This window comes from Salvelinus alpinus, chromosome 1 (genome assembly GCF_045679555.1).
Source record: "Salvelinus alpinus chromosome 1, SLU_Salpinus.1, whole genome shotgun sequence".
Taxonomy (NCBI): Eukaryota; Metazoa; Chordata; class Actinopteri; order Salmoniformes; family Salmonidae; genus Salvelinus; species Salvelinus alpinus.
The window spans coordinates 89,548,641-89,692,819 of NC_092086.1; the positions used below are offsets into that span (position 1 = coordinate 89,548,641).

Sequence of the window (144,179 nt, forward strand, 5' to 3'; positions counted from 1 at the left end):
TGTAACATAGCCAGAGTGGGTTCTATAGTATAACGGAATGTAACACAGCCAGAGTGGGTTCTATAGTATAACTGAATGTAACATAGCCAGAGTGGGTTCTATAGTAAACTGAATGTAACATAGCCAGAGTGGGTTCTATAGTATAACTGAATGTAACATAGCCAGAGTGGGTTCTATAGTATAACTGAATGTAACATAGCCAGAGTGGGTTCTATAGTATAACTGAATGTAACATAGCTAGAGTGGGTTCTATAGTATAACTGAATGTAACGCAGCCAGAGTGGGTTCTATAGTATAACGGAATGTAACACAGCCAGAGTGGGTTCTGTAGTATAACTGAATGTAACATAGCCAGAGTGGGTTCTATAGTATAACTGAATGTAACATAGCCAGAGTGGGTTCTATAGTATAACTGAATGTAACATAGCCAGAGTGGGTCCTATAGTATAACTGAATGTCACACAGCCAGAGTGGGTTCTATAGTATAACTGAATGTAACATAGCCAGAGCGGGTTCTATAGTATAACTGAATGTAACACAGCCAGAGTGGGTTATATAGTATAATTAAGCAATAAGGCCAGAGGACGTGTGGTATATGGCTAATATACCACGGCTAAGGGCTGTTCAAACCCTCGAGGAGCCATATTGCTATTATAAACTGGTTACCAACGTAAATAGAGCAGTAAAACCCGTGGTATATGGTCTGAATTACCATGGCTTTCAGCCAATCAGAATTCAGGGCTCAAACCACCCAGTTTATAACTGAATGTAACACAGTCAGAGTGGGTTCTATAGTATAACTGAATGTAACACAGCCAGAGTGGGTTCTATAGTATAACTGAATGTAACATAGCCAGAGTGGGTTCTATAGTAAACTGAATGTAACATAGCCAGAGTGGGTTCTATAGTATAACTGAATGTAGCATAGCCAGAGTGGGTTCTATAGTATAACTGAATGTAACACAGCCAGAGTGGGTTCTATAGTATAACTGAATGTAACATAGCCAGAGTGGGTTCTATAGTATAACTGAATGTAACATAGCCAGAGTGGGTTCTATAGTATAACTGAATGTAACACAGCCAGAGTGGGTTCTATAGTATAACTGAATGTAACATAGCCAGAGTGGGTTCTATAGTATAACGGAATGTAACACAGCCAGAGTGGGTTCTATAGTATAACTGAATGTAACATAGCCAGAGTGGGTTCTATAGTAAACTGAATGTAACATAGCCAGAGTGGGTTCTATAGTATAACTGAATGTAACATAGCCAGAGTTGGTTCTATAGTATAACTGAATGTAACATAGCCAGAGTGGGTTCTATAGTATAACTGAATGTAACATAGCCAGAGTGGGTTCTATAGTATAACTGAATGTAACGCAGCCAGAGTGGGTTCTATAGTATAACGGAATGTAACACAGCCAGAGTGGGTTCTATAGTAAACTGAATGTAACATAGCCAGAGTGGGTTCTATAGTATAACTGAATGTAACATTGCTAGAGTGGGTTCTATAGTATAACTGAATGTCACACAGCCAGAGTGGGTTCTATAGTATAACTGAATGTAACATAGCCAGAGTGGGTTCTATAGTATAACTGAATATAACACAGCCAGAGTGGGTTCTATAGTAATACTGAAAATAACACAGCCAGAGTGGGTTCTATAGTATAATTAAGCAATAAGGCCAGAGGACGTGTGGTATATGGCTAATATACCACGGTTAAGGGCTGTTCAACCCCCCGAGGAGCTATATTGCCATTATAAACTGGTTACCAACGTAAATAGAGCAGTAAAATCTGTGGTATATGGTCTAATATACTATGGCTTTCAGCCAATCAGAATTCAGGGCTCAAACCACCCAGTTTATAACTGAATGTAACACAGCCAGAGTGGGTTCTATAGTATAACTGAATGTAACATAGCCAGAGTGGGTTCTATAGTATAACTGAATGTTACACAGCCAGAGTGGGTTCTATAGTATAACTGAATGTAACATAGCCAGAGTGGGTTCTATAGTATAACTGAATGTGACACAGCCAGAGTGGGTTCTACAGTATAACTGAATGTAAATTAGCCAGAGTGGGTTCTATAGTATAACTGAATGTAACATAGCCAGAGTGGGTTCTATAGTATAACTGAATGTAACATATCCAGAGTGGGTTCTATAGTATAACTGAATGTAGCATACCCAGAGTGGGTTCTATGGTATAACTGAATGTAACACAGCCAGAGTGGGTTCTATAGTATAACTGAATGTAACACAGCCAGAGTGGGTTCTATAGTATAACTGAATGTAACACAGCCAGAGTGGGTTCTATAGTATAACTGAATGTAGCATAGCCAGAGTGGGTTCTATAGTATAACTGAATGTAACATAGCCAGAGTAGGTTCTGTAGTATAACTGAATGTAACATAGCCAGAGTGGGTTCTATAGTATAACTGAATGTAACACAGCCAGAGTGGGTTCTATAGTATAACTGAATGTAACATAGCCCGAGTGGGTTCTATAGTATAACTGAATGTAGCATAGCCAGAGTGGGTTCTATAGTATAAATTCATGTAACATAGCCAGAGTGGGTTCTATAGTATAACTGAATGTAACACAGCCAGAGTGGGTTCTATAGTATAACTGAATGTAACACAGCCATAATGGGTTCTATAGTATAGCTGAATGTAACACCGCCATAGTGGGTTCTATAGTGTAACTGAATGTAACACAGCCATAATGGGTTCTATAGTATAACTGAATGTAACACAACCAGAGTGGGTTCTATAGTATCACTGAATGTAACACAGCCAGAGTGGGTTCTATAGTATAACTGAATGTAACATAGCCAGAGTGGGTTCTATAGTATAACTGAATGTAACATAGCTAGAGTGGGTTCTATAGTATAACTGAATGTAACACAGCCATAATGGGTTCTATAGTATAACTGAATGTAACACAACCAGAGTGGGTTCTATAGTATAACTGAATGTAACACAGCCAGAGTGGGTTCTATAGTATAACTGAATGTCACACAGCCAGAGTGGGTTCTATAGTATAACTGAATGTCACACAGCCAGAGTGGGTTCTATAGTATAACTGAATGTAACATAGCCAGAGTGGGTTCTATAGTATAACTGAATTTAACATAGCCAGAGTGGGTTCTATAGTATAACGGAATGTAACACAGCCAGAGTGGGTTCTATAGTAAACTGAATGTAACATAGCCAGAGTGGGTTCTATAGTATAACTGAATGTAACATTGCTAGAGTGGGTTCTATAGTATAACTGAATGTCACACAGCCAGAGTGGGTTCTATAGTATAACTGAATGTAACATAGCCAGAGTGGGTTCTATAGTATAACTGAATATAACACAGCCAGAGTGGGTTCTATAGTAATACTGAAAATAACACAGCCAGAGTGGGTTCTATAGTATAATTAAGCAATAAGGCCAGAGGACGTGTGGTATATGGCTAATATACCACGGTTAAGGGCTGTTCAACCCCCCGAGGAGCTATATTGCCATTATAAACTGGTTACCAACGTAAATAGAGCAGTAAAATCTGTGGTATATGGTCTAATATACTATGGCTTTCAGCCAATCAGAATTCAGGGCTCAAACCACCCAGTTTATAACTGAATGTAACACAGCCAGAGTGGGTTCTATAGTATAACTGAATGTAACATAGCCAGAGTGGGTTCTATAGTATAACTGAATGTAACATAGCCAGAGTGGGTTCTATAGTATAACTGAATGTAACATTGCTAGAGTGGGTTCTATAGTATAACTGAATGTCACACAGCCAGAGTGGGTTCTATAGTATAACTGAATGTAACATAGCCAGAGTTGGTTCTATAGTATAACTGAATGTAACATTGCTAGAGTGGGTTCTATAGTATAACTGAATGTCACACAGCCAGAGTGGGTTCTATAGTATAACTGAATGTAACATAGCCAGAGTTGGTTCTATAGTATAACTGAATGTCACACAGCCAGAGTGGGTTCTATAGTATAACTGAATATAACATAGCCAGAGTGGGTTCTATAGTATAACTGAATTTAACATAGCTAGAGTGGGTTCTATAGTATAACTGAATTTAACATAGCCAGAGTGGCTGTACAGGCATTTAGGTAGGTCTATACAGTAGAGGTGAGAGTTGCGAAATACTGCAATCCTACTGCTACACTCTGGGTTTATGGAGCGCTCACAGCTGGAGTGTTTTGTGTGTGTTAGAGCTGGACTGTTGTGTATGTGTGTATGTTTTAGCACTGGACTGCATTTGGTTGTGTGTGTGTGTCTGCATTTGTGTGTGTGTCAGTGCTGGATTGCAGTGTGGTGTGTGTGTGTGTGTGTGTGTGTGTGTGTGTGTCAGTGCTGGATTGCAGTGTGGTGTGTGTGTGTGTGTGTGTGTCAGTGCTGTACTGCATTGTGTTGTGTAACCTGATCCTGAGCGCCAGGCGGGCTGAACTGACCTCCAGCTCTGGGGTTCTGCAACAGAGTGTTCACAGTGTATTCCTGTGGAACTGTGACAGTGGGATACAAACACACAGTGTGCAGAATGCCGGCAGAAATGAATGACTTTGTCAGCTGTGTGCCGGTCGTTAATCAGGCCGTTTTAGATTGATCCTGTCCTGGCCCAAAACTACATCCCTACATCCCTACATTCACTCCTCTATACTCCCTCCATCCCTTCAGTCCTATCCTGGCTCAGAACAGAGTAAATCACCCTAGACTCCTCTCTACCGCTTTCTGGGCCTTTAGTCTTACTAGCACTGATCAACAGTGCCCACCAGGAAACATAAAAACACTGGAAATACGTGGATGACGTGAATCTGGATCAGACGTAGACACCTCAACTACCCTATACCCTCCAACAGACCCCAAATGGTCTTGACATCTGGGTAGAGGAGCACAGAATGAAACTAAACCCAAAGAAATGTAAAGTTCTGCATGTCACCCACAGTAAGCATCCACCCAACCTACTGACACTCTCCATTGACCAGAACACCCTTGAAGTCTGTGACACAGTAAGAATCCTGGGGGTCACCATCCAGAATAATTTACAATTGGACACTCAAGTGGACCACATGCTGAGCTCTGCCAACAGGAATCTGTTCATTCTGCGGCGTCTGAAGAAATTTGGTGTCCTAGACCCAGAACTGGTTTCCATCTACAAAGGTGTCCCGTACTTCAATATGCAGCCCCGGTCTGGCGCAGTTCTCTGACCAACGACCAGGCTGAAAGGCTGGAACGCACACAGAAACAGGCCTGTAAGGTCATCCTTGGCCAGAGGTACTCAGGCTACCCAGAAGTACTCAGGCTACCCAGAGGTACTCAGGCTACCCAGAGGTACTCAGGCTACCCAGAGGTAAATCGGAAACTAAATCCATGTAGTGTTTTATTGGCCTCTGTATGACGATCTGAGACATGTTCTTTTTGTAACATTGTGGCGATAACCCTGAAGTATTCTGCTTACGGGACGAGCAGAGGCTTGGATTCTGTTTCAGATGGGACGTGTTTGAGATTGTTTAGTTTGTTCATAATGCCTAGAGAAAAATGTGAAATTTACTGTTTACAGATTTTCAATTTTCACTTAGAGATTTTTTGCACTTTACATTTGTTGTATTTATTTAACATTTATGGTTTTTATTGTAACAGAAAAGTAATTCAGTGTTTTTAATGACAACTGTTTTAAAGAACTTGTAATAATGCTGAAAGACCAATAAAGTACCCTTCAATCCTCTCACCCCTCTCAGGTGTTCCCCCAGCAGGAAGCAGTGCTGTTTGTTCCAGGACAGTGTCCGTTTACCATTTAGATGACTGTGTAGGGATGTATACAGTATATGCATAATGTCTATATGGCAGAAAATAGTCAGCCACAGAGATCTTGCAGAGAACCTGCTGAGTAAGACCGGGCTGGTGGAACGGAAGAGTCCGAAATATACATTTGACTGCAAAAATATACATCATCAATATTGACGTTGACAGCTTTCAATATTACCCAGAGTGCTGCTGACAAGGCTTTCCAGGATGAGACCGGAAATAAGGAAGTTAACGAAATAAGTAAACACTGAAAAATATATCTAATGTTTTTGTCTTGAAAATGGGTAACACTATTTGGATAGTCCATCTGTAGATGCTCTATAGACTATCTACAAGCTATCAGTAACATTTCAACTAACTATCTATTTAACCCTTATGCTAACCCTAAACTTAACTCTAACCATTTCCCTGTTCTTAACCCTTACCCTAACCCTTATTCTAAACCTAACCCGAACCATAAATTTAGCAAGCAGTTGCTTATCAACATATAGTTTGTTGATAGAATGTCCATTTGTAGAGCATCTACAGATGGACTATCCGGACCGTCCAAATAAAGTGTGATCTGAAAAGGTTTTGAAAGAGGCTCTCAGAGCTGTGTATGTAGGTGAGAGGACACACAGAGTGGCACAGAATCAGTGACTTGTCTTGTATAAAGGTTGAGTGGCAGCTTTGTGACAGGGGTGTTTGACCTGTGTGTGTTGTAAGGGCTTTTGATAGTTCCTGTGGCTCCCCCACAACACTCTAAACATCTCTCTCTCCCTTTCTCGCCCTCTCTCTCTTTCTCTCTCTCTACACTGTGATACTGTCAGCCTCGTGAGGCTTTTTATGACTTAACCCCTGCATTCCCCTCCTCTATTCTCCTCTTTTTCCCTCTTGCTCTTCCTCCCTCTTGCTCATCCCTTGCCCATCACATGCTCTTTCACCTCCCCTCTCTCTCTCTTTTTTCTCCCTCTCTCACTCCCTCTGTCTTTTCTCTCCCTCCTTTTTTCTCTTTCTTGCACTCACTCTCCCCTTTTCTTCCCTTCTCTCTTTTTCTATCTGTCTCTCTCTCCCCCTCTCCTTCCCTCTCTCTCCCTCTATCAAGGCTCTGCTCATAGACTCATATGGAACAGTGCCTGAGGGAGAGCAACTGAGAGATTCAGCCTGATGATGCCACTTAGCTATTAACTATCTGCAGCAAACATGTAACCCCCATCCTGACCAGAACCCTCCCCTGCCCCCCTCTACCATTCATGTCCAGCCCCCTCCTGCTCTCTTTCTCTCTGTTTCTCATCCTCCCTCCCTCCATCTCTCCCCCTCTTTCTGTGTCTGTGTCTCTCACGCTCTCCCTCACACACACACTCTCGGCTTGCAGAGAATGAGAGGATAAACGCACAGACAGGAAGGACTGACCCAAGAGCGTTAGAGAGAGATAGCGAGAGAGAGCCAGAGAGAGAGAGAACAAGAGATCGAGGGAGAGAGGGACTATCCAGCACTCAGTCATTATGCTTCCAGGGATAGCAGAGAGAGAGACAACAGAGCCATACTACTAGAATATCTCTGTGTCCTGTAATTTTGGAACTTTTTCACTTTAATTTGTTAACGTTTTTTCACAACCTTATTTTTTTAATATAACCTTATTTTTTTTCATTCTGAAGCAGAGGACCTGGCTGTTACTTGTTCTTGTGTTCTCTGGGATATTTCTAATGGTACTCTGCCCTCTGGTCTCCAGTGATCAGCACACTGTGGACCAGGGACCTCTGTGCCCCTGACAAGGCATCGTGGAGAGGCTGCTTGGCTGCTTGTCGTCAGGGCTGGGTTGCTGCTTCTTCTTTGCAGGGAATGACCCTAGGAGTTGTGGGATTGGTTGCACTACAGGGACGCTCCTGAAAAGCCTACGGAGGGGACTCAAAGTGAAGGAAGGGAAGGGAAGGAAGGCGCTGTGGCCCCACAAAACTGAGAGAACTGCCCCCCCGCTCCCCCTCCCCAACCCCAAGACGCCCCATCCCACTGCAGCATGGATCTCCCCCCATTCAAAGGTAGGTACAAACAGCCCCCCCGTACCAACCCATCTCTATTTTATGAGGAAAAACACTAAAAGCGGATATCCAAAGAGCTTTACTCTTTTACTAGACTCTCACATGTATTTTTTATATTCAACTTAACCGTGTGTAGAAGTGGTCTGCTTTCTGTAGGTCCTTCTCTGGCCTTACTGTTTAACTGGTTTGGTGTGGTGTGGTGTGTAACTGGTTTGATGTGGTATGGTGTGTAACTGGTGTGGTGTGGTATGGTGTGTAACTGGTTTGCATAACTGGAAGAGTGGTGTGATGTTGTGTGGTATGTTGTGATGTGTGTACTGTAACTGGGATAGTTTTGTGTGGTAAGAGTAACTTATTTGGTATGGTGTGGTGTGAGTAAATGGTTTGGTGTGGTGTGAGTAAATGGTTTGGTGTGGTGTGAGTAAATGGTTTGGTGTGGTGTGAGTAAATGGTTTGGTGTGGTGTGAGTAAATGGTTTGTTGTGGTGTGAGTAAATGGTTTGGTGTGGTGTGAGTAAATGGTTTGGTGTGGTGTGAGTAAATGGTTTGGTGTGGTGTGAGTAAATGGTTTGGTGTGGTGTGAGTAAATGGTTTGGTGTGGTGTGAGTAAATGGTTTGGTGTGGTGTGAGTAAATGGTTTGGTGTGGTGTGAGTAAATGGTTTGGTGTGGTGTGAGTAAATGGTTTGGTGTGGTGTGAGTAAATGGTTTGGTGTGGTGTGAGTAAATGATTTGGTGCGGTGTGAGTAAATGGTTTGGTGTGGTGTTAGTAAATGGTTTGGTGTGGTGTGAGTAAATGGTTTGGTGTGGTGTGAGTAAATGGTTTGGTGCGGTGTGAGTAAATGGTTTGGTGTGGTGTTAGTAAATGGTTTGGTGTGGTGTTAGTAAATGGTTTGGTGTGGTGTGAGTAAATGATTTGGTGCGGTGCACTATGGTGTGTCTACTGTAACTGGGATAGTTTGGTGTGGTGTGTGTAAGTGGGATGGGGACATGTGGGGTTGTCATTGATTGTTTTCAAGGTCGGATACTATATGTCAATACCCATATCCGCTGGGCGCGACTGGAGGGGCGGATGGGTGAACGAGTGATGGAGGGATGGAGGGATGGAGGGATAGAGGGATAGAGGGATAGAGGGATGGAGGGAGGGAGGGATAAAGGGATAGAAGGATGGAGGGATGGAGGGATAGAGGGATGGAGGGATGGAGGGATGGAGGGATAGAGGGATAGAGGGATGGAGGGATAGAGGGATAGAGGGATAGAGGGATAGAGGGATAGAGGGATGGAGGGATAGAGCGATGGAGGGATAGAGCGATGGAGGGATAGAGGGATGGAGGGATGGAGGGATAGAGGGATAGAGGGATGGGATGAGTGGAGTGAAGAGAGTTTTTTTTCTAACACTAGGCAAGAAGAGCTAATGCACATCAACCACAAACGGTCGGATGAGAAACCTCACAGTCCTTTACTGTTTGAAAGAGTGCTCTCCTGGAATGCATTATTTATTTATTTGTTTGTTAAATATATAAAATGTCTCTATGTTCCAAGGTTTGCTGTTGGAAAAGAGAGGTGGATGTAAGCTAAATACATGCATATTAGATTAGAGTCATCACAATTTTAAGAATCTGTTGCAAATTGAATGCGCTTGATTTTTTTGTGTGCATAGTTGATCAAGTTGATAAAAGCATCTTTTTTTTCCAGTGGTTTTGTATTAGAGAAGTTAACGAAGTTGAGAGAGAGAGAGAGAGAGAGAGAGAGAGAGAGAGAGAGAGAGAGAGAGAGAGAGAGAGAGAGAGAGAGAGAGAGAGAGAGAGAGAGAGAGAGAGAGAGAGAGAGAGAGAGAGAGAGAGAGAGAGAGAGAGAGAGAGAGAGAGAGAGAGAGAGAGAGAGAGAGAGAGAGAGAGAGAGAGAGAGAGAGAGAGAGAGAGAGAGAGAGAGAGAGAGAGAGAGAGCATGGCGTGACTGGTACAGCTGTTTGAGACCATTGGCCCATTGTGGAAAGGTGAAATAACTCACTGTGCCAGACAGGGTGCTGTGAGGGGTGACTTCTCTTTCTCACCCCTACTTACACAAGATGGTGGGTTACACACATGCACGCACAAACGCACACACTGTGGTTTCTCTCTATGCCTAAACTCCTTCAATCTTTCTAATCTTTCTTATCTCTAACTACTTCCAGTCTCCGCCCCCTCTCCAATTGTTTTTCCTGTTCACTTTCTTCTGCTTTATCTTTATTCATGTCACCCTCTCTTCTCTCTCTCTTCTCTCTCTCTCTCTCTCTAAGGTGGTCTTCCTATCCCTCGGTGTTCCTCCCTCCTCCCACCTTCCTTTCTTTCTCTCTCTCTCCTGCCTGGACTTGCTGGTCTGCAGTGTCTATTTCAGTCCTTCCTGGGGGTCGGATTCGGCACATCCGGAATCTCATACAGTTTATTGTCATTCAATCCTGCTGCGCTCCCGGAGGGGCCAGAGGGTGGCCCATGGGTCCCATTGACAACTCACGCACAAGGGAACCAGCCAGCCAGTCACACACACACCCAGGGCCCCAATTCATATGTTAGGGTAGGTTGTTGTAGGCCTCAACTGCCAATATGCAAATCTGGAATAGAGGAAAGAGAGATTTATTCTAATATTCCTCTATTTATTCCTCTATTTTTCTAATAGCGTAGGGAAGGTGCCAAGGGGATAGAGGGAGGAATGCTGGTGGTGGGTCAGGGGTCACTGGTGATGGGCGAAAATAGCTCTACATTATGATATTCATATTGCTATTAACGCCATGATACTACGCCATCTAGACTGTCTTTTGACCCCCTGTGTGTGGGTTCTATGTGTGTCTGTGTCTGTGTGTGTGTGGGTGTTTATATATTTGATATACAGTAAATGAACATTAGGCCATGACTGTCCTAATTTTCCAACACATCTGTCTCCCGCTTCCTTTTTATTTTTATTTCAACTCCCCCCCCTACCCCCTCCCCATCACTCTTTCTTTCTGTTTGCACTCCAGTTGTGGGCTTGGAGTTCATCCCCCTCCCTCTCTAACTCAGCTGAGCTAAGAGGAGCAGGGTCCTATGTAGTGATTGTTATGAATAATATTCACTGTGTAGCTCTCTCCATTCGTCATCCTGTTCCTGCTGCAGATTGGATTACTGTGCCAGAGAGGGCAGCGTGCAGGGGAGCAGGAGAGAGAGACCCAGGCCAGAGCTGCAAGGCAGGACTCACTCACCGCTGATACCCCCCCAGCGCACTGCCCTGTCTTCAGGTTACCTCTGACGGCAGGCTAGCCCAGTAAACACCAGCCCTGAGCTCTCTCGCCTACCCTCTATCTCCCTCTCTCTCTCTCTCCACCTCTCTCTTTCTCACTTGCTTTCTTTCTCACTATTTCTCTCTTCCATTTGTCCTCTCTCCCCCCTCTTACCTTCATCCTCTTTCTCCCTCTCTCTGTTGCCCTCCTCTCTCCTTCACTCTATCCTCTCTCTGTTGCCTTGCTCTCTCCTTCACTCTATCCTCTCTCTGTTGCCTTGCTCTCTCCTTCACTCTATCCTCTCTCTGTTGCCTTGCTCTCTCCTTCACTCTATCCTCTCTCTGTTGCCTTGCTCTCTCCTTCACTCTATCCTCTCTCTGTTGCCTTGCTCTCTCCTTCACTCTATCCTCTCTGTTGCCTTGCTCTCTCCTTCACTCTATCCTCTCTCTGTTGCCTTGCTCTCTCCTTCACTCTATCCTCTCTCTGTTGCCTTGCTCTCTCCTTCACTCTATCCTCTCTCTGTTGCCTTGCTCTCTCCTTCACTCTATCCTCTCTCTAATCTTCTCCTCTCAACTCTTTCAATCCCCTTGTCTTTTTTACTGTCCTTTGGCTCTCTCTCTCTCATTCTCTCTTCCCTCTCTCTCTATCTGTGTATTCCACGGCCCCTGTATCAATGTGCCTCCTGCCCAGACCTGAAAAGCGCTCAGGTCTTGATTTCCTTCTCCTATTTTTTCTTCTTCATCTGAGGCCCTAAAAGGTGTGTGAGGGGTACATAAGACGACAGAGTGAGGAGGAGGTGAAGGGATGAACAGATGAGTGGAAAAGCTGTTGATATGAGGGAATGATGCTGGAGTGAGCAATGGGTCCGGGTGGGTTTGCATCAAACATAGAGGATAAAAGCAGGAGCAGACACATAAAACAGACTTCCCAGAGCCAGGCAGATACAGCAGGGAGGAATAACTCAGAACAGCCGAGGAGAGGAGAGGAGCCATGTCTTGGCTGGACATTGTATTGAAGAAACAGATCTGGGCTACCTGAAGGACCAGCAAACATGTACCTTTCCTCATGCTACTGTATCTATGCTTTCTCACCATGTGCTGACAACATGTGCCATATCCCCCAGCCCTGTACCCCCAGCCTTGTACCCCAGCCCTGTACCCCCAGCCTTGTACCCCAGCCCCAGCCCTGTACCCCCAGTCTTGTACCCCAGCCCCAGCCCTGTACCCCCAGTCTTGTACCCCAGCCCCAGCCCTGTACCCCCAGTCTTGTACCCCAGCCCCAGCCCTGTACCCCCAGTCTTGTACCCCAGCCCCAGCCCTGTACCCCTAGTCTTGTACCCCAGCCCCAGCCCTGTACCCCCGGTCTTGTACCCCAGCCCTGTACCCCCAGTCTTGTACCTCAGCCCCAGCCCTGTACCCCCAGTCTTGTACCTCAGCCCAGCCCTGTACCCCCAGTCTTGTACCTCAGCCCAGCCCCAGCACTGTACCCTGGAGATATGACTGGGGGATAGGAGTGGGGCAGGAGCAGCTGGTGGCTAGGTGTAGTGTGGGGTGGAAACCTGTGGGTAGGTGGAGGGGGAGAGGGGAGGATTCTGGGTAGTGGGAGTTGACTTCCCAAACATGGTTACCAAGGCAACAGCCTCCTCAAGGACAGACAGGGCTTCCGACCCCTTGAGTGGGGGGAAAGAACAGCCAGTAATTCTAATGCTGCTGTAAATGCAACATGTAAACGTTGACTAAGTACGGAATGAGTCAACAGTATCCACTCTGCACAGCTGTCATTCTTAGAAAGCATATTTTAGGACTATTTGCTTTCTAGATCTAGAGAAGTTATTTTGTTGATTAATGTTGATTATTGTGCAATGAAGAAATCAATGCATGTTTATTCATACAGTACAACACAGAAATCAACAGACAGACAGCTCCTTAAGAGAAATCAGAGCAGATGAAGTTATGTGTCCAAGAGGAAATAAAGCAGATGATCTGTTAGCTCATCAGTGTTGTCAGTCTAGAGTTACAACAGAGGGATGCCCACCCTCCTCCTCCGGGGCTACCCATCTGCAGGGTTTGGTTCCAGGCCTACTATAATACATCTGATGCTAGCCAGCTAGCTCCTCAGGACCCTGAATAGCCCTAAAGTCAGGTGAACTAGAGCAGGGTTGGAGCAAAAGCCTGCACTTTATCCTCTGACCTGGTGTACGGGATCTGTGATGATACCAAGAACAGTTTAAATGGTTTTGCTTTGTGGTCTGGGGTGGTGGAAGCCGGAGACGAGAGCCCATCTCTGGCTCAGTGGTGAAGGGCTTGGCCACACATTTATACCCTAAGCCCTGCCCTGGCCGACTCTACAGGATGAGCTCATGGAAAAAGCCGAGCAGCAGACTTTTCTTAACAATCAGATGGTCTGATAGCTGTGTAGTGGATGGTCTGATGGATGTGTAATGGATGGTATGATGGCTGTGTGGTGGATGGGATGATGGCTGTGTGGTGGATGGTATGATGGCTGTGTGGTGGATGGTATGATGGCTGTGTGGTGGATGGTATGATGACTGTGTAGTGGATGGGATGATGGCTGTGTGGTGGATGGTCTGATGGCTGTGTAATGGATGGTCTGATGGCTGTGTAGTGGATGGTCTGATAGCTGTGTAGTGGATGGTCTGATGGATGTGTAGTGGATGGTCTGATGGCTGTGTGGTGGATGGGATGATGGCTGTGTGGTGGATGGGATGATGGCTGTGTGGTGGATGGGATGATGGCTGTGTGGTGGATAGTATGATGGCTGTGTAGTGGATGGGATGATGGCTGTGTAGTGAATGTATGATGGCTGTGTAGTGGATGGGATGATGGCTGTGTAGTGAATGTATGATGGCTGTGTAGTGGATGGGATGATGGCTGTGTAGTGTATGGTATGATGGCTGTGTAGTGGATGGTCTAATATCTGTGTAGTGGATGTCTGATGGCTGTGTAGTGGATGGTCTGATGGCTGTGTAGTGGATGGTCTGATGGCTGTGTAGTGGATGGTCTGATGGCTGTGTAGTGGATGGTCTGATAGCTGTGTAGTGGATGGTCTGATGAGTGTGTAGTGGATGGTCTGATGGCTGTGTAGTGGATGGTCTGATATATGTGTAGTGGATGGTCTGATGGCTGTGTAGTGGATGGTCTGATGGCTGTGTAGTGGATGGTCTGATGGCTGTGTAGTGGATGGTATGATGGCTGTGTAGTGGATGGTCGGATAGCTGTGTAGTGGATGGTATGATATCTGTGTAGTGGATGGTCTGATGGCTGTGTAGTGGGTGGTCTGATATCTGTGTAGTGGATGGTCTGATGGCTGTGTAGTGGATGGTCTGATGGCTGTGTAGTGGATGGTCTAATATGTGTGTAGTGGATGGTCTGATATCTGTGTAGTGGATGGTCTGATATCTGTGTAGTGGATGGTCTGATGGCTGTGTAGTGGACGGTCTGATATCTGTGTAGTGAATGGTCTGATATCTGTGTAGTGGACGGTCTGATATCTGTGTAGTGGATGGTCTGATGGCTGTGTAGTGGATGGTCTGATATCTTTGTAGTGGATGGTCTGACGGCTGTGTAGTGGATGGTCTGATGGCTGTGTAGTGGATGGTCTAATATCTGTGTAGTGGATGGTCTGATGGCTGTGTAGTGGATGGTCTGATGGCTGTGTAGTGGATGGTCTGATGGCTGTGTAGTGGATGGTCTGATGGCTGTGTAGTGGATGGTCTGATATCTGTGTAGTGGATGGTCTGATGGCTGTGTAGTGGATGGTCTGATATCTGTGTAGTGGATGGTCTGATATATGTGTAGTGGATGGTCTGATGGCTGTGTAGTGGATGGTCTGATGGCTGTGTAGTGGATGGTCTGATGGCTGTGTAGTGGATGGTATGATGGCTGTGTAGTGGATGGTCGGATGGCTGTGTAGTGGATGGTATGATATCTGTGTAGTGGATGGTCTGATGGATGTGTAGTGGATGGTCTGATGGCTGTGTATAGGATGGTCTGATGGCTGTGTAGTGGATGGTCTGATATCTGTGTAGTGGATGGTCTGATGGCTGTGTAGTGGATGGTATGATATCTGTGTAGTGGATGGTCTGATGGCTGTGTAGTGGATGGTCTGATTCCTGTGTAGTGGATGGTCTGATAGCTGTGTAGTGGATGGTCTGATATCTGTGTAGTGGATGGTCTGATGGCTGTGTAGTGGATGGTCTGATATCTGTGTAGTGGATGGTCTGATGGCTGTGTAGTGGATGGTCTGATGGCTGTGTAGTGGATGGTCTGATATGTGTGTAGTGGATGGTCTGATATCTGTGTAGTGGATGGTCTGATATCTGTGTAGTGGATGGTCTGATGGCTGTGTAGTGGACGGTCTGATAGCTGTGTAGTGGATGGTCTGATATCTGTGTAGTGGACGGTCTGATATCTGTGTAGTGGATGGTCTGATGGCTGTGTAGTGGATGGTCTGATATCTTTGTAGTGGATGGTCTGACGGCTGTGTAGTGGATGGTCTGATGGCTGTGTAGTGGATGGTCTAATATCTGTGTAGTGGATGGTCTGATGGCTGTGTAGTGGATGGTCTGATGGCTGTGTAGTGGATGGTCTGATATCTGTGTAGTGGATGGTCTGATATCTGTGTATTGGATGGTCTGATGGCTGTGTAGTGGATGGTCTGATATCTGTGTAGTGGATGGTCTGATATATGTGTAGTGGATGGTCTGATGGCTGTGTAGTGGATGGTCTGATGGCTGTGTAGTGGATGGTCTGATGGCTGTGTAGTGGATGGTCTGATGGCTGTGTAGTGGATGGTCTGATATCTGTGTAGTGGATGGTCTGATATATGTGTAGTGGATGGTCTGATGGCTGTGTAGTGGATGGTCTGATGGCTGTGTAGTGGATGGTATGATGGCTGTGTAGTGGATGGTCGGATGGCTGTGTAGTGGATGGTATGATATCTGTGTAGTGGATGGTCTGATGGATGTGTAGTGGATGGTCTGATGGCTGTGTATAGGATGGTCTGATGGCTGTATAGTGGATGCTCTGATGGCTGTATAGTGGATTGACTGATATCTGTGTAGTGGATGGTCTAAAATCTGTGTAGTGGATGGTCTGATATCTGTGTAGTGGATGGTCTAATATATGTGTCGTAGATGGTCTGATGGCTATGTAGTAGATGGTCTGATGGCTGTGTAGTGGATGGTCTGATAGCTGTGTAGTGGATGGTCTGATGGCTGTGTAGTGGATGATCTGATGGCTCTGTAGTGGATGGTCTGATAGCTGTGTAGTGGATGGTCTGATATCTGTGTAGTGGATGGGCTGATGGCTGTGTAGTGGATGGTATGATGGCTGTGTAGTGGATGGTGTGATGGCTGTGTAGTGGATGGTCTGATGGCTGTGTAGTGGATGGTATGATGGCTGTGTAGTGGATGGTATGATGGCTGTGTAGTGGATGGTCTGATTGCTGTGTAGTGGATGGTCTGATGGCTGTGTAGTGGATGGTATGATATCTTTGTAGTGGATGGTATGATATCTTTGTAGTGGATGGTCTGATGGCTGTGTAGTGGATGGTCTGATGGCTGTGTAGTGGATGGTCTGATTCCTGTGTAGTGGATGGTCTGATGGCTGTGTAGTGGATGGTATGATATCTGTGTAGTGGATGGTCTGATGGCTGTGTAGTGGATGGTATGATATCTGTGTAGTGGATGGTATGATATCTGTGTAGTGGATGGTCTGATGGCTGTGTAGTGGATGGTCTGATATCTGTGTAGTGGATGGTCTGATGTCTGTGTAGTGGATGGTCTGATATCTGTGTAGTGGATGGTCTGATGGCTGTGTAGTGGATGATCTGATATCTGTGTAGTGGATGGTCTGATATCTGTGTAGTGGATGGTCTGATATCTGTGTAGTGGATGGTCTGATGGCTGTGTAGTGGATGGTCTGATATCTGTGTAGTGGATGGTATGATGGCTGTGTAGTGGATGGTATGATGGCTGTGTAGTGGATGGTCTGATGGCTATGTAGTGGATGGTCTGATGGATGTGTAGTGGATGGTCTGATGGATGTGTAGTGGATGGTCTGATGTTTGTGTAGAGGATGGTCTGATGGCTGTATAGTGGATGGTCTGATGGCTGTATAGTGGATGGACTGATATCTGTGTAGTGGATGGTCTGATGGCTGTGTAGTGGATGGTATGATGGCTGTGTAGTGGATGATATGATGGCTGTGTAGTGGATGGTCTGATGGCTGTGTAGTGGATGGTATGATATCTGTGTAGTGGATGGTCTGATGGCTGTGTAGTGGATGGTATGATATCTGTGTAGTGGATGGTCTGATGGCTGTGTAGTGGATGGTATGATGGCTGTGTAGTGGATGGTCTGATGGCTATGTAGTGGATGGTCTGATGGATGTGTAGTGGATGGTCTGATGGATGTGTAGTGGATGGTCTGATGGATGTGTAGTGGATGGTCTGATGTCTGTGTAGAGGATGGTCTGATGGCTGTATAGTGGATGGTCTGATGGCTGTATAGTGGATGGACTGATATCTGTGTAGTGGATGGTCTGATGGCTGTATAGTGGATGGACTGATATCTGTGTAGTGGATGGTCTGATGGCTGTGTAGTGGATGGTCTGATATCTGTGTAGTGGATGGTCTGATATCTGTGTAGTGGATGGTCTAATATATGTGTCGTAGATGGTCTGATGGCTATGTAGTAGATGGTCTGATGGCTGTGTAGTGGATGGTCTGATAGCTGTGTAGTGGATGGTCTGATGGCTGTGTAGTGGATGATCTGATGGCTGTATAGTGGATGCTCTGATGGCTGTGTAGTGGATTGACTGATATCTGTGTAGTGGATGGTCTAAAATCTGTGTAGTGGATGGTCTGATATCTGTGTAGTGGATGGTCTAATATATGTGTCGTAGATGGTCTGATGGCTATGTAGTAGATGGTCTGATGGCTGTGTAGTGGATGGTCTGATAGCTGTGTAGTGGATGGTCTGATGGCTGTGTAGTGGATGATCTGATGGCTCTGTAGTGGATGGTCTGATAGCTGTGTAGTGGATGGTCTGATATCTGTGTAGTGGATGGGCTGATGGCTGTGTAGTGGATGGTATGATGGCTGTGTAGTGGATGGTGTGATGGCTGTGTAGTGGATGGTCTGATGGCTGTGTAGTGGATGGTATGATGGCTGTGTAGTGGATGGTATGATGGCTGTGTAGTGGATGGTCTGATTGCTGTGTAGTGGATGGTCTGATGGCTGTGTAGTGGATGGTATGATATCTTTGTAGTGGATGGTATGATATCTTTGTAGTGGATGGTCTGATGGCTGTGTAGTGGATGGTCTGATGGCTGTGTAGTGGATGGTCTGATTCCTGTGTAGTGGATGGTCTGATGGCTGTGTAGTGGATGGTATGATATCTGTGTAGTGGATGGTCTGATGGCTGTGTAGTGGATGGTATGATATCTGTGTAGTGGATGGTATGATATCTGTGTAGTGGATGGTCTGATGGCTGTGTAGTGGATGGTCTGATATCTGTGTAGTGGATGGTCTGATATCTGTGTAGTGGATGGTCTGATATCTGTATAGTGGATGGTCTGATGGCTGTGTAGTGGATGATCTGATATCTGTGTAGTGGATGGTCTGATATCTGTGTAGTGGATGGTCTGATATCTGTGTAGTGGATGGTCTGATGGCTGTGTAGTGGATGGTCTGATATCTGTGTAGTGGATGGTATGATGGCTGTGTAGTGGATGGTATGATGGCTGTGTAGTGGATGGTCTGATGGCTATGTAGTGGATGGTCTGATGGATGTGTAGTGGATGGTCTGATGGATGTGTAGTGGATGGTCTGATGGATGTGTAGTGGATGGTCTGATGTCTGTGTAGAGGATGGTCTGATGGCTGTATAGTGGATGGTCTGATGGCTGTATAGTGGATGGACTGATATCTGTGTAGTGGATGGTCTGATGGCTGTGTAGTGGATGGTATGATGGCTGTGTAGTGGATGATATGATGGCTGTGTAGTGGATGGTCTGATGGCTGTGTAGTGGATGGTATGATATCTGTGTAGTGGATGGTCTGATGGCTGTGTAGTGGATGGTATGATATCTGTGTAGTGGATGGTATGATATCTGTGTAGTGGATGGTCTGATGGCTGTGTAGTGGATGGTATGATGGCTGTGTAGTGGATGGTCTGATGGCTATGTAGTGGATGGTCTGATGGATGTGTAGTGGATGGTCTGATGGATGTGTAGTGGATGGTCTGATGTCTGTGTAGAGGATGGTCTGATGGCTGTATAGTGGATGGTCTGATGGCTGTATAGTGGATGGACTGATATCTGTGTAGTGGATGGTCTGATGGCTGTATAGTGGATGGACTGATATCTGTGTAGTGGATGGTCTGATGGCTGTGTAGTGGATGGTATGATATCTGTGTAGTGGATGGTATGATATCTGTGTAGTGGATGGTATGATACCTGTGTAGTGGATGGTATGATATCTGTGTAGTGGATGGGTATGATGGACTGTGTAGTGGATGGTCTGATGTCTGTGTAGAGGATGGTCTGATGGCTGTATAGTGGATGGTCTGATGGCTGTATAGTGGATGGACTGATATCTGTGTAGTGGATGGTCTGATGGCTGTATAGTGGATGGACTGATATCTGTGTAGTGGATGGTCTGATGGCTGTGTAGTGGATGGAATGATATCTGTGTAGTGGATGGTATGATATCTGTGTAGTGGATGGTATGATACCTGTGTAGTGGATGGTATGATATCTGTGTAGTGGATGGTCTGATGGCTGTGTAGTGGATGGTTTGATGGCTGTGTAGAGGATGGTCTGATATCTGTGTAGTGGATGGTCTGATGGCTGTGTAGTGGATGGTCTGATGGCTGTGTAGTGGATGGTCTGATATCTGTATAGTGGATGGTCTGATATCTGTGTAGTGGATGGTCTGATATCTGTGTAGTGGATGGTCTGATGGTTGTGTAGTGGATGGTCTAATATATGTGTAGTGGATGGTCTGATGGCTGTGTAGTAGATGGTCTGATGGCTGTGTAGTGGATGGTCTGATATCTGTGTAGTGGATGGTCTGATGGCTGTGTAGTGGATGGTATGATATCTGTGTAGTGGATGGTCTGATTGCTGTGTAGTGGATGGTCTGATGGCTTTGTAGTGGATGGTCTGATGGCTGTGTAGTGGACGGTCTGATGGCTGTGTAGTGGACGGTCTGATATCTGTGTAGTGGACGGTCTGATATCTGTGTAGTGGATGGTCTGATATCTGTGTAGTGGATGGTCTGATATCTGTGTAGTGGATGGTCTGATGGCTGTGTAGTGGATGGTCTGATATCTGTGTAGTGGATGGTATGATGGCTGTGTAGTGGATGGTATGATGGCTGTGTAGTGGATGGTCTGATGGCTATGTAGTGGATGGTCTGATGGATGTGTAGTGGATGGTCTGATGGATGTGTAGTGGATGGTCTGATGTCTGTGTAGTGGATGGTCTGATGGCTGTATAGTGGATGGTCTGATGGCTGTATAGTGGATGGACTGATATCTGTGTAGTGGATGGTCTGATGGCTGTGTAGTGGATGGTATGATGGCTGTGTAGTGGATGATATGATGGCTGTGTAGTGGATGGTCTGATGGCTGTGTAGTGGATGGTATGATATCTGTGTAGTGGATGGTCTGATGGCTGTGTAGTGGATGGTATGATATCTGTGTAGTGGATGGTATGATATCTGTGTAGTGGATGGTCTGATGGCTGTGTAGTGGATGGTATGATGGCTGTGTAGTGGATGGTCTGATGGCTATGTAGTGGATGGTCTGATGGATGTGTAGTGGATGGTCTGAAAAATGTGTAGTGGATGGTCTGATGTCTGTGTAGAGGATGGTCTGATGGCTGTATAGTGGATGGTCTGATGGCTGTATAGTGGATGGACTGATATCTGTGTAGTGGATGGTCTGATGGCTGTATAGTGGATGGACTGATATCTGTGTAGTGGATGGTCTGATGGCTGTGTAGTGGATGGTATGATATCTGTGTAGTGGATGGTATGATATCTGTGTAGTGGATGGTATGATACCTGTGTAGTGGATGGTATGATATCTGTGTAGTGGATGGTCTGATGGCTGTGTAGTGGATGGTTTGATGGCTGTGTAGAGGATGGTCTGATATCTGTGTAGTGGATGGTCTGATGGCTGTGTAGTGGATGGTCTGATGGCTGTGTAGTGGATGGTCTGATATCTGTATAGTGGATGGTCTGATATCTGTGTAGTGGATGGTCTGATATCTGTGTAGTGGATGGTCTGATGGTTGTGTAGTGGATGGTCTAATATATGTGTAGTGGATGGTCTGATGGCTGTGTAGTAGATGGTCTGATGGCTGTGTAGTGGATGGTCTGATATCTGTGTAGTGGATGGTCTGATGGCTGTGTAGTGGATGGTATGATATCTGTGTAGTGGATGGTCTGATTGCTGTGTAGTGGATGGTCTGATGGCTTTGTAGTGGATGGTCTGATGGCTGTGTAGTGGACGGTCTGATGGCTGTGTAGTGGACGGTCTGATATCTGTGTAGTGGACGGTCTGATATCTGTGTAGTGGATGGTCTGATGGCTGTGTAGTGGATGGTCTGATATCTTTGTAGTGGATGGTCTGACGGCTGTGTAGTGGATGGTCTGATGGCTGTGTAGTGGATGGTCTAATATCTGTGTAGTGGATGGTCTGATGGCTGTGTAGTGGATGGTCTGATGGCTGTGTAGTGGATGGTCTGATGGCTGTGTAGTGGATGGTCTGATGGCTGTGTAGTGGATGGTCTGATGGCTGTGTAGTGGATGGTCTGATATCTGTGTAGTGGATGGTCTGATATCTGTGTAGTGGATGGTCTGATGGCTGTGTAGTGGATGGTCTGATATCTGTGTAGTGGATGGTCTGAAATATGTGTAGTGGATGGTCAGATGGCTGTGTAGTGGATGGTCTGATGGCTGTGTAGTGGATGGTCTGATATCTGTATAGTGGATGGTCTGATATCTGTGTAGTGGATGGTCTGATATCTGTGTAGTGGATGGTCTGATGGTTGTGTAGTGGATGGTCTAATATATGTGTAGTGGATGGTCTGATGGCTGTGTAGTAGATGGTCTGATGGCTGTGTAGTGGATGGTATGATATCTGTGTAGTGGATGGTCTGATGGCTGTGTAGTGGATGGTATGATATCTGTGTAGTGGATGGTCTGATTGCTGTGTAGTGGATGGTCTGATGGCTTTGTAGTGGATGGTCTGATGGCTGTGTAGTGGACGGTCTGATGGCTGTGTAGTGGACGGTCTGATATCTGTGTAGTGGACGGTCTGATATCTGTGTAGTGGATGGTCTGATGGCTGTGTAGTGGATGGTCTGATATGTTTGTAGTGGATGGTCTGACGGCTGTGTAGTGGATGGTCTGATGGCTGTGTAGTGGATGTTCTAATATCTGTGTAGTGGATGGTCTGATGGCTGTGTAGTGGATGGTCTGATGGCTGTGTAGTGGATGGTCTGATGGCTGTGTAGTGGATGGTCTGATGGCTGTGTAGTGGATGGTCTGATATCTGTGTAGTGGATGGTCTGATATCTGTGTAGTGGATGGTCTGATGGCTGTGTAGTGGATGGTCTGATATCTGTGTAGTGGATGGTCTGAAATATGTGTAGTGGATGGTCAGATGGCTGTGTAGTGGATGGTCTGATGGCTGTGTAGTGGATGGTCTGATGGCTGTGTAGTGGATGGTCTGATGGCTGTGTAGTGGATGGTCGGATGGCTGTGTAGTGGATGGTATGATATCTGTGTAGTGGATGGTCTGATGGATGTGTAGTGGATGGTCGGATGGCTGTGTAGTGGATGGTATGATATCTGTGTAGTGGATGGTCTGATGGCTGTATAGTGGATGGTCTGATGGCTGTATAGTGGATTGACTGATAACTGTGTAGTGGATGGTCTAAAATCTGTGTAGTGGATGGTCTGATATCTGTGTAGTGGATGGTCTAATATATGTGTAGTAGATGGTCAGATGGCTGTGTAGTGGGTGGTCTGATAGCTGTGTAGTGGATGGTCTGATATCTGTGTAGTGGATGGTGTGATGGCTGTGTAGTGGATGGTCTGATGGCTGTGTAGTGGATGGTATGATGGCTGTGTAGTGGATGGTATGATGGCTGTGTAGTGGATGGTCTGATTGCTGTGTAGTGGATGGTCTGATTGCTGTGTAGTGGATGGTCTGATGGCTGTGTAGTGGATGGTATGATATCTTTGTAGTGGATGGTCTGATGGCTGTGTAGTGGATGGTCTGATGGCTGTGTAGTGGATGGTCTGATGGCTGTGTAGTGGATGGTCTGATTCCTGTGTAGTGGATGGTCTGATGGCTGTGTAGTGGATGGTATGATATCTGTGTAGTGGATGGTCTGATGGCTGTGTAGTGGATGGTATGATATCTGTGTAGTGGATGGTCTGATGGCTGTGTAGTGGATGGTCTGATGGCTGTGTAGTGGATGGTCTGATTCCTGTGTAGTGGATGGTCTGATGGCTGTGTAGTGGAAGGTATGATATCTGTGTAGTGGATGGTCTGATGGCTGTGTAGTGGATGGTCTGATATCTGTGTAGTGGATGGTCTGATGGCTGTGTAGTGGATGGTCTGATGGCTGTGTAGTGGATGGTCTGATATCTGTGTAGTGGATGGTCTGATATCTGTGTAGTGGATGGTCTGATATCTGTGTAGTGGATGGTCTGATGGCTGTGTAGTGGATGGTCTGATATCTGTGTAGTGGATGGTCTGATATCTGTGTAGTGGATGGTCTGATGGCTGTGTAGTGGATGGTCTGATGGCTGTGTAGTGGATGGTCTGATATCTGTGTAGTGGATGGTCTGATATCTGTGTAGTGGATGGTCTGATGGCTGTGTAGTGGATGGTCTGATATCTGTGTAGTGGATGGTCTGAAATATGTGTAGTGGATGGTCAGATGGCTGTGTAGTGGATGGTCTGATGGCTGTGTAGTGGATGGTCTGATATCTGTATAGTGGATGGTCTGATATCTGTGTAGTGGATGGTCTGATATCTGTGTAGTGGATGGTCTGATGGTTGTGTAGTGGATGGTCTAATATATGTGTAGTGGATGGTCTGATGGCTGTGTAGTAGATGGTCTGATGGCTGTGTAGTGGATGGTCTGATATCTGTGTAGTGGATGGTCTGATGGCTGTGTAGTGGATGGTATGATATCTGTGTAGTGGATGGTCTGATTGCTGTGTAGTGGATGGTCTGATGGCTTTGTAGTGGATGGTCTGATGGCTGTGTAGTGGACGGTCTGATGGCTGTGTAGTGGACGGTCTGATATCTGTGTAGTGGACGGTCTGATATCTGTGTAGTGGATGGTCTGATGGCTGTGTAGTGGATGGTCTGATATGTTTGTAGTGGATGGTCTGACGGCTGTGTAGTGGATGGTCTGATGGCTGTGTAGTGGATGTTCTAATATCTGTGTAGTGGATGGTCTGATGGCTGTGTAGTGGATGGTCTGATGGCTGTGTAGTGGATGGTCTGATGGCTGTGTAGTGGATGGTCTGATGGCTGTGTAGTGGATGGTCTGATATCTGTGTAGTGGATGGTCTGATATCTGTGTAGTGGATGGTCTGATGGCTGTGTAGTGGATGGTCTGATATCTGTGTAGTGGATGGTCTGAAATATGTGTAGTGGATGGTCAGATGGCTGTGTAGTGGATGGTCTGATGGCTGTGTAGTGGATGGTCTGATGGCTGTGTAGTGGATGGTCTGATGGCTGTGTAGTGGATGGTCGGATGGCTGTGTAGTGGATGGTATGATATCTGTGTAGTGGATGGTCTGATGGATGTGTAGTGGATGGTCGGATGGCTGTGTAGTGGATGGTATGATATCTGTGTAGTGGATGGTCTGATGGCTGTATAGTGGATGGTCTGATGGCTGTATAGTGGATTGACTGATAACTGTGTAGTGGATGGTCTAAAATCTGTGTAGTGGATGGTCTGATATCTGTGTAGTGGATGGTCTAATATATGTGTAGTAGATGGTCAGATGGCTGTGTAGTGGGTGGTCTGATAGCTGTGTAGTGGATGGTCTGATATCTGTGTAGTGGATGGTGTGATGGCTGTGTAGTGGATGGTCTGATGGCTGTGTAGTGGATGGTATGATGGCTGTGTAGTGGATGGTATGATGGCTGTGTAGTGGATGGTCTGATTGCTGTGTAGTGGATGGTCTGATTGCTGTGTAGTGGATGGTCTGATGGCTGTGTAGTGGATGGTATGATATCTTTGTAGTGGATGGTCTGATGGCTGTGTAGTGGATGGTCTGATGGCTGTGTAGTGGATGGTCTGATGGCTGTGTAGTGGATGGTCTGATTCCTGTGTAGTGGATGGTCTGATGGCTGTGTAGTGGATGGTATGATATCTGTGTAGTGGATGGTCTGATGGCTGTGTAGTGGATGGTATGATATCTGTGTAGTGGATGGTCTGATGGCTGTGTAGTGGATGGTCTGATGGCTGTGTAGTGGATGGTCTGATTCCTGTGTAGTGGATGGTCTGATGGCTGTGTAGTGGAAGGTATGATATCTGTGTAGTGGATGGTCTGATGGCTGTGTAGTGGATGGTCTGATATCTGTGTAGTGGATGGTCTGATGGCTGTGTAGTGGATGGTCTGATGGCTGTGTAGTGGATGGTCTGATATCTGTGTAGTGGATGGTCTGATATCTGTGTAGTGGATGGTCTGATATCTGTGTAGTGGATGGTCTGATGGCTGTGTAGTGGATGGTCTGATATCCGTGAAGTGGATGGTCTGATGGCTGTGTAGTGGATGGTCTGTGGCTGTGTAGTGGATGGTCTGTGGCTGTGTAGTGGATGGTCTGATAGCTGTGTAGTGGATGGTCTGATAGCTGTGTAGTGGATGGTCTGATGGCTGTGTAGTGGATGGTCTGATATCTGTGTAGTGGATGGTCTGATATCTGTGTAGTGGATGGTCTGATATCTGTGTAGTGGATGGTCTGATGGCTGTGTAGTGGATGGTCTGATATCTTTGTAGTGGATGGTCTGACGGCTGTGTAGTGGATGGTCTGATGGCTGTGTAGTGGATGGTCTGATAGCTGTGTAGTGGATGGTCTGATGGATGTGTAGTGGATGGTCTAATATCTGTGTAGTGGATGGTCTGATATATGTGTAGTGGATGGTCTGATGGCTGTGTAGTGGATGGTCTGATAGCTGTGTAGTGGATGGTCTGATGGCTGTGTAGTGGATGGTATGATGGCTGTGTAGTGGATGGTCTGATGGCTGTGTAGTGAATGGTCTGATGGCTGTGTAGTGGATGGTATGATGGCTGTGTAGTGGATGGTATGATGGCTGTGTAGTGGATGGTCTGATGGCTGTGTAGTGGATGGTCTGATGGCTGTGTAGTGGATGGTCTGATGGATGTGTATTGGATAGTCTGATGTTTGTGTAGAGGATGGTCTGATGGCTGTATAGTGGATGGTCTGATGGCTGTATAGTGGATGGTCTGATGGCTGTATAGTGGATGGTCTGATATCTGTGTAGTGGATGGTCTGATGGCTGTGTAGTGGATGGTCTGATATCTGTGTAGTGGATGGTCTGATATCTGTGTAGTGGATGGTCTAATATATGTGTAGTAGATGGTCTGATGGCTATGTAGTAGATTGTCTGATGGCTGTGTAGTGGATGGTATGATATCTGTGTAGTGGATGGTCTGATGGCTGTGTAGTGGATGGTCTGATGGCTGTGTAGTGGATGGTCTGATGGCTGTGTAGTGGATGGTATGATATCTGTGTAGTGGATGGTCTGATGGCTGTGTAGTGGATGGTCTGATGGCTGTGTAGTGGATGGTCTGATTCCTGTGTAGTGGATGGTCTGATGGCTGTGTAGTGGAAGGTATGATATCTGTGTAGTGGATGGTCTGATGGCTGTGTAGTGGATGGTCTGATATCTGTGTAGTGGATGGTCTGATGGCTGTGTAGTGGATGGTCTGATGGCTGTGTAGTGGATGGTCTGATATCTGTGTAGTGGATGGTCTGATATCTGTGTAGTGGATGGTCTGATATCTGTGTAGTGGATGGTCTGATGGCTGTGTAGTGGATGGTCTGATATCTGTGTAGTGGATGGTCTGATATCCGTGAAGTGGATGGTCTGATGGCTGTGTAGTGGATGGTCTGATATCTGTGTAGTGGATGGTCTGATGGCTGTGTAGTGGATGGTCTGTTGGCTGTGTAGTGGATGGTCTGATAGCTGTGTAGTGGATGGTCTGATAGCTGTGTAGTGGATGGTCTGATGGCTGTGTAGTGGATGGTCTGATATCTGTGTAGTGGATGGTCTGATATCTGTGTAGTGGATGGTCTGATATCTGTGTAGTGGATGGTCTGATGGCTGTGTAGTGGATGGTCTGATATCTTTGTAGTGGATGGTCTGACGGCTGTGTAGTGGATGGTCTGATGGCTGTGTAGTGGATGGTCTGATAGCTGTGTAGTGGATGGTCTGATGGATGTGTAGTGGATGGTCTAATATCTGTGTAGTGGATGGTCTGATGGCTGTGTAGTGGATGGTCTGATTCCTGTGTAGTGGATGGTCTGATGGCTGTGTAGTGGATGGTCTGATATCTGTGTCGTGGATGGTCTGATATCTGTGTAGTGGATGGTCTGATATATGTGTAGTGGATGGTCTGATGGCTGTGTAGTGGATGGTCTGATAGCTGTGTAGTGGATGGTCTGATGGCTGTGTAGTGGATGGTATGATGGCTGTGTAGTGGATGGTCTGATGGCTGTGTAGTGAATGGTCTGATGGCTGTGTAGTGGATGGTATGATGGCTGTGTAGTGGATGGTATGATGGCTGTGTAGTGGATGGTCTGATGGCTGTGTAGTGGATGGTCTGATGGCTGTGTAGTGGATGGTCTGATGGATGTGTATTGGATAGTCTGATGTTTGTGTAGAGGATGGTCTGATGGCTGTATAGTGGATGGTCTGATGGCTGTATAGTGGATGGTCTGATGGCTGTATAGTGGATGGACTGATATCTGTGTAGTGGATGGTCTGATGGCTGTGTAGTGGATGGTCTGATATCTGTGTAGTGGATGGTCTGATATCTGTGTAGTGGATGGTCTAATATATGTGTAGTAGATGGTCTGATGGCTATGTAGTAGATTGTCTGATGGCTGTGTAGTGGATGGTATGATATCTGTGTAGTGGATGGTCTGATGGCTGTGTAGTGGATGGTCTGATGGCTGTGTAGTGGATGGTCTGATTCCTGTGTAGTGGATGGTCTGAATGCTGTGTAGTGGATGGTATGATATCTATGTAGTAGATTGTCTGATGGCTGTGTAGTGGATGGTCTGATATCTGTGTAGTGGATGGTCTGATATCTGTGTAGTGGATGGTCTGATGGCTGTGTAGTGGATGGTCTGATATCTGTGTAGTGGATGGTCTGATGGCTGTGTAGTGGATGGTCTGATGGCTGTGTAGTGGATGGTCTTATAGCTGTGTAGTGGATGGTCTGATAGCTGTGTAATGGATGGTCTGATGGCTGTGTAGTGGATGGTCTGATATCTGTGTAGTGGATGGTCTGATATCTGTGTAGTGGATGGTCTGATATCTGTGTAGTGGATGGTCTGATGGCTGTGTAGTGGATGGTCTGATATCTTTGTAGTGGATGGTCTGATATCTGTGTAGTGGATGGTCTGATGGCTGTGTAGTGGATGGTATGATACCGTGTAGTGGATGGTCTGATATCTGTTTAGTGGATGGTCTGATGGATGTGTAGTGGATGGTCTGATATCTGTGTAGTGGATGGTCTGATGGCTGTGTAGTGGATGGTCTGATGGCTGTGTAGTGGATGGTCTGATGGCTGTGTAGTGGATGGTCTGATGGCTGTGTAGTGGATGGTCTGATATCTGTGTAGTGGATGGTCTGATATATGTGTAGTGGATGGTCTGATGGCTGTGTAGTGGATGGTCTGATAGCTGTGTAGTGGATGGTCTGATAGCTGTGTAGTGGATGGTCTGATGGCTGTGTAGTGGATGGTATGATGGCTGTGTAGTGGATGGTCTGATGGCTGTGTAGTGGATGGTATGATAGCTGTGTAGTGGATGGTCTGATGTCTGTGTAGTGGATGGTCTGATGGCTGTGTAGTGAATGGTCTGATGGCTGTGTAGTGGATGGTATGATGGCTGTGTAGTGGATGGTATGATGGCTGTGTAGTGGATGGTATGATGGCTGTGTAGTGGATGGTCTGATGGATGTGTAGTGGAAGGTCTGATGGATGTGTATTGGATAGTCTGATGTCTGTGTAGAGGATGGTCTGATGTCTGTATAGTGGATGGTCATATGGCTGTATAGTGGATGGACTGATATCTGTGTAGTGGATGGTCTGATGGCTGTGTAGTGGATGGTCTGATATCTGTGTAGTGGATGGTCTGATATCTGTGTAGTGGATGGTCTAATATATGTGTAGTAGATGGTCTGATGGCTATGTAGTAGATTGTCTGATGGCTGTGTAGTGGATGGTCTTATAGCTGTGTAGTGGATGGTCTGATAGCTGTGTAGTGGATGGTCTGATGGCTGTGTAGTGGATGGTCTGATGGCTGTGTAGTGGATGGTATGATATCTGTGTAGTGGATGGTCTGATGGCTGTGTAGTGGATGGTTTGATTCCTGTGTAGTGGATGGTCTGAATGCTGTGTAGTGGATGGTATGATATCTGTGTAGTGGATGGTCTGATGTCTGTGTAGTGGATGGTCTGATATCTGTGTAGTGGATGGTCTGATATCTGTGTAGTGGATGGTCTGATATCTGTGTAGTGGATGGTCTGATATCTGTGTAGTGGATGGTCTAATATATGTGTAGTAGATGGTCTGATGTCTATGTAGTAGATGGTCTGATGGCTGTGTAGTGGATGGTCTGATAGCTGTGTAGTGGAGGGTCTGATGGCTGTGTAGTGGATGGTCTGATGGCTGTGTAGTGGATGGTCTGATGGCTGTGTAGTGGATGGTCTGATATCCTGTGTAGTGGATGGTCTGAATGGCTGTGTAGTGGATGGTCTGATATCTGTGTAGTGGATGGTCTGATAGCTGTGTAGTGGATGGTCTGATATCTGTGTAGTGGATGGTCTGATGGCTGTGTAGTGGATGGTCTGATGGCTGTGTAGTGGATGGTCTGATGGCTGTGTAGTGGATGGTCTGATGGCTGTGTAGTGGATGGTCTGATGGCTGTGTAGTGGATGGTCTGATAGCTGTGTAGTGGATGGTCTGATGGCTGTGTAGTGGATGGTCTGATGGATGTGTATTGGATAGTCTGATGTCTGTGTAGAGGATGGTCTGATGGCTGTATAGTGGATGGTCTGATGGCTGTATAGTGGATGGTCTGATGGCTGTATAGTGGATGGACTGATATCTGTGTAGTGGATGGTCTGATGGCTGTGTAGTGGATGGTCTGATATCTGTGTAGTGGATGGTCTGATATCTGTGTAGTGGATGGTCTAATATATGTGTAGTAGATGGTCTGATGGCTATGTAGTAGATTGTTCTGATGGCTGTGTAGTGGATGGTCTGATAGCTGTGTAGTGGATGGTCTGATGGCTGTGTAGTGGATGGTCTGATGGCTGTGTAGTGGATGGTCTGATTCCTGTGTAGTGGATGGTCTGAATGCTGTGTAGTGGATGGTATGATATCTATGTAGTAGATTGTCTGATGGCTGTGTAGTGGATGGTCTGATATCTGTGTAGTGGATGGTCTGATATCTGTGTAGTGGATGGTCTGATGGCTGTGTAGTGGATGGTCTGATATCTGTGTAGTGGATGGTCTGATGGCTGTGTAGTGGATGGTCTGATGGCTGTGTAGTTGATGTTCTTATAGCTGTGTAGTGGAGGGTCTGATAGCTGTGTAATGGATGGTCTGATGGCTGTGTAGTGGATGGTCTGATATCTGTGTAGTGGATGGTCTGATATCTGTGTAGTGGATGGTCTGATATCTGTGTAGTGGATGGTCTGATGGCTGTGTAGTGGATGGTCTGATGGCTGTGTAGTGGATGGTCTGATATCTGTGTAGTGGATGGTCTGATATCTGTGTAGTGGATGGTCTGATAGCTGTGTAGTGGATGGTCTGATATCTGTGTAGTGGATGGTCTGATGGCTGTGTAGTGGATGGTCTGATGGCTGTGTAGTGGATGGTCTGATGGCTGTGTAGTGGATGGTCTGATAGCTGTGTAGTGGATGGTCTGATGGCTGTGTAGTGGATGGTCTGATATCTGTGTAGTGGATGGTCTGATATCTGTGTAGTGGATGGTCTGATATCTGTGTAGTGGATGGTCTGATGGCTGTGTAGTGGATGGTCTGATGGCTGTGTAGTGGATGGTCTGATGGCTGTGTAGTGGATGGTCTGATATCTGTGTAGTGGATGGTCTGATATCTGTGTAGTGGATGGTCTGATATCTGTGTAGTGGATGGTCTGATATCTGTGTAGTGGATGGTCTGATGGCTGTGTAGTGGATGGTCTGATGGCTGTGTAGTGGATGGTCTGATGGCTGTGTAGTGGATGGTCTGATGGCTGTGTAGTGGATGGTCTGATAGCTGTGTAGTGGATGGTCTGATGGCTGTGTAGTGGATGGTATGATGGCTGTGTAGTGGATGGTATGATGGCTGTGTAGTGGATGGTCTGATGGCTGTGTAGTGGATGGTCTGATATATGTGTAGTGGATGGTCTGATGGCTGTGTAGTGGATGGTCTGATGGCTGTGTAGTGGATGGTCTGATAGCTGTGTAGTGGATGGTCTGATGGCTGTGTAGTGGATGGTATGATGGCTGTGTAGTGGATGGTATGATGGCTGTGTAGTGGATGGTATGATGGCTGTGTAGTGGATGGTCCGATGGCTGTGTAGTGGATGGTATGATGGCTGTGTAGTGGATGGTATGATGGCTGTGTAGTGGATGGTCTGATGGCTGTGTAGTGGATGGTCTGATGGATGTGTAGTGGATGGTCTGATGGATGTGTAGTGGATGGTCTGATGTCTGTGTAGTGGATGGTCTGATGGCTGTATAGTGGATGGACTGATATCTGTGTAGTGGATGGTCTGATGGCTGTGTAGTGGATGGTCTGATATCTGTGTAGTGGATGGTCTGATATCTGTGTAGTGGATGGTCTAATATATGTGTAGTAGATGGTCTGATGGCTATGTAGTAGATTGTCTGATGGCTGTGTAGTGGATGGTCTGATAGCTGTGTAGTGGATGGTCTGATGGCTGTGTAGTGGATGGTCTGATGGCTGTGTAGTGGATGGTCTGATAGCTGTGTAGTGGAGGGTCTGATGGCTGTGTAGTGGATGGTCTGATGGCTGTGTAGTGGATGGTCTGATAGCTGTGTAGTGGATGGTCTGATATCTGTGTAGTGGATGGTCTGATGGCTGTGTAGTGGATGGTATGATGGCTGTGTAGTGGATGGTATGATGGCTGTGTAGTGGATGGTATGATGGCTGTGTAGTGGATGGTATGATGGCTGTGTAGTGGATGGTCTGATGGATGTGTAGTGGATGGTCTGATGGATGTGTAGTGGATGGTCTGATGGATGTGTAGTGGATGGTCTGATGTCTGTGTAGAGGATGGTCTGATGGCTGTATAGTGGATGGTCTGATGGCTGTATAGTGGATGGACTGATATCTGTGTAGTGGATGGTCTGATGGCTGTGTAGTGGATGGTCTGATATCTGTGTAGTGGATGGTCTGATATCTGTGTAGTGGATGGTCTAATATATGTGTAGTAGATGGTCTGATGGCTATGTAGTAGATTGTCTGATGGCTGTGTAGTGGATGGTCTGATAGCTGTGTAGTGGATGGTCTGATGGCTGTGTAGTGGATGGTCTGATGGCTGTGTAGTGGATGGTATGATATCTGTGTAGTGGATGGTCTGATGGCTGTGTAGTGGATGGTCTGATGGCTGTGTAGTGGATGGTCTGATTCCTGTGTAGTGGATGGTCTGAATGCTGTGTAGTGGATGGTATGATATCTGTGTAGTGGATGGTCTGATGTCTGTGTAGTGGATGGTCTGATATCTGTGTAGTGGATGGTCTGATATCTGTGTAGTGGATGGTCTAATATATGTGTAGTAGATGGTCTGATGGCTATGTAGTGGATTGTCTGATGGCTGTGTAGTGGATGGTCTGATAGCTGTGTAGTGGAGGGTCTGATGGCTGTGTAGTGGATGGTCTGATGGCTGTGTAGTGGATGGTCTGATAGCTGTGTAGTGGATGGTCTGATATCTGTGTAGTGGATGGTCTGATGGCTGTGTAGTGGATGGTATGATGGCTGTGTAGTGGATGGTATGATGGCTGTGTAGTGGATGGTCTGATGGCTGTGTAGTGGATGGTATGATGGCTGTGTAGTGGATAGTCTGATTGCTGTGTAGTGGATGGTCTGATGGCTGTGTAGTGGATGGTATGATATCTGTCTAGTGGATGGTCTGATGGCTGTGTAGTGGATGGTCTGATGGCTGTGTAGTGGATGGTCTGATGGCTGTGTAGTGGATGGTCTGATGGCTGTGTAGTGGATGGTATGATATCTGTGTAGTGGATGGTCTGATGGCTGTGTAGTGGATGGTCTGATGGCTGTGTAGTGGATGGTCTGATATCTGTGTAGTGGATGGTCTGATATCTGTGTAGTGGATGGTCTGATATCCGTGTAGTGGATGGTCTGATATCTGTTTAGTGGATGGTCTGATGGCTGTGTAGTGGATGGTCTGATATCTGTGTAGTGGATGGTCTGATATCTGTGTAGTGGATGGTCTGATATCTGTGTAGTGGATGGTCTGATGTCTGTGTAGTGGATGGTCTGATATCTGTGTAGTGGATGGTCTGATATCTGTGTAGTGGATGGTCTAATGTATGTGTAGTAGATGGTCTGATGGCTATGTAGTAGATTGTCTGATGGCTGTGTAGTGGATGGTCTGATAGCTGTGTAGTGGAGGGTCTGATGGCTGTGTAGTGGATGGTCTGATGGCTGTGTAGTGGATGGTCTGATGGCTGTGTAGTGGATGGTATGATGGCTGTGTAGTGGATGGTATGATAGCTGTGTAGTGGATGGTCTGATAGCTGTGTAGTGGATGGTCTGATGGCTGTGTAGTGGATGGTATGATGGCTGTGTAGTGGATGGTATGATGGCTGTGTAGTGGATGGTATGATGGCTGTGTAGTGGATGGTCTGATGGCTGTGTAGTGGATGGTCTGATGGATGTGTAGTGGATGGTCTGATGGATGTGTAGTGGATGGTCTGATGTCTGTGTAGAGGATGGTCTGATGGCTGTATAGTGGATGGTCTGATGGCTGTATAGTGGATGGACTGATATCTGTGTAGTGGATGGTCTGATGGCTGTGTAGTGGATGGTCTGATATCTGTGTAGTGGATGGTCTGATATCTGTGTAGTGGATGGTCTAATATATGTGTAGTAGATGGTCTGATGGCTATGTAGTAGATTGTCTGATGGCTGTGTAGTGGATGGTCTGATAGCTGTGTAGTGGATGGTCTGATAGCTGTGTAGTGGATGGTCTGATGGCTGTGTAGTGGATGGTCTGATGGCTGTGTAGTGGATGGTATGATATCTGTGTAGTGGATGGTCTGATGGCTGTGTAGTGGATGGTCTGATGGCTGTGTAGTGGATGGTTTGATTCCTGTGTAGTGGATGGTCTGAATGCTGTGTAGTGGATGGTATGATATCTGTGTAGTGGATGGTCTGATGTCTGTGTAGTGGATGGTCTGATATCTGTGTAGTGGATGGTCTGATATCTGTGTAGTTGATGGTCTGATATCTGTGTAGTGGATGGTCTAATATATGTGTAGTAGATGGTCTGATGGCTATGTAGTAGATTGTCTGATGGCTGTGTAGTGGATGGTCTGATAGCTGTGTAGTGGAGGGTCTGATGGCTGTGTAGTGGATGGTCTGATGTCTGTGTAGAGGATGGTCTGATGGCTGTATAGTGGATGGTCTGATGGCTGTATAGTGGATGGACTGATATCTGTGTAGTGGATGGTCTGATGGCTGTGTAGTGGATGGTCTGATATCTGTGTAGTGGATGGTCTGATATCTGTGTAGTGGATGGTCTAATATATGTGTAGTAGATGGTCTGATGGCTATGTAGTAGATTGTCTGATGGCTGTGTAGTGGATGGTCTGATAGCTGTGTAGTGGATGGTCTGATAGCTGTGTAGTGGATGGTCTGATGGCTGTGTAGTGGATGGTCTGATGGCTGTGTAGTGGATGGTATGATATCTGTGTAGTGGATGGTCTGATGGCTGTGTAGTGGATGGTCTGATGGCTGTGTAGTGGATGGTTTGATTCCTGTGTAGTGGATGGTCTGAATGCTGTGTAGTGGATGGTATGATATCTGTGTAGTGGATGGTCTGATGTCTGTGTAGTGGATGGTCTGATATCTGTGTAGTGGATGGTCTGATATCTGTGTAGTTGATGGTCTGATATCTGTGTAGTGGATGGTCTAATATATGTGTAGTAGATGGTCTGATGGCTATGTAGTAGATTGTCTGATGGCTGTGTAGTGGATGGTCTGATAGCTGTGTAGTGGAGGGTCTGATGGCTGTGTAGTGGATGGTCTGATGGCTGTGTAGTGGATGGTCTGATAGCTGTGTAGTGGATGGTCTGATATCTGTGTAGTGGATGGTCTGATGGCTGTGTAGTGGATGGTCTGATATCTGTGTAGTGGATGGTCTGATATCTGTGTAGTGGATGGTCTGATATCTGTATAGTGGATGGTCTGATGGCTGTGTAGTGGATGGTCTGATATCTGTGTAGTGGATGGTCTGATATCTGTGTAGTGGATGGTCTGATATCTGTGTAGTGGATGGTCTGATGTCTGTGTAGTGGATGGTCTGATATCTGTGTAGTGGATGGTCTGATATCTTTGTAGTGGATGGTCTAATATATGTGTAGTAGATGGTCTGATGGCTATGTAGTAGATTGTCTGATGGCTGTGTAGTGGATGGTCTGATAGCTGTGTAGTGGATGGTCTGATGGATGTGTAGTGGATGGTCTAATATCTGTGTAGTGGATGGTCTGATGGCTGTGTAGTGGATGGTCTGATGGCTGTGTAGTGGATGGTCTGATAGCTGTGTAGTGGATGGTCTGATGGCTGTGTAGTGGATGGTCTGATATCTGTGTAGTGGATGGTCTGATATCTGTGTAGTGGATGGTCTTATATCTGTGTAGTGGATGGTCTGATATCTGTGTAGTGGATGGTCTGATATCTGTGTAGTGGATGGTCTGATGGCTGTGTAGTGGATGGTCTGATATCTGTGTAGTGGATGGTCTGATATCTGTGTAGTGGATGGTCTGATATCTGTATAGTGGATGGTCTGATGGCTGTGTAGTGGATGGTCTGATATCTGTGTAGTGGATGGTCTGATATCTGTGTAGTGGATGGTCTGATATCTGTGTAGTGGATGGTCTGATGTCTGTGTAGTGGATGGTCTGATATCTGTGTAGTGGATGGTCTGATATCTTTGTAGTGGATGGTCTAATATATGTGTAGTAGATGGTCTGATGGCTATGTAGTAGATTGTCTGATGGCTGTGTAGTGGATGGTCTGATAGCTGTGTAGTGGATGGTCTGATGGATGTGTAGTGGATGGTCTAATATCTGTGTAGTGGATGGTCTGATGGCTGTGTAGTGGATGGTCTGATGGCTGTGTAGTGGATGGTCTGATGGCTGTGTAGTGGATGGTCTGATGGCTGTGTAGTGGATGGTCTGATATCTGTGTAGTGGATGGTCTGATATCTGTGTAGTGGATGGTCTTATATCTGTGTAGTGGATGGTCTGATATCTGTGTAGTGGATGGTCTGATATCTGTGTAGTGGATGGTCTGATGGCTGTGTAGTGGATGGTCTGATATATGTGTAGTGGATGGTCTGATGGCTGTGTAGTGGATGGTCTGATGGCTGTGTAGTGGATGGTCTGATAGCTGTGTAGTGGATGGTCTGATGGCTGTGTAGTGGATGGTATGATGGCTGTGTAGTGGATGGTATGATGGCTGTGTAGTGGATGGTCTGATGGCTGTGTAGTGGATGGTCTGATGGCTGTGTAGTGGATGGTATGATATCTGTGTAGTGGATGGTCTGATGGCTGTGTAGTGGATGGTCTGATGGCTGTGTAGTGGATGGTTTGATTCCTGTGTAGTGGATGGTCTGAATGCTGTGTAGTGGATGGTATGATATCTGTGTAGTGGATGGTCTGATGTCTGTGTAGTGGATGGTCTGATATCTGTGTAGTGGATGGTCTGATATCTGTGTAGTTGATGGTCTGATATCTGTGTAGTGGATGGTCTAATATATGTGTAGTAGATGGTCTGATGGCTATGTAGTAGATTGTCTGATGGCTGTGTAGTGGATGGTCTGATAGCTGTGTAGTGGAGGGTCTGATGGCTGTGTAGTGGATGGTCTGATGGCTGTGTAGTGGATGGTCTGATAGCTGTGTAGTGGATGGTCTGATATCTGTGTAGTGGATGGTCTGATGGCTGTGTAGTGGATGGTCTGATATCTGTGTAGTGGATGGTCTGATATCTGTGTAGTGGATGGTCTGATATCTGTATAGTGGATGGTCTGATGGCTGTGTAGTGGATGGTCTGATATCTGTGTAGTGGATGGTCTGATATCTGTGTAGTGGATGGTCTGATATCTGTGTAGTGGATGGTCTAATATATGTGTAGTAGATGGTCTGATGGCTATGTAGTAGATTGTCTGATGGCTGTGTAGTGGATGGTCTGATAGCTGTGTAGTGGATGGTCTGATGGCTGTGTAGTGGATGGTCTGATGGCTGTGTAGTGGATGGTCTGATGGCTGTGTAGTGGATGGTCTGATGGCTGTGTAGTGGATGGTCTGATGGCTGTGTAGTGGATGGTCTGATATCTGTGTAGTGGATGGTCTGATGGCTGTGTAGTGGATGGTCTGATATCTGTGTAGTGGATGGTCTGATGGCTGTGTAGTGGATGGTCTGATAGCTGTGTAGTGGATGGTCTGATGGCTGTGTAGTGGATGGTCTGATGGCTGTGTAGTGGATGGTCTGATATCTGTGTAGTGGATGGTCTGATATCTGTGTAGTGGATGGTCTGATATCTGTGTAGTGGATGGTCTGATATCTGTGTAGTGGATGGTCTGATATCTGTGTAGTGGATGGTCTGATGGCTGTGTAGTGGATGGTCTGATAGCTGTGTAGTGGATGGTCTGATGGCTGTGTAGTGGATGGTCTGATATCTGTGTAGTGGATGGTCTGATGGCTGTGTAGTGGATGGTCTGATATCTGTGTAGTGGATGGTCTGATAGCTGTGTAGTGGATGGTCTGATGGCTGTGTAGTGGATGGTCTGATGTCTGTGTAGTGGATGGTCTGATATCTGTGTAGTGGATGGTCTGATATCTGTGTAGTGGATGGTCTGATGGCTGTGTAGTGGATGGTCTGATGGCTGTGTAGTGGATGGTCTGATGGCTGTGTAGTGGATGGTCTGATAGCTGTGTAGTGGATGGTCTGATGGCTGTGTAGTGGATGGTCTGATATCTGTGTAGTGGATGGTCTGATGGCTGTGTAGTGGATGGTCTGATGGCTGTGTAGTGGATGGTCTGATAGCTGTGTAGTGGATGGTCTGATGGCTGTGTAGTGGATGGTCTGATATCTGTGTAGTGGATGGTCTGATATCTGTGTAGTGGATGGTCTGATATCTGTGTAGTGGATGGTCTGATATCTGTGTAGTGGATGGTCTGATATCTGTGTAGTGGATGGTCTGATGGCTGTGTAGTGGATGGTCTGATATATGTGTAGTGGATGGTCTGATGGCTGTGTAGTGGATGGTCTGATGGCTGTGTAGTGGATGGTCTGATGGCTGTGTAGTGGATGGTCTGATGGCTGTGTAGTGGATGGTCTGATGGCTGTGTAGTGGATGGTCTGATGGCTGTGTAGTGGATGGTATGATGGCTGTGTAGTGGATGGTCTGATGGCTGTGTAGTGGATGGTCTGATGGCTGTGTAGTGGATGGTCTGATGGCTGTGTAGTGGATGGTCTGATGGCTGTGTAGTGGATGGTCTGATGGCTGTGTAGTGGATGGTCTGATGGATGTGTAGTGGATGGTCTGATGTCTGTGTAGTGGATGGTCTGATGGCTGTATAGTGGATGGACTGATATCTGTGTAGTGGATGGTCTGATGGCTGTGTAGTGGATGGTCTGATATCTGTGTAGTGGATGGTCTGATATCTGTGTAGTGGATGGTCTGATGGCTGTGTAGTGGATGGTCTGATGGCTGTGTAGTGGATGGTCTGATATCTGTGTAGTGGATGGTCTGATGGCTGTGTAGTGGATGGTCTGATGGCTGTGTAGTGGATGGTCTGATATCTGTGTAGTGGATGGTCTGATATCTGTGTAGTGGATGGTCTGATATCTGTGTAGTGGATGGTCTGATGTCTGTGTAGTGGATGGTCTGATATCTGTGTAGTGGATGGTCTGATATCTTTGTAGTGGATGGTCTAATATATGTGTAGTAGATGGTCTGATGGCTATGTAGTAGATTGTCTGATGGCTGTGTAGTGGATGGTCTGATAGCTGTGTAGTGGATGGTCTGATGGATGTGTAGTGGATGGTCTAATATCTGTGTAGTGGATGGTCTGATGGCTGTGTAGTGGATTGTCTGATGGCTGTGTAGTGGATGGTCTGATGGCTGTGTAGTGGATGGTCTGATGGCTGTGTAGTGGATGGTCTGATATCTGTGTAGTGGATGGTCTGATAGCTGTGTAGTGGATGGTCTGATATCTGTGTAGTGGATGGTCTGATGGCTGTGTAGTGGATGGTCTGATATCTGTGTAGTGGATGGTCTGATATCTGTGTAGTGGATGGTCTGATATCTGTATAGTGGATGGTCTGATGGCTGTGTAGTGGATGGTCTGATATCTGTGTAGTGGATGGTCTGATATCTGTGTAGTGGATGGTCTGATATCTGTGTAGTGGATGGTCTGATGTCTGTGTAGTGGATGGTCTGATATCTGTGTAGTGGATGGTCTGATATCTTTGTAGTGGATGGTCTAATATATGTGTAGTAGATGGTCTGATGGCTATGTAGTAGATTGTCTGATGGCTGTGTAGTGGATGGTCTGATAGCTGTGTAGTGGATGGTCTGATGGATGTGTAGTGGATGGTCTAATATCTGTGTAGTGGATGGTCTGATGGCTGTGTAGTGGATGGTCTGATGGCTGTGTAGTGGATGGTCTGATGGCTGTGTAGTGGATGGTCTGATGGCTGTGTAGTGGATGGTCTGATATCTGTGTAGTGGATGGTCTGATATCTGTGTAGTGGATGGTCTTATATCTGTGTAGTGGATGGTCTGATATCTGTGTAGTGGATGGTCTGATATCTGTGTAGTGGATGGTCTGATGGCTGTGTAGTGGATGGTCTGATATCTGTGTAGTGGATGGTCTGATATCTGTGTAGTGGATGGTCTGATATCTGTATAGTGGATGGTCTGATGGCTGTGTAGTGGATGGTCTGATATCTGTGTAGTGGATGGTCTGATATCTGTGTAGTGGATGGTCTGATATCTGTGTAGTGGATGGTCTGATGTCTGTGTAGTGGATGGTCTGATATCTGTGTAGTGGATGGTCTGATATCTTTGTAGTGGATGGTCTAATATATGTGTAGTAGATGGTCTGATGGCTATGTAGTAGATTGTCTGATGGCTGTGTAGTGGATGGTCTGATAGCTGTGTAGTGGATGGTCTGATGGATGTGTAGTGGATGGTCTAATATCTGTGTAGTGGATGGTCTGATGGCTGTGTAGTGGATGGTCTGATGGCTGTGTAGTGGATGGTCTGATGGCTGTGTAGTGGATGGTCTGATGGCTGTGTAGTGGATGGTCTGATATCTGTGTAGTGGATGGTCTGATATCTGTGTAGTGGATGGTCTTATATCTGTGTAGTGGATGGTCTGATATCTGTGTAGTGGATGGTCTGATATCTGTGTAGTGGATGGTCTGATGGCTGTGTAGTGGATGGTCTGATATCTGTGTAGTGGATGGTCTGATATCTGTGTAGTGGATGGTCTGATATCTGTATAGTGGATGGTCTGATGGCTGTGTAGTGGATGGTCTGATATCTGTGTAGTGGATGGTCTGATATCTGTGTAGTGGATGGTCTGATATCTGTGTAGTGGATGGTCTGATGTCTGTGTAGTGGATGGTCTGATATCTGTGTAGTGGATGGTCTGATATCTTTGTAGTGGATGGTCTAATATATGTGTAGTAGATGGTCTGATGGCTATGTAGTAGATTGTCTGATGGCTGTGTAGTGGATGGTCTGATATCTGTGTAGTGGATGGTCTGATGGCTGTGTAGTGGATGGTCTGATGGCTGTGTAGTGGATGGTCTGATGGCTGTGTAGTGGATGGTCTGATGGCTGTGTAGTGGATGGTCTGATATCTGTGTAGTGGATGGTCTGATATCTGTGTAGTGGATGGTCTTATATCTGTGTAGTGGATGGTCTGATATCTGTGTAGTGGATGGTCTGATATCTGTGTAGTGGATGGTCTGATGGCTGTGTAGTGGATGGTCTGATGGCTGTGTAGTGGATGGTCTGATAGCTGTGTAGTGGATGGTCTGATGGCTGTGTAGTGGATGGTCTGATAGCTGTGTAGTGGATGGTCTGATGGCTGTGTAGTGGATGGTATGATGGCTGTGTAGTGGATGGTATGATGGCTGTGTAGTGGATGGTCTGATGGCTGTGTAGTGGATGGTCTGATGGCTGTGTAGTGGATGGTATGATAGCTGTGTAGTGGATGGTCTGATGGCTGTGTAGTGGATGGTCTGATGGCTGTGTAGTGGATGGTCTGATGGATGTGTAGTGGATGGTCTGATGCTGTGTAGTGGATGGTCTGAATGCTGTGTAGTGGATGGTATGATATCTGTGTAGTGGATGGTCTGATGTCTGTGTAGTGGATGGTCTGATATCTGTGTAGTGGATGGTCTGATATCTGTGTAGTTGATGGTCTGATATCTGTGTAGTGGATGGTCTAATATATGTGTAGTAGATGGTCTGATGGCTATGTAGTAGATTGTCTGATGGCTGTGTAGTGGATGGTCTGATAGCTGTGTAGTGGAGGGTCTGATGGCTGTGTAGTGGATGGTCTGATGGCTGTGTAGTGGATGGTCTGATAGCTGTGTAGTGGATGGTCTGATATCTGTGTAGTGGATGGTCTGATGGCTGTGTAGTGGATGGTCTGATATCTGTGTAGTGGATGGTCTGATATCTGTGTAGTGGATGGTCTGATATCTGTATAGTGGATGGTCTGATGGCTGTGTAGTGGATGGTCTGATGGCTGTGTAGTGGATGGTCTGATAGCTGTGTAGTGGATGGTCTGATATCTGTGTAGTGGATGGTCTGATGGCTGTGTAGTGGATGGTCTGATGGCTGTGTAGTGGATGGTCTGATGGCTGTGTAGTGGATGGTCTGATGGCTGTGTAGTGGATGGTCTGATGGCTGTGTAGTAGGATGGTCTGATGGCTGTGTAGTGGATGGTCTGATAGCTGTGTAGTGGATGGTCTGATGGCTGTGTAGTGGATGGTCTGATATCTGTGTAGTGGATGGTCTGATGGCTGTGTAGTGGATGGTCTGATATCTGTGTAGTGGATGGTCTGATGGCTGTGTAGTGGATGGTCTGATAGCTGTGTAGTGGATGGTCTGATGGCTGTGTAGTGGATGGTCTGATGGCTGTGTAGTGGATGGTATGATATCTGTGTAGTGGATGGTCTGATGGCTGTGTAGTGGATGGTCTGATGGCTGTGTAGTGGATGGTCTGATTCCTGTGTAGTGGATGGTCTGATGGCTGTGTAGTGGATGGTATGATATCTGTGTAGTGGATGGTCTGATGTCTGTGTAGTGGATGGTCTGATATCTGTGTAGTGGATGGTCTGATATCTGTGTAGTGGATGGTCTGATGGCTGTGTAGTGGATGGTCTGATATCTGTGTAGTGGATGGTCTGATGGCTGTGTAGTGGATGGTCTGATGGCTGTGTAGTGGATGGTCTTATAGCTGTGTAGTGGATGGTCTGATAGCTGTGTAATGGATGGTCTGATGGCTGTGTAGTGGATGGTCTGATATCTGTGTAGTGGATGGTCTGATATCTGTGTAGTGGATGGTCTGATATCTGTGTAGTGGATGGTCTGATGGCTGTGTAGTGGATGGTCTGATATCTTTGTAGTGGATGGTCTGATATCTGTGTAGTGGATGGTCTGATATCTGTGTAGTGGATGGTATGATATCCGTGTAGTGGATGGTCTGATATCTGTTTAGTGGATGGTCTGATGGCTGTGTAGTGGATGGTCTGATATCTGTGTAGTGGATGGTCTGATATCTGTGTAGTGGATGGTCTGATATCTGTGTAGTGGATGGTCTGATGTCTGTGTAGTGGATGGTCTGATATCTGTGTAGTGGATGGTCTGATATCTGTGTAGTGGATGGTCTAATATATGTGTAGTAGATGGTCTGATGGCTATGTTGTAGATTGTCTGATGGCTGTGTAGTGGATGGTCTGATAGCTGTGTAGTGGAGGGTCTGATGGCTGTGTAGTGGATGGTCTGATGGCTGTGTAGTGGATGGTCTGATGGCTGTGTAGTGGATGGTATGATGGCTGTGTAGTGGATGGTATGATAGCTGTGTAGTGGATGGTCTGATAGCTGTGTAGTGGATGGTCTGATGGCTGTGTAGTGGATGGTATGATGGCTGTGTAGTGGATGGTATGATGGCTGTGTAGTGGATGGTATGATGGCTGTGTAGTGGATGATCTGATGGCTGTGTAGTGGATGGTCTGATGGATGTGTAGTGGATGGTCTGATGGATGTGTAGTGGATGGTCTGATGTCTGTGTAGAGGATGGTCTGATGGCTGTATAGTGGATGGTCTGATGGCTGTATAGTGGATGGACTGATATCTGTGTAGTGGATGGTCTGATGGCTGTGTAGTGGATGGTCTGATATCTGTGTAGTGGATGGTCTGATATCTGTGTAGTGGATGGTCTAATATATGTGTAGTAGATGGTCTGATGGCTATGTAGTAGATTGTCTGATGGCTGTGTAGTGGATGGTCTGATAGCTGTGTAGTGGATGGTCTGATAGCTGTGTAGTGGATGGTCTGATGGCTGTGTAGTGGATGGTCTGATGGCTGTGTAGTGGATGGTATGATATCTGTGTAGTGGATGGTCTGATGGCTGTGTAGTGGATGGTTTGATTCCTGTGTAGTGGATGGTCTGAATGCTGTGTAGTGGATGGTATGATATCTGTGTAGTGGATGGTCTGATGTCTGTGTAGTGGATGGTCTGATATCTGTGTAGTGGATGGTCTGATATCTGTGTAGTGGATGGTCTGATATCTGTGTAGTTGATGGTCTGATATCTGTGTAGTGGATGGTCTAATATATGTGTAGTAGATGGTCTGATGTCTATGTAGTAGATTGTCTGATGGCTGTGTAGTGGATGGTCTGATAGCTGTGTAGTGGAGGGTCTGATGGCTGTGTAGTGGATGGTCTGATGGCTGTGTAGTGGATGGTCTGATAGCTGTGTAGTGGATGGTCTGATATCTGTGTAGTGGATGGTCTGATGGCTGTGTAGTGGATGGTCTGATATCTGTGTAGTGGATGGTCTGATATCTGTGTAGTGGATGGTCTGATATCTGTATAGTGGATGGTCTGATGGCTGTGTAGTGGATGGTCTGATATCTGTGTAGTGGATGGTCTGATATCTGTGTAGTGGATGGTCTGATATCTGTGTAGTGGATGGTCTGATGTCTGTGTAGTGGATGGTCTGATATCTGTGTAGTGGATGGTCTGATATCTGTGTAGTGGATGGTCTAATATATGTGTAGTAGATGATCTGATGGCTATGTAGTAGATTGTCTGATGGCTGTGTAGTGGATGGTCTGATAGCTGTGTAGTGGAGGGTCTGATGGCTGTGTAGTGGATGGTCTGATGGCTGTGTAGTGGATGGTCTGATGGCTGTGTAGTGGATGGTATGATGGCTGTGTAGTGGATGGTATGATAGCTGTGTAGTGGATTGTCTGATAGCTGTGTAGTGGATGGTCTGATGGCTGTGTAGTGGATGGTATGATGGCTGTGTAGTGGATGGTATGATGGCTGTGTAGTGGATGGTCTGATGGCTGTGTAGTGGATGGTCTGATGGCTGTGTAGTGGATGGTCTGATGGATGTGTAGTGGATGGTCTGATGGATGTGTAGTGGATGGTCTGATGTCTGTGTAGAGGATGGTCTGATGGCTGTATAGTGGATGGTCTGATGGCTGTATAGTGGATGGACTGATATCTGTGTAGTGGATGGTCTGATGGCTGTGTAGTGGATGGTCTGATATCTGTGTAGTGGATGGTCTGATATCTGTGTAGTGGATGGTCTAATATATGTGTAGTAGATGGTCTGATGGCTATGTAGTAGATTGTCTGATGGCTGTGTAGTGGATGGTCTGATAGCTGTGTAGTGGATGGTCTGATGGCTGTGTAGTGGATGGTCTGATGGCTGTGTAGTGGATGGTATGATATCTGTGTAGTGGATGGTCTGATGGCTGTGTAGTGGATGGTCTGATGGCTGTGTAGTGGATGGTTTGATTCCTGTGTAGTGGATGGTCTGAAGGCTGTGTAGTGGATGGTATGATATCTGTGTAGTGGATGGTCTGATGTCTGTGTAGTGGATGGTCTGATATCTGTGTAGTGGATGGTCTGATATCTGTGTAGTTGATGGTCTGATATCTGTGTAGTGGATGGTCTAATATATGTGTAGTAGATGGTCTGATGGCTATGTAGTAGATTGTCTGATGGCTGTGTAGTGGATGGTCTGATAGCTGTGTAGTGGAGGGTCTGATGGCTGTGTAGTGGATGGTCTGATGGCTGTGTAGTGGATGGTCTGATAGCTGTGTAGTGGATGGTCTGATATCTGTGTAGTGGATGGTCTGATGGCTGTGTAGTGGATGGTATGATGGCTGTGTAGTGGATGGTATGATGGCTGTGTAGTGGATGGTCTGATGGCTGTGTAGTGGATGGTATGATGGCTGTGTAGTGGATAGTCTGATTGCTGTGTAGTGGATGGTCTGATGGCTGTGTAGTGGATGGTATGATATCTGTGTAGTGGATGGTCTAATGGCTGTGTAGTGGATGGTCTGATGGCTGTGTAGTGGATGGTCTGATTCCTGTGTAGTGGATGGTCTGATGGCTGTGTAGTGGATGGTCTGATGGCTGTGTAGTGGATGGTCTGATGGCTGTGTAGTGGATGGTCTGATGGCTGTGTAGTGGATGGTCTGATATCTGTGTAGTGGATGGTCTGATATCTGTATAGTGGATGGTCTGATGGCTGTGTAGTGGATGGTCTGATATCTGTGTAGTGGATGGTCTGATATCTGTGTAGTGGATGGTCTGAGATCTGTGTAGTGGATGGTCTGATATCTGTGTAGTGGATGGTCTGATATCTGTGTAGTGGATGGTCTGATATCTGTGTAGTGGATGGTCTGATATCTGTGTAGTGGATGGTCTGATGGCTGTGTAGTGGATGGTCTGATGGCTGTATAGTGGATGGTCTGATGGCTGTGTAGTGGATGGTCTGATAGCTGTGTAGTGGATGGTCTGATGGCTGTGTAGTGGATGGTCTGATTCCTGTGTAGTGGAAGGTCTGATGGCTGTGTAGTGGATGGTCTGATATCTGTGTAGTGGATGGTCTGATATCTGTGTAGTGGATGGTCTGATGGCTGTGTAGTGGATGGTCTGATATCTGTGTAGTGGATGGTCTGATGGCTGTGTAGTGGATGGTCTTATGGCTGTGTAGTGGATGGTCTGATAGCTGTGTAGTGGATGGTCTGATAGCTGTGTAGTGGATGGTCTGATATCTGTGTAGTGGATGGTCTGATATCTGTGTAGTGGATGGTCTGATATCTATGTAGTGGATGGTCTGATGGCTGTGTAGTGGATGGTCTGATATCTTTGTAGTGGATGGTCTGACGGCTGTGTAGTGGATGGTCTGATGGCTGTGTAGTGGATGGTCTGATAGCTGTGTAGTGGATGGTCTGATGGATGTGTAGTGGATGGTCTAATATCTGTGTAGTGGATGGTCTGATGGCTGTGTAGTGGATGGTCTGATGGCTGTGTAGTGGATGGTCTGATGGCTGTTAATGGATGGTCTGATATCTGTGTAGTGGATGGTCTGATATCTGTGTAATGGATGGTCTAATATATGTGTAGTAGATGGTCTGATGGCTATGTAGTAGATTTTCTGATGGCTGTGTAGTGGATGGTCTTATAGCTGTGTAGTGGATGGTCTGATGGCTGTGTAGTGGATGTTCTGATGGCTGTGTAGTGGATGGTCTGATAGCTGTGTAGTGGATGGTCTGATATCTGTGTAGTGGATGGTCTGATGGCTGTGTAGTGGATGGTATGATGGCTGTGTAGTGGATGGTCTGATGGCTGTGTAGTGGATGGTCTGATGGCTGTGTAGTGGATGGTATGATGACTGTGTAGTGGATGGTCTGATTGCTATGTAGTGGATGGTCTGATGGCTGTGTTGTGGATGGTATGATATCTGTGTAGTGGATGGTCTGATGGCTGTGTAGTGGATGGTCTGATTCCTGTGTAGTGGATGGTCTGATGGCTGTGTAGTGGATGGTATGATATCTGTGTAGTGGATGGTATGATATCTGTGTAGTGGATGGTCTGATGGCTGTGTAGTGGATGGTCTGATGGCTGTGTAGTGGATGGTCTGATGGCTGTGTAGTGGATGGTCTGATATCTGTGTAGTGGATGGTCTGATATCTGTGTAGTGGATGATCTGATATCTGTGTAGTGGATGGTCTGATGGCTGTGTAGTGGATGGTCTGATAGCTGTGTAGTGGATGGTCTGATGGCTGTGTAGTGGATGGTCTGATAGCTGTATAGTGGATGGTCTGATAGCTGTATAGTGGATGGTCTGATAGCTGTGTAGTGGATTGTCTGATGTCTGTGTAGTGGATGGTCTGATGGCTGTGTAGTGGATGGTCTAATATATGTGTAGTGGATGGTCTCATATCTGTGTAGTGGATGGTATGATGGCTCTGTAGTGGATGGTCTCATATCTGTGTAGTGGATGGTATGATGCATGTGTAGTGGATGGTATGATGGCTGTGTAGTGGATGGTCTAATATATGTGTAGTGGATGGTCTCATATCTGTGTAGTGGATGGTCTGATATCTGTGTAGTGGATGGTCTGATATCTGTGTAGTGGATGGTCTGATGGCTGTGTAGTGGATGGTCTGATATCTGTGTAGTGGATGGTCTGATATCTGTGTAGTGGATGGTCTGATGGCTGTGTAGTGGATGGTCTGATGGCTGTGTAGTGGATGGTCTGATTCCTGTGTAGTGGATGGTCTGATGGCTGTGTAGTGGATGGTATGATATCTGTGTAGTGGATGGTCTGATGTCTGTGTAGTGGATGGTCTGATATCTGTGTAGTGGATGGTCTGATATCTGTGTAGTTGATGGTCTGATATCTGTGTAGTTGATGGTCTGATATCTGTGTAGTGGATGGTCTAATATATGTGTAGTAGATGGTCTGATGGCTATGTAGTAGATTGTCTGATGGCTGTGTAGTGGATGGTCTGATAGCTGTGTAGTGGAGGGTCTGATGGCTGTGTAGTGGAGGGTCTGATGGCTGTGTAGTGGATGGTCTGATAGCTGTGTAGTGGATGGTCTGATATCTGTGTAGTGGATGGTCTGATGGCTGTGTAGTGGATGGTATGATGGCTGTGTAGTGGATGGTATGATGGCTGTGTAGTGGATGGTCTGATGGCTGTGTAGTGGATGGTATGATGGCTGTGTAGTGGATAGTCTGATTGCTGTGTAGTGGATGGTCTGATGGCTGTGTAGTGGATGGTATGATATCTGTGTAGTGGATGGTCTGATATCTGTGTAGTGGATGGTCTGATATCTGTATAGTGGATGGTCTGATGGCTGTGTAGTGGATGGTCTGATATCTGTGTAGTGGATGGTCTGATATCTGTGTAGTGGATGGTCTGAGATCTGTGTAGTGGATGGTCTGATATCTGTGTAGTGGATGGTCTGATATCTGTGTAGTGGATGGTCTGATATCTGTGTAGTGGATGGTCTGATATCTGTGTAGTGGATGGTCTGATGGCTGTGTAGTGGATGGTCTGATGGCTGTATAGTGGATGGTCTGATGGCTGTATAGTGGATGGTCTGATGGCTGTGTAGTGGATGGTCTGATAGCTGTGTAGTGGATGGTCTGATGGCTGTGTAGTGGATGGTCTGATTCCTGTGTAGTGGAAGGTCTGATGGCTGTGTAGTGGATGGTCTGATATCTGTGTAGTGGATGGTCTGATATCTGTGTAGTGGATGGTCTGATGGCTGTGTAGTGGATGGTCTGATGGCTGTGTAGTGGATGGTCTTATGGCTGTGTAGTGGATGGTCTGATAGCTGTGTAGTGGATGGTCTGATAGCTGTGTAGTGGATGGTCTGATATCTGTGTAGTGGATGGTCTGATATCTGTGTAGTGGATGGTCTGATATCTGTGTAGTGGATGGTCTGATATCTATGTAGTGGATGGTCTGATGGCTGTGTAGTGGATGGTCTGATATCTTTGTAGTGGATGGTCTGACGGCTGTGTAGTGGATGGTCTGATGGCTGTGTAGTGGATGGTCTGATAGCTGTGTAGTGGATGGTCTGATGGATGTGTAGTGGATGGTCTAATATCTGTGTAGTGGATGGTCTGATGGCTGTGTAGTGGATGGTCTGATGGCTGTGTAGTGGATGGTCTGATGGCTGTTAATGGATGGTCTGATATCTGTGTAGTGGATGGTCTGATATCTGTGTAATGGATGGTCTAATATATGTGTAGTAGATGGTCTGATGGCTATGTAGTAGATTGTCTGATGGCTGTGTAGTGGATGGTCTTATAGCTGTGTAGTGGATGGTCTGATGGCTGTGTAGTGGATGTTCTGATGGCTGTGTAGTGGATGGTCTGATAGCTGTGTAGTGGATGGTCTGATATCTGTGTAGTGGATGGTCTGATGGCTGTGTAGTGGATGGTATGATGGCTGTGTAGTGGATGGTCTGATGGCTGTGTAGTGGATGGTCTGATGGCTGTGTAGTGGATGGTATGATGACTGTGTAGTGGATGGTCTGATTGCTGTGTAGTGGATGGTCTGATGGCTGTGTTGTGGATGGTATGATATCTGTGTAGTGGATGGTCTGATGGCTGTGTAGTGGATGGTCTGATTCCTGTGTAGTGGATGGTCTGATGGCTGTGTAGTGGATGGTATGATATCTGTGTAGTGGATGGTATGATATCTGTGTAGTGGATGGTCTGATGGCTGTGTAGTGGATGGTCTGATGGCTGTGTAGTGGATGGTCTGATGGCTGTGTAGTGGATGGTCTGATATCTGTGTAGTGGATGGTCTGATATCTGTGTAGCGGATGATCTGATATCTGTGTAGTGGATGGTCTGATGGCTGTGTAGTGGATGGTCTGATAGCTGTGTAGTGGATGGTCTGATGGCTGTGTAGTGGATGGTCTGATAGCTGTATAGTGGATGGTCTGATAGCTGTATAGTGGATGGTCTGATAGCTGTGTAGTGGATTGTCTGATGTCTGTGTAGTGGATGGTCTGATGGCTGTGTAGTGGATGGTCTAATATATGTGTAGTGGATGGTCTCATATCTGTGTAGTGGATGGTATGATGGCTCTGTAGTGGATGGTCTCATATCTGTGTAGTGGATGGTATGATGCATGTGTAGTGGATGGTATGATGGCTGTGTAGTGGATGGTCTAATATATGTGTAGTGGATGGTCTCATATCTGTGTAGTGGATGGTCTGATATCTGTGTAGTGGATGGTCTGATATCTGTGTAGTGGATGGTCTGATGGCTGTGTAGTGGATGGTCTGATATCTGTGTAGTGGATGGTCTGATATCTGTGTAGTGGATGGTCTGATGGCTGTGTAGTGGATGGTCTGATGGCTGTGTAGTGGATGGTCTGATTCCTGTGTAGTGGATGGTCTGATGGCTGTGTAGTGGATGGTATGATATCTGTGTAGTGGATGGTCTGATGGCTGTGTAGTGGATGGTCTGATGGCTGTGTAGTGGATGGTCTGATAGCTGTGTAGTGGATGGTCTGATGGCTGTGTAGTGGATGGTCTGATAGCTGTGTAGTGGATGGTCTGATAGCTGTGTAATAGATGGTCTGATAGCTGTATAGTGGATGGTCTGATAGCTGTATAGTGGATGGTCTGATAGCTGTGTAGTGGATTGTCTGATGTCTGTGTAGTGGATGGTCTGATGGCTGTGTAGTGGATGGTCTAATATATGTGTAGTGGATGGTCTCATATCTGTGTAGTGGATGGTATGATGGCTCTGTAGTGGATGGTCTCATATCTGTGTAGTGGATGGTATGATGCATGTGTAGTGGATGGTATGATGGCTGTGTAGTGGATGGTCTAATATATGTGTAGTGGATGGTCTCATATCTGTGTAGTGGATGGTCTGATGGCTGTGTAGTGGATGGTCTGATATCTGTGTAGTGGATGGTCTGATATCTGTGTAGTGGATGGTCTGATGGCTGTGTAGTGGATGGTCTGATGGCTGTGTAGTGGATGGTCTGATTCCTGTGTAGTGGATGGTCTGATGGCTGTGTAGTGGATGGTATGATATCTGTGTAGTGGATGGTCTGATGGCTGTGTAGTGGATGGTCTGATGGCTGTGTAGTGGATAGTCTGATATCTGTGTAGTGGATGGTCTGATATCTGTGTAGTGGATGGTCTGATATCTGTGTAGTGGATGGTCTGATGGCTGTGTAGTGGATGGTATGATGGCTGTGTAGTGGATGGTATGATGGCTGTGTAGTGGATGGTCTGATGGCTGTGTAGTGGATGGTATGATGGCTGTGTAGTGGATAGTCTGATTGCTGTGTAGTGGATGGTCTGATGGCTGTGTAGTGGATGGTATGATGGCTGTGTAGTGGATGGTATGATGGCTGTGTAGTGGATGGTATGATGGCTGTGTAGTGGATGGTCTGATGGCTGTGTAGTGGATGGTCTTATGGCTGTGTAGTGGATGGTCTGATAGCTGTGTAGTGGATGGTCTGATAGCTGTGTAGTGGATGGTCTGATATCTGTGTAGTGGATGGTCTGATATCTGTGTAGTGGATGGTCTGATATCTATGTAGTGGATGGTCTGATGGCTGTGTAGTGGATGGTCTGATATCTTTGTAGTGGATGGTCTGACGGCTGTGTAGTGGATGGTCTGATGGCTGTGTAGTGGATGGTCTGATAGCTGTGTAGTGGATGGTCTGATGGATGTGTAGTGGATGGTCTAATATCTGTGTAGTGGATGGTCTGATGGCTGTGTAGTGGATGGTCTGATGGCTGTGTAGTGGATGGTCTGATGGCTGTTAATGGATGGTCTGATATCTGTGTAGTGGATGGTCTGATATCTGTGTAATGGATGGTCTAATATATGTGTAGTAGATGGTCTGATGGCTATGTAGTAGATTGTCTGATGGCTGTGTAGTGGATGGTCTTATAGCTGTGTAGTGGATGGTCTGATGGCTGTGTAGTGGATGTTCTGATGGCTGTGTAGTGGATGGTCTGATAGCTGTGTAGTGGATGGTCTGATAGCTGTGTAGTGGATGGTCTGATGGCTGTGTAGTGGATGGTATGATGGCTGTGTAGTGGATGGTCTGATGGCTGTGTAGTGGATGGTCTGATGGCTGTGTAGTGGATGGTATGATGACTGTGTAGTGGATGGTCTGATTGCTGTGTAGTGGATGGTCTGATGGCTGTGTTGTGGATGGTATGATATCTGTGTAGTGGATGGTCTGATGGCTGTGTAGTGGATGGTCTGATTCCTGTGTAGTGGATGGTCTGATGGCTGTGTAGTGGATGGTATGATATCTGTGTAGTGGATGGTATGATATCTGTGTAGTGGATGGTCTGATGGCTGTGTAGTGGATGGTCTGATGGCTGTGTAGTGGATGGTCTGATGGCTGTGTAGTGGATGGTCTGATATCTGTGTAGTGGATGGTCTGATATCTGTGTAGTGGATGATCTGATATCTGTGTAGTGGATGGTCTGATGGCTGTGTAGTGGATGGTCTGATAGCTGTGTAGTGGATGGTCTGATGGCTGTGTAGTGGATGGTCTGATAGCTGTATAGTGGATGGTCTGATAGCTGTATAGTGGATGGTCTGATAGCTGTGTAGTGGATTGTCTGATGTCTGTGTAGTGGATGGTCTGATGGCTGTGTAGTGGATGGTCTAATATATGTGTAGTGGATGGTCTCATATCTGTGTAGTGGATGGTATGATGGCTCTGTAGTGGATGGTCTCATATCTGTGTAGTGGATGGTATGATGCATGTGTAGTGGATGGTATGATGGCTGTGTAGTGGATGGTCTAATATATGTGTAGTGGATGGTCTCATATCTGTGTAGTGGATGGTCTGATATCTGTGTAGTGGATGGTCTGATATCTGTGTAGTGGATGGTCTGATGGCTGTGTAGTGGATGGTCTGATATCTGTGTAGTGGATGGTCTGATATCTGTGTAGTGGATGGTCTGATGGCTGTGTAGTGGATGGTCTGATGGCTGTGTAGTGGATGGTCTGATTCCTGTGTAGTGGATGGTCTGATGGCTGTGTAGTGGATGGTATGATATCTGTGTAGTGGATGGTCTGATGGCTGTGTAGTGGATGGTCTGATGGCTGTGTAGTGGATGGTCTGATAGCTGTGTAGTGGATGGTCTGATGGCTGTGTAGTGGATGGTCTGATAGCTGTGTAGTGGATGGTCTGATAGCTGTGTAATAGATGGTCTGATAGCTGTATAGTGGATGGTCTGATAGCTGTATAGTGGATGGTCTGATAGCTGTGTAGTGGATTGTCTGATGTCTGTGTAGTGGATGGTCTGATGGCTGTGTAGTGGATGGTCTAATATATGTGTAGTGGATGGTCTCATATCTGTGTAGTGGATGGTCTGATATCTGTGTAGTGGATGGTCTGATATCTGTGTAATGGATGGTCTAATATATGTGTAGTAGATGGTCTGATGGCTATGTAGTAGATTGTCTGATGGCTGTGTAGTGGATGGTCTGATAGCTGTGTAGTGGATGGTCTGATAGCTGTGTAGTGGATGGTCTGATGGCTGTGTAGTGGATGGTCTGATGGCTGTGTAGTGGATGGTATGATATCTGTGTAGTGGATGGTCTGATGGCTGTGTAGTGGATGGTTTGATTCCTGTGTAGTGGATGGTCTGAATGCTGTGTAGTGGATGGTATGATATCTGTGTAGTGGATGGTCTGATGTCTGTGTAGTGGATGGTCTGATATCTGTGTAGTGGATGGTCTGATATCTGTGTAGTTGATGGTCTGATATCTGTGTAGTGGATGGTCTAATATATGTGTAGTAGATGGTCTGATGTCTATGTAGTAGATTGTCTGATGGCTGTGTAGTGGATGGTCTGATAGCTGTGTAGTGGAGGGTCTGATGGCTGTGTAGTGGATGGTCTGATGGCTGTGTAGTGGATGGTCTGATAGCTGTGTAGTGGATGGTCTGATATCTGTGTAGTGGATGGTCTGATGGCTGTGTAGTGGATGGTCTGATATCTGTGTAGTGGATGGTCTGATATCTGTGTAGTGGATGGTCTGATATCTGTATAGTGGATGGTCTGATGGCTGTGTAGTGGATGGTCTGATATCTGTGTAGTGGATGGTCTGATATCTGTGTAGTGGATGGTCTGATATCTGTGTAGTGGATGGTCTGATATCTGTGTAGTGGATGGTCTAATATATGTGTAGTAGATGGTCTGATGGCTATGTAGTAGATTGTCTGATGGCTGTGTAGTGGATGGTCTGATAGCTGTGTAGTGGAGGGTCTGATGGCTGTGTAGTGGATGGTCTGATGGCTGTGTAGTGGATGGTCTGATGGCTGTGTAGTGGATGGTATGATGGCTGTGTAGTGGATGGTATGATAGCTGTGTAGTGGATGGTCTGATAGCTGTGTAGTTGATGGTCTGATGGCTGTGTAGTGGATGGTATGATGGCTGTGTAGTGGATGTATGATGGCTGTGTAGTGGATGGTATGATGGCTGTGTAGTGGATGGTCTGATGGCTGTGTAGTGGATGGTCTGATGGATGTGTAGTGGATGGTCTGATGGATGTGTAGTGGATGGTCTGATGTCTGTGTAGAGGATGGTCTGATGGCTGTATAGTGGATGGTCTGATGGCTGTATAGTGGATGGACTGATATCTGTGTAGTGGATGGTCTGATGGCTGTGTAGTGGATGGTCTGATATCTGTGTAGTGGATGGTCTGATATCTGTGTAGTGGATGGTCTAATATATGTGTAGTAGATGGTCTGATGGCTATGTAGTAGATTGTCTGATGGCTGTGTAGTGGATGGTCTGATAGCTGTGTAGTGGATGGTCTGATGGCTGTGTAGTGGATGGTCTGATGGCTGTGTAGTGGATGGTATGATATCTGTGTAGTGGATGGTCTGATGGCTGTGTAGTGGATGGTCTGATGGCTGTGTAGTGGATGGTTTGATTCCTGTGTAGTGGATGGTCTGAATGCTGTGTAGTGGATGGTATGATATCTGTTTAGTGGATGGTCTGATGTCTGTGTAGTGGATGGTCTGATATCTGTGTAGTGGATGGTCTGATATCTGTGTAGTTGATGGTCTGATATCTGTGTAGTGGATGGTCTAATATATGTGTAGTAGATGGTCTGATGGCTATGTAGTAGATTGTCTGATGGCTGTGTAGTGGATGGTCTGATAGCTGTGTAGTGGAGGGTCTGATGGCTGTGTAGTGGATGGTCTGATGGCTGTGTAGTGGATGGTCTGATAGCTGTGTAGTGGATGGTCTGATATCTGTGTAGTGGATGGTCTGATGGCTGTGTAGTGGATGGTATGATGGCTGTGTAGTAGATGGTATGATGGCTGTGTAGTGGATGGTCTGATGGCTGTGTAGTGGATGGTATGATGGCTGTGTAGTGGATAGTCTGATTGCTGTGTAGTGGATGGTCTGATGGCTGTGTAGTGGATGGTATGATATCTGTGTAGTGGATGGTCTAATGGCTGTGTAGTGGATGGTCTGATGGCTGTGTAGTGGATGGTCTGATTCCTGTGTAGTGGATGGTCTGATGGCTGTGTAGTGGATGGTCTGATGGCTGTGTAGTGGATGGTCTGATGGCTGTGTAGTGGATGGTATGATATCTGTGTAGTGGATGGTCTAATGGCTGTGTAGTGGATGGTCTGATGGCTGTGTAGTGGATGGTCTGATTCCTGTGTAGTGGATGGTCTGATGGCTGTGTAGTGGATGGTCTGATGGCTGTGTAGTGGATGGTCTGATGGCTGTGTAGTGGATGGTCTGATATCTGTGTAGTGGATGGTCTGATATCTGTGTAGTGGATGGTCTGATATCTGTATAGTGGATGGTCTGATGGCTGTGTAGTGGATGGTCTGATATCTGTGTAGTGGATGGTCTGATATCTGTGTAGTGGATGGTCTGAGATCTGTGTAGTGGATGGTCTGATATCTGTGTAGTGGATGGTCTGATATCTGTGTAGTGGATGGTCTGATATCTGTGTAGTGGATGGTCTGATATCTGTGTAGTGGATGGTCTGATGGCTGTGTAGTGGATGGTCTGATGGCTGTATAGTGGATGGTCTGATGGCTGTGTAGTGGATGGTCTGATAGCTGTGTAGTGGATGGTCTGATGGCTGTGTAGTGGATGGTATGATGGCTGTGTAGTGGATAGTCTGATTGCTGTGTAGTGGATGGTCTGATGGCTGTGTAGTGGATGGTATGATATCTGTGTAGTGGATGGTCTAATGGCTGTGTAGTGGATGGTCTGATGGCTGTGTAGTGGATGGTCTGATTCCTGTGTAGTGGATGGTCTGATGGCTGTGTAGTGGATGGTCTGATGGCTGTGTAGTGGATGGTCTGATGGCTGTGTAGTGGATGGTCTGATATCTGTGTAGTGGATGGTCTGATATCTGTGTAGTGGATGGTCTGATATCTGTATAGTGGATGGTCTGATGGCTGTGTAGTGGATGGTCTGATATCTGTGTAGTGGATGGTCTGATATCTGTGTAGTGGATGGTCTGAGATCTGTGTAGTGGATGGTCTGATATCTGTGTAGTGGATGGTCTGATATCTGTGTAGTGGATGGTCTGATATCTGTGTAGTGGATGGTCTGATATCTGTGTAGTGGATGGTCTGATGGCTGTGTAGTGGATGGTCTGATGGCTGTATAGTGGATGGTCTGATGGCTGTGTAGTGGATGGTCTGATAGCTGTGTAGTGGATGGTCTGATGGCTGTGTAGTGGATGGTCTGATTCCTGTGTAGTGGAAGGTCTGATGGCTGTGTAGTGGATGGTCTGATATCTGTGTAGTGGATGGTCTGATATCTGTGTAGTGGATGGTCTGATGGCTGTGTAGTGGATGGTCTGATATCTGTGTAGTGGATGGTCTGATGGCTGTGTAGTGGATGGTCTTATGGCTGTGTAGTGGATGGTCTGATAGCTGTGTAGTGGATGGTCTGATAGCTGTGTAGTGGATGGTCTGATATCTGTGTAGTGGATGGTCTGATATCTGTGTAGTGGATGGTCTGATATCTATGTAGTGGATGGTCTGATGGCTGTGTAGTGGATGGTCTGATATCTTTGTAGTGGATGGTCTGATGGCTGTGTAGTGGATGGTCTGATGGCTGTGTCGTGGATGGTCTGATAGCTGTGTAGTGGATGGTCTGATGGATGTGTAGTGGATGGTCTAATATCTGTGTAGTGGATGGTCTGATGGCTGTGTAGTGGATGGTCTGATGGCTGTGTAGTGGATGGTCTGATGGCTGTTAATGGATGGTCTGATATCTGTGTAGTGGATGGTCTGATATCTGTGTAATGGATGGTCTAATATACAGTGGGGAGAACAAGTATTTGATACACTGCCGATTTTGCAGGTTTTCCTACTTACAAAGCATGTAGAGGTCTGTAATTTTTATCATAGGTACACTTCAACTATGAGAGACGGAATCTAAAACAAAAATCCAGAAAATCACATTGTATGATTTTTAAGTAATTCATTTGCATTTTATTGCATGACATAAGTATTTGATACATCAGAAAAGCAGAACTTAATATTTGGTAAAGAAACCTTTGTTTGCAATTACAGAGATCGTACGTTTCCTGTAGTTCTTGACCAGGTTTGCACACACTGCAGCAGGGATTTTGGCCCACTCCTCCCTACAGATCTTCTCCAGATCCTTCAGGTTTCGGGGCTGTCGCTGGGCAATACGGACTTTCAGCTCCCTCCAAAGATTTTCTATTGGGTTCAGGTCTGGAGACTGGCTAGGCCACTCCAGGACCTTGAGATGCTTCTTACGGAGCCACTCCTTAGTTGCCATGGCTGTGTGCTTCGTGTCGTTGTCATGCTGGAAGACCCAGCCACGACCCATCTTCAATGCTCTTACTGAGGGAAGGAGGTTGTTGGCCAAGATCTCGCGATACATGGCCCCATCCATCCTCCCCTCAATACGGTGCAGTCGTCCTGTCCCCTTTGCAGAAAAGCATCCCCAAAGAATGATGTTTCCGCCTCCATGCTTCACGGTTGGGATGGTGTTCTTGGGGTTGTACTCATACTTCTTCTTCCTCCAAACACGGCGAGTGGAGTTAGACCAAAAAGCTCTATTTTTGTCTCATCAGACCACATGACCTTCTCCCATTCCTCCTCTGGATCATCCAGATGGTCATTGGCAAACTTCAGACAGGCCTGGACATGCACTGGCTTAAGCAGGGGGACCTTGCGTGCGCTGCAGGATTTTAATCCATGACGGCGTAGTGTGTTACTAATGGTTTTCTTTGAGACTGTGGTCCCAGCTCTCTTCAGGTCATTGACCAGGTCCTGCCGTGTAGTTCTGGGCTGATCCCTCACTTTCCTCATGATCATTGATGCCCCACGAGGTGAAATCTTGCATGGAGCCCCAGACCGAGGGTGATTGACCGTCATCTTGAACTTCTTCCATTTTCTAATAATTGCGCCAACAGTTGTTTCCTTCTCACCAAGCTGCTTGCCTATTGTCCTGTAGCCCATCCCAGCCTTGTGCAGGTCTACAATTTTATCCCTGATGTCCTTACACAGCTCTCTGGTCTTGGTCATTGTGGAGAGGTTGGAATCTGTTTGATTGTGTGTGGACAGGTGTCTTTTATACAGGTAACGAGTTCAAACAGGTGCAGTTAATACAGGTAATGAGTGGAGAACAGGAGGGCTTCTTAAAGAAAAACTAACAGGTCTGTGAGAGCCGGAATTCTTACTGGTTGGTAGGTGATCAAATACTTATGTCATGCAATAAAATGCAAATTAATTATTTAAAAATCATACAATGTGATTTTCTGGATTTTTGTTTTAGATTCCGTCTCTCACAGTTGAAGTGTACCTATGATAAAAATTACAGACCTCTACATGCTTTGTAAGTAGGAAAACCTGCAAAATCGGCAGTGTATCAAATACTTGTTCTTCCCACTGTATGTGTAGTAGATGGTCTGATGGCTATGTAGTAGATTGTCTGATGGCTGTGTAGTGGATGGTCTAATATCTGTGTAGTGGATGGTCTGATGGCTGTGTAGTGGATGTTCTGATGGCTGTGTAGTGGATGGTCTGATAGCTGTGTAGTGGATGGTCTGATATCTGTGTAGTGGATGGTCTGATGGCTGTGTAGTGGATGGTATGATGGCTGTGTAGTGGATGGTCTGATGGCTGTGTAGTGGATGGTCTGATGGCTGTGTAGTGGATGGTATGATGACTGTGTAGTGGATGGTCTGATTGCTGTGTAGTGGATGGTATGATGACTGTGTAGTGGATGGTCTGATATCTGTGTAGTGGATGGTCTGATGGCTGTGTAGTGGATGGTCTGATTCCTGTGTAGTGGATGGTCTGATGGCTGTGTAGTGGATGGTATGATATCTGTGTAGTGGATGGTATGATATCTGTGTAGTGGATGGTATGATGGCTGTGTAGTGGATGGTCTGATGGCTGTGTAGTGGATGGTCTGATGGCTGTGTAGTGGATGGTCTGATATCTGTGTAGTGGATGGTCTGATATCTGTGTAGTGGATGATCTGATATCTGTGTAGTGGATGGTCTGATGGCTGTGTAGTGGATGGTCTGATAGCTGTGTAGTGGATGGTCTGATGGCTGTGTAGTGGATGGTCTGATAGCTGTATAGTGGATGGTCTGATAGCTGTATAGTGGATGGTCTGATAGCTGTGTAGTGGATTGTCTGATGTCTGTGTAGTGGATGGTCTGATGGCTGTGTAGTGGATGGTCTAATATATGTGTAGTGGATGGTCTCATATCTGTGTAGTGGATGGTATGATGGCTCTGTAGTGGATGGTCTCATATCTGTGTAGTGGATGGTATGATGCATGTGTAGTGGATGGTATGATGGCTGTGTAGTGGATGGTCTAATATATGTGTAGTGGATGGTCTCATATCTGTGTAGTGGATGGTCTGATATCTGTGTAGTGGATGGTCTGATATCTGTGTAGTGGATGGTCTGATGGCTGTGTAGTGGATGGTCTGATATCTGTGTAGTGGATGGTCTGATATCTGTGTAGTGGATGGTCTGATGGCTGTGTAGTGGATGGTCTGATGGCTGTGTAGTGGATGGTCTGATTCCTGTGTAGTGGATGGTCTGATGGCTGTGTAGTGGATGGTATGATATCTGTGTAGTGGATGGTCTGATGGCTGTGTAGTGGATGGTCTGATGGCTGTGTAGTGGATGGTCTGATAGCTGTGTAGTGGATGGTCTGATGGCTGTGTAGTGGATGGTCTGATAGCTGTGTAGTGGATGGTCTGATAGCTGTGTAATAGATGGTCTGATAGCTGTATAGTGGATGGTCTGATAGCTGTATAGTGGATGGTCTGATAGCTGTGTAGTGGATGGTCTGATAGCTGTGTAGTGGATGGTCTGATGGCTGTGTAGTGGATGGTCTGATAGCTGTGTAGTGGATGGTCTGATGGCTGTGTAGTGGATGGTCTGATTCCTGTGTAGTGGAAGGTCTGATGGCTGTATAGTGGATGGTCTGATGGCTGTGTAGTGGATGGTCTGATAGCTGTGTAGTGGATGGTCTGATGGCTGTGTAGTGGATGGTCTGATTCCTGTGTAGTGGAAGGTCTGATGGCTGTGTAGTGGATGGTCTGATATCTGTGTAGTGGATGGTCTGATATCTGTGTAGTGGATGGTCTGATGGCTGTGTAGTGGATGGTCTGATATCTGTGTAGTGGATGGTCTGATGGCTGTGTAGTGGATGGTCTTATGGCTGTGTAGTGGATGGTCTGATAGCTGTGTAGTGGATGGTCTGATAGCTGTGTAGTGGATGGTCTGATATCTGTGTAGTGGATGGTCTGATATCTGTGTAGTGGATGGTCTGATATCTATGTAGTGGATGGTCTGATGGCTGTGTAGTGGATGGTCTGATATCTTTGTAGTGGATGGTCTGATGGCTGTGTAGTGGATGGTCTGATGGCTGTGTCGTGGATGGTCTGATAGCTGTGTAGTGGATGGTCTGATGGATGTGTAGTGGATGGTCTAATATCTGTGTAGTGGATGGTCTGATGGCTGTGTAGTGGATGGTCTGATGGCTGTGTAGTGGATGGTCTGATGGCTGTTAATGGATGGTCTGATATCTGTGTAGTGGATGGTCTGATATCTGTGTAATGGATGGTCTAATATACAGTGGGGAGAACAAGTATTTGATACACTGCCGATTTTGCAGGTTTTCCTACTTACAAAGCATGTAGAGGTCTGTAATTTTTATCATAGGTACACTTCAACTATGAGAGACGGAATCTAAAACAAAAATCCAGAAAATCACATTGTATGATTTTTAAGTAATTCATTTGCATTTTATTGCATGACATAAGTATTTGATACATCAGAAAAGCAGAACTTAATATTTGGTAAAGAAACCTTTGTTTGCAATTACAGAGATCGTACGTTTCCTGTAGTTCTTGACCAGGTTTGCACACACTGCAGCAGGGATTTTGGCCCACTCCTCCCTACAGATCTTCTCCAGATCCTTCAGGTTTCGGGGCTGTCGCTGGGCAATACGGACTTTCAGCTCCCTCCAAAGATTTTCTATTGGGTTCAGGTCTGGAGACTGGCTAGGCCACTCCAGGACCTTGAGATGCTTCTTACGGAGCCACTCCTTAGTTGCCATGGCTGTGTGCTTCGTGTCGTTGTCATGCTGGAAGACCCAGCCACGACCCATCTTCAATGCTCTTACTGAGGGAAGGAGGTTGTTGGCCAAGATCTCGCGATACATGGCCCCATCCATCCTCCCCTCAATACGGTGCAGTCGTCCTGTCCCCTTTGCAGAAAAGCATCCCCAAAGAATGATGTTTCCGCCTCCATGCTTCACGGTTGGGATGGTGTTCTTGGGGTTGTACTCATACTTCTTCTTCCTCCAAACACGGCGAGTGGAGTTAGACCAAAAAGCTCTATTTTTGTCTCATCAGACCACATGACCTTCTCCCATTCCTCCTCTGGATCATCCAGATGGTCATTGGCAAACTTCAGACAGGCCTGGACATGCACTGGCTTAAGCAGGGGGACCTTGCGTGCGCTGCAGGATTTTAATCCATGACGGCGTAGTGTGTTACTAATGGTTTTCTTTGAGACTGTGGTCCCAGCTCTCTTCAGGTCATTGACCAGGTCCTGCCGTGTAGTTCTGGGCTGATCCCTCACCTTCCTCATGATCATTGATGCCCCACGAGGTGAAATCTTGCATGGAGCCCCAGACCGAGGGTGATTGACCGTCATCTTGAACTTCTTCCATTTTCTAATAATTGCGCCAACAGTTGTTTCCTTCTCACCAAGCTGCTTGCCTATTGTCCTGTAGCCCATCCCAGCCTTGTGCAGGTCTACAATTTTATCCCTGATGTCCTTACACAGCTCTCTGGTCTTGGTCATTGTGGAGAGGTTGGAATCTGTTTGATTGTGTGTGAACAGGTGTCTTTTATACAGGTAACGAGTTCAAACAGGTGCAGTTAATACAGGTAATGAGTGGAGAACAGGAGGGCTTCTTAAAGAAAAACTAACAGGTCTGTGAGAGCCGGAATTCTTACTGGTTGGTAGGTGATCAAATACTTATGTCATGCAATAAAATGCAAATGAATTATTTAAAAATCATACAATGTGATTTTCTGGATTTTTGTTTTAGATTCCGTCTCTCACAGTTGAAGTGTACCTATGATAAAAATTACAGACCTCTACATGCTTTGTAAGTAGGAAAACCTGCAAAATCGGCAGTGTATCAAATACTTGTTCTCCCCACTGTATGTGTAGTAGATGGTCTGATGGCTATGTAGTAGATTGTCTGATGGCTGTGTAGTGGATGGTCTAATATCTGTGTAGTGGATGGTCTGATGGCTGTGTAGTGGATGTTCTGATGGCTGTGTAGTGGATGGTCTGATAGCTGTGTAGTGGATGGTCTGATATCTGTGTAGTGGATGGTCTGATGGCTGTGTAGTGGATGGTATGATGGCTGTGTAGTGGATGGTCTGATGGCTGTGTAGTGGATGGTCTGATGGCTGTGTAGTGGATGGTATGATGACTGTGTAGTGGATGGTCTGATTGCTGTGTAGTGGATGGTATGATGACTGTGTAGTGGATGGTCTGATATCTGTGTAGTGGATGGTCTGATGGCTGTGTAGTGGATGGTCTGATTCCTGTGTAGTGGATGGTCTGATGGCTGTGTAGTGGATGGTATGATATCTGTGTAGTGGATGGTATGATATCTGTGTAGTGGATGGTATGATGGCTGTGTAGTGGATGGTCTGATGGCTGTGTAGTGGATGGTCTGATGGCTGTGTAGTGGATGGTCTGATATCTGTGTAGTGGATGGTCTGATATCTGTGTAGTGGATGATCTGATATCTGTGTAGTGGATGGTCTGATGGCTGTGTAGTGGATGGTCTGATAGCTGTGTAGTGGATGGTCTGATGGCTGTGTAGTGGATGGTCTGATAGCTGTATAGTGGATGGTCTGATAGCTGTATAGTGGATGGTCTGATAGCTGTGTAGTGGATTGTCTGATGTCTGTGTAGTGGATGGTCTGATGGCTGTGTAGTGGATGGTCTAATATATGTGTAGTGGATGGTCTCATATCTGTGTAGTGGATGGTATGATGGCTCTGTAGTGGATGGTCTCATATCTGTGTAGTGGATGGTATGATGCATGTGTAGTGGATGGTATGATGGCTGTGTAGTGGATGGTCTAATATATGTGTAGTGGATGGTCTCATATCTGTGTAGTGGATGGTCTGATATCTGTGTAGTGGATGGTCTGATATCTGTGTAGTGGATGGTCTGATGGCTGTGTAGTGGATGGTCTGATATCTGTGTAGTGGATGGTCTGATATCTGTGTAGTGGATGGTCTGATGGCTGTGTAGTGGATGGTCTGATGGCTGTGTAGTGGATGGTCTGATTCCTGTGTAGTGGATGGTCTGATGGCTGTGTAGTGGATGGTATGATATCTGTGTAGTGGATGGTCTGATGGCTGTGTAGTGGATGGTCTGATGGCTGTGTAGTGGATGGTCTGATAGCTGTGTAGTGGATGGTCTGATGGCTGTGTAGTGGATGGTCTGATAGCTGTGTAGTGGATGGTCTGATAGCTGTGTAATAGATGGTCTGATAGCTGTATAGTGGATGGTCTGATAGCTGTATAGTGGATGGTCTGATAGCTGTGTAGTGGATTGTCTGATGTCTGTGTAGTGGATGGTCTGATGGCTGTGTAGTGGATGGTCTAATATATGTGTAGTGGATGGTCTCATATCTGTGTAGTGGATGGTATGATGGCTCTGTAGTGGATGGTCTCATATCTGTGTAGTGGATGGTATGATGCATGTGTAGTGGATGGTATGATGGCTGTGTAGTGGATGGTCTAATATATGTGTAGTGGATGGTCTCATATCTGTGTAGTGGATGGTCTGATGGCTGTGTAGTGGATGGTCTGATATCTGTGTAGTGGATGGTCTGATATCTGTGTAGTGGATGGTCTGATGGCTGTGTAGTGGATGGTCTGATGGCTGTGTAGTGGATGGTCTGATTCCTGTGTAGTGGATGGTCTGATGGCTGTGTAGTGGATGGTATGATATCTGTGTAGTGGATGGTCTGATGGCTGTGTAGTGGATGGTCTGATGGCTGTGTAGTGGATGGTCTGATTCCTGTGTAGTGGATGGTCTAATGGCTGTGTAGTGGATGGTCTGATGGCTGTGTAGTGGATGGTCTGATTCCTGTGTAGTGGATGGTCTGATGGCTGTGTAGTGGATGGTCTGATGGCTGTGTAGTGGATGGTCTGATGGCTGTGTAGTGGATGGTCTGATATCTGTGTAGTGGATGGTCTGATATCTGTGTAGTGGATGGTCTGATATCTGTATAGTGGATGGTCTGATGGCTGTGTAGTGGATGGTCTGATTCCTGTGTAGTGGATGGTCTGATGGCTGTGTAGTGGATGGTCTGATGGCTGTGTAGTGGATGGTCTGATGGCTGTGTAGTGGATGGTCTGATATCTGTGTAGTGGATGGTCTGATATCTGTGTAGTGGATGGTCTGATATCTGTGTAGTGGATGGTCTGATATCTGTATAGTGGATGGTCTGATGGCTGTGTAGTGGATGGTCTGATATCTGCGTAGTGGATGGTCTGATATCTGTGTAGTGGATGGTCTGAGATCTGTGTAGTGGATGGTCTGATATCTGTGTAGTGGATGGTCTGATATCTGTGTAGTGGATGGTCTGATATCTGTGTAGTGGATGGTCTGATATCTGTGTAGTGGATGGTCTGATGGCTGTGTAGTGGATGGTCTGATGGCTGTGTAGTGGATGGTCTGATAGCTGTGTAGTGGATGGTCTGATGGCTGTGTAGTGGATGGTCTGATTCCTGTGTAGTGGAAGGTCTGATGGCTGTGTAGTGGATGGTCTGATATCTGTGTAGTGGATGGTCTGATATCTGTGTAGTGGATGGTCTGATGGCTGTGTAGTGGATGGTCTGATATCTGTGTAGTGGATGGTCTGATGGCTGTGTAGTGGATGGTCTTATGGCTGTGTAGTGGATGGTCTGATAGCTGTGTAGTGGATGGTCTGATAGCTGTGTAGTGGATGGTCTGATATCTGTGTAGTGGATGGTCTGATATCTGTGTAGTGGATGGTCTGATATCTATGTAGTGGATGGTCTGATGGCTGTGTAGTGGATGGTCTGATATCTTTGTAGTGGATGGTCTGACGGCTGTGTAGTGGATGGTCTGATGGCTGTGTCGTGGATGGTCTGATAGCTGTGTAGTGGATGGTCTGATGGATGTGTAGTGGATGGTCTAATATCTGTGTAGTGGATGGTCTGATGGCTGTGTAGTGGATGGTCTGATGGCTGTGTAGTGGATGGTCTGATGGCTGTTAATGGATGGTCTGATATCTGTGTAGTGGATGGTCTGATATCTGTGTAATGGATGGTCTAATATATGTGTAGTAGATGGTCTGATGGCTATGTAGTAGATTGTCTGATGGCTGTGTAGTGGATGGTCTTATAGCTGTGTAGTGGATGGTCTGATGGCTGTGTAGTGGATGTTCTGATGGCTGTGTAGTGGATGGTCTGATAGCTGTGTAGTGGATGGTCTGATATCTGTGTAGTGGATGGTCTGATGGCTGTGTAGTGGATGGTATGATGGCTGTGTAGTGGATGGTCTGATGGCTGTGTAGTGGATGGTCTGATGGCTGTGTAGTGGATGGTATGATGACTGTGTAGTGGATGGTCTGATTGCTGTGTAGTGGATGGTCTGATGGCTGTGTTGTGGATGGTATGATATCTGTGTAGTGGATGGTCTGATGGCTGTGTAGTGGATGGTCTGATTCCTGTGTAGTGGATGGTCTGATGGCTGTGTAGTGGATGGTATGATATCTGTGTAGTGGATGGTATGATATCTGTGTAGTGGATGGTCTGATGGCTGTGTAGTGGATGGTCTGATGGCTGTGTAGTGGATGGTCTGATGGCTGTGTAGTGGATGGTCTGATATCTGTGTAGTGGATGGTCTGATATCTGTGTAGTGGATGATCTGATATCTGTGTAGTGGATGGTCTGATGGCTGTGTAGTGGATGGTCTGATAGCTGTGTAGTGGATGGTCTGATGGCTGTGTAGTGGATGGTCTGATAGCTGTATAGTGGATGGTCTGATAGCTGTATAGTGGATGGTCTGATAGCTGTGTAGTGGATTGTCTGATGTCTGTGTAGTGGATGGTCTGATGGCTGTGTAGTGGATGGTCTAATATATGTGTAGTGGATGGTCTCATATCTGTGTAGTGGATGGTATGATGGCTCTGTAGTGGATGGTCTCATATCTGTGTAGTGGATGGTATGATGCATGTGTAGTGGATGGTATGATGGCTGTGTAGTGGATGGTCTAATATATGTGTAGTGATGGTCTCATATCTGTGTAGTGGATGGTCTGATATCTGTGTAGTGGATGGTCTGATATCTGTGTAGTGGATGGTCTGATGGCTGTGTAGTGGATGGTCTGATATCTGTGTAGTGGATGGTCTGATATCTGTGTAGTGGATGGTCTGATGGCTGTGTAGTGGATGGTCTGATGGCTGTGTAGTGGATGGTCTGATTCCTGTGTAGTGGATGGTCTGATGGCTGTGTAGTGGATGGTATGATATCTGTGTAGTGGATGGTCTGATGGCTGTGTAGTGGATGGTCTGATGGCTGTGTAGTGGATGGTCTGATAGCTGTGTAGTGGATGGTCTGATGGCTGTGTAGTGGATGGTCTGATAGCTGTGTAGTGGATGGTCTGATAGCTGTGTAATAGATGGTCTGATAGCTGTATAGTGGATGGTCTGATAGCTGTATAGTGGATGGTCTGATAGCTGTGTAGTGGATTGTCTGATGTCTGTGTAGTGGATGGTCTGATGGCTGTGTAGTGGATGGTCTAATATATGTGTAGTGGATGGTCTCATATCTGTGTAGTGGATGGTATGATGGCTCTGTAGTGGATGGTCTCATATCTGTGTAGTGGATGGTATGATGCATGTGTAGTGGATGGTATGATGGCTGTGTAGTGGATGGTCTAATATATGTGTAGTGGATGGTCTCATATCTGTGTAGTGGATGGTCTGATGGCTGTGTAGTGGATGGTCTGATATCTGTGTAGTGGATGGTCTGATATCTGTGTAGTGGATGGTCTGATGGCTGTGTAGTGGATGGTCTGATGGCTGTGTAGTGGATGGTCTGATTCCTGTGTAGTGGATGGTCTGATGGCTGTGTAGTGGATGGTATGATATCTGTGTAGTGGATGGTCTGATGGCTGTGTAGTGGATGGTCTGATGGCTGTGTAGTGGATAGTCTGATATCTGTGTAGTGGATGGTCTGATATCTGTGTAGTGGATGGTCTGATATCTGTGTAGTGGATGGTCTGATGGCTGTGTAGTGGATGGTATGATGGCTGTGTAGTGGATGGTATGATGGCTGTGTAGTGGATGGTCTGATGGCTGTGTAGTGGATGGTATGATGGCTGTGTAGTGGATAGTCTGATTGCTGTGTAGTGGATGGTCTGATGGCTGTGTAGTGGATGGTATGATATCTGTGTAGTGGATGGTCTGATGGCTGTGTAGTGGATGGTCTGATGGCTGTGTAGTGGATGGTCTGATATCTGTGTAGTGGATGGTCTGATATCTGTGTAATGGATGGTCTAATATATGTGTAGTAGATGGTCTGATGGCTATGTAGTAGATTGTCTGATGGCTGTGTAGTGGATGGTCTGATAGCTGTGTAGTGGATGGTCTGATGGCTGTGTAGTGGATGGTCTGATGGCTGTGTAGTGGATGGTCTGATAGCTGTTTAGTGGATGGTCTGATATCTGTGTAGTGGATGGTCTGATGGCTGTGTAGTGGATGGTATGATGGCTGTGTAGTGGATGGTCTGATGGCTGTGTAGTGGATGGTCTGATGGCTGTGTAGTGGATGGTATGATGACTGTGTAGTGGATGGTCTGATTGCTGTGTAGTGGATGGTCTGATGGCTGTGTTGTGGATGGTATGATATCTGTGTAGTGGATGGTCTGATGGCTGTGTAGTGGATGGTCTGATTCCTGTGTAGTGGATGGTCTGATGGCTGTGTAGTGGATGGTATGATATCTGTGTAGTGGATGGTATGATATCTGTGTAGTGGATGGTCTGATGGCTGTGTAGTGGATGGTCTGATGGCTGTGTAGTGGATGGTCTGATGGCTGTGTAGTGGATGGTCTGATATCTGTGTAGTGGATGGTCTGATATCTGTGTAGTGGATGATCTGATATCTGTGTCGTGGATGGTCTGATGGCTGTGTAGTGGATGGTCTGATAGCTGTGTAGTGGATGGTCTGATGGCTGTGTAGTGGATGGTCTGATAGCTGTGTAGTGGATGGTCTGATAGCTGTGTAGTAGATGGTCTGATAGCTGTATAGTGGATGGTCTGATAGCTGTATAGTGGATGGTCTGATAGCTGTGTAGTGGATTGTCTGATGTCTGTGTAGTGGATGGTCTGATGGCTGTGTAGTGGATGGTCTAATATATGTGTAGTGGATGGTCTCATATCTGTGTAGTGGATGGTATGATGGCTCTGTAGTGGAAGGTCTCATATCTGTGTAGTGGATGGTATGATGCATGTGTAGTGGATGGTATGATGGCTGTGTAGTGGATGGTCTAATATATGTGTAGTGGATGGTCTCATATCTGTGTAGTGGATGGTCTGATATCTGTGTAGTGGATGGTCTGATATCTGTGTAGTGGATGGTCTGATGGCTGTGTAGTGGATGGTCTGATATCTGTGTAGTGGATGGTCTGATATCTGTGTAGTGGATGGTCTGATGGCTGTGTATTGGATGGTCTGATGGCTGTGTAGTGGATGGTCTGATTCCTGTGTAGTGGATGGTCTGATGGCTGTGTAGTGGATGGTATGATATCTGTGTAGTGGATGGTCTGATGGCTGTGTAGTGGATGGTCTGATGGCTGTGTAGTGGATGGTCTGATAGCTGTGTAGTGGATGGTCTGATATCTGTGTAGTGGATGGTCTGATGGCTGTGTAGTGGATGGTATGATGGCTGTGTAGTGGATGGTATGATGGCTGTGTAGTGGATGGTATGATGGCTGTGTAGTGGATGGTCTGATATCTGTGTAGTGGATGGTCTGATATCTGTGTAGTGGATGATCTGATATCTGTGTCGTGGATGGTCTGATGGCTGTGTAGTGGATGGTCTGATAGCTGTGTAGTGGATGGTCTGATGGCTGTGTAGTGGATGGTCTGATAGCTGTGTAGTGGATGGTCTGATAGCTGTGTAGTAGATGGTCTGATAGCTGTATAGTGGATGGTCTGATAGCTGTATAGTGGATGGTCTGATAGCTGTGTAGTGGATTGTCTGATGTCTGTGTAGTGGATGGTCTGATGGCTGTGTAGTGGATGGTCTAATATATGTGTAGTGGATGGTCTCATATCTGTGTAGTGGATGGTATGATGGCTCTGTAGTGGAAGGTCTCATATCTGTGTAGTGGATGGTATGATGCATGTGTAGTGGATGGTATGATGGCTGTGTAGTGGATGGTCTGATATATGTGTAGTGGATGGTCTCATATCTGTGTAGTGGATGGTCTGATATCTGTGTAGTGGATGGTCTGATATCTGTGTAGTGGATGGTCTGATGGCTGTGTAGTGGATGGTCTGATATCTGTGTAGTGGATGGTCTGATATCTGTGTAGTGGATGGTCTGATGGCTGTGTATTGGATGGTCTGATGGCTGTGTAGTGGATGGTCTGATTCCTGTGTAGTGGATGGTCTGATGGCTGTGTAGTGGATGGTATGATATCTGTGTAGTGGATGGTCTGATGGCTGTGTAGTGGATGGTCTGATGGCTGTGTAGTGGATGGTCTGATAGCTGTGTAGTGGATGGTCTGATATCTGTGTAGTGGATGGTCTGATGGCTGTGTAGTGGATGGTATGATGGCTGTGTAGTGGATGGTATGATGGCTGTGTAGTGGATGGTATGATGGCTGTGTAGTGGATGGTCTGATGGCTGTGTAGTGGATGGTATGATGGCTGTGTAGTGGATAGTCTGATTGCTGTGTAGTGGATGGTCTGATGGCTGTGTAGTGGATGGTATGATATCTGTGTAGTGGATGGTCTGATGGCTGTGTAGTGGATGGTCTGATGGCTGTGTAGTGGATGGTCTGATTCCTGTGTAGTGGATGGTCTGATGGCTGTGTAGTGGATGGTATGATATCTGTGTAGTGGATGGTCTGATGGCTGTGTAGTGGATGGTCTGATGGCTGTGTAGTGGATGGTCTGATATCTGTGTAGTGGATGGTCTGATATCTGTGTAGTGGATGGTCTGATATCTGTATAGTGGATGGTCTGATGGCTGTGTAGTGGATGGTCTGATATCTGTGTAGTGGATGGTCTGATATCTGTGTAGTGGATGGTCTGATATCTGTGTAGTGGATGGTCTGATATCTGTGTAGTGGATGGTCTGATATCTGTGTAGTGGATGGTCTGAAGGCTGTGTAGTGGATGGTCTGATATCTGTTTAGTGGATGGTCTGATATCTGTGTAGTGGATGGTCTGATGGCTGTGTAGTGGATGGTCTAATATATGTGTAGTGGATGGTCTCATATCTGTGTAGTGGATGGTATGATGGCTCTGTAGTGGATGGTCTCATATCTGTGTAGTGGATGGTCTCATATCTGTGTTGTGGATGGTCTGATATCTGTGTAGTGGATGGTCTGATATCTGTGTAGTGGATGGTCTGATGGCTGTGTAGTTGATGGTCTGATATCTGTGTAGTGGATGGTCTGATATCTGTGTAGTGGATGGTCTGATGGCTGTGTAGTGGATGGTCTGATGGCTGTGTAGTGGATGGTCTGATTCCTGTGTAGTGGATGGTCTGATGGCTGTGTAGTGGATGGTATGATATCTGTGTAGTGGATGGTCTGATGGCTGTGTAGTGGATGGTCTGATGGCTGTGTAGTGGATGGTCTGATAGCTGTGTAGTGGATGGTCTGATGGCTGTGTAGTGGATGGTCTGATAGCTGTGTAGTGGATGGTCTGATAGCTGTGTAATAGATGGTCTGATAGCTGTATAGTGGATGGTCTGATAGCTGTATAGTGGATGGTCTGATAGCTGTGTAGTGGATTGTCTGATGTCTGTGTAGTGGATGGTCTGATGGCTGTGTAGTGGATGGTCTAATATATGTGTAGTGGATGGTCTCATATCTGTGTAGTGGATGGTATGATGGCTCTGTAGTGGATGGTCTCATATCTGTGTAGTGGATGGTATGATGCATGTGTAGTGGATGGTATGATGGCTGTGTAGTGGATGGTCTAATATATGTGTAGTGGATGGTCTCATATCTGTGTAGTGTATGGTCTGATGGCTGTGTAGTGGATGGTCTGATATCTGTGTAGTGGATGGTCTGATATCTGTGTAGTGGATGGTCTGATGGCTGTGTAGTGGATGGTCTGATGGCTGTGTAGTGGATGGTCTGATTCCTGTGTAGTGGATGGTCTGATGGCTGTGTAGTGGATGGTATGATATCTGTGTAGTGGATGGTCTGATGGCTGTGTAGTGGATGGTCTGATGGCTGTGTAGTGGATAGTCTGATATCTGTGTAGTGGATGGTCTGATATCTGTGTAGTGGATGGTCTGATATCTGTGTAGTGGATGGTCTGATGGCTGTGTAGTGGATGGTATGATGGCTGTGTAGTGGATGGTATGATGGCTGTGTAGTGGATGGTCTGATGGCTGTGTAGTGGATGGTATGATGGCTGTGTAGTGGATAGTCTGATTGCTGTGTAGTGGATGGTCTGATGGCTGTGTAGTGGATGGTATGATATCTGTGTAGTGGATGGTCTGATGGCTGTGTAGTGGATGGTCTGATGGCTGTGTAGTGGATGGTCTGATATCTGTGTAGTGGATGGTCTGATATCTGTGTAATGGATGGTCTAATATATGTGTAGTAGATGGTCTGATGGCTATGTAGTAGATTGTCTGATGGCTGTGTAGTGGATGGTCTGATAGCTGTGTAGTGGATGGTCTGATGGCTGTGTAGTGGATGGTCTGATGGCTGTGTAGTGGATGGTCTGATAGCTGTTTAGTGGATGGTCTGATATCTGTGTAGTGGATGGTCTGATGGCTGTGTAGTGGATGGTATGATGGCTGTGTAGTGGATGGTCTGATGGCTGTGTAGTGGATGGTCTGATGGCTGTGTAGTGGATGGTCTGATAGCTGTTTAGTGGATGGTCTGATATCTGTGTAGTGGATGGTCTGATGGCTGTGTAGTGGATGGTATGATGGCTGTGTAGTGGATGGTATGATGGCTGTGTAGTGGATGGTCTGATGGCTGTGTAGTGGATGGTATGATGGCTGTGTAGTGGATAGTCTGATGGCTGTGTAGTGGATGGTCTGATGGCTGTGTAGTGGATGGTATGATGATCTGTGTAGTGGATGGTCTGATTGCTGTGTAGTGGATGGTCTGATGGCTGTGTAGTGGATGGTATGATATCTGTGTAGTGGATGGTCTGATGGCTGTGTAGTGGATGGTCTGATGGCTGTGTAGTGGATGGTCTGATGGCTGTGTAGTGGATGGTCTGATGGCTGTGTAGTGGATGGTATGATATCTGTGTAGTGGATGGTCTGATGGCTGTGTAGTGGATGGTCTGATGGCTGTGTAGTGGATGGTCTGATGGCTGTGTAGTGGATGGTCTGATATCCTGTGTAGTGGATGGTCTGATGGCTGTGTAGTGGATGGTATGATATCTGTGTAGTGGATGGTCTGATGGCTGTGTAGTGGATGGTCTGATGGCTGTGTAGTGGATGGTCTGATATCTGTGTAGTGGATGGTCTGATATCTGTGTAGTGGATGGTCTGATGGCTGTGTAGTGGATGGTCTGATATCTGTGTAGTGGATGGTCTGATATCTGTGTAGTGGATGGTCTGATGGCTGTGTAGTGGATGGTCTGATATCTGTGTAGTGGATGGTCTGATATCTGTGTAGTGGATGGTCTGATATGCTGTGTAGTGGATGGTCTGATGGCTGTGTAGTGGATGGTCTGATATCCTGTGTAGTGGATGGTCTGATGGCTGTGTAGTGGATGGTCTGATATCTGTGTAGTGGATGGTCTGATGTCTGTGTAGTGGATGGTCTGATGGCTGTGTAGTGGATGGTCTGATATCTGTGTAGTGGATGGTCTGATATCTGTGTAGTGGATGGTCTGATATCTGTGTAGTGGATGGTCTGATGGCTGTGTAGTGGATGGTATGATGGCTGTGTAGTGGATGGTCTGATGGCTGTGTAGTGGATGGTCTGATATCTGTGTAGTGGATGGTCTGATATCTGTGTAGTGGATGGTCTGATGGCTGTGTAGTGGATGGTCTGATGGCTGTGTAGTGGATGGTCTGATGGCTGTGTAGTGGATGGTCTGATATCTGTGTAGTGGATGGTCTGATATCTGTGTAGTGGATGGTCTGATGGCTGTGTAGTGGATGGTCTGATGGCTGTGTAGTGGATGGTCTGATGGCTGTGTAGTGGATGGTCTGATGGCTGTGTAGTGGATGGTCTGATATCTGTGTAGTGGATGGTCTGATGGCTGTGTAGTGGATGGTCTGATGGCTGTGTAGTGGATGGTCTGATGGCTGTGTAGTGGATGGTCTGATATCTGTGTAGTGGATGGTCTGATATCCTGTGTAGTGGATGGTCTGATGGCTGTGTAGTGGATGGTCTGATATCTGTGTAGTGGATGGTCTGATGGCTGTGTAGTGGATGGTCTGATGGCTGTGTAGTGGATGGTCTGATATCTGTGTAGTGGATGGTCTGATGGCTGTGTAGTGGATGGTCTGATGGCTGTGTAGTGGATGGTCTGATATCTGTGTAGTGGATGGTCTGATATCTGTGTAGTGGATGGTCTGATATCTGTGTAGTGGATGGTCTGATGGCTGTGTAGTGGATGGTCTGATATCTGTGTAGTGGATGGTCTGATGGCTGTGTAGTGGATGGTATGATGGCTGTGTAGTGGATAGTCTGATGGCTGTGTAGTGGATGGTCTGATGGCTGTGTAGTGGATGGTCTGATTCCTGTGTAGTGGATGGTCTGATGGCTGTGTAGTGGATGGTATGATATCTGTGTAGTGGATGGTCTGATGGCTGTGTAGTGGATGGTCTGATGGCTGTGTAGTGGATGGTCTGATATCTGTGTAGTGGATGGTCTGATATCTGTATAGTGGATGGTCTGATGGCTGTGTAGTGGATGGTCTGATATCTGTGTAGTGGATGGTCTGATATCTGTGTAGTGGATGGTCTGATATCTGTGTAGTGGATGGTCTGATATCTGTGTAGTGGATGGTCTGATATCTGTGTAGTGGATGGTCTGAAGGCTGTGTAGTGGATGGTCTGATATCTGTGTAGTGGATGGTCTGATATCTGTGTAGTGGATGGTCTGATATCTGTGTAGTGGATGGTCTGATGGCTGTGTAGTGGATGGTCTAATATATGTGTAGTGGATGGTCTCATATCTGTGTAGTGGATGGTCTGATGGCTGTGTAGTGGATGGTCTGATATCTGTGTAGTGGATGGTCTGATATCTGTGTAGTGGATGGTCTGATGGCTGTGTAGTGGATGGTCTGATGGCTGTGTAGTGGATGGTCTGATTCCTGTGTAGTGGATGGTCTGATGGCTGTGTAGTGGATGGTATGATATCTGTGTAGTGGATGGTCTGATGGCTGTGTAGTGGATGGTCTGATGGCTGTGTAGTGGATAGTCTGATATCTGTGTAGTGGATGGTCTGATATCTGTGTAGTGGATGGTCTGATATCTGTGTAGTGGATGGTCTGATGGCTGTGTAGTGGATGGTATGATGGCTGTGTAGTGGATGGTATGATGGTTGTGTAGTGGATGGTCTGATGGCTGTGTAGTGGATGGTATGATGGTTGTGTAGTGGATAGTCTGATTGCTGTGTAGTGGATGGTCTGATGGCTGTGTAGTGGATGGTATGATATCTGTGTAGTGGATGGTCTGATGGCTGTGTAGTGGATGGTCTGATGGCTGTGTAGTGGATGGTCTGATATCTGTGTAGTGGATGGTCTGATATCTGTGTAATGGATGGTCTAATATATGTGTAGTAGATTGTCTGATGGCTGTGTAGTGGATGGTCTGATAGCTGTGTAGTGGATGGTCTGATGGCTGTGTAGTGGATGGTCTGATATCTGTGTAGTGGATGGTCTGATAGCTGTGTAGTGGATGGTCTGATATCTGTGTAGTGGATGGTCTGATGGCTGTGTAGTGGATGGTATGATGGCTGTGTAGTGGATAGTCTGATTGCTGTGTAGTGGATGGTCTGATGGCTGTGTAGTGGATGGTATGATATCTGTGTAGTGGATGGTCTGATGGCTGTGTAGTGGATGGTCTGATGGCTGTGTAGTGGATGGTCTGATTCCTGTGTAGTGGATGGTCTGATGGCTGTGTAGTGGATGGTATGATATCTGTGTAGTGGATGGTCTGATGGCTGTGTAGTGGATGGTCTGATGGCTGTGTAGTGGATGGTCTGATATCTGTGTAGTGGATGGTCTGATATCTGTGTAGTGGATGGTCTGATATCTGTGTAGTGGATGGTCTGATGGCTGTGTAGTGGATGGTATGATGGCTGTGTAGTGGATGGTATGATGGCTGTGTAGTGGATGGTCTGATGGCTGTGTAGTGGATGGTATGATGGCTGTGTAGTGGATAGTCTGATTGCTGTGTAGTGGATGGTCTGATGGCTGTGTAGTGGATGGTATGATATCTGTGTAGTGGATGGTCTGATGGCTGTGTAGTGGATGGTCTGATGGCTGTGTAGTGGATGGTCTGATATCTGTGTAGTGGATGGTCTGATATCTGTGTAATGGATGGTCTAATATATGTGTAGTAGATTGTCTGATGGCTGTGTAGTGGATGGTCTGATAGCTGTGTAGTGGATGGTCTGATGGCTGTGTAGTGGATGGTCTGATGGCTGTGTAGTGGATGGTCTGATAGCTGTTTAGTGGATGGTCTGATATCTGTGTAGTGGATGGTCTGATGGCTGTGTAGTGTATGGTATGATGGCTGTGTAGTGGATGGTCTGATGGCTGTGTAGTGGATGGTCTGATGGCTGTGTAGTGGATGGTATGATGACTGTGTAGTGGATGGTCTGATAGCTGTGTAGTGGATGGTCTGATGGCTGTGTAGTGGATGGTCTGATAGCTGTGTAGTGGATGGTCTGATAGCTGTGTAGTAGATGGTCTGATAGCTGTATAGTGGATGGTCTGATAGCTGTATAGTGGATGGTCTGATAGCTGTGTAGTGGATTGTCTGATGTCTGTGTAGTGGATGGTCTGATGACTGTGTAGTGGATGGTCTAATATATGTGTAGTGGATGGTCTCATATCTGTGTAGTGGATGGTATGATGGCTCTGTAGTGGAAGGTCTCATATCTGTGTAGTGGATGGTATGATGCATGTGTAGTGGATGGTATGATGGCTGTGTAGTGGATGGTCTAATATATGTGTAGTGGATGGTCTCATATCTGTGTAGTGGATGGTCTGATATCTGTGTAGTGGATGGTCTGATATCTGTGTAGTGGATGGTCTGATGGCTGTGTAGTGGATGGTCTGATATCTGTGTAGTGGATGGTCGGATATCTGTGTAGTGGATGGTCTGATGGCTGTGTAGTGGATGGTCTGATGGCTGTGTAGTGGATGGTCTGATTCCTGTGTAGTGGATGGTCTGATGGCTGTGTAGTGGATGGTATGATATCTGTGTAGTGGATGGTCTGATGGCTGTGTAGTGGATGGTCTGATGGCTGTGTAGTGGATGGTCTGATATCTGTGTAGTGGATGGTCTGATAGCTGTGTAGTGGATGGTCTGATATCTGTGTAGTGGATGGTCTGATGGCTGTGTAGTGGATGGTATGATGGCTGTGTAGTGGATGGTATGATGGCTGTGTAGTGGATGGTCTGATGGCTGTGTAGTGGATGGTATGATGGCTGTGTAGTGGATAGTCTGATTGCTGTGTAGTGGATGGTCTGATGGCTGTGTAGTGGATGGTATGATATCTGTGTAGTGGATGGTCTGATGGCTGTGTAGTGGATGGTCTGATGGCTGTGTAGTGGATGGTCTGATTCCTGTGTAGTGGATGGTCTGATGGCTGTGTAGTGGATGGTATGATATCTGTGTAGTGGATGGTCTGATGGCTGTGTAGTGGATGGTCTGATGGCTGTGTAGTGGATGGTCTGATATCTGTGTAGTGGATGGTCTGATATCTGTGTAGTGGATGGTCTGATGGCTGTGTAGTGGATGGTCTGATATCTGTGTAGTGGATGGTCGGATATCTGTGTAGTGGATGGTCTGATGGCTGTGTAGTGGATGGTCTGATGGCTGTGTAGTGGATGGTCTGATATCCTGTGTAGTGGATGGTCTGATGGCTGTGTAGTGGATGGTATGATATCTGTGTAGTGGATGGTCTGATGGCTGTGTAGTGGATGGTCTGATGGCTGTGTAGTGGATGGTCTGATATCTGTGTAGTGGATGGTCTGATAGCTGTGTAGTGGATGGTCTGATATCTGTGTAGTGGATGGTCTGATGGCTGTGTAGTGGATGGTATGATGGCTGTGTAGTGGATGGTATGATGGCTGTGTAGTGGATGGTCTGATGGCTGTGTAGTGGATGGTATGATGGCTGTGTAGTGGATAGTCTGATTGCTGTGTAGTGGATGGTCTGATGGCTGTGTAGTGGATGGTATGATATCTGTGTAGTGGATGGTCTGATGGCTGTGTAGTGGATGGTCTGATGGCTGTGTAGTGGATGGTCTGATTCCTGTGTAGTGGATGGTCTGATGGCTGTGTAGTGGATGGTATGATATCTGTGTAGTGGATGGTCTGATGGCTGTGTAGTGGATGGTCTGATGGCTGTGTAGTGGATGGTCTGATATCTGTGTAGTGGATGGTCTGATATCTGTATAGTGGATGGTCTGATGGCTGTGTAGTGGATGGTCTGATATCTGTGTAGTGGATGGTCTGATATCTGTGTAGTGGATGGTCTGATATCTGTGTAGTGGATGGTCTGATATCTGTGTAGTGGATGGTCTGAAGGCTGTGTAGTGGATGGTCTGATATCTGTGTAGTGGATGGTCTGATATCTGTGTAGTGGATGGTCTGATGGCTGTGTAGTGGATGGTCTAATATATGTGTAGTGGATGGTCTCATATCTGTGTATTGGATGGTCTGATGGCTGTGTAGTGGATGGTCTGATATCTGTGTAGTGGATGGTCTGATATCTGTGTAGTGGATGGTCTGATGGCTGTGTAGTGGATGGTCTGATGGCTGTGTAGTGGATGGTCTGATTCCTGTGTAGTGGATGGTCTGATGGCTGTGTAGTGGATGGTATGATATCTGTGTAGTGGATGGTCTGATGGCTGTGTAGTGGATGGTCTGATGGCTGTGTAGTGGATAGTCTGATATCTGTGTAGTGGATGGTCTGATATTTGTGTAGTGGATGGTCTGATATCTGTGTAGTGGATGGTCTGATGGCTGTGTTGTGGATGGTATGATGGCTGTGTAGTGGATGGTATGATGGCTGTGTAGTGGATGGTCTAATATATGTGTAGTGGATGGTCTCATATCTGTGTAGTGGATGGTCTGATATCTGTGTAGTGGATGGTCTGATATCTGTGTAGTGGATGGTCTGATGGCTGTGTAGTGGATGGTCTGATATCTGTGTAGTGGATGGTCGGATATCTGTGTAGTGGATGGTCTGATGGCTGTGTAGTGGATGGTCTGATGGCTGTGTAGTGGATGGTCTGATTCCTGTGTAGTGGATGGTCTGATGGCTGTGTAGTGGATGGTATGATATCTGTGTAGTGGATGGTCTGATGGCTGTGTAGTGGATGGTCTGATGGCTGTGTAGTGGATGGTCTGATATCTGTGTAGTGGATGGTCTGATAGCTGTGTAGTGGATGGTCTGATATCTGTGTAGTGGATGGTCTGATGGCTGTGTAGTGGATGGTATGATGGCTGTGTAGTGGATGGTATGATGGCTGTGTAGTGGATGGTCTGATGGCTGTGTAGTGGATGGTATGATGGCTGTGTAGTGGATAGTCTGATTGCTGTGTAGTGGATGGTCTGATGGCTGTGTAGTGGATGGTATGATATCTGTGTAGTGGATGGTCTGATGGCTGTGTAGTGGATGGTCTGATGGCTGTGTAGTGGATGGTCTGATTCCTGTGTAGTGGATGGTCTGATGGCTGTGTAGTGGATGGTATGATATCTGTGTAGTGGATGGTCTGATGGCTGTGTAGTGGATGGTCTGATGGCTGTGTAGTGGATGGTCTGATATCTGTGTAGTGGATGGTCTGATATCTGTGTAGTGGATGGTCTGATGGCTGTGTAGTGGATGGTCTGATATCTGTGTAGTGGATGGTCGGATATCTGTGTAGTGGATGGTCTGATGGCTGTGTAGTGGATGGTCTGATGGCTGTGTAGTGGATGGTCTGATTCCTGTGTAGTGGATGGTCTGATGGCTGTGTAGTGGATGGTATGATATCTGTGTAGTGGATGGTCTGATGGCTGTGTAGTGGATGGTCTGATGGCTGTGTAGTGGATGGTCTGATATCTGTGTAGTGGATGGTCTGATAGCTGTGTAGTGGATGGTCTGATATCTGTGTAGTGGATGGTCTGATGGCTGTGTAGTGGATGGTATGATGGCTGTGTAGTGGATGGTATGATGGCTGTGTAGTGGATGGTCTGATGGCTGTGTAGTGGATGGTATGATGGCTGTGTAGTGGATAGTCTGATTGCTGTGTAGTGGATGGTCTGATGGCTGTGTAGTGGATGGTATGATATCTGTGTAGTGGATGGTCTGATGGCTGTGTAGTGGATGGTCTGATGGCTGTGTAGTGGATGGTCTGATTCCTGTGTAGTGGATGGTCTGATGGCTGTGTAGTGGATGGTATGATATCTGTGTAGTGGATGGTCTGATGGCTGTGTAGTGGATGGTCTGATGGCTGTGTAGTGGATGGTCTGATATCTGTGTAGTGGATGGTCTGATATCTGTATAGTGGATGGTCTGATGGCTGTGTAGTGGATGGTCTGATATCTGTGTAGTGGATGGTCTGATATCTGTGTAGTGGATGGTCTGATATCTGTGTAGTGGATGGTCTGATATCTGTGTAGTGGATGGTCTGAAGGCTGTGTAGTGGATGGTCTGATATCTGTGTAGTGGATGGTCTGATATCTGTGTAGTGGATGGTCTGATGGCTGTGTAGTGGATGGTCTAATATATGTGTAGTGGATGGTCTCATATCTGTGTATTGGATGGTCTGATGGCTGTGTAGTGGATGGTCTGATATCTGTGTAGTGGATGGTCTGATATCTGTGTAGTGGATGGTCTGATGGCTGTGTAGTGGATGGTCTGATGGCTGTGTAGTGGATGGTCTGATTCCTGTGTAGTGGATGGTCTGATGGCTGTGTAGTGGATGGTATGATATCTGTGTAGTGGATGGTCTGATGGCTGTGTAGTGGATGGTCTGATGGCTGTGTAGTGGATAGTCTGATATCTGTGTAGTGGATGGTCTGATATCTGTGTAGTGGATGGTCTGATATCTGTGTAGTGGATGGTCTGATGGCTGTGTAGTGGATGGTATGATGGCTGTGTAGTGGATGGTATGATGGTTGTGTAGTGGATGGTCTGATGGCTGTGTAGTGGATGGTATGATGGTTGTGTAGTGGATAGTCTGATTGCTGTGTAGTGGATGGTCTGATGGCTGTGTAGTGGATGGTATGATATCTGTGTAGTGGATGGTCTGATGGCTGTGTAGTGGATGGTCTGATGGCTGTGTAGTGGATGGTCTGATATCTGTGTAGTGGATGGTCTGATATCTGTGTAATGGATGGTCTAATATATGTGTAGTAGATTGTCTGATGGCTGTGTAGTGGATGGTCTGATAGCTGTGTAGTGGATGGTCTGATGGCTGTGTAGTGGATGGTCTGATGGCTGTGTAGTGGATGGTCTGATAGCTGTTTAGTGGATGGTCTGATATCTGTGTAGTGGATGGTCTGATGGCTGTGTAGTGGATGGTATGATGGCTGTGTAGTGGATGGTCTGATGGCTGTGTAGTGGATGGTCTGATGGCTGTGTAGTGGATGGTATGATGACTGTGTAGTGGATGGTCTGATGGCTGTGTAGTGGATGGTCTGATGGCTGTGTAGTGGATGGTCTGATGGCTGTGTAGTGGATGGTCTGATGGCTGTGTAGTGGATGGTATGATATCTGTGTAGTGGATGGTCTGATGGCTGTGTAGTGGATGGTCTGATGGCTGTGTAGTGGATGGTCTGATATCTGTGTAGTGGATGGTCTGATATCTGTATAGTGGATGGTCTGATGGCTGTGTAGTGGATGGTCTGATATCTGTGTAGTGGATGGTCTGATATCTGTGTAGTGGATGGTCTGATATCTGTGTAGTGGATGGTCTGATATCTGTGTAGTGGATGGTCTGATATCTGTGTAGTGGATGGTCTGAAGGCTGTGTAGTGGATGGTCTGATATCTGTGTAGTGGATGGTCTGATATCTGTGTAGTGGATGGTCTGATGGCTGTGTAGTGGATGGTCTAATATATGTGTAGTGGATGGTCTCATATCTGTGTAGTGGATGGTCTGATGGCTGTGTAGTGGATGGTCTGATATCTGTGTAGTGGATGGTCTGATATCTGTGTAGTGGATGGTCTGATGGCTGTGTAGTGGATGGTCTGATGGCTGTGTAGTGGATGGTCTGATTCCTGTGTAGTGGATGGTCTGATGGCTGTGTAGTGGATGGTATGATATCTGTGTAGTGGATGGTCTGATGGCTGTGTAGTGGATGGTCTGATGGCTGTGTAGTGGATAGTCTGATATCTGTGTAGTGGATGGTCTGATATTTGTGTAGTGGATGGTCTGATATCTGTGTAGTGGATGGTCTGATGGCTGTGTTGTGGATGGTATGATGGCTGTGTAGTGGATGGTATGATGGCTGTGTAGTGGATGGTCTAATATATGTGTAGTGGATGGTCTCATATCTGTGTAGTGGATGGTCTGATATCTGTGTAGTGGATGGTCTGATATCTGTGTAGTGGATGGTCTGATGGCTGTGTAGTGGATGGTCTGATATCTGTGTAGTGGATGGTCGGATATCTGTGTAGTGGATGGTCTGATGGCTGTGTAGTGGATGGTCTGATGGCTGTGTAGTGGATGGTCTGATTCCTGTGTAGTGGATGGTCTGATGGCTGTGTAGTGGATGGTATGATATCTGTGTAGTGGATGGTCTGATGGCTGTGTAGTGGATGGTCTGATGGCTGTGTAGTGGATGGTCTGATATCTGTGTAGTGGATGGTCTGATAGCTGTGTAGTGGATGGTCTGATATCTGTGTAGTGGATGGTCTGATGGCTGTGTAGTGGATGGTATGATGGCTGTGTAGTGGATGGTATGATGGCTGTGTAGTGGATGGTCTGATGGCTGTGTAGTGGATGGTATGATGGCTGTGTAGTGGATAGTCTGATTGCTGTGTAGTGGATGGTCTGATGGCTGTGTAGTGGATGGTATGATATCTGTGTAGTGGATGGTCTGATGGCTGTGTAGTGGATGGTCTGATGGCTGTGTAGTGGATGGTCTGATTCCTGTGTAGTGGATGGTCTGATGGCTGTGTAGTGGATGGTATGATATCTGTGTAGTGGATGGTCTGATGGCTGTGTAGTGGATGGTCTGATGGCTGTGTAGTGGATGGTCTGATATCTGTGTAGTGGATGGTCTGATATCTGTGTAGTGGATGGTCTGATGGCTGTGTAGTGGATGGTCTGATATCTGTGTAGTGGATGGTCGGATATCTGTGTAGTGGATGGTCTGATGGCTGTGTAGTGGATGGTCTGATGGCTGTGTAGTGGATGGTCTGATTCCTGTGTAGTGGATGGTCTGATGGCTGTGTAGTGGATGGTATGATATCTGTGTAGTGGATGGTCTGATGGCTGTGTAGTGGATGGTCTGATGGCTGTGTAGTGGATGGTCTGATATCTGTGTAGTGGATGGTCTGATAGCTGTGTAGTGGATGGTCTGATATCTGTGTAGTGGATGGTCTGATGGCTGTGTAGTGGATGGTATGATGGCTGTGTAGTGGATGGTATGATGGCTGTGTAGTGGATGGTCTGATGGCTGTGTAGTGGATGGTATGATGGCTGTGTAGTGGATAGTCTGATTGCTGTGTAGTGGATGGTCTGATGGCTGTGTAGTGGATGGTATGATATCTGTGTAGTGGATGGTCTGATGGCTGTGTAGTGGATGGTCTGATGGCTGTGTAGTGGATGGTCTGATTCCTGTGTAGTGGATGGTCTGATGGCTGTGTAGTGGATGGTATGATATCTGTGTAGTGGATGGTCTGATGGCTGTGTAGTGGATGGTCTGATGGCTGTGTAGTGGATGGTCTGATATCTGTGTAGTGGATGGTCTGATATCTGTATAGTGGATGGTCTGATGGCTGTGTAGTGGATGGTCTGATATCTGTGTAGTGGATGGTCTGATATCTGTGTAGTGGATGGTCTGATATCTGTGTAGTGGATGGTCTGATTGCTGTGTAGTGGATGGTCTGATGGCTGTGTAGTGGATGGTATGATATCTGTGTAGTGGATGGTCTGATGGCTGTGTAGTGGATGGTCTGATGGCTGTGTAGTGGATGGTCTGATTCCTGTGTAGTGGATGGTCTGATGGCTGTGTAGTGGATGGTATGATATCTGTGTAGTGGATGGTCTGATGGCTGTGTAGTGGATGGTCTGATGGCTGTGTAGTGGATGGTCTAATATATGTGTAGTGGATGGTCTCATATCTGTGTATTGGATGGTCTGATGGCTGTGTAGTGGATGGTCTGATTCCTGTGTAGTGGATGGTCTGATGGCTGTGTAGTGGATGGTATGATATCTGTGTAGTGGATGGTCTGATGGCTGTGTAGTGGATGGTCTGATGGCTGTGTAGTGGATGGTCTGATATCTGTGTAGTGGATGGTCTGATATCTGTATAGTGGATGGTCTGATGGCTGTGTAGTGGATGGTCTGATATCTGTGTAGTGGATGGTCTGATATCTGTGTAGTGGATGGTCTGATATCTGTGTAGTGGATGGTCTGATATCTGTGTAGTGGATGGTCTGAAGGCTGTGTAGTGGATGGTCTGATATCTGTGTAGTGGATGGTCTGATATCTGTGTAGTGGATGGTCTGATGGCTGTGTAGTGGATGGTCTAATATATGTGTAGTGGATGGTCTCATATCTGTGTATTGGATGGTCTGATGGCTGTGTAGTGGATGGTCTGATATCTGTGTAGTGGATGGTCTGATATCTGTGTAGTGGATGGTCTGATGGCTGTGTAGTGGATGGTCTGATGGCTGTGTAGTGGATGGTCTGATTCCTGTGTAGTGGATGGTCTGATGGCTGTGTAGTGGATGGTATGATATCTGTGTAGTGGATGGTCTGATGGCTGTGTAGTGGATGGTCTGATGGCTGTGTAGTGGATAGTCTGATATCTGTGTAGTGGATGGTCTGATATCTGTGTAGTGGATGGTCTGATATCTGTGTAGTGGATGGTCTGATGGCTGTGTAGTGGATGGTATGATGGCTGTGTAGTGGATGGTATGATGGTTGTGTAGTGGATGGTCTGATGGCTGTGTAGTGGATGGTATGATGGTTGTGTAGTGGATAGTCTGATTGCTGTGTAGTGGATGGTCTGATGGCTGTGTAGTGGATGGTATGATATCTGTGTAGTGGATGGTCTGATGGCTGTGTAGTGGATGGTCTGATGGCTGTGTAGTGGATGGTCTGATATCTGTGTAGTGGATGGTCTGATATCTGTGTAATGGATGGTCTAATATATGTGTAGTAGATTGTCTGATGGCTGTGTAGTGGATGGTCTGATAGCTGTGTAGTGGATGGTCTGATGGCTGTGTAGTGGATGGTCTGATGGCTGTGTAGTGGATGGTCTGATAGCTGTTTAGTGGATGGTCTGATATCTGTGTAGTGGATGGTCTGATGGCTGTGTAGTGGATGGTATGATGGCTGTGTAGTGGATGGTCTGATGGCTGTGTAGTGGATGGTCTGATGGCTGTGTAGTGGATGGTATGATGACTGTGTAGTGGATGGTCTGATGGCTGTGTAGTGGATGGTCTGATGGCTGTGTAGTGGATGGTCTGATGGCTGTGTAGTGGATGGTCTGATGGCTGTGTAGTGGATGGTATGATATCTGTGTAGTGGATGGTCTGATGGCTGTGTAGTGGATGGTCTGATGGCTGTGTAGTGGATGGTCTGATATCTGTGTAGTGGATGGTCTGATATCTGTATAGTGGATGGTCTGATGGCTGTGTAGTGGATGGTCTGATATCTGTGTAGTGGATGGTCTGATATCTGTGTAGTGGATGGTCTGATATCTGTGTAGTGGATGGTCTGATATCTGTGTAGTGGATGGTCTGATATCTGTGTAGTGGATGGTCTGAAGGCTGTGTAGTGGATGGTCTGATATCTGTGTAGTGGATGGTCTGATATCTGTGTAGTGGATGGTCTGATGGCTGTGTAGTGGATGGTCTAATATATGTGTAGTGGATGGTCTCATATCTGTGTAGTGGATGGTCTGATGGCTGTGTAGTGGATGGTCTGATATCTGTGTAGTGGATGGTCTGATATCTGTGTAGTGGATGGTCTGATGGCTGTGTAGTGGATGGTCTGATGGCTGTGTAGTGGATGGTCTGATTCCTGTGTAGTGGATGGTCTGATGGCTGTGTAGTGGATGGTATGATATCTGTGTAGTGGATGGTCTGATGGCTGTGTAGTGGATGGTCTGATGGCTGTGTAGTGGATAGTCTGATATCTGTGTAGTGGATGGTCTGATATTTGTGTAGTGGATGGTCTGATATCTGTGTAGTGGATGGTCTGATGGCTGTGTTGTGGATGGTATGATGGCTGTGTAGTGGATGGTATGATGGCTGTGTAGTGGATGGTCTAATATATGTGTAGTGGATGGTCTCATATCTGTGTAGTGGATGGTCTGATATCTGTGTAGTGGATGGTCTGATATCTGTGTAGTGGATGGTCTGATGGCTGTGTAGTGGATGGTCTGATATCTGTGTAGTGGATGGTCGGATATCTGTGTAGTGGATGGTCTGATGGCTGTGTAGTGGATGGTCTGATGGCTGTGTAGTGGATGGTCTGATTCCTGTGTAGTGGATGGTCTGATGGCTGTGTAGTGGATGGTATGATATCTGTGTAGTGGATGGTCTGATGGCTGTGTAGTGGATGGTCTGATGGCTGTGTAGTGGATGGTCTGATATCTGTGTAGTGGATGGTCTGATAGCTGTGTAGTGGATGGTCTGATATCTGTGTAGTGGATGGTCTGATGGCTGTGTAGTGGATGGTATGATGGCTGTGTAGTGGATGGTATGATGGCTGTGTAGTGGATGGTCTGATGGCTGTGTAGTGGATGGTATGATGGCTGTGTAGTGGATAGTCTGATTGCTGTGTAGTGGATGGTCTGATGGCTGTGTAGTGGATGGTATGATATCTGTGTAGTGGATGGTCTGATGGCTGTGTAGTGGATGGTCTGATGGCTGTGTAGTGGATGGTCTGATTCCTGTGTAGTGGATGGTCTGATGGCTGTGTAGTGGATGGTATGATATCTGTGTAGTGGATGGTCTGATGGCTGTGTAGTGGATGGTCTGATGGCTGTGTAGTGGATGGTCTGATATCTGTGTAGTGGATGGTCTGATATCTGTGTAGTGGATGGTCTGATGGCTGTGTAGTGGATGGTCTGATATCTGTGTAGTGGATGGTCGGATATCTGTGTAGTGGATGGTCTGATGGCTGTGTAGTGGATGGTCTGATGGCTGTGTAGTGGATGGTCTGATTCCTGTGTAGTGGATGGTCTGATGGCTGTGTAGTGGATGGTATGATATCTGTGTAGTGGATGGTCTGATGGCTGTGTAGTGGATGGTCTGATGGCTGTGTAGTGGATGGTCTGATATCTGTGTAGTGGATGGTCTGATAGCTGTGTAGTGGATGGTCTGATATCTGTGTAGTGGATGGTCTGATGGCTGTGTAGTGGATGGTATGATGGCTGTGTAGTGGATGGTATGATGGCTGTGTAGTGGATGGTCTGATGGCTGTGTAGTGGATGGTATGATGGCTGTGTAGTGGATAGTCTGATTGCTGTGTAGTGGATGGTCTGATGGCTGTGTAGTGGATGGTATGATATCTGTGTAGTGGATGGTCTGATGGCTGTGTAGTGGATGGTCTGATGGCTGTGTAGTGGATGGTCTGATTCCTGTGTAGTGGATGGTCTGATGGCTGTGTAGTGGATGGTATGATATCTGTGTAGTGGATGGTCTGATGGCTGTGTAGTGGATGGTCTGATGGCTGTGTAGTGGATGGTCTGATATCTGTGTAGTGGATGGTCTGATATCTGTATAGTGGATGGTCTGATGGCTGTGTAGTGGATGGTCTGATATCTGTGTAGTGGATGGTCTGATATCTGTGTAGTGGATGGTCTGATATCTGTGTAGTGGATGGTCTGATTGCTGTGTAGTGGATGGTCTGATGGCTGTGTAGTGGATGGTATGATATCTGTGTAGTGGATGGTCTGATGGCTGTGTAGTGGATGGTCTGATGGCTGTGTAGTGGATGGTCTGATTCCTGTGTAGTGGATGGTCTGATGGCTGTGTAGTGGATGGTATGATATCTGTGTAGTGGATGGTCTGATGGCTGTGTAGTGGATGGTCTGATGGCTGTGTAGTGGATGGTCTAATATATGTGTAGTGGATGGTCTCATATCTGTGTATTGGATGGTCTGATGGCTGTGTAGTGGATGGTCTGATATCTGTGTAGTGGATGGTCTGATATCTGTGTAGTGGATGGTCTGATGGCTGTGTAGTGGATGGTCTGATGGCTGTGTAGTGGATGGTCTGATTCCTGTGTAGTGGATGGTCTGATGGCTGTGTAGTGGATGGTATGATATCTGTGTAGTGGATGGTCTGATGGCTGTGTAGTGGATGGTCTGATGGCTGTGTAGTGGATAGTCTGATATCTGTGTAGTGGATGGTCTGATATCTGTGTAGTGGATGGTCTGATATCTGTGTAGTGGATGGTCTGATGGCTGTGTAGTGGATGGTATGATGGCTGTGTAGTGGATGGTATGATGGTTGTGTAGTGGATGGTCTGATGGCTGTGTAGTGGATGGTATGATGGTTGTGTAGTGGATAGTCTGATTGCTGTGTAGTGGATGGTCTGATGGCTGTGTAGTGGATGGTATGATATCTGTGTAGTGGATGGTCTGATGGCTGTGTAGTGGATGGTCTGATGGCTGTGTAGTGGATGGTCTGATATCTGTGTAGTGGATGGTCTGATATCTGTGTAATGGATGGTCTAATATATGTGTAGTAGATTGTCTGATGGCTGTGTAGTGGATGGTCTGATAGCTGTGTAGTGGATGGTCTGATGGCTGTGTAGTGGATGGTCTGATGGCTGTGTAGTGGATGGTCTGATAGCTGTTTAGTGGATGGTCTGATATCTGTGTAGTGGATGGTCTGATGGCTGTGTAGTGGATGGTATGATGGCTGTGTAGTGGATGGTCTGATGGCTGTGTAGTGGATGGTCTGATGGCTGTGTAGTGGATGGTATGATGACTGTGTAGTGGATGGTCTGATTGCTGTGTAGTGGATGGTCTGATGGCTGTGTTGTGGATGGTATGATATCTGTGTAGTGGATGGTCTGATGGCTGTGTAGTGGATGGTCTGATTCCTGTGTAGTGGATGGTCTGATGGCTGTGTAGTGGATGGTATGATATCTGTGTAGTGGATGGTATGATATCTGTGTAGTGGATGGTCTGATGGCTGTGTAGTGGATGGTCTGATGGCTGTGTAGTGGATGGTCTGATGGCTGTGTAGTGGATGGTCTGATATCTGTGTAGTGGATGGTCTGATATCTGTGTCGTGGATGGTCTGATGGCTGTGTAGTGGATGGTCTGATAGCTGTGTAGTGGATGGTCTGATGGCTGTGTAGTGGATGGTCTGATGGCTGTGTAGTGGATGGTCTGATGGCTGTGTAGTGGATGGTCTGATATCTGTGTAGTGGATGGTCTGATATCTGTGTAATGGATGGTCTAATATATGTGTAGTAGATTGTCTGATGGCTGTGTAGTGGATGGTCTGATAGCTGTGTAGTGGATGGTCTGATGGCTGTGTAGTGGATGGTCTGATGGCTGTGTAGTGGATGGTCTGATAGCTGTTTAGTGGATGGTCTGATATCTGTGTAGTGGATGGTCTGATGGCTGTGTAGTGGATGGTATGATGGCTGTGTAGTGGATGGTCTGATGGCTGTGTAGTGGATGGTCTGATGGCTGTGTAGTGGATGGTATGATGACTGTGTAGTGGATGGTCTGATTGCTGTGTAGTGGATGGTCTGATGGCTGTGTTGTGGATGGTATGATATCTGTGTAGTGGATGGTCTGATGGCTGTGTAGTGGATGGTCTGATTCCTGTGTAGTGGATGGTCTGATGGCTGTGTAGTGGATGGTATGATATCTGTGTAGTGGATGGTATGATATCTGTGTAGTGGATGGTCTGATGGCTGTGTAGTGGATGGTCTGATGGCTGTGTAGTGGATGGTCTGAGTGCTGTGTAGTGGATGGTCTGATATCTGTGTAGTGGATGGTCTGATATCTGTGTAATGGATGGTCTAATATATGTGTAGTAGATTGTCTGATGGCTGTGTAGTGGATGGTCTGATAGCTGTGTAGTGGATGGTCTGATGGCTGTGTAGTGGATGGTATGATGACTGTGTAGTGGATGGTCTGATTGCTGTGTAGTGGATGGTCTGATGGCTGTGTTGTGGATGGTATGATATCTGTGTAGTGGATGGTCTGATGGCTGTGTAGTGGATGGTCTGATTCCTGTGTAGTGGATGGTCTGATGGCTGTGTAGTGGATGGTATGATATCTGTGTAGTGGATGGTATGATATCTGTGTAGTGGATGGTCTGATGGCTGTGTAGTGGATGGTCTGATGGCTGTGTAGTGGATGGTCTGATGGCTGTGTAGTGGATGGTCTGATATCTGTGTAGTGGATGGTCTGATATCTGTGTAATGGATGGTCTAATATATGTGTAGTAGATTGTCTGATGGCTGTGTAGTGGATGGTCTGATAGCTGTGTAGTGGATGGTCTGATGGCTGTGTAGTGGATGGTCTGATATCTGTGTAGTGGATGGTCTGATATCTGTGTAATGGATGGTCTAATATATGTGTAGTAGATTGTCTGATGGCTGTGTAGTGGATGGTCTGATAGCTGTGTAGTGGATGGTCTGATGGCTGTGTAGTGGATGGTCTGATGGCTGTGTAGTGGATGGTCTGATAGCTGTTTAGTGGATGGTCTGATATCTGTGTAGTGGATGGTCTGATGGCTGTGTAGTGGATGGTATGATGGCTGTGTAGTGGATGGTCTGATGGCTGTGTAGTGGATGGTCTGATGGCTGTGTAGTGGATGGTATGATGACTGTGTAGTGGATGGTCTGATTGCTGTGTAGTGGATGGTCTGATGGCTGTGTTGTGGATGGTATGATATCTGTGTAGTGGATGGTCTGATGGCTGTGTAGTGGATGGTCTGATTCCTGTGTAGTGGATGGTCTGATGGCTGTGTAGTGGATGGTATGATATCTGTGTAGTGGATGGTATGATATCTGTGTAGTGGATGGTCTGATGGCTGTGTAGTGGATGGTCTGATGGCTGTGTAGTGGATGGTCTGATGGCTGTGTAGTGGATGGTCTGATATCTGTGTAGTGGATGGTCTGATATCTGTGTCGTGGATGGTCTGATGGCTGTGTAGTGGATGGTCTGATAGCTGTGTAGTGGATGGTCTGATGGCTGTGTAGTGGATGGTCTGATGGCTGTGTAGTGGATGGTCTGATGGCTGTGTAGTGGATGGTCTGATATCTGTGTAGTGGATGGTCTGATATCTGTGTAATGGATGGTCTAATATATGTGTAGTAGATTGTCTGATGGCTGTGTAGTGGATGGTCTGATAGCTGTGTAGTGGATGGTCTGATGGCTGTGTAGTGGATGGTCTGATGGCTGTGTAGTGGATGGTCTGATAGCTGTTTAGTGGATGGTCTGATATCTGTGTAGTGGATGGTCTGATGGCTGTGTAGTGGATGGTATGATGGCTGTGTAGTGGATGGTCTGATGGCTGTGTAGTGGATGGTCTGATGGCTGTGTAGTGGATGGTATGATGACTGTGTAGTGGATGGTCTGATTGCTGTGTAGTGGATGGTCTGATGGCTGTGTTGTGGATGGTATGATATCTGTGTAGTGGATGGTCTGATGGCTGTGTAGTGGATGGTCTGATTCCTGTGTAGTGGATGGTCTGATGGCTGTGTAGTGGATGGTATGATATCTGTGTAGTGGATGGTATGATATCTGTGTAGTGGATGGTCTGATGGCTGTGTAGTGGATGGTCTGATGGCTGTGTAGTGGATGGTCTGATGGCTGTGTAGTGGATGGTCTGATATCTGTGTAGTGGATGGTCTGATATCTGTGTAATGGATGGTCTAATATATGTGTAGTAGATTGTCTGATGGCTGTGTAGTGGATGGTCTGATAGCTGTGTAGTGGATGGTCTGATGGCTGTGTAGTGGATGGTATGATGACTGTGTAGTGGATGGTCTGATTGCTGTGTAGTGGATGGTCTGATGGCTGTGTTGTGGATGGTATGATATCTGTGTAGTGGATGGTCTGATGGCTGTGTAGTGGATGGTCTGATTCCTGTGTAGTGGATGGTCTGATGGCTGTGTAGTGGATGGTATGATATCTGTGTAGTGGATGGTATGATATCTGTGTAGTGGATGGTCTGATGGCTGTGTAGTGGATGGTCTGATGGCTGTGTAGTGGATGGTCTGATATCTGTGTAGTGGATGGTCTGATATCTGTGTAATGGATGGTCTAATATATGTGTAGTAGATTGTCTGATGGCTGTGTAGTGGATGGTCTGATAGCTGTGTAGTGGATGGTCTGATGGCTGTGTAGTGGATGGTCTGATGGCTGTGTAGTGGATGGTCTGATAGCTGTTTAGTGGATGGTCTGATGGCTGTGTAGTGGATGGTCTGATGGCTGTGTAGTGGATGGTCTGATATCTGTGTAGTGGATGGTCTGATATCTGTGTCGTGGATGGTCTGATGGCTGTGTAGTGGATGGTCTGATAGCTGTGTAGTGGATGGTCTGATGGCTGTGTAGTGGATGGTCTGATAGCTGTGTAGTGGATGGTCTGATAGCTGTGTAGTAGATGGTCTGATAGCTGTATAGTGGATGGTCTGATAGCTGTATAGTGGATGGTCTGATAGCTGTGTAGTGGATTGTCTGATGTCTGTGTAGTGGATGGTCTGATGACTGTGTAGTGGATGGTCTAATATATGTGTAGTGGATGGTCTCATATCTGTGTAGTGGATGGTATGATGGCTCTGTAGTGGAAGGTCTCATATCTGTGTAGTGGATGGTATGATGCATGTGTAGTGGATGGTATGATGGCTGTGTAGTGGATGGTCTAATATATGTGTAGTGGATGGTCTCATATCTGTGTAGTGGATGGTCTGATATCTGTGTAGTGGATGGTCTGATATCTGTGTAGTGGATGGTCTGATGGCTGTGTAGTGGATGGTCTGATATCTGTGTAGTGGATGGTCTGATATCTGTGTAGTGGATGGTCTGATGGCTGTGTAGTGGATGGTCTGATGGCTGTGTAGTGGATGGTCTGATTCCTGTGTAGTGGATGGTCTGATGGCTGTGTAGTGGATGGTATGATATCTGTGTAGTGGATGGTCTGATGGCTGTGTAGTGGATGGTCTGATGGCTGTGTAGTGGATGGTCTGATATCTGTGTAGTGGATGGTCTGATAGCTGTGTAGTGGATGGTCTGATATCTGTGTAGTGGATGGTCTGATGGCTGTGTAGTGGATGGTATGATGGCTGTGTAGTGGATGGTATGATGGCTGTGTAGTGGATGGTCTGATGGCTGTGTAGTGGATGGTATGATGGCTGTGTAGTGGATAGTCTGATTGCTGTGTAGTGGATGGTCTGATGGCTGTGTAGTGGATGGTATGATATCTGTGTAGTGGATGGTCTGATGGCTGTGTAGTGGATGGTCTGATGGCTGTGTAGTGGATGGTCTGATTCCTGTGTAGTGGATGGTCTGATGGCTGTGTAGTGGATGGTATGATATCTGTGTAGTGGATGGTCTTATGGCTGTGTAGTGGATGGTCTGATGGCTGTGTAGTGGATGGTCTGATATCTGTGTAGTGGATGGTCTGATATCTGTGTAGTGGATGGTCTGATATCTGTATAGTGGATGGTCTGATGGCTGTGTAGTGGATGGTCTGATATCTGTGTAGTGGATGGTCCGATATCTGTGTAGTGGATGGTCTGATATCTGTGTAGTGGATGGTCTGATATCTGTGTAGTGGATGGTCTGATATCTGTGTAGTGGATGGTCTGAAGGCTGTGTAGTGGATGGTCTGATATCTGTGTAGTGGATGGTCTGATATCTGTGTAGTGGATGGTCTGATGGCTGTGTAGTGGATGGTCTGATGGCTGTGTAGTGGATGGTCTGATTCCTGTGTAGTGGATGGTCTGATGGCTGTGTAGTGGATGGTATGATATCTGTGTAGTGGATAGTCTGATGGCTGTGTAGTGGATGGTCTGATGGCTGTGTAGTGGATGGTCTGATATCTGTGTAGTGGATGGTCTGATATCTGTGTAGTGGATGGTCTGATATCTGTATAGTGGATGGTCTGATGGCTGTGTAGTGGATGGTCTGATATCTGTGTATTGGATGGTCTGATATCTGTGTAGTGGATGGTCTGATATCTGTGTAGTGGATGGTCTGATATCTGTGTAGTGGATGGTCTGATATCTGTGTAGTGGATGGTCTGATATCTGTGTAGTGGATGGTCTGATGGCTGTGTAGTGGATGGTCTGATGGCTGTATAGTGGATGGTCTGATGGCTGTGTAGTGGATGGTCTGATAGCTGTGTAGTGGATGGTCTGATGGCTGTGTAGTGGATGGTCTATTGGCTGTGTAGTGGATGGTCTGATGGCTGTGTAGTGGATGGTCTGATTCCTGTGTAGTGGAAGGTCTGATGGCTGTGTAGTGGATGGTCTGATATCTGTGTAGTGGATGGTCTGATATCTGTGTAGTGGATGGTCTGATGGCTGTGTAGTGGATGGTCTGATGGCTGTGTAGTGGATGGTCTGATGGCTGTGTAGTGGATGGTCTGATTCCTGTGTAGTGGATGGTCTGATGGCTGTGTAGTGGATGGTATGATATCTGTGTAGTGGATGGTCTGATGGCTGTGTAGTGGATGGTCTGATGGCTGTGTAGTGGATGGTCTGATATCTGTGTAGTGGATGGTCTGATAGCTGTGTAGTGGATGGTCTGATATCTGTGTAGTGGATGGTCTGATGGCTGTGTAGTGGATGGTATGATGGCTGTGTAGTGGATGGTATGATGGCTGTGTAGTGGATGGTCTGATGGCTGTGTAGTGGATGGTATGATGGCTGTGTAGTGGATAGTCTGATTGCTGTGTAGTGGATGGTCTGATGGCTGTGTAGTGGATGGTATGATATCTGTGTAGTGGATGGTCTGATGGCTGTGTAGTGGATGGTCTGATGGCTGTGTAGTGGATGGTCTGATTCCTGTGTAGTGGATGGTCTGATGGCTGTGTAGTGGATGGTATGATATCTGTGTAGTGGATGGTCTGATGGCTGTGTAGTGGATGGTCTGATGGCTGTGTAGTGGATGGTCTGATATCTGTGTAGTGGATGGTCTGATATCTGTATAGTGGATGGTCTGATGGCTGTGTAGTGGATGGTCTGATATCTGTGTAGTGGATGGTCTGATATCTGTGTAGTGGATGGTCTGATATCTGTGTAGTGGATGGTCTGATATCTGTGTAGTGGATGGTCTGATATCTGTGTAGTGGATGGTCTGAAGGCTGTGTAGTGGATGGTCTGATATCTGTGTAGTGGATGGTCTGATATCTGTGTAGTGGATGGTCTGATGGCTGTGTAGTGGATGGTCTAATATATGTATAGTGGATGGTCTCATATCTGTGTAGTGGATGGTCTGATGGCTGTGTAGTGGATGGTCTGATATCTGTGTAGTGGATGGTCTGATATCTGTGTAGTGGATGGTCTGATGGCTGTGTAGTGGATGGTCTGATGGCTGTGTAGTGGATGGTCTGATTCCTGTGTAGTGGATGGTCTGATGGCTGTGTAGTGGATGGTATGATATCTGTGTAGTGGATGGTCTGATGGCTGTGTAGTGGATGGTCTGATGGCTGTGTAGTGGATGGTCTGATAGCTGTGTAGTGGATGGTCTGATGGCTGTGTAGTGGATGGTATGATGACTGTGTAGTGGATGGTCTGATTGCTGTGTAGTGGATGGTCTGATGGCTGTGTTGTGGATGGTATGATATCTGTGTAGTGGATGGTCTGATGGCTGTGTAGTGGATGGTCTGATTCCTGTGTAGTGGATGGTCTGATGGCTGTGTAGTGGATGGTATGATATCTGTGTAGTGGATGGTATGATATCTGTGTAGTGGATGGTCTGATGGCTGTGTAGTGGATGGTCTGATGGCTGTGTAGTGGATGGTCTGATATCTGTGTAGTGGATGGTCTGATATCTGTGTAATGGATGGTCTAATATATGTGTAGTAGATTGTCTGATGGCTGTGTAGTGGATGGTCTGATAGCTGTGTAGTGGATGGTCTGATGGCTGTGTAGTGGATGGTCTGATGGCTGTGTAGTGGATGGTCTGATAGCTGTTTAGTGGATGGTCTGATGGCTGTGTAGTGGATGGTCTGATGGCTGTGTAGTGGATGGTCTGATATCTGTGTAGTGGATGGTCTGATATCTGTGTCGTGGATGGTCTGATGGCTGTGTAGTGGATGGTCTGATAGCTGTGTAGTGGATGGTCTGATGGCTGTGTAGTGGATGGTCTGATAGCTGTGTAGTGGATGGTCTGATAGCTGTGTAGTAGATGGTCTGATAGCTGTATAGTGGATGGTCTGATAGCTGTATAGTGGATGGTCTGATAGCTGTGTAGTGGATTGTCTGATGTCTGTGTAGTGGATGGTCTGATGACTGTGTAGTGGATGGTCTAATATATGTGTAGTGGATGGTCTCATATCTGTGTAGTGGATGGTATGATGGCTCTGTAGTGGAAGGTCTCATATCTGTGTAGTGGATGGTATGATGCATGTGTAGTGGATGGTATGATGGCTGTGTAGTGGATGGTCTAATATATGTGTAGTGGATGGTCTCATATCTGTGTAGTGGATGGTCTGATATCTGTGTAGTGGATGGTCTGATATCTGTGTAGTGGATGGTCTGATGGCTGTGTAGTGGATGGTCTGATATCTGTGTAGTGGATGGTCTGATATCTGTGTAGTGGATGGTCTGATGGCTGTGTAGTGGATGGTCTGATGGCTGTGTAGTGGATGGTCTGATTCCTGTGTAGTGGATGGTCTGATGGCTGTGTAGTGGATGGTATGATATCTGTGTAGTGGATGGTCTGATGGCTGTGTAGTGGATGGTCTGATGGCTGTGTAGTGGATGGTCTGATATCTGTGTAGTGGATGGTCTGATAGCTGTGTAGTGGATGGTCTGATATCTGTGTAGTGGATGGTCTGATGGCTGTGTAGTGGATGGTATGATGGCTGTGTAGTGGATGGTATGATGGCTGTGTAGTGGATGGTCTGATGGCTGTGTAGTGGATGGTATGATGGCTGTGTAGTGGATAGTCTGATTGCTGTGTAGTGGATGGTCTGATGGCTGTGTAGTGGATGGTATGATATCTGTGTAGTGGATGGTCTGATGGCTGTGTAGTGGATGGTCTGATGGCTGTGTAGTGGATGGTCTGATTCCTGTGTAGTGGATGGTCTGATGGCTGTGTAGTGGATGGTATGATATCTGTGTAGTGGATGGTCTTATGGCTGTGTAGTGGATGGTCTGATGGCTGTGTAGTGGATGGTCTGATATCTGTGTAGTGGATGGTCTGATATCTGTGTAGTGGATGGTCTGATATCTGTATAGTGGATGGTCTGATGGCTGTGTAGTGGATGGTCTGATATCTGTGTAGTGGATGGTCCGATATCTGTGTAGTGGATGGTCTGATATCTGTGTAGTGGATGGTCTGATATCTGTGTAGTGGATGGTCTGATATCTGTGTAGTGGATGGTCTGAAGGCTGTGTAGTGGATGGTCTGATATCTGTGTAGTGGATGGTCTGATATCTGTGTAGTGGATGGTCTGATGGCTGTGTAGTGGATGGTCTGATGGCTGTGTAGTGGATGGTCTGATTCCTGTGTAGTGGATGGTCTGATGGCTGTGTAGTGGATGGTATGATATCTGTGTAGTGGATAGTCTGATGGCTGTGTAGTGGATGGTCTGATGGCTGTGTAGTGGATGGTCTGATATCTGTGTAGTGGATGGTCTGATATCTGTGTAGTGGATGGTCTGATATCTGTATAGTGGATGGTCTGATGGCTGTGTAGTGGATGGTCTGATATCTGTGTATTGGATGGTCTGATATCTGTGTAGTGGATGGTCTGATATCTGTGTAGTGGATGGTCTGATATCTGTGTAGTGGATGGTCTGATATCTGTGTAGTGGATGGTCTGATATCTGTGTAGTGGATGGTCTGATGGCTGTGTAGTGGATGGTCTGATGGCTGTATAGTGGATGGTCTGATGGCTGTGTAGTGGATGGTCTGATAGCTGTGTAGTGGATGGTCTGATGGCTGTGTAGTGGATGGTCTATTGGCTGTGTAGTGGATGGTCTGATGGCTGTGTAGTGGATGGTCTGATTCCTGTGTAGTGGAAGGTCTGATGGCTGTGTAGTGGATGGTCTGATATCTGTGTAGTGGATGGTCTGATATCTGTGTAGTGGATGGTCTGATGGCTGTGTAGTGGATGGTCTGATGGCTGTGTAGTGGATGGTCTGATGGCTGTGTAGTGGATGGTCTGATTCCTGTGTAGTGGATGGTCTGATGGCTGTGTAGTGGATGGTATGATATCTGTGTAGTGGATGGTCTGATGGCTGTGTAGTGGATGGTCTGATGGCTGTGTAGTGGATGGTCTGATATCTGTGTAGTGGATGGTCTGATAGCTGTGTAGTGGATGGTCTGATATCTGTGTAGTGGATGGTCTGATGGCTGTGTAGTGGATGGTATGATGGCTGTGTAGTGGATGGTATGATGGCTGTGTAGTGGATGGTCTGATGGCTGTGTAGTGGATGGTATGATGGCTGTGTAGTGGATAGTCTGATTGCTGTGTAGTGGATGGTCTGATGGCTGTGTAGTGGATGGTATGATATCTGTGTAGTGGATGGTCTGATGGCTGTGTAGTGGATGGTCTGATGGCTGTGTAGTGGATGGTCTGATTCCTGTGTAGTGGATGGTCTGATGGCTGTGTAGTGGATGGTATGATATCTGTGTAGTGGATGGTCTGATGGCTGTGTAGTGGATGGTCTGATGGCTGTGTAGTGGATGGTCTGATATCTGTGTAGTGGATGGTCTGATATCTGTATAGTGGATGGTCTGATGGCTGTGTAGTGGATGGTCTGATATCTGTGTAGTGGATGGTCTGATATCTGTGTAGTGGATGGTCTGATATCTGTGTAGTGGATGGTCTGATATCTGTGTAGTGGATGGTCTGATATCTGTGTAGTGGATGGTCTGAAGGCTGTGTAGTGGATGGTCTGATATCTGTGTAGTGGATGGTCTGATATCTGTGTAGTGGATGGTCTGATGGCTGTGTAGTGGATGGTCTAATATATGTATAGTGGATGGTCTCATATCTGTGTAGTGGATGGTCTGATGGCTGTGTAGTGGATGGTCTGATATCTGTGTAGTGGATGGTCTGATATCTGTGTAGTGGATGGTCTGATGGCTGTGTAGTGGATGGTCTGATGGCTGTGTAGTGGATGGTCTGATTCCTGTGTAGTGGATGGTCTGATGGCTGTGTAGTGGATGGTATGATATCTGTGTAGTGGATGGTCTGATGGCTGTGTAGTGGATGGTCTGATGGCTGTGTAGTGGATAGTCTGATATCTGTGTAGTGGATGGTCTGATATCTGTGTAGTGGATGGTCTGATATCTGTGTAGTGGATGGTCTGATGGCTGTGTAGTGGATGGTATGATGGCTGTGTAGTGGATGGTATGATGGTTGTGTAGTGGATGGTCTGATGGCTGTGTAGTGGATGGTATGATGGTTGTGTAGTGGATAGTCTGATTGCTGTGTAGTGGATGGTCTGATGGCTGTGTAGTGGATGGTATGATATCTGTGTAGTGGATGGTCTGATGGCTGTGTAGTGGATGGTCTGATGGCTGTGTAGTGGATGGTCTGATGGCTGTGTAGTGGATGGTCTGATATCTGTGTAGTGGATGGTCTGATATCTGTGTAATGGATGGTCTAATATATGTGTAGTAGATTGTCTGATGGCTGTGTAGTGGATGGTCTGATAGCTGTGTAGTGGATGGTCTGATGGCTGTGTAGTGGATGGTCTGATGGCTGTGTAGTGGATGGTCTGATAGCTGTTTAGTGGATGGTCTGATATCTGTGTAGTGGATGGTCTGATGGCTGTGTAGTGGATGGTATGATGGCTGTGTAGTGGATGGTCTGATGGCTGTGTAGTGGATGGTCTGATGGCTGTGTAGTGGATGGTATGATGACTGTGTAGTGGATGGTCTGATTGCTGTGTAGTGGATGGTCTGATGGCTGTGTTGTGGATGGTATGATATCTGTGTAGTGGATGGTCTGATGGCTGTGTAGTGGATGGTCTGATTCCTGTGTAGTGGATGGTCTGATGGCTGTGTAGTGGATGGTATGATATCTGTGTAGTGGATGGTATGATATCTGTGTAGTGGATGGTCTGATGGCTGTGTAGTGGATGGTCTGATGGCTGTGTAGTGGATGGTCTGATGGCTGTGTAGTGGATGGTCTGATATCTGTGTAGTGGATGGTCTGATATCTGTGTAGTGGATGATCTGATATCTGTGTCGTGGATGGTCTGATGGCTGTGTAGTGGATGGTCTGATAGCTGTGTAGTGGATGGTCTGATGGCTGTGTAGTGGATGGTCTGATAGCTGTGTAGTGGATGGTCTGATAGCTGTGTAGTAGATGGTCTGATAGCTGTATAGTGGATGGTCTGATAGCTGTATAGTGGATGGTCTGATAGCTGTGTAGTGGATTGTCTGATGTCTGTGTAGTGGATGGTCTGATGGCTGTGTAGTGGATGGTCTAATATATGTGTAGTGGATGGTCTCATATCTGTGTAGTGGATGGTATGATGGCTCTGTAGTGGAAGGTCTCATATCTGTGTAGTGGATGGTATGATGCATGTGTAGTGGATGGTATGATGGCTGTGTAGTGGATGGTCTAATATATGTGTAGTGGATGGTCTCATATCTGTGTAGTGGATGGTCTGATATCTGTGTAGTGGATGGTCTGATATCTGTGTAGTGGATGGTCTGATGGCTGTGTAGTGGATGGTCTGATATCTGTGTAGTGGATGGTCTGATATCTGTGTAGTGGATGGTCTGATGGCTGTGTAGTGGATGGTCTGATGGCTGTGTAGTGGATGGTCTGATTCCTGTGTAGTGGATGGTCTGATGGCTGTGTAGTGGATGGTATGATATCTGTGTAGTGGATGGTCTGATGGCTGTGTAGTGGATGGTCTGATGGCTGTGTAGTGGATGGTCTGATATCTGTGTAGTGGATGGTCTGATAGCTGTGTAGTGGATGGTCTGATATCTGTGTAGTGGATGGTCTGATGGCTGTGTAGTGGATGGTATGATGGCTGTGTAGTGGATGGTCTGATGGCTGTGTAGTGGATGGTCTAATGGCTGTGTAGTGGATGGTATGATGGCTGTGTAGTGGATAGTCTGATTGCTGTGTAGTGGATGGTCTGATGGCTGTGTAGTGGATGGTATGATATCTGTGTAGTGGATGGTCTGATGGCTGTGTAGTGGATGGTCTGATGGCTGTGTAGTGGATGGTCTGATGGCTGTGTAGTGGATGGTCTGATTCCTGTGTAGTGGATGGTCTGATGGCTGTGTAGTGGATGGTATGATATCTGTGTAGTGGATGGTCTGATGGCTGTGTAGTGGATGGTCTGATGGCTGTGTAGTGGATGGTCTGATATCTGTGTAGTGGATGGTCTGATATCTGTGTAGTGGATGGTCTGATATCTGTATAGTGGATGGTCTGATGGCTGTGTAGTGGATGGTCTGATATCTGTGTAGTGGATGGTCTGATATCTGTGTAGTGGATGGTCTGATGGCTGTGTAGTGGATGGTCTGATGGCTGTGTAGTGGATGGTCTGATTCCTGTGTAGTGGATGGTCTGATGGCTGTGTAGTGGATGGTATGATATCTGTGTAGTGGATGGTCTGATGGCTGTGTAGTGGATGGTCTGATGGCTGTGTAGTGGATGGTCTGATATTTGTGTAGTGGATGGTCTGATATCTGTGTAGTGGATGGTCTGATATCTGTATAGTGGATGGTCTGATGGCTGTGTAGTGGATGGTCTGATATCTGTGTATTGGATGGTCTGATATCTGTGTAGTGGATGGTCTGATATCTGTGTAGTGGATGGTCTGATATCTGTGTAGTGGATGGTCTGATATCTGTGTAGTGGATGGTCTGATATCTGTGTAGTGGATGGTCTGATGGCTGTGTAGTGGATGGTCTGATGGCTGTATAGTGGATGGTCTGATGGCTGTGTAGTGGATGGTCTGATAGCTGTGTAGTGGATGGTCTGATGGCTGTGTAGTGGATGGTCTATTGGCTGTGTAGTGGATGGTCTGATGGCTGTGTAGTGGATGGTCTGATTCCTGTGTAGTGGAAGGTCTGATGGCTGTGTAGTGGATGGTCTGATATCTGTGTAGTGGATGGTCTGATATCTGTGTAGTGGATGGTCTGATGGCTGTGTAGTGGATGGTCTGATATCTGTGTAGTGGATGGTCTGATGGCTGTGTAGTGGATGGTCTTATGGCTGTGTAGTGGATGGTCTGATAGCTGTGTAGTGGATGGTCTGATAGCTGTGTAGTGGATGGTCTGATATCTGTGTAGTGGATGGTCTGATATCTGTGTAGTGGATGGTCTGATATCTATGTAGTGGATGGTCTGATGGCTGTGTAGTGGATGGTCTGATGGCTGTGTAGTGGATGGTCTGATATCTTTGTAGTGGATGGTCTGATGGCTGTGTAGTGGATGGTCTGATGGCTGTGTAGTGGATGGTCTGATAGCTGTGTAGTGGATGGTCTGATGGATGTGTAGTGGATGGTCCAATATCTGTGTAGTGGATGGTCTGATGGCTGTGTAGTGGATGGTCTGATGGCTGTGTAGTGTATGGTCTGATGGCTGTTAATGGCTGGTCTGATATCTGTGTAGTGGATGGTCTGATATCTGTGTAATGGATGGTCTAATATATGTGTAGTAGATGGTCTGATGGCTATGTAGTAGATTGTCTGATGGCTGTGTAGTGGATGGTCTGATAGCTGTGTAGTGGATGGTCTGATGGCTGTGTAGTGGATGGTCTGATGGCTGTGTAGTAGATGGTCTGATAGCTGTGTAGTGGATGGTCTGATATCTGTGTAGTGGATGGTCTGATGGCTGTGTAGTGGATGGTATGATGGCTGTGTAGTGGATGGTCTGATGGCTGTGTAGTGGATGGTCTGATGGCTGTGTAGTGGATGGTCTGATAGCTGTGTAGTAGATGGTCTGATGGCTGTGTAGTGGATGGTCTGATAGCTGTGTAGTGGATGGTCTGATGGCTGTGTTGTGGATGGTATGATATCTGTGTAGTGGATGGTCTGATGGCTGTGTAGTGGATGGTCTGATTCCTGTGTAGTGGATGGTCTGATGGCTGTGTAGTGGATGGTATGATATCTGTGTAGTGGATGGTATGATATCTGTGTAGTGGATGGTCTGATGGCTGTGTAGTGGATGGTCTGATGGCTGTGTAGTGGATGGTCTGATGGCTGTGTAGTGGATGGTCTGATATCTGTGTAGTGGATGGTCTGATATCTGTGTAGTGGATGGTCTGATATCTGTGTAGTGGATGGTCTGATGGCTGTGTAGTGGATGGTATGATGGCTGTGTAGTGGATGGTATGATGGCTGTGTAGTGGATGGTCTGATAGCTGTGTAGTGGATGGTCTGATGGCTGTGTAGTGGATGGTCTGATAGCTGTGTAGTGGATGGTCTGATAGCTGTGTAGTAGATGGTCTGATAGCTGTATAGTGGATGGTCTGATAGCTGTATAGTGGATGGTCTGATAGCTGTGTAGTGGATTGTCTGATGTCTGTGTAGTGGATGGTCTGATGGCTGTGTAGTGGATGGTCTAATATATGTGTAGTGGATGGTCTCATATCTGTGTAGTGGATGGTATGATGGCTCTGTAGTGGAAGGTCTCATATCTGTGTAGTGGATGGTATGATGCATGTGTAGTGGATGGTATGATGGCTGTGTAGTGGATGGTCTAATATATGTGTAGTGGATGGTCTCATATCTGTGTAGTGGATGGTCTGATATCTATGTAGTGGATGGTCTGATATCTGTGTAGTGGATGGTCTGATGGCTGTGTAGTGGATGGTCTGATATCTGTGTAGTGGATGGTCTGATATCTGTGTAGTGGATGGTCTGATGGCTGTGTAGTGGATGGTCTGATGGCTGTGTAGTGGATGGTCTGATTCCTGTGTAGTGGATGGTCTGATGGCTGTGTAGTGGATGGTATGATATCTGTGTAGTGGATGGTCTGATGGCTGTGTAGTGGATGGTCTGATGGCTGTGTAGTGGATGGTCTGATATCTGTGTAGTGGATGGTCTGATAGCTGTGTAGTGGATGGTCTGATATCTGTGTAGTGGATGGTCTGATGGCTGTGTAGTTGATGGTATGATGGCTGTGTAGTGGATGGTATGATGGCTGTGTAGTGGATGGTCTAATGGCTGTGTAGTGGATGGTATGATGGCTGTGTAGTGGATAGTCTGATTGCTGTGTAGTGGATGGTCTGATGGCTGTGTAGTGGATGGTATGATATCTGTGTAGTGGATGGTCTGATGGCTGTGTAGTGGATGGTCTGATGGCTGTGTAGTGGATGGTCTGATGGCTGTGTAGTGGATGGTCTGATTCCTGTGTAGTGGATGGTCTGATGGCTGTGTAGTGGATGGTATGATATCTGTGTAGTGGATGGTCTGATGGCTGTGTAGTGGATGGTCTGATGGCTGTGTAGTGGATGGTCTGATATCTGTGTAGTGGATGGTCTGATATCTGTGTAGTGGATGGTCTGATATCTGTATAGTGGATGGTCTGATGGCTGTGTAGTGGATGGTTTGATATCTGTGTAGTGGATGGTCCGATATCTGTGTAGTGGATGGTCTGATATCTGTGTAGTGGATGGTCTGATATCTGTGTAGTGGATGGTCTGATATCTGTGTAGTGGATGGTCTGATATCTGTGTAGTGGATGGTCTGATGGCTGTGTAGTGGATGGTCTGATGGCTGTGTAGTGGATGGTCTGATTCCTGTGTAGTGGATGGTCTGATGGCTGTGTAGTGGATGGTATGATATCTGTGTAGTGGATGGTCTGATGGCTGTGTAGTGGATGGTCTGATGGCTGTGTAGTGGATGGTCTGATATTTGTGTAGTGGATGGTCTGATATCTGTGTAGTGGATGGTCTGATATCTGTATAGTGGATGGTCTGATGGCTGTGTAGTGGATGGTCTGATATCTGTGTATTGGATGGTCTGATATCTGTGTAGTGGATGGTCTGATATCTGTGTAGTGGATGGTCTGATATCTGTGTAGTGGATGGTCTGATATCTGTGTAGTGGATGGTCTGATATCTGTGTAGTGGATGGTCTGATGGCTGTGTAGTGGATGGTCTGATGGCTGTATAGTGGATGGTCTGATGGCTGTGTAGTGGATGGTCTGATAGCTGTGTAGTGGATGGTCTGATGGCTGTGTAGTGGATGGTCTATTGGCTGTGTAGTGGATGGTCTGATGGCTGTGTAGTGGATGGTCTGATTCCTGTGTAGTGGAAGGTCTGATGGCTGTGTAGTGGATGGTCTGATATCTGTGTAGTGGATGGTCTGATATCTGTGTAGTGGATGGTCTGATGGCTGTGTAGTGGATGGTCTGATATCTGTGTAGTGGATGGTCTGATGGCTGTGTAGTGGATGGTCTTATGGCTGTGTAGTGGATGGTCTGATAGCTGTGTAGTGGATGGTCTGATAGCTGTGTAGTGGATGGTCTGATATCTGTGTAGTGGATGGTCTGATATCTGTGTAGTGGATGGTCTGATATCTATGTAGTGGATGGTCTGATGGCTGTGTAGTGGATGGTCTGATGGCTGTGTAGTGGATGGTCTGATATCTTTGTAGTGGATGGTCTGATGGCTGTGTAGTGGATGGTCTGATGGCTGTGTAGTGGATGGTCTGATAGCTGTGTAGTGGATGGTCTGATGGATGTGTAGTGGATGGTCCAATATCTGTGTAGTGGATGGTCTGATGGCTGTGTAGTGGATGGTCTGATGGCTGTGTAGTGTATGGTCTGATGGCTGTTAATGGATGGTCTGATATCTGTGTAGTGGATGGTCTGATATCTGTGTAGTGGATGGTCTGATGGCTGTGTAGTGGATGGTCTGATGGCTGTGTAGTGGATGGTCTGATGGCTGTGTAGTGGATGGTCTGATGGCTGTGTAGTGGATGGTCTGATAGCTGTGTAGTGGATGGTCTGATGGCTGTGTAGTGGATGGTCTGATGGCTGTGTAGTGGATGGTCTGATAGCTGTGTAGTGGATGGTCTGATATCTGTGTAGTGGATGGTCTGATGGCTGTGTAGTGGATGGTATGATGGCTGTGTAGTGGATGGTCTGATGGCTGTGTAGTGGATGGTCTGATGGCTGTGTAGTGGATGGTCTGATAGCTGTGTAGTAGATGGTCTGATGGCTGTGTAGTGGATGGTCTCATAGCTGTGTAGTGGATGGTCTGATGGCTGTGTTGTGGATGGTATGATATCTGTGTAGTGGATGGTCTGATGGCTGTGTAGTGGATGGTCTGATTCCTGTGTAGTGGATGGTCTGATGGCTGTGTAGTGGATGGTATGATATCTGTGTAGTGGATGGTATGATATCTGTGTAGTGGATGGTCTGATGGCTGTGTAGTGGATGGTCTGATGGCTGTGTAGTGGATGGTCTGATGGCTGTGTAGTGGATGGTCTGATATCTGTGTAGTGGATGGTCTGATATCTGTGTAGTGGATGGTCTGATATCTGTGTAGTGGATGGTCTGATGGCTGTGTAGTGGATGGTATGATGGCTGTGTAGTGGATGGTATGATGGCTGTGTAGTGGATGGTCTGATGGCTGTGTAGTGGATGGTATGATGGCTGTGTAGTGGATAGTCTGATTGCTGTGTAGTGGATGGTCTGATGGCTGTGTAGTGGATGGTATGATATCTGTGTAGTGGATGGTCTGATGGCTGTTTAGTGGATGGTCTGATGGCTGTGTAGTGGATGGTCTGATTCCTGTGTAGTGGATGGTCTGATGGCTGTGTAGTGGATGGTATGATATCTGTTTAGTGGATGGTCTGATGGCTGTGTAGTGGATGGTCTGATGGCTGTGTAGTGGATGGTCTGATATCTGTGTAGTGGATGGTCTGATATCTGTGTAGTGGATGGTCTGATATCTGTGTAGTGGATGGTCTGATATCTGTATAGTGGATGGTCTGATGGCTGTGTAGTGGATGGTCTGATATCTGTGTAGTGGATGGTCTGATATCTGTGTAGTGGATGGTCTGATATCTGTGTAGTGGATGGTCTGATATCTGTGTAGTGGATGGTCTGATATCTGTGTAGTGGATGGTCTGAAGGCTGTGTAGTGGATGGTCTGATATCTGTGTAGTGGATGGTCTGATATCTGTGTAGTGGATGGTCTGATGGCTGTGTAGTGGATGGTCTGATGGCTGTGTAGTGGATGGTCTGATTCCTGTATAGTGGATGGTCTGATGGCTGTGTAGTGGATGGTATGATATCTGTGTAGTGGATGGTCTGATGGCTGTGTAGTGGATGGTCTGATGGCTGTGTAGTGGATGGTCTGATATCTGTGTAGTGGATGGTCTGATATCTGTGTAGTGGATGGTCTGATATCTGTATAGTGGATGGTCTGATGGCTGTGTAGTGGATGGTCTGATATCTGTGTATTGGATGGTCTGATATCTGTCTAGTGGATGGTCTGATATCTGTGTAGTGGATGGTCTGATATCTGTGTAGTGGATGGTCTGATATCTGTGTAGTGGATGGTCTGATATCTGTGTAGTGGATGGTCTGATGGCTGTGTAGTGGATGGTCTGATGGCTGTATAGTGGATGGTCTGATGGCTGTGTAGTGGATGGTCTGATAGCTGTGTAGTGGATGGTCTGATGGCTGTGTAGTGGATGGTCTATTGGCTGTGTAGTGGATGGTCTGATGGCTGTGTAGTGGATGGTCTGATTCCTGTGTAGTGGAAGGTCTGATGGTTGTGTAGTGGATGGTCTGATATCTGTGTAGTGGATGGTCAGATATCTGTGTAGTGGATGGTCTGATGGCTGTGTAGTGGGTGGTCTGATATCTGTGTAGTGGATGGTCTGATGGCTGTGTAGTGGATGGTCTTATGGCTGTGTAGTGGATGGTCTGATAGCTGTGTAGTGGATGGTCTGATAGCTGTGTAGTGGATGGTCTGATATCTGTGTAGTGGATGGTCTGATATCTGTGTAGTGGATGGTCTGATATCTATGTAGTGGATGGTCTGATGGCTGTGTAGTGGATGGTCTGATGGCTGTGTAGTGGATGGTCTGATATCTTTGTAGTGGATGGTCTGATGGCTGTGTAGTGGATGGTCTGATGGCTGTGTAGTGGATGGTCTGATAGCTGTGTAGTGGATGGTCTGATGGAGGTGTAGTGGATGGTCTAATATCTGTGTAGTGGATGTCTGATGGCTGTGTAGTGGATGGTCTGATGGCTGTGGTGTTGTATGGTCTGATGGCTGTTAATGGATGGTCTGATATCTGTGTAGTGGATGGTCTGATATCTGTGTAATGGATGGTCTAATATATGTGTAGTAGATGGTCTGATGGCTATGTAGTAGGTTGTCTGATGGCTGTGTAGTGGATGGTCTGATAGCTGTGTAGTGGATGGTCTGATGGCTGTGTAGTGGATGGTCTGATGGCTGTGTAGTGGATGGTCTGATAGCTGTGTAGTGGATGGTCTGATATCTGTGTAGTGGATGGTCTGATGGCTGTGTAGTGGATGGTATGATGGCTGTGTAGTGGATGGTCTGATGGCTGTGTAGTGGATGGTCTGATGGCTGTGTAGTGGATGGTCTGATAGCTGTGTAGTAGATGGTCTGATGGCTGTGTAGTGGATGGTCTGATAGCTGTGTAGTGGATGGTCTGATGGCTGTGTAGTGGATGGTCTGATGGCTGTGTAGTGGATGGTCTGATATCTGTGTAGTGGATGGTCTGATATCTGTGTAGTGGATGGTCTGATATCTGTATAGTGGATGGTCTGATGGCTGTGTAGTGGATGGTCTGATATCTGTGTATTGGATGGTCTGATATCTGTGTAGTGGATGGTCTGATATCTGTGTAGTGGATGGTCTGATATCTGTGTAGTGGATGGTCTGATATCTGTGTAGTGGATGGTCTGATATCTGTGTAGTGGATGGTCTGATGGCTGTGTAGTGGATGGTCTGATGGCTGTATAGTGGATGGTCTGATGGCTGTGTAGTGGATGGTCTGATAGCTGTGTAGTGGATGGTCTGATGGCTGTGTAGTGGATGGTCTATTGGCTGTGTAGTGGATGGTCTGATGGCTGTGTAGTGGATGGTCTGATTCCTGTGTAGTGGAAGGTCTGATGGCTGTGTAGTGGATGGTCTGATATCTGTGTAGTGGATGGTCTGATATCTGTGTAGTGGATGGTCTGATGGCTGTGTATTGGATGGTCTGATATCTGTGTAGTGGATGGTCTGATGGCTGTGTAGTGGATGGTCTTATGGCTGTGTAGTGGATGGTCTGATAGCTGTGTAGTGGATGGTCTGATAGCTGTGTAGTGGATGGTCTGATATCTGTGTAGTGGATGGTCTGATATCTGTGTAGTGGATGGTCGGATATCTATGTAGTGGATGGTCTGATGGCTGTGTAGTGGATGGTCTGATGGCTGTGTAGTGGATGGTCTGATATCTTTGTAGTGGATGGTCTGATGGCTGTGTAGTGGATGGTCTGATGGCTGTGTAGTGGATGGTCTGATAGCTGTGTAGTGGATGGTCTGATGGATGTGTAGTGGATGGTCTAATATCTGTGTAGTGGATGTCTGATGGCTGTGTAGTGGATGGTCTGATGGCTGTGGTGTTGTATGGTCTGATGGCTGTTAATGGATGGTCTGATATCTGTGTAGTGGATGGTCTGATATCTGTGTAATGGATGGTCTAATATATGTGTAGTAGATGGTCTGATGGCTATGTAGTAGATTGTCTGATGGCTGTGTAGTGGATGGTCTGATAGCTGTGTAGTGGATGGTCTGATGGCTGTGTAGTGGATGGTCTGATGGCTGTGTAGTGGATGGTCTGATAGCTGTGTAGTGGATGGTCTGATATCTGTGTAGTGGATGGTCTGATGGCTGTGTAGTGGATGGTATGATGGCTGTGTAGTGGATGGTCTGATGGCTGTGTAGTGGATGGTCTGATGGCTGTGTAGTGGATGGTCTGATAGCTGTGTAGTAGATGGTCTGATGGCTGTGTAGTGGATGGTCTGATAGCTGTGTAGTGGATGGTCTGATGGCTGTGTTGTGGATGGTATGATATCTGTGTAGTGGATGGTCTGATGGCTGTGTAGTGGATGGTCTGATTCCTGTGTAGTGGATGGTCTGATGGCTGTGTAGTGGATGGTATGATATCTGTGTAGTGGATGGTATGATATCTGTGTAGTGGATGGTCTGATGGCTGTGTAGTGGATGGTCTGATGGCTGTGTAGTGGATGGTCTGATGGCTGTGTAGTGGATGGTCTGATATCTGTGTAGTGGATGGTCTGATATCTGTGTAGTGGATGGTCTGATATCTGTGTAGTGGATGGTCTGATATCTGTGTAGTGGATGGTCTGATATCTGTGTAGTGGATGGTCTGATGGCTGTGTAGTGGATGGTATGATGGCTGTGTAGTGGATGGTCTGATGGCTGTGTAGTGGATGGTCTGATGGCTGTGTAGTGGATGGTCTGATAGCTGTGTAGTAGATGGTCTGATGGCTGTGTAGTGGATGGTCTGATAGCTGTGTAGTGGATGGTCTGATGGCTGTGTTGTGGATGGTATGATATCTGTGTAGTGGATGGTCTGATGGCTGTGTAGTGGATGGTCTGATTCCTGTGTAGTGGATGGTCTGATGGCTGTGTAGTGGATGGTATGATATCTGTGTAGTGGATGGTATGATATCTGTGTAGTGGATGGTCTGATGGCTGTGTAGTGGATGGTCTGATGGCTGTGTAGTGGATGGTCTGATGGCTGTGTAGTGGATGGTCTGATATCTGTGTAGTGGATGGTCTGATATCTGTGTAGTGGATGGTCTGATATCTGTGTAGTGGATGGTCTGATATCTGTGTAGTGGATGGTCTGATATCTGTGTAGTGGATGGTCTGATGGCTGTGTAGTGGATGGTCTGATTCCTGTGTAGTGGATGGTCTGATTCCTGTGTAGTGGATGGTCTGATGGCTGTGTAGTGGATTGTATGATATCTGTGTAGTGGATGGTCTGATGGCTGTGTAGTGGATGGTCTGATGGCTGTGTAGTGGATGGTCTGATATCTGTGTAGTGGATGGTCTGATATCTGTGTAGTGGATGGTCTGATATCTGTATAGTGGATGGTCTGATGGCTGTGTAGTGGATGGTCTGATGGCTGTGTAGTGGATGGTCTGATGGCTGTGTAGTGGATGGTATGATGGTTGTGTAGTGGATGGTCTGATTCCTGTGTAGTGGATGGTCTGATGGCTGTGTAGTGGATGGTATGATGACTGTGTAGTGGATGGTCTGATTGCTGTGTAGTGGATGGTCTGATGGCTGTGTTGTGGATGGTATGATATCTGTGTAGTGGATGGTCTGATGGTTGTGTAGTGGATGGTCTGATTCCTGTGTCGTGGATTGTCTGATGGCTGTGTAGTGGATGGTCTGATGGCTGTGTAGTGGATGGTCTGATGGCTGTGTAGTGGATGGTCTGATATCTGTTTAGTGGATGGTCTGATATCTGTGTAGTGGATGGTCTGATATCTGTGTAGTGGATGGTCTGATAGCTGTGTAGTGGATGGTCTGATAGCTGTGTAGTAGATGGTCTGATAGTTGTATAGTGGATGGTCTGATAGCTGTATAGTGGATGGTCTGATAGCTGTGTAGTGGATTGTCTGATGTCTGTGTAGTGGATGGTCTGATGTCTGTGTAGTGGATGGTCTGATAGCTGTGTAGTGGATGGTCTGATAGCTGTGTAGTAGATGGTCTGATAGCTGTATAGTGGATGGTCTGATAGCTGTATAGTGGATGGTCTGATAGCTGTGTAGTGGATTGTCTGATGTCTGTGTAGTGGATGGTCTGATGGCTGTGTAGTGGATGGTCTAATATATGTGTAGTGGATGGTCTCATATCTGTGTAGTGGATGGTATGATGGCTCTGTAGTGGATGGTCTCATATCTGTGTAGTGGATGGTATGATGCATGTGTAGTGGATGGTATGATGGCTGTGTAGTGGATGGTCTAATATATGTGTAGTGGATGGTCTCATATCTGTGTAGTGGATGGTATGATGGCTCTGTAGTGGATGGTCTCATATCTGTGTAGTGGATGGTATGATGGCTGTGTAGTGGATGGTATGATGGCTGTGTAGTGGATGGTGTAATGGCTGTGTAGTGGATGGTATGATGGCTGTGTAGTGGATGGTATGATATCTGTGTAGTGGATGGTGTAATGGCTGTGTAGTGGATGGTATGATGGCTGTGTAGTGGATGGTGTAATGGCTGTGTAGTGGATGGTATGATGGCTGTGTAGTGGATGGTGTAATGGCTGTGTAGTGGATGGTATGATGGCTGTGTAGTGGATGGTGTAATGGCTGTGTAGTGGATGGTATGATGGCTGTGTAGTGGATGGTGTAATGGCTGTGTAGCGGATGGTATGATGGCTGTGTAGTGGATGGTGTAATGGCTGTGTAGTGGATGGTATGATGGCTGTGTAGTGGATGGGCGCCACTCTATTTTATGTGATTACTCTCCAGGACTTATTTTTCCTCCTCTGCCTAATTAAATAAATATTTCTGACCTGGGATGCCTTATCTTCACTGTATGGCTGCGGACTGGGGCGGCAATGTGTATGTGTTTGTGGGAGTGTGTAGATGTGTGTGTGTGTATCTCTGCACTTTTGTGTGCATCTGTCGCAGTCTCTGTAAATGTGTGTCTTTCTCAGTGTGTCAAAACGTGTGTATGTGTAATCTGTGTGTTTTTATAGTGTGTCTGTGTGAGGTTGGATGGTATCATACCTTTTGCGAGAGCATCCGCCTGCCTGCTCGCTGCCAGGAATTCTGCCGGCAGCTCCCCGGAAGGCTGCCGGCCGGGGGCAGACACTCTGCTAGCTCTAATTGCTGTTCCTGACTATGGATTTCCGTTCCTGGCTACGTCTGTTGTCCCTCTGTCCATCCCTCCATCCGTCCCTCCATTCGTCTGCCTGATGCTCCTGTCTTTCTCCTCCATCTAATCTTCTAATTTGGCTGTCTGTTTAAAATGCTTCTCCATTTGGCCTGATTACCCCCCCCCCTCTCTATCTCTATCTCCCTCCCCCTAACTCTCTATCTCTCTCTCTATCTCCCTTCCCCTAACTCTCTATCTCTCTCTCTATCTCCCTTCCCCTAACTCTCTATCTCTATCTCCCTCCCCCTAACTCTCTATCTCTCTCTCTATCTCCCTTCCCCTAACTCTCTATCTCTCTCTCTATCTCCCTTCCCCTAACTCTATCTCTCCCTCTATCTCCCTTCCCCTAACTCTCTATCTCTCTCTCTATCTCCCTTCCCCTAACTCTCTATCTCTCTATCTCTCTCTCTCTCTCTCTCCCCCTAACTCTCTCTCTCTCCCTCACCCACTCATTCAATCTCTCTCTGTCTCTCTCTGTCTCTGTCTGTCTCTCTCTCTCTCTATCTCTCTCTCTGTCTCTCTCTCTGTCTATCTCTCTGCAAGGTCTGGATGGTCTCTCACAGAGAAAGGAAGGGAACTATCCCCTCAGGCCATTTGGCAAGGGTGCGACGAGAGGAGGAGAGGAGAAAAAGGCCCTAAAAACCAGGACCAGATACAGCATATTAATACAGCACATAATAATAGCCCGTTGAACACATACCAGAAGATCCTGCTGAATCTGTTGTCCTTAGATGTAGGGGTTATAACAGATATTTCAGGGGTTATTTTTGTAGGTGCAACATCTTCACTAAAACTCACATATTGTATTATTAGAATTGAATATGGAAAAACTTTATCCACACAACGCAGAAATGTTCCCTACTACAGTATGTCACTGTAATGAAACAAGCGGACATGTTTGTGTGTCAGTTCCAGGATGCTAATGTTTTCCATCTACATTCCAACATCCACGTTGTTCCTGTTTGTGGAGGATAAGGCTGAAACAAAACAAAAGGACCATGACAACCTAGGACCTCAGCAACACCCATAGCAACTAGCACACTGCAATGTTTTCCCACAATCCACTGCTGTTTGTCTCTGTGTCAACCTCTTCAGACTGGCAGACAGGCGAATCCGATGCCAATCTTCTCCAGCAGCTGTGTGTGTGTGTGTGTGCGTGTGTGCGTGTGTGAGTGAGTGCGCGCCAGAGAGCTGTGTAAGTGAACAGATGCTAAATTACAGGCCAGGCTAATGGCTTTGTCCATTTGGTCCTGGCTGGCTAATAATAGTTATACACTCAGCACTGGAGAATCTCAATGGTCATGATGGTGTGGATAATCATTTGGATGTGGATATTGGGACTATTTATGTCCAGTTTATATAACTCCCTCACAGTGCTCAGACCAGGTTTACCTGGTTTACCTGACTGCAGTATAGGTACACTGTATTGTATGTCCACCACCAAACAAGGGAGAAGAAATATTGAGGCTGGCTGTTAGAAAGTAGCTCATGTTGATTTCCAGCTTCCCAGATGTGTTGGGGGTGGTAAAGAGAAGGTAATAAAGAGTAATGAGCTGGGTCATGTGTTGGGGGTGGTAAAGAGAAGGTAATAAAGAGTAATGAGCTGGGTCATGTGTTGGGGGGTGGTAAAGAGAAGGTAATAAAGAGTAATGAGCTGGGTCATGTGTTGGGGGTGGTAAAGAGAAGGTAATAAAGAGTAATGAGCTGGGTCATGTGTTGGGGGGTGGTAAAGAGAAGGTAATAAAGAGTAATGAGCTGGGTCATGTGTTGGGGGGTGGTAAAGAGAAGGTAATAAAGAGTAATGAGCTGGGTCATGTGTTGGGGGTGGTAAAGAGAAGGTAATAAAGAGTAATGAGCTGGGCCATGTGTTGGGGGTGGTAAAGAGAAGGTTATAAAGAGTAATGAGCTGGGTCATGTGTTGGGGGTGGTAAAGAGAAGGTTATAAAGAGTAATGAGCTGGGTCATGTGTTGGGGGTGGTAAAGAGAAGGTTATAAAGAGTAATGAGCTGGGCCATGTGTTGGGGGTGGTAAAGAGAAGGTTATAAAGAGTAATGAGCTGGGTCATGTGTTGGGGGTGGTAAAGAGAAGGTAATAAAGAGTAATGAGCTGGTTCATGTGTTGGGGGTGGTAAAGAGAAGGTAATAAAGAGTAATGAGCTGGTTCATGTGTTGGGGGTGGTAAAGAGAAGGTTATAAAGAGTAATATAATGAGCTGGGTCATGTGTTGGGGGTGGTAAAGAGAAGGTAATAAAGAGTAATGAGCTGGTTCATGTGTTGGGGGTGGTAAAGAGAAGGTTATAAAGAGTAATGAGCTGGTTCATGTGTTGTCTTTAAGGGGTAAAGAAGTCTACGTTTCTTTCATTTGTTGTGAGATAAAACGTAACAATGTTCTATAATGCCTCTCTTCTTCTATTCCAGGTCTTTCTGATGTGCCGTGAGAGGTGTGAGCCCCCCGCCCCAGTCCCGACCCCCTCCCTGGTGCTCCTTCTCCCAGGACCAGTCCCGACCCCCTCCCTGGTGCTCCTTCTCCCAGGACCAGTCCCGACCCCCTCCCTGGTGCTCCTTCTCCTAGGACCAGTCCCGACCCCCTCCCTGGTGCTCCTTCTCCCAGGACCAGTCCCGACCCCCTCCCTGGTGCTCCTTCTCCCAGGACCAGTCCCGACCCCCTCCCTGGTGCTCCTTCTCCCAGGACCAGTCCCGACCCCCTCCCTGGTGCTCCTTCTCCTAGGACCAGTCCCGACCCCCTCCCTGGTGCTCCTTCTCCTAGGACCAGTCCCGACCCCCTCCCTGGTGCTCCTTCTCCTAGGACCAGTCCCGACCCCCTCCCTGGTGCTCCTTCTCCCAGGACCAGTCCCGACCCCCTCCCTGGTGCTCCTTCTCCCAGGACCAGTCCCGACCCCCTCCCTGGTGCTCCTTCTCCTAGGACCAGTCCCGACCCCCTCCCTGGTGCTCCTTCTCCTAGGACCAGTCCCGACCCCCTCCCTGGTGCTCCTTCTCCTAGGACCAGTCCCGACCCCCTCCCTGGTGCTCCTTCTCCCAGGATCAGGATGGACCCTCTCCCGGGTCATGGCCCTCCACCAGTCAGGAGGGACGTTGATGGGCTGGACCTTCAGCAGGTGCCTGTCCTCTCCCTGGACCAGATCCGCTCCATCCGCGCCAACAACGACTACGTGGAGCGCCCCGTGACCCTGGACCATGCCTCCCAGTCTGGCTTCTTCTACGCCCACGATGACCGCTACCCCATCACCCACGGATACCCTCCTCAAGGTTACTCTCATGGTTACCCTCAGGGGTACCCTCTCCCCCGGAGCCAGAGCCAGCAGCAACACGCCCACCTTGCCCATTTGAGTCGCTCCAGTACTACCAGTTCAGCCATGTCCCGGATCAGTGCTGCCTCCGACCAGAGACTCCTGGTGGGCCTGACGCCCTCCCACTCTGGCCTGGCCTCGGTGGTGCGCTCCCAGCCTAAAGGAGAACTCAAGCCTGAGACTTCTCTGGGTAAAGGCCTGGTGGAGGGAGAGGACCTGGGCTTGCACCTGTTTATCTGTGAGCTCTGTGGGAGGTGTAAGTGTCAGGAGTGCTGCGCCCCGCGAAGCCTGCCGTCCTGCTGGGCCTGTGGGCAGCGCTGCCTCTGCTCTGCTGAGAGTGCTGTGGAGTATGGCACCTGTCTGTGCTGCGTCAAGGGCCTGTTCTACCACTGCTCCGCTCAGGATGACGAGGACAACTGTGCTGACCGGCCCTGCGCCTGCACATCCTCCCACGCCTGCACCCGCTGGGGCACCATGGGCCTTCTGTCGCTGTGCCTTCCCTGTCTCTGCTGCTACCCACCTGCCAGGCTGTGCCTCGCCCTGTGCCAGCGGGCCCACGACAGAGCCACCCGCCCCGGCTGCCGCTGCAGCAACACCAACACCGTGTGCCGCAAGATATCCACCTCCAACCCCAACCCTGGGCACACCCCCTTCTGCAGCAAGTCCCTCGAAAAGCCTGTATGACAGGGCTGCAGCGGGAGTCAGCCATCGCCTAGACAACGCAGTCTCAATGACAACATTACTATGACAACAAACACTGTTGCCATGACAACGCCATCGCCCCGCCCCCCACCCGTGACCTACCTACCGTGAACTTTCACCTTACGTACCTTCCATACTTCTCCTCCTGCCTGAGGAGAAATGACCAAAAGCTTTACTGTACTTCACTGTAACTGTACTGTACTGTACATGTGGAGACTCTGCACTGTGGGATGGACTGGGGTTCCTCACTGTGCTGTGTGATGGACTGGGGTTCCTCACTGTGCTGTGTGATGGACTGGGGTTCCTCACTGTGCTGTGTGATGGACTGGGGTTCTTCACTGTGCTGTGTGATGGACTGGGGTTCCTCACTGTGCTGTGTGATGGACTGGGGTTCTTCACTGTGCTGTGTGATGGACTGGGGTTCCTCACTGTGCTGTGTGATGGACTGGGGTTCCTCACTGTGCTGTGTGATGGACTGGGGTTCTTCACTGTGCTGTGTGATGGACTGGGGTTCCTCACTGTGCTGTGTGATGGACTGGGGTTCCTCACTGTGCTGTGTGATGGACTGGGGTTCTTCACTGTGCTGTGTGATGGACTGGGGATCCTCACTGTGCTGTGTGATGGACTGGGGATCCTCACTGTGCTGTGTGATGGACTGGGGTTCGCTCTGTTAGACTTGACCTATTTATTATTTATTGGACTTCCTCCTCAGTGAGGTAGAGAGAGAGACAGAGAGAGCGGACCATGTGTGACTCTGAGTACAGTGAGTAAGCTACTAGAACAAATCCCAACACAGCCATTAATAAAAGGAGTCTCTGGCAAATGTATATTCCAGGCATGAGATATACAGAGACTGGGTGGTCTACAGGGAGTCTACAGGGTGTGCCTCCTTCCATCCCCTCCCTCCCTGTCACTCTGAAGAGGCATCCTGGAGCCGACCAACAGAATGGACATACAAGATGTGTCAATGAGCGCCCATGGCTGACATTTTGTGTGAGGCTGATGCAAAGACCCTATCCTAATGGTGGATCAAAACTCTGAAATTGAAAAATGTATTACTGTTTGACACACCAAAAACGGACCATGATGTACTAGGTGAATCTAAAGTGATTAAACACATTTGATATGGAAGGCACTATGAGATATAGAGGTGGATCGTCTGTAGTGTTCCCCAGCTGTCTGTCATACGAACAGACTAACCTGGGGGGGGGGGATCTGTTATGACCAGGTAGTGTGTGTAGGCATGTATGTCTGTGTATACGTGTGTGTGTGTGCATGCACGCGCATGTTTGTGTATGTACACTAATGATTACGTGTAAGTGTGTATGTGGGTCTGTGTATGTTAGTGTGTGTTCTTGCCTGTGTATGTACAGTATATATGTGTGTGTGTGTGTGTGTATGTGTGTGTGTGGGACCACATGTCCCCTTCCTGCAGCAGTGTGTGTCTGGCCTGTCGGTGTTTGCTGTCAGCAGAAGCCTCCTGTTTTATTTTTAGAGCAGCTGCTTCAGAGGACCCAGAGTCTGGTCAGGTTTCTTCTCCACGGCAGGCTGACGCCAGCCTTCCCCGACCCCTCACCGCCTTCATCTCCCCCGCCTCACCCCTCCTTACCCGCTGCCTCTAGTCTACCCATCCCTCAGCCTCCCTCAGTTACCCTCCCCAAGCCTCCCCCCTCCTCTATTCCTCCCTCCATCTGGACTGCTGCTGTCCACCGTGCAAAGGGACCAAAGAGACAGCGCTACCCCACAGTCCAAATACAGAGGGACATCACAGGAGTTAGGACAGGAAGCCAGATAAGAAATTTCACTTTCTTTACAGATCCGTCCTCAACCCTTACCACTTCGTCCACAACACGAGGCATTTTGCAACGACATACAGTATATACCTTGACAGGGCTTTTCTCTTCTTGACAGATTCCTCTGGCCAGTTTGATAAACCCCAGGCAGGCCCACCCACCGACCCCTAGTCACATACCCACCCACTCAATGAACTAATAGGTTACAGTCCTCCTCCTCTGAGTTGATCAGGAGGCAATTAGCTTCTAATGGGGAAAGAGGGAGGGATGGAGGGAGGTGTGTGTGGAAGGTGAAATGGAGGAAAAGAGAGAGTGGGAGAGATCTGTGGAAGTGGAGGAAGGAGAAAAGGAAAGGACAGAGGAGATTGGGGACAGGGGGCTGGAGGTTAGGAAGACTGATGTTAACCTGTGGAAGTGAGGTCAGAACTAAGCAACATGGGGAGGTGAAGAACAGGTGGGGAGGGATGGAGGGATAAAGGGATAGGGAGGGACTGAGTCTGGGAGGTCTGGTTGTCTTATGCACTGATATCCAAAACCGGGATGTGAAAAGTAACACGCCATGTCAAGCATGTCTGTGTGTGTGTGCTTGTACTGTATGTAATGTGTGTCTGCGCGTTTATTCACCTACACACATACACACTCATCCGAGTTGTTAAAGTTGCTTTGCTATATTTTTGTATGTACATACTGACTGTTATCCTATTCATGTGTGTATGTTTATTCCTGCTTTTGTTCCCTTTTTCGATCTGTTATCCTGATCAATGTTTCTATGATTATTTTCTATTATATTGAACATTTACTTTGAGTCAGACTTGGTCAATACTTCTAACCGTTTTAGAGGTTTTTCACTGTGGAGGAGAAGCTCACTGACCATAGGCCAAACCTGTTATTTGTACCTCAACTTCACTATCTCCTCTGGGATTCATTTCACACGCACACATTCAGACACACACAAATACACACTCACGCACACACTTCACGGCCACTGTGCAAGGCCCAGGTTAATGGTCTCTCCTCCACAGTCCAGCCCGTGTAGAGCTCTCCCAGGTGGTCAGATGTTGAGTGGAAGGGCTCAGTGTGTAGGTACTGTACTGTACAGTACATGCATTTCTACAGAATAACAACTAACCCTCTAGGGTGCTGTATGCAGGCTACAGGTTAACCACTAAACCTCCCCATGTCGTATTAGTAAATATTGCTTTGGTACAATTGGCATCTTGTATGTTGTAAAAGAATTTAAGGAGAATATATGGACACAGAAATTTATCAAAATGAATATATTATATATATATTAAATATACATTTCACACATATTTCTTTTCCGTTGCTGATATTACAGATGCGTCACAGATATTTATTTAATGGTTGCGATGAGAGAAAAGTATTTATTTAACGGTGGATGTTGCGAGGATGATGATGACTGTTGTTGGCTTTTTGGTTTGGTATCTCTTGGAGTGGTGTGGCGGCTGCAGCCCTCATGGCTAAAGATAACCAATAAAAGGTGTTTCCAAACGGCCTGCATTTCGCTGCCTCTTCTTTGGTGCGTGTGCGTGTGCGTGTGCGTGTGCGTGTGTGTGTGCGTGTGCGTGTGCGTGTGTGTGCGTGTGTGTGTGTGTGTGTGTGTGTGTGTGTGCGTGTGTGTGTGTGTGTGTGTGTGTGTGTGTGTGTGTGTGTGTGTGTGTGTGTGTGTGTGTGTGTGTGTGTGTGTGTGTGTGTGTGTGTGTGTGTGTGTGTGTGTGTGCGCGCGCTGTATGGACCAAACTGTATGGTCAAGGGGAGCAGGTCTTTGTCTGTGGTTCTTCACTCCACTCCCTCACGTCACTCTGTTGGCCCCATAAATAAGTCATCAAGGCCAGCTCACACTAATGGCTTCTTATAGGAGTGAATACTTGTGTGTGTGTTAGTATGCATGCACTTGAGAAAAACACTTCCTTTCTGCTCATCATGACAAATAGAAATGCATTAAAGCAGACCTTAGCGTCTCCCACCTGCATGTCCCCACTGAAATGTCTCCACAATTTTCCTTGTTTTACAATCCTTTTGAGGATAGTAACCCCACCACCTACACCGTTTTTGATGTTTTGATGGAGATAAGTAATGTTTCCATACAAAAGCGCTTACCTCTGTCCCACTTTTACCATTTGTGTATTTCTACTGTATTAGATTGAGACTACCCAAATGACACTGGTCAAGCAGACACATGCTCCTCTCTACTCTAGACTGTCCAGTTTCATCCAGAAAGATATCACAAATACAGCAATGACTAACAGCTGTAATAATTCACTAGAAAAACAGTAATGTACTGCTTACTGGTCATTTATATTGTAAAAGAGCGTGCTGTATTTAGATGGAAAGAAAGACATTCATTAATGTAAAGATAATTTGCTTTACACATTGAAACCAACATGCATATCACACACACTTACACCAAAGCACACAATAGACAATTCTCAAATATAAGATCGGTGTCATGGAACGTGTACCTTCGTCTGATAACATCCTTCATTCTCTCCTATGGCTGTACTTCCACAACCTCAGACCAGCTTCCCCTGTGATCTGTCATCCTCTCTTCTACTCTGCCAGTAAGGAGACAAGCTCATGAGTGATGCTACTTCCATCCTTAACCTTTGACCTCTGTGTTAAAGGAGTAGGCGTTAGGGGTCAGGGGCGTTCTGCTCCCTGCGCGACCCCCTACCCCGGCTGCTTGTGCATCTTCTATGTGGCCCTTGTTGTTTCTATACAGGCACTGTCCTGGATGCCCAGGGAGTCAGTCTCAAAGCCACAGAGGAACAAAAGCACCTGTCTGTCAAATCTCCATACAGCTGTCAGACACAAATAATGCATTTCTGGAGCCCAAACACAACATTCACTGCCTCTGTTTGCTTAGAAGACTAAACCTGTGTGTGTGTGTGTGTGTGTGTGTGTGTGTGTGTGTGTGTGTGTGTGTGTGTGTGTGTGTGTGTGTGTGTGTGTGTGTGTGTGTGTGTGTGTGTGTGTGTGTGTGTGTGTGTGTGTGTGTGTGTGTGTGTGTGTGTGTGTGCGTGCGTGCAGCAGTTAGCAGTTAGCAGTTAGCAACTATCTAACAGGTTATTAGAGGAGAGCAGGCAGTGGACCATAGCTCAGCCTTATGTGTGTGTTGGAGAGAGACCCTGTCTGTCACTCCTGAACCTGGCATGTGGATGGAGCTTCTAGGATGGACATACACACTATCTATATAAGTTGTGACTGCACTTCTTTATGTATACAATATTGTTTATAATAACATTTAAAAAGTATACTATCCCTTTAATTGATATCCGTTCATTCAGGCCCATTCACTTATTGTAAAGTATGTATTGAGTAAAAGTAGTCTATTATTGTTGTATCTTGTTGGTTTTCTGCATTTTTACTCTCAGACCTGCTCAATTGCACCCTGGGTACAAATAATGTATAGGAAATTGAATTGAATGGAATAACCCTCTAGCTTCCACCCCTACCAACCCAGCCCTCCGACCCGCTGCTCTGGACCTCATGGCAGGCTCCTGAGCCTGGCGTCGTGGGCGTGTGTGTGTGTCAGCTTCAGGGCTGCAGCCTGGAGCTGTTGACAGGTGGAGGTGTCGTGGAGGGGCAGGCACCAGAGAGGACCCAGAGGGGGCAGATAGGAGAGAGGGAAGAGTGGGAGAAGAGAGGGAAGAGTGGGAAGACACTCGGAAACAGTCCATTTTGATTAGGCTACTCTCCTCCACTATAATAGTACTGCCAAGCGAGGAAACCATATCTTTCTCATTCACATCTTCAATCAGGACTGTTCTCATGGCCATGCCAGACCTTCTTCCCTTCAGTGTCCCTGAGAAGTGCTTCAGACATGGGAGTCATCCAGCCACCAGAATCACTGGATCATTTTCTCAAATAGGCAATGAGATGGGGTTGAAGGATGGGCCCCAGTGTAATTTCTGTAATTTTTATTAGGATCCCCATTAGCTAATGCCGTAACGCTAGCTAATCTTCCTGGGGTCCAACACCAATTAACAAGACATTACAAACAGCCACAAATCAAGACTTCACAAACATTCAACAAGTAGATAATACAGACAATTCAAATACCTGACAGGAAACACAGTTAACATTCACTTGATGCTTTCTATTCCTTTCCAGTCATATGGTCTATCGCATATTCTTTTCTTGAAGGTGGATTTACTTTTTGCCTGAGAAATATGGATTGGTAAAGAGTTCCATTCAGCTAAGGCTCTACATAAAACTGTAGATTTTAGGCAATTTGTCCTTGGGTTGTCTTAGCTGCCCTGAATTTGCCTGTCTGGTTTGGTGTTTATGCTTGTTGCTAGTATGTACTGGCCTGAAAAATACTGTGTTTAAAAAAAATATATGACTGGATAGTAATTATTTTTCAATGTGAAGCCATGAGAGATTCTGATGCATTTGGATAATATTCATACGAATTTGGAGCTTTTTAAAAATATATTTCTTTGCTGCAGACGACCATATAACTGGACAGTACTCTAAGTGTGGTAGTGGCTAACCAGACCCTTCAACACAGCACCCCCATTAGCCTGGATATCATGGGAATCAGACAGGACAAGCTCTGCAGACTCTTCTCTCTCTCTCTGTGTGTGTGTGTGTGTGTTTGGGGGGAGGAAGAGACTTCTCTGCTGTGCCTGGCAGTTGGAGTATGTGGAATGTGTGTCAGGGAGGGAGGGGGGAGGGATGGAGGGAAGAAAGGATGGAGACAGGGAGGGGGGATTAAACTGCAGAGAGGTCGCTGCACATCTGCGGATCCCTCCCCCCTCTCCTGCGTGTGCGTGGAAGAGATGGGTGATTTTCTAACTCCTGATTTTATAAACTGTTCTCCCTCCCTCCAACTCTCCCCCCTCTGTTCTGTGCCAGTGCTGTGATTAGATCCACAGGAAATATTCTACAGCAGCTCAGATGTTTATCTTATTCATTTCATTCAGTACTTCTGTAATCAGGAGACACAACCCCTGGAGAGGATTCAGCTTCCCTTTTACATGCTCCTCTCTCTCTTTCTCTTTCTGTGTGTGTGTGTGTGTGTGTCTGTGTGTGTGTGTGTGTGTGTGTGTGTGTGTGTGTGTGTGTGTGTGTGTGTGTGTGTGTGTGTGTGTGTGTGTGTGTGTGTGTGTGTGTGTGTGTGTGTGTGTGTAGAATCACAGGGAGAATGTTTTTAGATAAATAACACATACAGAACATAATAGATAATTTCAGCGAGGAGATTCCAGTGTAAAATCAGTGTAACGATCATTATTATAATGACGTGGATGAATAATTATGGTAATTCTCAGAACTTTGGTAGTTGATTTAATGGAAAGGAACGGAGGAGACAGGCTGTGTAGGAACAGAAAAGTCATATTGAGATGGAATGATGAGCAGAGCGAGAAAAGGTGTGGAAAGAAACAGATTTGTTTTAACTGGGATGCCAAATGATAGCATTTGAGAAACGGAAGAGAAGTAAATGTGTTTGTGGCAGAGAACTGAGAGGAGAGAGAGAGAGAAGAGAGAAGAGACAGTGTATGTGTGTGTGTGTGTGTGTGTGTGTGTGTGTCTGTGTGTGTCTGTGTGTGTGTCTGTCTGTCTGTCTGTCTGTCTGTCTGTCTGTCTGTCTGTCTGTCTGTCTGTCTGTGTGTCTGTCTGTCTGTCTGTCTGTCTGTCTGTCTGTCTGTCTGTCTGTCTGTCTGTCTGTCTGTCTGTCTGTCTGTCTGTCTGTCTGTCTGTCTGTCTGTCTGTCTGTCTGTCTGTCTGTCTGTCTGTCTGTCTGTCTGTCTGTCTGTCTGTCTGTCTGTCTGTCTGTCTGTCTGTCTGTCTGTCTGTCTGTCTGTCTGTCTGTCTGTCTGTCTGTCTGTCTGTCTGTCTGTCTGTCTGTCTGTGTGCGCAGCGCATGTGTGTGTGAGTGTGAGTGCAGACAGCTGGAGGAGGAGATGATGGGAATGGTATCTCAGAGGTCCAGAGGTGTGTATTCATGGATGCCAAGGGAAGCCAGGCTTCCAAGAAAAAAAGAAAAAGAAAAAAACGTATACAATAATCTTTCGTCTCTTTGTGTTTCATAATTTTCCTTCAATTCACAAGTGGCTGAATGTATCTCACCGGAGAAGCATACTTAATACTCCGTAGGCTACTGGCCAATGATTATGACAACAATTCTGATCCAACCATAAATTCCTACATTGTGCACTTGGCCTGAAAGGACGGAAGTTCAATATGTATCTAGATGTAGTAGGCTAATATTATTATTAGCTGGTTCATCATTGCCCAAGAAAGGAAGTTTCAGTGTTTTCATATGCCTCTGAATCATAAGGGCAAATAACAGTAATGGGCGTGCAAAACCACTCAAGGTGCAAATATGGTGCAACAATGCACTCTAATACCTAGGCAGGAAGGAACTCTGGCTCTGCTTCATGACCTTAGCTGTTCTATATCTACATTCCGGAGGATGTCTTTAGCGATCTACCCTAGCCTGGCAATTAGCTCATTTCCAGGTGATCATATTCCCACTGTGCACAGATGTCAGTTCAACCTCTAGTTTTGATTTACACAGCCAGGTCACCCGTGATACAAGTCAGTATTCGACGTTCATCCATGTCTGAGGATGTCGGGAGATGATGTGGAAACTGGCCACAATGGGCAACAATGAGTGCTGTTACCTTCAAGTAGGTTTCGCTTTTTGGGGGGGTGTTATGGATGGGTGTAAGCATCTGCCTCTGATTCCAAAGGTAAGCATCTGCCTCTGATTCCAAAGGTAAGCATCTGCCTCTGATTCCAAAGGTAAGCATCTGCCTCTGATTACAAAGGTAAGCATCTGCCTCTGATTACAAAAGTTTGCAAGTTCGAACCAGTGATAGAAAGTCGTTTTAATTTTTTTGTTTTAAGTCTGATCGAAATTTGAAGTTTGAGAAACATGGTTGAACGTCTAAATCATTTTTATTTCCCCCCCTTTTGATCTTGTCTCATCGCTGCAAATCCCCAATGGGCTCAGGAGAGGCGAAGATGGAGTTATGCATCCTCTGAAACATGACCCGCCTAACCGCGATCCTTAAAACCCGCTATCTTAACCTGGAAGCCAGCCGCACCAATCTGTCGGAGGAAACACCATTCAACTAGCAACCGGGGTCAGCCTGCAGGCACCCGGCCCACCACAAAGAGTAGCCTGAGCACAATGAGCCAAGTAAATCCCCCCCGGCCAAACCCTCCCCTAACCCGGACAACGCTGGGCCAATTGTGTGCCGTCTTATGGGACTCCCGGACACGGCCCGGTTGTGGCACAGCCCGGGAATGGACCCGGATCTGTAGTAATGCCTCCAGCACTGCAATGTACAGCAGTGCCTTAGATCGCTGCGCCACTCGGGAGGCCCTGCATGTCTAATTCTGACATGAGACTGTCAGAGCTAGTTGTCATTGGATTTAGGTTAAAAGTTGGGTGAAAAAAGGACAAAATTCCCTTACGTTGATTACTTTTTTGGGTTGAAATGACATGGAAACAATGTGATTCAACCAGTTTTTTTTCTCCAGTGGGTTGTCATCGCATCAAAGCAGATAGCTATCAGTTTTAGTTATGAACATAGAACCAGAGCTGCTTTAAACTGTCTACAGTGGCTTGTGAAAGTATTCACCCCCCTTGGCATTTTTCCTATTTTGTTGCCTTACAACCTGGAATTAAAATATATTTTTGGGAGGTTTGTATCATTTGATGTACACAACATGCCTACCACTTTGAAGATGCAAAATACTTTTATTGTGAAACAAACAAGAAATAAGACAAAAAACAGAAAACTTGAGCGTGCATAACTATTCACCCTCCAAAGTCAATACTTTGTAGAGCCACCTTTTGCAGAAATTACAGCTGCACGTCTCTTGAGGTATGTCTCAAAAGCTTGGCACATCTAGCCACTGGGATTTTTTCCCATTCTTCAAGGCAAAACTGCTCCAGCTCCTTCAAGTTGGATGGGTTCCGCTGGTGTACAGCAATCTTTAAGTCATACCACAGATTCTCAATTGGATTGAGGTCTGGGCTTTGACTAGGCCATTCCAAGACATTTAAATGTTTCCCCTTAAACCAGTCAAGTGTTGCTTTAGCAGTATGCTTTGGGTCATTGTCCTGCTGGAAGGTGAACCTCCGTCCCAGTCTCAAATCTCTGGAAGACTGAAACAGGTTTCCCTCAAGAATTTCCCTGTATTTAGCGCCATCCATCATTCCTTCAATTCTGACCAGTTTCCCAGTCTCTGCCGATGAAAAACATTCCCACAGCATGATGCTTCCACCCCCATGCTTCACTGTGGGGATGGTGTTCTCAGGGTGATGAGAGGTGTTGTGTTTGCGCCAGACATAGTGTTTTCCTTGATGACCACAAAGCTCCATTTTAGTCTCATCTGACCAGAGTACCTTCTTCCATATGTTTGGGGAGTCTCCCACATGCCTTTTGGCAAACACCAAACGTGTTTCCTTATTTTTTTCTTTAAGCAAGGGCTTTTTTCTGGCCACTCTTCCATAAAGCCCAGCTCTGTGGAGTGTACGGTTTAAAGTGGTCCTGTGGACAGATACTCCCATCTCCGCTGTGGAGCTTTGGAGCTCCTTCAGGGTTATCTTTGATCTCTTTGTTGCCTCTCTGATTAATGCCCTCCTTGCCTGGTCCTTGAGTTTTGGTGGGCGGCCCTCTCTTGGCAGGTTTGTTGTGGTTCCATATTCTTTCCATTTTTTAATAATGGATTTAATGATGCTCCGTGGGATGTTTAAAGTTTCTGATATTTTTTTATAACCCAACTCTGATCTGTACTTCTCCACAACTTTGTACCTGACCTGTTTGGAGAGCCCCTTTGTCTTCATGGTGCCGCTTGCTTGATTGTGCCCCTTGCTTAGTGGTGTTGCAGACTCTGGGGCTTTTCAGAACAGGTATATATATATATATACTAAGATCATGTGACAGATCATGTGACACTTAGATTGCACATAGTTGGACTTTATTTAACTAATTACTGTATGTGACTTCTGAAGGTAATTGGTTTCACCAGATCTTATTTAGGGGCTTCATAGCAAAGGGGGTGAATGCATATGCACGCACCACTTTTCCGTTTAAATTTTTTTTATTTCACTTCACCAATTTGGACTATATTGTGTATGTCCATTACATGAAATCAATTTAAATTACAGGTTGTAATGCAACAAAATAGGAAAAATGCCAAGGGGGATGAATACCTTTGCAAGGCACTGTAGCTGTATCTGGTTGGGTACATCACACAAGATGTTCACATACCTGGCGCAGGGATGAGCGTTTATCATTGCACCTGTTCACACTGAAGTCTCTTGGAAATCATGCACAATACATTTGCATTCCCTTCCTTTCATGGTGCAGGTGCTTGGCTGTGAGTTTGAACAAAATGTAGCCTATTTGGTTTGCATCCTAAACATGCATCATTCAGTTATAACTGCTTGTGAGGCTCCTTTCTTTCCAGGCCATTGAAATGACTTAGCATACCCACTGGGCACACACTTCAATTCTAATCTAGTCCAAGTTGGTTTAATTTCATTGCTGTGGAAACAATGTTGGTTCAACCAGTGTGTGCCCAGTGTGTAATTGAAGGGTTTTGCACACTTGTTACCTATTATTTGCCCTTATAATTTGAAGGCATATGAAAACACTGAAACTGGAAATAAGCTATTGAATGGTCAGTGATCATCACCATCTGAAGCATGTAATTAACTATACTGAACAAAAATATAAACGCAACATGTAAAGTGTTGGTCCCATGTTTCATGAGCTAAAATAAAAGATTCCAGAAATTTTCCATACACACAAAAAGCGTATTTCTTTCACATTTTGTGCACAAATTGGTTTACATCCCTGTTAGTGAGCATTTCTCCTTTGCCAAGATAATCAATCCACCTGCCAGGTGTGGCATATCAAGAAGCTGAATAAACAGCATGATCATTACACAGGTGCACCTTGTGTTTGGACAATAAAAGGCCACTCTAAAATGTGCAGTTTTGTCAAACAACACAATGCCACAGATTTTTGAGGGAGCGTGCAATTGGCATGTTGATTGCAGGAATGCCCACCATGTCACGCCTGCTCCCGCTCTTCCTCTCTGGTGCTCGAGGGCGCCAGACTGCCTTCATTACACACACCTGTCACCATCGTTACGTCACCTGCGTTTCATCACCGGTCACCATCATACGCAGCAGCACATCATTGGACTCACCTGGACTCCTTTAATTTGTTGATTCCCTATTTCTGTCTGCTTCCAGGTGTGTTCCCTGTATCAGCATTGTTGTCGTTTCCGTTTCCCCTGTCCAGACGCTGTCCGTATTCTGTTCCTGTGCTGTTTCATGTCCGTTATTCATTAAATGTTCACTCCCTGTACCTGCTTCCCGTCCCCGGCGTCTGTCCTTACACACCAGAGCTGTTGCCAGAGAATGTAATGTTAATTTCTCTACCATAAGCCACCTCCAACGTTGTTTTAGAGAATTTGGCAGGACGTCCAACCGGCCTCACACCTGCAGACCACGTGTATGGCGTTGTGTGCGCAAGTGGTTTGCTGATGTCAACATTATGAACAGAGTGCTCCATGGTGGCGGTGGGGTTATGGTATGGGCAGGCATAAGATATGGACAACGAACACAATAGCATATCACCGATGGCATTTTGAATTGACGAGATCCTGAGGCCCATTGTCGTGCCATTAATCTGCCGCCATCACCTCATGTTTCAGCATGAAAATGCACAGCCCCATGTCGCAAAGATCTGTACACAATTCCTGGAAGCTGAAAATCTCCCAGTTCTTCCATGGCCTGCATACTCACCAGACATGTCACCCATTGCATTGAGCATGCGTGGGATGCTGAGGATCGACGTGTACAACAGTGTGTTCCAGTTCCCACCAATATCCAGCAACTTAGCACAGACATTGAAGAGGAGTGGGACAACATTCCATAGGCCACAATCAACAGCCTGATCAACTCTATGCGAAGGAGATGTGCCACGCTGCATGAGGCAAGTGATGGTCACACCAGCTACTGACTGGTTTACTGATCCGTGCCCCTACCTTTTTTTAAGGTTTCTGTGACCAACACATATCTGTATTACCAGTCATGTGAAATCCATAGATGAGGGCCTAATGAATTTATTTCAATTGACTGACTTCCTTATATGAACTGTAACTCAGTCAAATCTTTGAAATTGTTGCATGTTGTGCTTATATTTTTGTTTAGTAAAAGTAAAATTATATTTAGGTTGCAATGTTTTATTGGCCAAGTGTGACCGTCATGATAGCCTACATAGGGTTAGATGATTTGATGATGTTGAAATGTTGAAGTTGAAATGGTGCTGGGATAGCGGAGACATCTTCTGTTTTCTTTGCGACTTGCGGTAACTCTCTGTGGTTCTAAATCAATAGTTTAGTAGTTCGAAAATGTCAGACACATGAACTTGCTTGACCATACTGTAGGTCATGTAACTTTCTGTTACATGCAATATTTTTTGTGGACTTCAGCAGACAGATGTTGCTATCTGGTTTTGTGATGAAACAAATGTGTGGTTGAATTTATTCTGCCACCGTGAGACTGTTGTCTTCTTGGCCTTAAATATCACGTGACGTATGAACTAATGGGTTGTAGAGCAAACAATGAAATTATCACAACACATATGTTGTAATATTTTTTCCTGGCTTTGCTTCCCCAGTGATTTTACCCACACACCTCTACTGCAGAGGTCAGGGGTCAGCAGAGAGGTTTAACACACTTCCTGCTGCTGCTGCCTGGATAACAACACCACTCTCCTCTCCCTCCCTGTCTCTTTCTCTTCTGCTCCACCATTCACAACTCCCTTCTGTTCTATCACTCATGCCGTTTCTGCATCTTTGCTTTCTGCTGGCCTCTATCCATTATCTCTCTATCTCCTCTGTCTCTTGTCGTCATCTATCCTTCATATCTCTTGTTCTTTTCATCTCTATAGTATTCCTCTATCATCTCGCTCTCTACCCCCCCTCGCTGTCTTAAACACACACTCACACTTCTCTTCCAGAGATGATTTTTCCATGCATGTGCAAGAACACACACACACACACACACACACACACACACACACACACACACACACACACACACACACACACACACACACACACACACACACACACACACACACACACACACACACACACACACACACACACACACACACACACGCACACACACACGCACACGCACACCTTTTCTTTATGCAGAGCAAAGTACAGTACAGTACTCCTCTAACCCTCTCTCCATAATGCACTACCACCTGTCTCTGTGCCCCCAGTCAATCAATGAGCAGCATCGAGGTCCATCCTGCTCTTTCCATAGATCTGTCCTGTTGATCCATGCTGCCTGGCCTCGCAGGCCTCTCCACAATGGAACTGCCACAGGGAGCGCACAGAGATCCTGGCCCCAGCCCAGTGCTGTATTGAGTGAGTGCTGCCTTAGTGTGCAGTCCCACACTGTATCGAGTGGGTACCTTAGTAACATTTTACTGGGACCAGCTCTACAGTATATTGTATTGAATGGGTGCCATAATGAAATGCTTCATGGTGAGTTGCTCAGCCGTATAGTATGTTACAGGGAGATCTATCTAACTCAAAGTATATTGAGTAGGCACCATAGTCACAGCCCCAGCCCCAGCAGTGAGTGTACTGAGTGTGTGCCCAGATGGGCTCTGTGAGTCAGGCAGAAAGGCCACACAGACTATGTGGATGATATCCTGTGGATCATATCTGAGATTCACTGGAACAGGGTGTAAATATGGACTGCTGTTAAAGGTTGTTAGTGTATTGGTGTGTGTCGTGTTTGTGTGTGTGTGTCTCTCTAACAGTGAGAGGAAGTTTTTGTGTGTATCGACTCCTCACAGATGTTCTTGATTGTGTCTCTCCAATATCCTCCCTGACTAACACCAAAAAAAAAATCTCTGTCGTCGGGGCCTGTGGAGGCCTGGGGTGGCCTGGGGGATAGGGAACAGACCCAGCCAGGTCACCCGTGATACAAATTGGGATTAGACGTCCATCCATGTTTGAGGACGTCAGCAGATTACGTAAAAAAACAGCCAGTAGTGGCAACAGTGAGCTCTTGTTACCTTCAAGTAGGTTTCAGGTTTGCTAATGGATGGATGTAAGCAACTGCTTACCTGGTGCAGAAGGTTGCATGTTTGAATCATGATATAACGTTTTTGTTGTTGTTGTTTTAAGCCTATCCCAAACTTGAACCCTTACCTTAACCATTCAGAATTAATGCCTAAACTTAACCTTAAACACTTTGAAATTTGACGTTTGGAACATCTTCGAAATTTGACATTTGAGAAACATGAATGAATGTCTAATTCTGACATGAGAGTGTGAGAGCTTGTTGAGCAGACTTGTGTTTAACTAATATTTGTTTCCTTTCACATACTTTATCTGTTTGATCAAGCTTTCCTGGTGCAATGGAACCAATGGAATAATCCCAAAAATGCAAACCCTGCTCATCTGCCCACCCTGGGCAGCCTCAATCAAACGCTTTAAGTAGTTTTAAAGAAAACAACTACTATTTGAACCCAGGTCTGATAGGGTAGGGAGAGAGAGAGCTAGCTATGGGAGGGATGATTCTCACAGTGATGGAGCTGATCTTGGGTCTTGTCCTCTGAGGGTCCCTGCAGTATTTCTGAACCAGTTTGTTTTGCTTAGTCCCTGGCCTGCTGCCATCCCCCTGGGTCCTGGCCTCTATCTGGAGTGGTGGCCTATCTGGAGGCCGGAGACGTTATGATAGACCCAGATGTTCATGTTGTTCAGTGGAACTGTGTTCTGTTCTTCCACAATTAGGCTGTACTCTGCTCTGTGTTTTCTTGTGTTTGTGTGTGTGTGTGTGTGTGTGTGTGTGTGTGTGTGTGTGTGTGTGTGTGTGTGTGTGTGTGTGTGTGTGTGTGTGTGTGTGTGTGTGTGTGTGTGTGTGTGTGTGTGTGTGTGTGTGTGTGTGTGTGTGTCTGCGTGTATGTGTGTATGTGTGTCTGCGTGTATGTGGGGGTGGGTATTTGTGAATTTTTGTACATTTATAAGAATGTGTGTGTGTGTGTGTGTTTCTGTGTGATCTCTAATCCTGTGTGGTTTGTCGGCTGGAAACAGGAAATGCTGCTGGGTTGTTCCACAAAAAGAGTGCCTTTTACGATTCGTTAACATTTTAAGTAGATATGGTGCACCAATATTGCATTTTAAAAGCCTGTTATATTAAATTAAGTGCCCTTTAATAATATAGACCAAATTGAGAATTCAATACATCTGTTTTTTATATGAATTAAGGCTTTCTAAAGTGCCCAAATTCAGCATTTTGACATCCCTCCATCACCCCTGTGTCACTTTAAGAAAGATTTTAAACCACTTAATACCAGAATGTCTCTATATTTTACCATCATTGTAAAGTCCTAGTTATTTAGTTTTTTTGACAAAGTCATTTCGGGAAAGATGATTATTTATTTAATGTGATTAGGGATTCATTTAAGTCATTTTAAGGTCAACCCTGTTACGTGAACTGAGCTCTCGTTTTAATATGATGAAACTATTCCTTTTTTAGTTTTTTAAAACATTGAACATCTATGTGGTCAAATCATAGAGTATAAGCAGGTGAGCTGCTTTAATCTTTTTGGCCATTTTCATGTGTTTTGTGGTGGAAAACCGAGCTGGTCAAGCAAAACAGGTCAACCCTGTTACCCAGGTAGCCTAGTGGTTAGAGTGTTAGGCTGGTAACTGAAAGGTTGCTGGATCAAATGCCTGAGCTGACAAGGTGAAAATATGTCTTTCTACCCCTGAGCAAGGCAGTTAACACACTGTTGCCCGGGCGCTGTGGATGTTGATTAAGGCAGCCCCCTGCACCTCTCTGATTCAGACGAGTTGGGTTAAATGTGGTTGAAGGCATTCAGTTGTAAAACTGACTAGGTATCCCCCTTTCCCTTTTCCATAGATAGACAAGCTTCCTTTCAAATGTTACTCCCTATTGCACTCAATAAGCTTCCATTCCCCTGTCACCTTGAATGTCTATGCATACAGGGACCTTTGAAATATTTGGATCCTTTTTTAATATTAATTTGAATTGATGGATTCAAATAAAGTATTTAAAATGAGTGCATGTGTGCGTGTGACTGCGGTTTAGTCACCAGAAGCCCAGACTGTTACTTATCAGAAAACTCAGTCAGCATCCTTTATTCTGTGAATGGGAGAGACAGATAAGGAGATGGTGAAACAGACCATTGACATATAGAGGGGGTTTATCTGAATGGACCCAGTCATCTCTGGGAGAAGGGAAGGAGGCAGAAAGGTCCGGTAGAGATACAATAGAAATTGAGATAACACAGGGAGGCGGATCAAATTACTGAATGACTGACTGATGTCTTAGATGATGTCCACCAAGCAGCATCACATCTCTCTCCCTCTCTCTCTCTCATAGACACTCACTTGTCTGTAATGCTTGAGACTCTCTGACCACCCAGAGGAAGGGTTAGAGTAAATCATTTAGACATTTCTCCTTTACTATAATCCCATGGTCTTCTCCTCCGCTCAACCTCTCCTCTCCTCCATTTCTCTGTTCTATGCTCAGTTCAGTGGCCCAGTTATGGCAAGTGGCAAGAAAGGAAAATGGAAGAGGAAATGTGGTTATTTGTGCACTCATGTGAGTGTTTTTGTACTGTATAATGGTGTGCGTATGTGTGTGCTTGTATAATGGTGTGTGTGCATGCGTGCGTGCTATGTCTATGTGTTTGTGTGTGTTTGTTTGTGCAATGGTGTGTGTGTGTTTCTAGCTTTAAGCCAGTGCGTAACTCTAACCCATGAGAATCTGGCTGTAACCGGCCTACAGTGGAGCATGTCCTGACCCACAGAAAGGTTGTGTAGACCAACATAGTCTTAACAAGATGGACATAGCAGTCAACCAGCTCAAAATCCCAGTCATTAAAGTAAATACCATTGAGCTCACCCAGCCATGTTGATATAGAATGTCTTTGGATTATGCATTCATCATTAATGCAAATGATAAGTGGTTTGCACTTGAGAAATCTTAGTCCAAATCAGAACTCAATTCTCACTTCAATTCACGAGGTCCTCTTTGCTCTCTGTTTCCAACTCAACTAGCCACTCCATTCCTCAGCCCCCTACCCCACCGCTCCACCCCATTAACCCCCCCAACCCCCAGACCTCCCCTCTTCTCCTCTCCTCTCCTCTCCTCTCCTCTCCTCTCCTCTCCTCTCCTCCTCTCTCTCCTCTCCTCTCCTCTCCCTCCCTCCCTCCCTCCCTCCCTTCCCTTCCCCTCTCCTGTCCTCTCCTCTCCCTCCCTCCCTCCCTCCCTCCCTCCCTCCCTCCCTCCCTTCCCCCCCTCTCCTGTCCTCTCCTTTCCTCTTCTCTCTCCATACAGGAAAACAGTCCTCTGTGCCAGCCAGGGAAGAGCGTCAGCATCGAAAGGCTGGTGGGAGGAACACTGAAAGAACATGTTTGATGTCAGTGGTGGTGGTGGTGGCGTATTTTGGGAAGTGTGGGGAACAAAAGGCCTGGGTATATTTAGCGTCCCGTCAGGAAGCAGGATAAGAGGGAGGCCGACTTTCCCACAGTCCAGGCCGGAAAAGCCAGGACACGGGGTCTGACAGCTGCTCCGCAGAGGGCCCGGGGTTGCCTGTCTGGGGACCGCTGAGGCCCCAGAGGAAGGAAAGATCATGCTGCACTCCCCCTCCACCTCCCTTCCCCCTCTCCTCTCTCTCCTCATTCTGTTCCAGAGAAGATGCAGAGATGATTTTTTCATGCATGTGCGAGAACAAACAAACACACACACACACACACACACACACACACACACACACACACACACACACACACACACACACACACACACACACACACACACACACACACACACACACACACACACACAGACACACACACACACACACACACACACACACACACACACACACACACACACACACACACACACACACACACACACACACACACACACACACACACACACACACACACACACGACACACACACACACACGCACACACACACACACACACACACACACACACACACACACACACACACACACACACACACACACACACACACACACACACACACACACACACTAACAGGCCAGCTGAAGCGTTTTCTTCCAAGACTGCATCCTTGAGGGAGCAGAGGAGGACTGTGGGAATCACTGCTGTCTGTCCCACACTGATTATTCTTTGGACATGGATATTTGTATGTTAACAAATATACATGTAAACCATTCTGGATAAATACAGTATCATCTGACCATTGTCCACAGTCTCTGTTGGTTCAAGGAATTGATATTACAGGTGTTTCCTTATTTGCTCTCCTCTTACTATCTGCACTGATCTGAAAACACAGGATGGGTGAAAGAAATGTGCTGGATGCCTTCTCTCTTCACCTGTCCAGGTCTTGGGGAGAGGAAATTAGGAGAGTCAATTTAAGACTGTTGACATGCAGCTTTGACCAGGAAGTGAAGTTGCCTTCTGTAGCTCTCAGCTCATGTACGGGACAGAAGTTTTTAGTGGGATATGTCTCCCCCTGGTGGGGTTGAGAACTGCCCAGACTCAGTTTTCATCATAATCCTGGACTTCAGAATGGGAATAAATAAGGTAACATTTTAAATTAGTTATACTTTCCCTCCAAAGGTGAAACGTTAAGAACATTGTTGATAATGATAATAGGCTTCAGTCAGGGTTGTGTCTGGATTGAGTACACCTGGCCAAAAGTTGCATGTTCTAGTTAAGTCAAGGACAACTGTAGAATTTTAGCTAACCCTAACCCTTTTCCTAACTTCAACCTGATTATCCTAACCTGCTACGTTAATTCTCATAACCTGCTGCGTTAGTTCTCCTAACTTGCTACATAAAGTCACTTCTGTCCATAGCTGTCGGACATATTGGATTTGGTCATAAACGAAAGCGAGGCTAGAGTGGGAAAAATCTGGAAGTCAAGTTGACAATTCAAAACAATGGCAGTCAGATGGACCAGAAACTTGTGAAATGTTCCACCGATAACTTTGATAACTATTGATAAATGGACAGATGAAGACGTACGGGTGCTGAAAGCCTATTGACATCATTTTAAAATCATCAACAACATCCATCAATAATTTTACCACTGTCATAAACATGGATTCAGGTGTTATATAAGACAGAGCAACAGAGTGTATACCACCATTCACCACAGATCTGACCCATCAATAATGTTGGCCTGCCATAGAGCTAGATAGAGGACTCATCTTTATATCTGTGCCATTATAGCAGGGATCATCAACTAGATTCAGCCGCGTGCTGATTTTGCAGTGGATGGCTGGGGGCCGGAACATAATTACAAATCATTTGTAGACTGTAAATTAAACCTCAAGAACCCCAAACAGATATAATATTTGACTAAAACATATACGATCACGTGTCTATTATGTAAGGGAATAATTGGGAACAGATCTGTCTTTTATGTAGAACAATGAAAATGCAAACATTATTATTTATTTGCTAAAAATCAATAAAACCACCCGCGGGCCGGCCACTAGTTGGGGAACCCTGCATTATCGCGTCTGTGACTGCATGAGGAGTGCCATTGAGGCTACAACCCATAGGAATCCCCACGCAGTTGACCATGCCCCACGCGCTGCCTATGCTAAAACTGCCTTTTGGTCACTAGGGGCCTCTATAATTCTCTATGAGGCCTACTGACAGAAGCTCCAGTTTACAGAATGGTCAGGAGTCTATCATTGTAGGCCAGCGTTTCCAAAATAGTTTCCCCCCCTAGCACTACACAGCTGATTCAAATAATCTAAGCTTGATAATGAGTTGATTATTTGAATCAGCTGTGTAGTGCTAGGGCAAAAACCAAAATGTGCACCTCTTGGGGTCTCCAGGACAGAGTTTGGGAAATGTAGTTGTAGGCACTAGAGCACCTTGACAGAAAGGGCAACATTGTCGATTATTGTCGGAACTGATCAACAAATGCATTGGCTTTTTTTTCTTAGTTTAGAGTTAGGGCTAGTATACATGTTAAGGTTAATGATGAATTTGTCATTAGAAATTGCTTTACTGCCTCTGGCCAGTGTTGATGGTGACTGGCCTTGAGTGGGTATAATACCTCAGACGAACACAGGGTGGCAGTGTTGCAGCACTTTAACCTCATCAACAAGCAGCTCAGAAAGCAGTAGTAGGCTGTTGGCCATTTTAATGGATAAGTTGCCACTTCATAGAGATGTAGAATCAGTAGTGGTAAAGTAAAATCATTTATATATATATAGTCTCCTATTTGGCTGCATTTACACACAGGCAGATCTTTTTTTCACTAATTGGTCTTTTGACCAATCAGCTCAGCTATGAAAAAGATCTGATATGAAAAGATCTGATGTGATTGGTCAGAGAACAACTGCCGGAAAACATGTCAGAATTGGGCTCCATGTGTAAACGCAGCCTTGGAGTGTTAGCTTAGCATGAGGCTGTCATTGATTCACAGAAACACATTTGTCATGTTTAAAAAAATGTATCCGGCTCTTTGTACCTTTAGAACGTATAATGTACAGTACATGACCAAATATATGTGGACACTTGCTTGTCGAACATCTCATTCCAAAATCGTGGGCATTAATATGGAGTTGGTCGCCCCTTTGCTGCTATAATAACCTCCACTCTTCTGGGAAGGCTTTCCACTAGATGTTGGAACATTGCTGCGGGGACTTGCTTCCATTCAGCCACAAGAGCATTGGTGAGGTCGGGCACAGATGTTGGGTGATTAGACCTGGCTTGCAGTCGGCGTTCCAATTCATCCCAAAGGTGTTCGATGGGGTTGAGGTCAGGGCTCTGTGCAGGCCAGTCAAGTTCTTCCACACCGATCTCGACAAACCATTTCTGTATGGACCTCGCTTTGTGCACGGGGGCATTGTCATGTGCTGATTTTGCTTCCATAGGCAGTTTGGAACTCGATAGTGAGTGTTGCTACACACTTCAGCACTCGACAGCACCTGTTCTGTGAGCTTGTGTGGCCTACCACTTCGTGGCTGAGCCGTTGTTGCTACTAGACGTTTCCACTTCACAATAACAGCACTTACAGTTAACTGGGGCAACTCTAGTAGGGCAGAAATTTGACGAACTGACTTGTTGGAAAGGTGGCATCCTTTGACGTTGCCATGTTGAAAGTCATGGAGCTCTTCAGTAAGGCCATTCTACAGCCACTGTTTGTCTATGGAGATTGGCTGTGTGCTCGATTTTATGCACCTGTCAGCAACGAGTGTGACTGAAATAGCCTAATCCACTAATTTGAAGGGGTGTCCACATACTTTTGTATATACAGTGGCAAGAAAAAGTATGTGAACCCTTTGAAAATACTTGGATTTCTGCATAAATTGGTCATAAAATTTGATCTAATCTTCATCTAGTTCACAACAATAGACAAACACAGTCTACTTAAACTAATAACACACAAACAACTATACATTTTCATGTCTTTACTGAACACACCGTGAAAACATTCACAGTGTAGGGTGGAAAAGTATGTGAACCCTTGGATTTAATAACTGGTTGACCCTCCTTTGGCAGCAATAACCTCAACTAAACATGTTCTGTAGTGGCGGATCAGACCTGCACAACGGTCAGGAGGAATTTTGGACCATTCATCTTTACAAAACTGTTTCAGTTCAGCAATATTCTTGGGATGTCTGGTGTGAACTGCTCTCTTGAGGTCATGCCACAGCATCTCAATCAGGTTGAGGTCAAGACTCTAACTGGGCCACTCCAGAAGGCGTATTTTCTTCTGTTGAAGCCATTCTGTTTTTGATTTACGTCTGTGTTTTGGGTCGTTGTCCTGTTGCGTCACCCAACTTCTGTTGAGGTTCAATTGGCGGACAGAGCCTAATATTCTCTTGCAAAATGTCTTGATAAAGTTGGGAATTCATTTTTCCGTTGATGATAGCAAGCTGTCCAGGGCCTGAGGAACCAAAGCAGCCCCAAACCACGATGCTCCCTCCACCATACTTTACAGTTGGGATGAGGTTTTGATGTTGGTGTGCTGTGCCTTTTTTTCTCCGCACATAGTGTTGTGTGTTCCTCCAAACAACTCAACTGTAGTTTCATCCACAGAATACTTTGCCAGTACTGGAAATCCAGGTGCACTTTTGCAAACTTCAGATGTGCAACAATGTTTTCTTTGGACATGTGAACCCCTTTCTTCTTCCGTGGTGCCCTCCCATGAACACCATACTTGTTTAGTGTTTTACGTATCGTAGACTCGTCAACGGAGATGTTAGCATGTTCCAGAAATTTCTGTAAGTCTTTAGCTGACACTAGGATTCTTCTTAACCTCATTGAGCATTCTGCGCTGTGCTCTTGCAGTCATCTTTGCAGGACGGCCACTCCTCGGGATAGTAGCAACAGTGCTGAACTTTCTCCATTTATAGACAATTTGTCTTACCGTGGACTGATGAACATCAAGGCTTTTAGAGATACCTTTGTAACGCTTTCCTGCTTCATGCAAGTCAACTATTCTTAATCTTAGGTCTTCTGAGATCTCTTTTGTTCTAGGCATGGTTCACATCAGGCAATGATTCTTGTGAAGAGCAAACTCAAATTTTGTGAGTTTTTTTTATAGGGCAGTGCAGCTCTAACCAACATCTCCAATCTCGTCTCATTGATTGGACTCCAGGTTAGCTGACTCCTGACTCCTGACTAGCTTTAAGAGAAGTCATTAGCCTAGGGGTTCACATACTTTTTCCAACCTACACAGTGAATGCCTAAATGATGTATTCAATATAGACAATAAAAATACAATAATTAATGTGTGTTATTAGTTTAAGCACACTATGTTTGTCTATTGCTGTGACTTAGATGAAGATCAGATCAAATTTGATGACCAATTTATGCAGAAATCTAGGGTAATTTCAATGGGTTCACATACTTTTTATTGCCACAGTATAGGTTATATATATTCTGTTTCTATCTGTATATGCAAAATAAAAATGTTAAAGCTAACAGTATTGATGTAGCAGAATAGTGTTTATTAATGTGACCATGTCTGTGTGTGACATTGTTTCAGAATGTTACTTTTTTTGTGAATGTGAAATTCTCAATGAGTAAGTTATGTGTGTGACCTATAGTATCAGTGAAGTTGGTGGGGCCCTAAGGGACTGCAGTGTGCTGTCCTACACTGTCCCTGTTCCAGACTCTGCTAGGGTATCGCAGACCTTACCCCCTGCTCAGCTGATGTCACACTGTGTGAGTGACAGCTAGCCTCCCTCAGTGCCTCTTATTGATCAGGCACAGGCTCTGACAGCAGATGCCACATCCCAGAGTGTGTGTGTGTGTGTGTGTGCATGTGTGAGAGAGAGAGAGAGCGAGAGAGAGAGAAAGTGAGAGAGAGAGAGAGAGAGAGAGAGAGAGAGAGAGAGAGAGAGAGAGAGAGAGAGAGAGAGAGAGAGAGAGAGAGAGAGAGAGAGAGAGAGAGAGAGAGAGAGAGAGAGAGAGAGAGAGAGAGAGAGAGAGAGAGAGAGAGAGAGAGAGAGAGAGAGAGAGAGAGAGAGAGAGAGAGAGAGAGAGAGAGACTGTGTGTGTAGTACCACAGAGTGTGCTATCCACCTATTATCCCCAAGAGGACCACAGAGGCAAGGGAGACCAGCGGGTCGATAAGGGGGACTACAGGAATGGGAGCGTTAGGAGACACGCCCTCTCTGGTAGGATGACCCAGGGCCAGGCCACGGGTAACTCTCTGTTGGTGATGATTAGACACAGTCAAGGCTAGAGCTCGATGATAGCTACACGATAGCACTTTCCTGCGCTATCATCTTATACTATATTTCTATCACCAAAGCAAGCTTCTGATATTGTGGATAGAGAGCACTCATTCTTATAAGAATGACAGAGAACACATTTAGACGCATGCACACACACAGCTGAGTACTCTATACCTGTTCTCACTCAATCATCCCTCCTGCCTCTCCTTGTCACATGTAGGCTCCATTAGCTCAGTGAGTCAGTGTGTTGATGTTATGGCGAACTGAGCCTCTATGAAGCGCAAGACAGCCCCACAGGGTTCCTTTGATCTCCTGGTGTTGTGTTGTCAGCATCCACACATCAATTCAGCAGACCTGTGCTGAGTTGGTCAAAGGGGAAATCTGTGATTGCTACATCCATTTTGGATTTGCAATAATGATATATTTATGTAATTTACCTATTGATTTTTTAAGAATATAACTTATAAATGTCCAATGAGCTTCGTTCAATTGTTCTTCCCCATCGGAACCCAACATATTAACTTGTTTTACTCCATTGTCTGTAAACAATGTAATTGTAAACAAATACTTTATAGCTTCAAAACATGGTTAAGATTATAATTTGGATATCATGGATGGTCAGTGCTTGTATCTATACGTCTGTCTATGAATTTGACAGAGTTGTTACCTTTCTCCAGTTCCATCCCTCTGATTTTTACAAGGCGGAGTGAATAATTAATGGACAGTTCTGAATCCTGAATGTACACGGATCAAGTGATACCTTCTTGATAACAAACACACAGTTTTGATTAAGTTATTATTACTATACAAGTTACTATTGTACTGTAATGTATAACATGTGATTTATAAATAAAGTTAGCATTAGTATCATCATCATTGTTATTATTCCTGATGGCCGCGCCAATGTAATGTAGCTCTATGGATGTTTCCTGTGGAATCTGAAAATGAAAAACAAGTTGATTTCTGCCTCTGTGGGTCTGGTTCTGCTGGGATTAGAAACTCAGACAGACAGACAGGCATGGTTCTCTTTGATGGATGGGTAACTCAGTCGTGTCCAGCTCCATCAAAGGGCTGTAATCATTACATCAGAGCTGCAACACTTTTGATGACCATCTGACTTTTGCTTTTGGAGACATCCGTCTCACAACCCAGAGGAGCTCTCTAACCCTCTAATTGTGAAGACATACAGTAGAGCCCACAAACAGAAATATGGTTCAAGTGCATACATAATCATAAATGTAACATCCTTCAAAGAGCTGTGTGATAGTGGCTTATCTCACTGTTAGTGATAGTCCATTTTGTACTGTTTCATCTACTAACACTTGAAGTCCTCTCATTGAGTTGTTTTCCTGTGATTAGAGTCTTTGTCCTCCTGACTCCATTTTGATGATCACTACCCCATCACACAACAAGACATGAAGAAGAGGAAATGTGTGTTTTTTCAGAGGAGGCTGTTTTAGAGAAATCAGAAACATTTGAGAGAGACCAAAACCTTGGAGACAGAAGACGGGGAGAGGGAGAAGAGTGTGTGAGTGTGATAAAGAAGTGTAATATCAGAAGGATTTATTTATTTTCCAACAAGGGAGGGGGAGAAATTGTTGGGTGAGTTTAAGCATGGAGGTACTGAGGGAGTTCAAGGCCAATG

At 46.3% G+C, this 144,179-nt stretch overlaps 1 protein-coding gene across 1 annotated transcript; it reads left to right on the plus strand.

Annotated features, from left to right (window-relative positions):
- Positions 1-6,432: 6,432 nt before the first annotated feature.
- Positions 6,433-121,276, plus strand: LOC139533476 (protein sprouty homolog 3-like). Its single transcript, XM_071331531.1, has 2 exons — positions 6,433-7,831; positions 116,379-121,276. The coding sequence occupies exon 2, from the start codon at positions 117,008-117,010 to the stop codon at positions 117,950-117,952; it is 945 nt and encodes a 314-aa protein (XP_071187632.1). The 5' UTR covers positions 6,433-7,831; positions 116,379-117,007; the 3' UTR covers positions 117,953-121,276.
- The last annotated feature ends 22,903 nt before the right edge of the window (positions 121,277-144,179 follow it).

Excerpts from the sequence above, each read along its gene's own strand:
- LOC139533476 (XM_071331531.1), top strand. The coding sequence starts at position 117,008 with ATGGACCCTCTCCCGGGTCATGGCCCTCCACCAGTCAGGAGGGACGTT.